The following is a 144179-nucleotide window of genomic DNA, read 5'->3' on the forward strand; positions in this document are numbered from 1 at the left end:
CAGACTGGTCCAAGACCTACGGGCAGTAAATAGAAGGTCCTTTCAGACCATCCTGTAGTCCCGAACCCTCACACGATTTTGACGCAAGTACCGGGGGAAGCTGAAATATTTTCAGTGCTAGATTTGAAAGATGCTTTCTTCTCTATTCCCCTTCACCGAGAGAGTCAAAAATTGTTTGCTTTTGAATGGGAGGATCCAGACACCTTCCATAAAGCCCAACTCCCACAAGGATGCGTAGCAGCCCCCCATATTTTCGGACTTGCCCTTCAGAAGGACTTGGAGGAGTGGAAGGGATCACACCCCGCAGTGACTCTCCTCCAGTATGTGGATGACCTGCTAGTTGCAAGCCCAAACTTGCAGCTCTGCGAGGAAGCCACCAGGTCACTCCTAAACACTCTGGGGGAAAAAGGATATAAAGTCTTTAGAGAGAAAGCCCAGATATGTCAGCCTGAAGTCACATTTTTGGGATATAAGCTCTCAAAAGGAGTCAGAGCCCTGAGTGCAGATCGCATACAGGCAATCCAAGGTCTAACCTCACCTAAGTCACCCAAGGAGCTGCGGGCATTCCTAGGGCTAACTGGGTTCTGTCGACTATGGATACCAGATTATAGTGGGAAGGCTAGACCACTGTATGAATCCCTGACTAAGGAGAGTCTCACTAAATGGAAATGGAATAAAGAAATGCAGCATGCCTTTGATCTGCTTAAGGCAGCATTAACCCAGCCCCCTGCCCTGGCCATCCCAAATAGTAAAAAGCCATATCGACTGTATGTTCATGAGAATCGAGGGGTTGCATCAGGGGTGCTGACACAGCCATCGGGCCCGACCTGGAGACCCGTGGGATATTACTCAAAGGTTCTAGATCCAGTTGCACTCGGGTGGCCAGCCTGTCTTCGGGCTGTGGCAGCCACAGCAGTGGTTGTTGAAGAAGCCCAGAAGATAGTCATGGGTGCGGATATGGAAATACTCACTCCTCATGGAGTTCCCCAGATCCTAGGGACTGAGGGAGGGAAATTTCTTAACCCCTCCAGACAATCATGGTATGAGATATTTTTGCTCTCTAATCCAGAACTTACTTTCAAACATACTACAGCCTTAAACCCTGCAACCTTGCTGCCGGAGCCAGGGAAACCGACGCATGACTGCTTTGAGGTCCTGAATCAAACTACGCAGGTGCGGCCTGATCTTGCTGAGGACCCAATTGAGGACCCAGATGTTGAATACTTCGTAGACGGCTCCAGCTCTGTCATCGATGGAAAAAGACAAACAGGATGTGCAGTGGTAACCTTGGATAAGGTAGTATGGAGGGAGTCATTGCTGAGCTCATGGTCGGCACAGGCCGCGGAACTCACTGCGCTCACCCGAGCATTACAGCTGGGGACAGACCAGCGGGTTAACATATACACTGACTCTCGCTATGCTTTTTCTACAGTCCATGCACACGGACTATTGTGGAAAGAAAGGGGTTTCATTACGGCCTCTGGGAACAAGATTGCTAATGGCCCCCAGATTATCAAGCTACTAGAGGCACTCCACCAGCCTAAAGAGGTAGCAGTCATTCATGTGCGGGTCCATGGGAAGGCTGCTGAGGAAAAGCATAAGCTTGGAAATGCAAAGGCTGATGCAGCAGCAAAGGAAGCTGCATTTATTGGGGGAGAAGCGGAAGGGGTATCCAAGCAGGCCATGTCCCATGCCATATGGCCAGACGTCCAGGATTTAGTCCCACAGTATTCCCCTGAAGAAGATAAATTTGCACAGAAAGCTTGTGCAGAAAAGAACTCCCAGGGGTGGTGGATAGTACCAGGAGGGAAAGTCATGATACCCAGGCCATTGCTTTGGGAGGTGCTGCAACAGCTCCATGCAAGAACCCGTATGGGAGGTTTGGCCATGGGTGATCTAGTGATCCGCCAAGCAGTAGCCCCAGGGCTATATGTAGAAGCCCAGCGCATTGCTACCAAGTGCATCACATGCCAGAAAGTAAACCTTCGAAGGAAACCCCCTGTGCCAATGGCAGGTAGACCCTGGGCAGCGTACCCTGGACAGACATGGCAGATTGATTTTGCCGAGCTCCCACGGTCCGGACATCACGGGTTTTTACTTGTCATGGTAGACCAGCTCTCTGGTTGGGTCGAGGCCTGGCCCACCAGGACTGCCACTGCGGCTACAGTAGTGAAGTATTTGGTGCAGGAAATCATTCCCCGGTATTCCCTGCCTAAGTCCATTGAGTCGGATCAAGGACAACACTTCGTGGGAAAGGTAGTTCAAGAAGTCACGCAAACTCTCAAGGTTACTTGGAAACTACACACACCATGGAGACCACAGAGTTCAGGACGAGTGGAACGCATGAATAAGACTTTAAAGACTTTGCTCACCAAAATCTGTATTGAAACACGCCTTAAGTGGCCTCAAGCACTGCTGCTCGCTCTTACTAGCATTCGAAACACTCCCCGACGGGGCCTTAAATTGACCCCATATGAAATTATGTTTGGCAAGCCCCCTCGAGTCTTACCTCCTGGGATGCGAGAAAATGTAACTTTTGAATTAGGTAATAGCGAGCTTCATATGTACGTTATTGCTTTGCAGTCTGTCTTGTCTTCTCTTCACAGGTATGCAGCCTCCTTTCAGCGCCTGCCTTTAGACGTACCGGTACATGACTTCTCCCCGGGAGACTGGGTCTTGGTGCAGCGGTGGAAAAAGGAACCTTTGACTGAGAGGTGGAGTGGCCCTTTCCAGGTACTTCTAACAACCCACACCGCTGTAAAGATTGCTGGCCATGACCGTTGGATATACCATACCCGTGTGAAACGACATCCACAAGCGTCAGAGGACAACAACTCCCAAGATGAACTCACTCCAGAAGCTGAGTCGTCTTTGGAACAAGAAGCCAGCAAGTGGAGCTGTGAACCTACTGGTGATCTCCAAGTGCGCCTGAGACGGCTTAATCAGAGCTCAGAAAATTAGTCAAGAAAGTAAAAGGGAAAATATGGTGGGAATCTTAATGTGCCTTGTTGTTATCTGCATAATGAAAGAAGCAGGATTGCGTAGCCTTAGCCGCTGGCCTATGCCCCCGCTTTCCCCAGTTGTTTCCCCAGGGACAAATTTGTATGTTGACATGATGGAAAGAATTGCAGGTACTTTTAATCTTACCAACTGCTGGGCCTGTGGGGGGCTCCGGGAGGCCGGAGGCCAGTGGCCTTGGAGGGCTTTTCCTTTGGCCCCGAAGTGGCTAGTAAGTAGTAAGGCAGATGTTAAGAGTACTAGTCAAAAATGGGATGAGAACCACAGTTGGGAACTTTCCCAAGTGGCATTGGAGAGTATTGCATCAGTAATAATGGTACAGGAAAAAGGTTGGGACACAGCCGTTGCATATGGACTTTAAAAGTAAGGTGGATGAACCTTACAAAATTAGGACGGCTTTATTATCCTAATAGCCCAGGGTATAATCGGCTAGTGTGGCAGCATCCTAATGGAACAATTGTGTGGTTTAATAAGTATTGGAGTGCCACAAATCGAAGTGATGATCGGACAGATTGTACAGACAAGAACCAAGATGGGCTATAGGAATGTTCCATGAAAGGAGGCCACGCAGTTGCTGGTCCTTTGGGTCCAGAAGGAGGCTTGGGGTTTCCCGAGATGCCCTATGGTTGGGCCCCTCCAAATGCCACCAATAGAGAAAATAGGGCCTTAAGAGGATACTATTGGATTTGTGGACGACGGGCCTATACAATACTACCACAAGGGTGGACAGGAACTTGCTATATGGGAGTAATTGTACCAGCTTTCTTTTTGTTACCGTCTGAGGTTGGAAATAAGCTGGGAGTCTCTTTGTATGATGATTGGAAAAGGGCCAAGAGAAGTATTGATGTAAGTTTGACACGGGGTGGCTCCCAAAAGTGGAAGGAGGATGAGTGGCCTCCTCAGAGGATTATTGAGTATTATGGACCGGCTACATGGGCTAATGATGGGAGTTGGGGGTACCGGACACCAATATTTATGCTAAATAGAATCATCAGGTTGCAGGCAGTCTTGGAAATAATTACTAACCAGACTGCCACTGCTCTCGAGTTATTGGCCCGACAGAGTTCTCAGATGAGAGCAGCCATATACCAAAATCGGATGGCCTTAGACTATTTACTTGCAGAGGATGGTGGAGTCTGCGGAAAGCTCAACCTTTCTAATTGTTGCCTCCAAATAGATGACAACGGAAAAGCGGTCTTAGAGATTGCCAAAGAGATTAGGAAAATAGCCCATGTACCAATACAAACGTGGGAAACCACATGGAATAAGGACTGGTGGTTTCAATTATTTGGAGGACCCTGGTGGAAAAAAAGTAGGATTTGTGCTTTTGTGTGCTCTGACTGGTTTGATTTTTATCCCTTGCCTTATTCCTTGTCTTACTAGATTGATAACCACCACAGTAGAAGGAATGCAGGTCACAGCAGTCCCTTTGAAAGCACAGACTGTAGCAAAAGTCATGGTCCTCAGAAAAATTCCTCGTAATTATCTTGATATGCCCAAATGAAGTAAAGAGCAGAAAGCATCTTGAGGGGGGATATTGTTAGAAATATTATTAAAAATGCATTATCAATAGTGTTGTTAGAACAGCACAGCTGCTAGCTCTCCTTGTCTCCTTGAAAGGAGAAAAATTAAAAATCAAAGTGCTTTTTGCACAACAGTTACATTGTGGAACCAATGACTGTATACAAATTGTGACAACCATGTTTAATTTCAAGGTTATTGTTCTCAAATTTGCTCCTCACTTCCATGTACTGGGTCTGCCAGCCAAGGGGGGCGGGGGAGGAGCTGCCACAGGAAAAGTTTGAGGAGAAACAGAGAATAAAGGGCTACCTGATGCCCCCAGATTTCTTTTCCCTGATGTAGCAGTGGGAAAGGGACAAATTCAAGGCAAACGTCCAATATTAGATGTCATACCTGGAAAATTATAACTAAATTCTTGACAGAGGAAGTTGAGAAAATGAACAAGAAGATGGAAGATGTGAAGGAGTCTGAGTGGTCTCAGAAGAGTTTCTCAAGAATGTGAAATCCTCTGGCAAAGGCTTTCAGGAACTGCTGTCAGTACACAGGCTCTCATCCTGGGGTGCAGATGTGAAGCAGTCAAAGAAGAACAAGGTGAAAATCATAACAAGCCTTGTTTCCACAGGTCTGCTCATTTCTGTGCATTTAAATATTGCTTTGTGCTTCTGCGAGAATCCAAGAGCACTCAAGGGAGTGCACTCTCAATGTGACAAGCGTGCTTGTGTTATAGTCCCTACTAACCCTTTTTCTGAGTCACTTCAGATAATGGAACTCTGAAGCAAAACTGTCCTTAAAACTCCTCTAAACTCCCTTTTGAAACATGTTCCCTTCCAGCTTAATTGTACCTCAGAGATTTTCTGTTTTGTATGTGTTAGATTATGGCAGTCCCAATCTAAGTGATGGGCAAGATCAAATACTAGTGATAGAAACTGTACGAAAGGTGTTTGAGATGTTCAACTTACTGGGCATGTCTATGTGTGAAATGAATTTGATTACAGAAACTCTGGTACAGTTTGCACTGGAGCTTATTGCTCCTGGGTGCAGCATTTATAACATATGTCCGGGACTGCCTCATGTTGAGCCAGGGTGGCACAACACTGGCTGGTGGGAAGCCCGGGGGGTCAGCCTGCCAGCTTGGAGGTGCTGCTGCCTGGCTCAGTGTATTGTGGAGGGGCTAACCGGGGCACAAGGGTGCTACGCTGTGGGGCTAGCTGGCAGGCAGCCCTGTACTGTAGCACCCTCATGCTCCAGCAAGCCCTGGTCACTGTCTACACATGCATTGTGGTGCACTAAAGTCTATCATAGAATAGTACCTGTGTTGGGCAGTACTATCCTGCAACGGAGTTAATTACTTTACGCTGGCCTAATAGCACTATTCCTGTAGATGGTGATGCTTTACTGAGGAGCTAATTAGGCAACTTGAATAAGTGTTGTGTGTAGATGCACCCATTGTATTGAACATCTCCAACAGGTCAGGCATATGACAGCCTAGTGAACCAGCATTCCGGCTAACATACAAGAGCTGCACACATACTAAAGAAGGATCAGTACTTTATGATGCTGAGGTCATGGGACACACATGAGACTATTAAACAGGGCTATATAAACAGTGTTGATCCATCTGCAAGTAGTGGCTCAGCAAAATTACCAGATGCTGCCTTCTTCCATCTATTTATTTCCTTTGTGAATGTGTTGCCCCCACAGATCTTACACCCTCTGATTCCTTGAGTTGAGGACCACCAACTGGGCATGGGACTCACGATGGCCTCATCCTCCTTGCCTACTACTGTGTCGGTGCCCATGCCAGTGCTAGTGCCCGCAGCTATGGCTGCACCCATGCCCATGCCCTCTACCTGGGGCAAGAACTGGACCAAGGAGGAGACTCACAGCTTTGTGGCACTGTTGGGCGAGGTGCAGCACTAGTCTAAGCAGGACAGGCACTCAGATGCCCACATGTATGAGGCACTGTCAAGCCAGATGCCGAACTTCAGGCACAACCTGTTGGTGCAGCAGTGCCACATAAAGATCAAGGTTATGCAGGCACAGTGGGTTGCCAAGACCACCTGCAGTTATTACCAGAGGAGGGCCCTTCAGGGGTCCAGCTCCCTGTTGTGCTGAGCTCCCTGTCTGCAGTTTCCACCAGCAGCTCAGAGCCCTGGCCAGTACCTGCCTTGCCAGCTCCACAGCCCCAGGGGCAGCCACAAGGTGCAGCTGGCCATGACACCGCTGGCCTCCAGCAGCATTGGTTTCTGCCTGCGGCGGGGTGGGGAGTCCTGGCTGGGTGCCTGCACATGACACCCCACCATCAGAGGACACTGGCTGGAGTCACATGCCATCACCAATACCCAGGCCTCAGTGGGGCCACCAGCTGTGCCAGCCCTGGCCATGGGGTAAGGTCCATACTGAGGAGAGGGCCCTCCCCACCCTGGCCCCTGCTCCCTCCTCCCCACCCAGCCCTCCCACATGCCCCTAGCCCTGGGTTCCACCCCCACCCCCCCACCACAGCACACAGGGAGGCAGGAGACAGTGTCAAACTTTCAGCAGCCCATGTCCCTAAAGCTAGGCAGGCATGGGCCTCTCAGGCTGAGGAACATGTCAATGCTGGCAGCAATGTTTTCTTTGGCTGCGGGGTGGGGGCAGGGACACGTAATACAGCCACAGGTAGCCCTCCAGGTGGCAGTAGAGGTTGCAGGGCAGCCTGGACCTGCCCTTTGTGCTGTTGTAGCTCAGGGTCCGGTACCAGGTCTGCAGGTGCACCAAGGCCATCATGGCAATCAGCAGCAGCAGGGCCTAGTGGGTCAGGCACCCCTTGTTCCATGCAAACAGCTCCTCACACAGTGCCCACAATGTGCAACAGGGGCATGCTCAGGGCTTAGTGCTGGTGCACTAGGGGGCTGGCCCTGGGCCACCTCCCTGGAGAGGCCCCCTGTGAGGAGGGTCGGGGCATGGGCATCTCCTCATCACAGTCATTCTGGAGTTGTATGTGTCCCCCTTCCTTCCCCTCCATTCCAGGAGCCCAGGTACCATGTGCTGGGCAGCAGCACAAGAGAGCAGCTGGCCTGAAGCGGGGGGGGGGGGGCGCAGGGGGGAAGCAGATTCTGGAGCCGTGGTAGCAGGTGCTTCCAGGAGCTTGGCTAGTCCTGCCTTGGTAAGAGGGTAGGGGAGGCAGGCTGCCTGTGGCCAGCACCCACCAGCCCTCTGGCCCCAGGGGAATGAGCCAGGTTGGGGGGCTAGGCTGGTGGCTACCTGGCCACCCCAATGCACTATGGTCCCTGAGGACCCATGCACACCTGACTCCTGATTTGAGGCTGTGCAGCGTATGGCCCCTGGTATTTTATCAGAAAAGTTGCAAACTCTCTCACAAACAGCTTTTGTCTTGTGGCTCTACAGGCCCCAAAGCTGCACATTGGGGAGAGGTTATCCTAGGCAGCTGGGATACAGTCTCAGAGTTGTGACCGCCCACAGCTGGGGCACTGCAGATGTGGCAGCTCTTTCAAAGGCAGACACAGGACTGCACCTTTTTCCTGGAGCAGCTGGTGGTGAGGTCACAGGAGTGGCTGGAGGAATCACGGGCCTGGGTGGGGTAGAGGATGTTCCCCATGAGGATGCACAGGACTGGTGCAAGGAGGTGTAGGATCAGGAGTTCTGGGCAGAGGTCCTGGCCTTAGAGCACAAGCAGATCCAGCTGCTGCAGGAGCAGAACGCCCTCCTAGGCCAGGCAGTGTAGGCCATGGATAATGACTGCTAGGTGCTGGACTCCATTCTGGCCCCAGTGGTCATACTCATGGCACCTGATCCCCACAACCTAGCCCTGCCTGCCCCCTAGCAGCTGCTTGCCAACCTGCAGCAAGCCCTCACCTGGGCCTGGAAGGAGGTCATGTGCTGCCTCCAGCAGCCAGGAGCCCCTGCCCTGAGTCTGGCACCCCACCTCCCCCTGCCTGGGCCCAGCCCTGCCCGGCATGTGCTGCAATTGGTGTGGGGACACACCAAACTGAAAGTAAAGCGCTATTGCCTGCCCCCACCCCAGGTCTGTAAGAACCCTAAATGTCTACAGACCAATTTTAAACACCTAGTCTGCAATATTCTATAACCTTTCAAGACTTACATCCACAACTTTCAGATCATATGCATTGTGGGTAGCAGCATAAGTACATATTGCTTTATGATCTTGACTTCTTCTGAAACTTTATCAACCATCTGCAAAAAATAAAATAACAAGAACATCTGAATTTTTATCAGTGACCTGGAAGATAGGATGGGGTACACCCTCAGCACATTTGCAGATGACACCAAGCCACGGGGAGTAGTAGATGCGCTGGAGGGTAGGGGTGGTATTCAGAAAAACAAATTGGAGGATTGGACTAAAAGAAAGCTCATGAAGTTTAATAAGGACAAACGTGAAGTCCTGTACTTAGAACAGAAAAATCCCATGCACCAGTACAGGCTAGGGGCCAACTGGCTAAGTAGAAGCTCTTCAGAAAAGGACTCAGGGGAGGGGCAGTGCCAGCCCCTTCCCAATGGAGAGACTGCACTGCAGGCAAGAGCCGTGCAGGCTTAGCTGCATGGGGTGGGCAGCAGCAGCCTGGTGGGAGGGGTGACACTGGAAAGGGTGACTACATGGGGGAGGGATAGGCAAATTTGGGGGGGGGGGGATCTAGAGCCACCCCTAACCTCCCCCTAGCACCATCCCTAACCTGGGGTAACAGTGAACAATAAGCTGAATATGAGCCAGCAGAGTGTACACTTGTGAAGAAAGCTAACGGCATACTGGGCTGCATTAGTAAGTGTTGCCAGCAAATTGGGGGAAATTATTCTTCCCCTCTATTCAGCACTGGTGAGGCCATATCTGGAGTACTATGTCCAGTTTTGGGTCGCCCACTACAGAAAGGATGTAGACAAATTGGAGAGAGTCTAGCAGAGGGCAACAAAAATTATTAGGAGGCTGGGGCACAAGACTTCTGAGTAGGGACCCAGGAAGCACCAGTCACCAAGCCAGGGGAGCATGCCCCCCTCTCCCCCTGCAGCATGCTCCCTGGCGGACCCGGAAGTGGACCGGAAGTGCTTCTGGTCCATTTCTGGGTCTGCTACTGAGTGCACTGGGGAGCCCCCCACACTCTTGTGGGATGCTCCACCCGCCCCAGCATCTCAGCCTTCACAAGCTGCCTGGTACCTAATGGTATGTAGAAAAAACATTTAAAGCTGTGTCTCTCTCCAAATCTTTCCAAATCTCTCCGAATTCATTCGGAGGGTTCTGATTCGATTTGGAGAGATTAAAACGTCCTCTGGTTCAATTTGGGGATTTGGCCACCAGATCAGGCCGAATCTCCACTGAATTGAATCAGGGACTGAAGGTTTGCACAGCCGTAGTGAGAGGCCACCAAAATGGGTTTGTCAAGAATAAATCTTGTCAAACCCATCTGATTTAATTCTTTGGCAGGTTGAGTGGCCTTAGTGGATAGCTGGAATAGTAGATGTGATCCATCCTAACTTCAGTAAATCTTTAGACACTGTCCCACATGACGTTCAGATAATCAAGTTAAGAAAACACTGTCTGCATAAGAGAATGCAGCTGGTTTGAAAAATTGCTCTGTGGTTAATTCCTACATTGGGAGAGTATTTCCAAGTGGAGAAAGAGGTCTTAATGTCTAGAAAATCTGGCATTTGTAGGTTATTTCCTTCTGAGGCATACATAAGTAAAACTACAAGACAAAAAGATTGGACAATATTACAGGATCCCCTGAGGTCTCCTGTGGCAAACCTTTATGGGCAGGGGTATAACATTTAGTAATCCGTGAAGAATGGCATGCACATACCGCACTTATATAGATGAGTGAAATTGCCATCATGAATTTATTTTTTGCAAGACACAAGGCTGCTTGCATTTGAGCCTTGTAACTGATGCTCCCTTTCTCTTTTACAGGTTTGGGCAAAACTGCACCTGATCCCACAGCCACCATCAGTTATGAGGGTGTAGAAGTTCCTTTGGGGAATGGAATGTCAACAGGAATTAATGATACTTGTCTTCTGTATAATGAGTATCCTTTACTGTTTGACTTCAGCCAGAGAGCATGCATCTTTTATAGGGAAGAGGCTTTGTACAATTACTTGGGAGGAATCTTAAAATATCATCCTGCTAAAAAAAACCAAAACCCCAAAACATTTGGTGAGTAAAAATTGTTAAGGATAGCACTTGTATAGTACTTCCAAAACTCTTTGCATATGTTAATTTGTATTCTACAATACCTTTGAAGAAAGGCGCACTGATGTCTGCATTGGAACCAGAGATAGACCCCTGGTGTCTGTACTCCCAGATCCGGGGTTTGACCCCTCCTTCCTAAATGAGCAAAAACTAAACTAACAGTTTTCAAGGTAGGTCCAAAACTCAAGTGAGTTGTCTTTCTATTAATGGAGTTATCTCGTGGGGAACAGAGAGGAAGTTTATTCATGGATTGTTAATACAGCTACTTTCTTAGTTTGTTTAGCAAAACAATACAAATTAATTTTTATTTAGGTCAGCAATTGTGCTATTTCTCACATGTCTTTGAATCATCTACAGTGTACTTAATGAGAACATTAAGTCCATTTTCTCTGATATAGGAGTCTTTGAAGTAAGTTTTATAGCATCATATATTGAAAACAGGCAAGGTAGACTTAATAGCATAATACCTCCACAGCCTAGACAGTTGTTGTCCCTTCTGACACAAACAGTGATAACAGGATTTTTTTTCCAATGTTAGCCCCCTTGTGAGGCTAGTAAATAGCTTCTGTTCTTACAGATGGAGAGAGCGAGATTGCTTAAATGACTTTATGTTATGATTATTAACAATCCCTGATGCCCAAGTCCAAACTCAGACCACGCTGCTTTGTCTCTGATATTTGGATAGAGTGTTTCACTGGGTGCAGTGAGGTTCTAGCAGATCTGACTGACATTATGTAAATAGTCTTCAGCAAATTCTGTCCCTAATTCAAGTCAGTCTGCTTGTATCTTAAGATTCCCATCACGCTTTCTTTAGTGCTCCTAACTACTCCACCATAGTGGTTTTCAACCTTTTTAGACTCAAGGGCAACTTCTGGAAAATGCCAGCTCTTAGTTTTCACTGATTCTGACAATAGAATAGTAGAGCAATTCTTCTATTGCAAAGAACTCAGAAGGCCTACAACAGACCAGAATGTGTTTAAAGCTAAGAATTCCTTTTTGAAATCTCTGAGTTTATCTTCAGAATTATTTTTGCATACCTAACAGGGCTAATATTGTGTGGCACCATGCAGCAGTCTTGACAAAAGGTGCCATGACACCCTAGTTGAGAATCACTCATTTTAGGTCAAATATCCTCCAGGTCAAAGCTAAGAGTAGAGTTACCAGGACTTTGCTCTTAAGTTCAAATCAGTTCAAAGCAAGACTAAATTCTAAGCCAGTTAGTTACATGTAGTGACGCTATTTTCTTCCTTAACTTGCTGTTTCTTTCCCAGATACATTGTCTACGATGTTGCTCAGGTAAACCTGAAGTACTTGCTGAAACTGAAATTCAACTACAAGACATCACTCTGGTGAACAATTATACAGAAGCCCTGTTCTCGAGTTATGCCGTAGTTATGCTATAGCGCTGACTTTTGACATGCTTAAGCATTGACTGCCCTTTTCAAGATATCAAAGAACTAAGTTGCAGAAGAAGTTACTAAATTTGAATTGAGTAAATCACTTTAGTGAATTTTTTTTATATATATAAGTGTGTGGCTACACATGGAACTGAATTCGGAAGAGAATGAATATCTGGTTCTGTCTTATGCCACTTCTAGTTTTTCGGTTGTCAAGTGTTTCTTTTAATTCACAGTAGACTAAAAGATCAGGCAGAAGTGTTTTTAGCCAAGCAGAAGTGGGATAGGAGAAAGAAATTACAGATGTTTATAAACATTTGCCCTGTTAAAATGAATCATCACCCTCTTGTTTAAAATATTCTTTTCCAGTTTTGATTTTGAATAAATGTTAAATGTGCATTTATTTTGAGGTAAAAATAAAAGTTAATTTCATACTAACAACTTTATGTTGCAAAACTTTTGAATTGCTATGTTTGTTTCACAGTTGCAGTGTATTATTTTGTGATGCTTTTATGCACAGCATGTGTCTAAATATGGAACACTGAATATTAAAACCTGTGGACACATTTCATTTTAGCATGGAGTGTAAAAACTTGGACTGCCCTTTGAGAATTTTTTTGGTCACTTGAAGTTGATAGTTTAAACCATTTTTCAGGAACCTGAGGCCTAATATAGTAACTGTGTAGAAAAAACACCTGCGCATATTGGTTTTGTTTAGTGGTGACCCCAGGAAATCTCCCTGAAAACTTTCTTGTGTGGTAGGGCAGGTGTAGGTTTTTCTTCTCAACTGAAAACCTAATGATTCAGAGGATAGGTAAGTAGCTATAGCATCATAGGCTACACTCCCTATGACCAAGAAGAAGATGCAAGATCTATCTCCTTGGACTGTTCTGTCTTTGGGCTCTTGTTCAAGGACTGGCAGAGGTCAATTAATTCTAAAAGTGGTGCCTTTTGTGATGTGGGTATGAGTTCTCTTGAATTCAGAGCAAGACCAGCTCTTTCCACAAGCTCCTCCAGTGTAGTCTGGGATGATTGTTGACCTTCTTAACTTAGTTCTGAAAAACAGGCCCTACTGTTACAGAGTTCCATGAGCCAAAGATACCATGGAGCTGAGGATGGCAACCCAAGTAAAAGACAATAAGAAATTGTTTTTTAGATATATAGGGAGTAAAAGGAAGGCCCAGGGAGGAATAGGACCCCTGCTAAATGGGCAGAAACAATTGGTGACGGACAGAGGGGACAAGGCTGAACTCCTCAACGAGTTCTTCGCCTCAGTGTTCCTAAGTGAGAGGCATGACAAGTCTCTCACTGGGAGTGTAGGGAGGCAGCAGCAAGGCACCAGACTTCCATGCGTGGACCCTGAGGTGGTGCAGGGTCACTTGGAGGAACTGGATGCCTTTAAGTCGGCAGGCCCGGATGAGCTCCATCCGAGGGTACTGAAGGCACTGGCCGACATCATTGCAGAGCCACTGGCGGGAATATTTGAACGCTCGTGGCGCACGGGTCAAGTCCCGGAGGACTGGAAAAGGGCCAATGTGGTTCCCATTTTCAAGAAGGGGAGGAAGGAGGACCCGGGTAACTATAGGCCAGTCAGTCTCACCTCCATCCTTGGCAAAATCTTTGAGAAAATCATCAAGGCTCACATTTGTGAGAGCCTGGCAGGACAAATTATGCTGAGGGGAAACCAGCACGGGTTCGTGGCAGGTAGATCGTGCCTGACCAATCTAGTCTCTTTTTATGACCAGGTCACAAAACGCCTCGACGCAGGAGGAGGGGTGGATGTCGTATACTTGGACTTCAGGAAGGCCTTTGACACGGTATCCCACCCCATACTGGTGAACAAGTTAAGGGGCTGTGACTTGGATGACTGCACAGTCCGGTGGGTGGAGAATTGGCTGGAGGGTCGCACCCAGAGAGTTGTGGTGGATGGGTCGGTTTCGACCTGGAAGAGTGTGGGCAGTGGGGTCCCGCAGGGCTCGGTGCTTGGACCGATACTCTTTAATGTCTTCATCAGCGACTTGGACGAGGGGGTGAAATGTACTCTGTCCAAGTTTGCAGATGACACTAAGCTATGGGGCGAAGTGGACACGCCGGAGGGCAGGGAACAGCTGCAAGCAGACCTGGACAGGTTAGACAAGTGGGCAGAAAACAACAGAATGCAGTTCAACAAGGAGAAATGCAAAGTGCTGCATCTAGGGAGGAAAAATGTCCAGCACACCTACAGCCTAGGAAATGACCTGCTGGGTGGCACGGAAGTGGAAAGGGATCTTGGAGTCCTAGTAGACTCCAAGATGAACATGAGTCGGCAGTGTGATGAAACCATCAGAAAAGCCAATGGCACTTTATCGTGCATCAGCAGATGCATGACAAATAAGTCCAAGGAGGTGATACTTCCCCTCTATCGGGCGCTGGTCAGACCGCAGCTGGAGTACTGCGTGCAATTCTGGGCGCCGCACTTCAAGAAAGATGCGGATAACCTGGAGAGGGTCCAGAGAAGGGCCACTCGTATGGTTAAGGGCCTGCAGGCCAAGCCCTATGAGGAGAGATTAGAGAAACTGGACCTTTTCAGCCTCCGCAAGAGAAGGTTGAGAGGCGACCTGGTGGCTGCCTATAAGTTCGTCAGGGGGGCACAGAAGGGAATTGGTGAGTATTTATTCACCAAGGCGCCCCCGGGGGTTACAAGAAATAATGGCCACAAGCTGGAGGAGAGCAGATTTAGATTAGATATTAGGAGGAACTTCTTCACAGTTCGAGTGGCCAAGCTCTGGAACGGGCTCCCAAGGGAGGTGGTGCTCTCCCCTACCCTGGGGGTATTCAAGAGAAGGTTGGATGTGTATCTAGCTGGGGTAATGTAGGCCCAGCACTCTCTCCTGCTTATGCAGGGGGTCGGACTCGATGATCTATTGAGGTCCCTTCCGACCCTAGCATCTATGAATCTATGAATCTATGAATCTGTTTCCACATTTGTGCTGCCTAAATAGATAATCTTATTTGTGTGACCTGTTCACAAGCTACAGGTTTTGAGCTGAAATGCATCCTTCCAAATCCCTGTTCAAAGCATCTGTTTTGTGTATATCTAACATAGTTCTCATACTCACCATATGAATGACAAAATGCTTGACTCCATGGCACAATATGGTTCACTCTAAAAGTTGGGGGGATACTTATCGGTTCCACCACAACCACCAGTGCAAATTACAGCAGTTACTGAATAACTCATTTTCAGGGCATAGTTTTTAGTATTTATAATCGGTACTGTATTGTTCATTGGCTTTCTGCTGCTTGCTGCTGTGCTGTTTTGGAACAGTGGTTGTGCTGAGACCATTAAGTGCAGCTTTAAAGAGGTATTTGGCAAAATCAGTGGGCCTGTTTTGTCTCAGTGGGGAAGTGCTCCACTAAACTATAAAAAATTCCTTCTTAAGAAATGCTGGCAGAGGTAGAGTTTCAGCCTGGATTTGTCCATTGCATTCCAGTCTTTAGATGATAAGTGAAAAGAGTAGATCTTCTTTGTACAGAGTTCTGTCCACCCAGTGTCTTCAAAAGGGGAGTTTCAAAGCTATAGTTGCATCTCTGCTGCAGCTCTCCCTGGGCCTCTTGGAGAAGAGGGGAATGAAAATTATGAGAGGTGACAGAACTGCCAAATTCAGGAAAAAGAAAATGTGGAAATGTTAGAGGCAGAACAGCTTTGTACTGTTGGATTTGGGAGAAAGTGTTACTGAAAAAGAGAAGTAAGCAGTGCAGGTACCAAGGAGGGGAGGTTGAGGGTCTGTATGTTGCCTTTGGACCCAGTTGCAGTTGTCACCTGTTTTGAGGGCAAGAGAGACCTAGCAAAGAGTTGAAAGGCTAGATGGCAGAGCTGATTCACTGGTGGGAGGAAAAAGAAATTATGACAACAAAGAAGTGTCCTGTAGCTCTATCCCAGTAGAATTTGAGAAACTGCATTAGACTAAAAAGTGAAATTAGTAAATATTTTCTGAGAGAGGCAAGGATTTCTGCCTTTTCTGGTTGACTTCAGCCAATCCTATCACAAGCTTGAACAAAATGCTTATGTGTATCATGTAGTTCCCAATAGGTCAAATAAAACTAGTTGAGTATTAAAACATTTCTGAAAAATAAGTTTAAATCTGTCTTTGCATGTGTCTGTGACTCGATATCCAAGTTGTTCAATTTGCAAATACCGGTATTTTGTTAACCGCCTTGCCAGTTCAACCTGGGATCAGAATTGTAAGCTTTGTTGTTTTGGTTCTTATTGCTGCTAGTAACCACCATGTCTTGGCCTGATTCTCTCTTTAAGTTCCTTGTGACTCCCAGAGCAGTGTGAAGAGCGTTAACAGTGTCTGCAAACGTAGTTATGCTACTAGAGTTGTATATGAGTGCCTTTGGACATGTGTACACTGCAGTTGAAGATGCGACTTGAGAAATACCCAAGCTAACTTTAATCTAGGAAGTATGTGTAACATATAGCAACAAAGATGCTGCAACACAGGCTTCAGAGAAAAGTGTTCAAGCCTGTTGGAAGGATCCTGCATCTGTACTGGTGTTGCTAACCTTCACAGCCATGTTTCACTGCTGTAATCCGTACTAATTGGATAACATGAATACAGGTGTGTCTACTTTCACTATAGTAACACTTTTTACTTACTGTATAGATCTACCCTTAGACTAAATAAAAACCCTCTGATGCTGCAGATCAAAGCAGAATTTAACTCTCTCCTGTAGTTGTACTTGCTCTGCAGTACAAGCTTAGAGAGAAAGGAAAGCTTTTAGTATGTTTTAAGATTAGATATGAATAAATAGGTACATGCAGCAGACTAGTTGAGTTCAGTGCCTTTTCTGACAACGATACTTGAAAAGAAAGGAGCGTATTTGACAAGATTGATTGATGCATATGATTTGTTCTCCGTCTGGAAGGTGGGAAAACTGTTCATGTAAAGATCTAATCTAATTTCATAATGTATTTGCAGGGGGAATATTGCCAGACAAGTTTCCTGAACTACAGGAGAAGCATTTAAGAATAAATTTAGTGGCGTTGTATCAATTGAGATTGGTGCCCCAGCATATATAGTGCATAGAACAAACACCAATCACTACCTTTTTGAGTTTTTATAATTTAAATGGACAAGGAGAAAAGGAAGAATCATAATCCCTGTTTTACAGAAGTTGAGTGGAGGCATTTAAGTGAAGTGGCTTGTCTGAATTGACATGCAAGTCTGCATCTGAGACAGGAACAGAACCCGAATTACCTCAACAAGTACCTTAACCACAAAATCATTTTTCCCTTTTAAAGCCACTAAACATTGCAGTTTGTGAGCAAAGAGTTTCTTAATTTAGTCACTGCAAAGATAAAGGAAGGGAAACATGTTGTCCTTCAGCAAGTTGTTCATCAAAAACAGAGCTGGCATTTTAAAATGTCTAAGATGTTAAAGCAGGCAGTGGCAAACCTTTCATGTTTGTATAAATCAATGGAGCAAAAGAGGAGAACAAGCCAATGTTTGGGAAAAAACCTGTTCATGTGCAGTTTTTAGATCAAAATATGTGCTTTTTTTGTGCTTTCATTTTAGAAGATCTCTGGAACCCTGGGCCATGTCCAGATAAGTGTGACTGTAGGGTATGTGGTGCACAGACTTGTCTGTAGCACCACGTACGACACATTCAGTTGTCCCCATGGTGTAGAGAAGTTTACCATAGAGAAGTTATTCCTTACATCCAACCTGAAACCATCTTCTAACAGTTTATGTGTATTGCTCCTTGTCCTTCCCTGGGGCATCCTAGGGAATAGTTTTTCCCCCAGCTCCCAATATTCACCCGTTACATACTTATAGGCACCCACCAACTCCCCACTCAGTCATCTCTTCCTCAGGATGAACAGTCCCAGATTCTTTAGTCTTCTCTCATAAGGTTTGTCCTCCAGGCCTGTAATCATTCCTGTGGCCCCTCTCTGGACCCTTTCAAGATTCTCCACATCTTTTTTGAAGTGCAACACCTACAAATGGACACTACTCCAGCTGGGGTCCCACCAGTGCCAAGTAAAGAGGAAATATCTCTTCCTTAGCCCTGCTCACAACGCTTTAACTAATTTATCCCAGTATGCTGTTAGCTCTGTTGATTACAGCATCACACTCATGGCTCATGTTCATCTTGTGATCAAGCATAACCCTGAGGTCCCTTTCAGCCATCATGCTGGCCAGGACATCTCCTAATCTATATTCATATCACTAGTTACTTCTCTTAAGAAGGACTTAAGATGGCAACCTGCTTCATCATGTTAAGTGGTATATATTAACACAAAAAATCTGTTACTGAAGTGCTTGTGAAATAGCAAGCTTAAGAGAATGCTGGATCCTACAATGTTAATAACCTTGCACTAACTTTTAATTAGGAAAAAAAAGACGAGTCTGAATTGCTTCAGTATTTGCAAAAAGATGTGTGCAACCTCAGTTAGCTGTCTACAGTAGAGGTCATTCCTAGAAAGAATTTTGTTGGCTAATGCTGTTTTCCATTTTCAATGGCCATGTTTCTGATCTGAAAGAGCTTGCAATCAGATGGAAACATTTTCATTAGAACAGCTGGTTGGTTGAGTGGCTGAACTTGGAGGGACACAATGGTAAAAACATGAACCTGGTATAATTGAAGACATGAGTTTCATGCAACACTTTCACAGTTGTTAACCACAGTAGGAAGAACGTTAAGTGCATTTAGTGATATGTAGGAGGCTATGGGCTGGGGTTAGATAATTCTCCCTTTGCATTGTCACTAGTTTTAAAACTCGCACAACATTTGCATTCTTTCAAATTGAGCATGTTATATAGTGCTAGGAAAGAGAGGAAGTAAGAGTAGATTACACAGCTACCGCTCTGCAGAGGAAGGCACAGAGGCATTATTACATCCATTGCAGTGTTTATCTGAACCATATTTGAAATAAGGAAGATGGATGGATGTAGCACAAGGCATCTGATTCCTTTACACAGTGTACCACAGGAAACAGTTCAATTTAGGTGTAATATTTTCATAGGTGGAAAAGAAAAGCCTGGAGACAGGTTCTACACACTGTTTAACCAATGCAGTGATGCTGACTGCAATGCAGTAAAACCAGCAGAACAGTGAAATTTGGGCCTTGGACAAATTCTCTTTTTAGCTTCTTTACATGCCTGAAGTACCAACATTTGGTCATCTGAAAACTTGTTGGTGTCAAGAGGGCATTATGGCAGCACAACATATGAGAGCTGGCTTTTCTGTGCCAATCGCTCTGCATAATTTTTGTGGGGGGTGGAGGGGAGAGTTGGCCTGGGTGGAAAGTGAGTGTTGTTGTGACCCAGTGAGACTCAACTTTTGTAGTCCCCAAGCTCCTCTAACTCAGGCCAGGGCTGATTGCCCCCCTCCCCAAAAACTCCACTGGTAAGCTCTACCAGTTCCATGAAGCTCACCTCTGTGGAGATTGTCTCCTGAAAAAAAAAGCTGCTTGCTTGCACTTGTTGGCAGTGGTGCAATTGCAGTAACTGCTTCACAAAGGAGATACTCTGCCATTTTAATGTTGTTTGTAAAACCCTAGAAGCATTGGTTTGTTTAAAACCATATAATTAGTAGCTTGGGCGCAGCCTTTGAATACTGTTCATCTGAGTGCTGCTCCTACTTGCAAAGCTTGCAAAGAACTTTTTTCCAACTATTTAGTTGGTCTAATAAAAGATATTACATCTTCTGAAAGTACCTTGCCTGCCTTAGTCATTAGATCAACACGGCTACACCAACAATGCTCCTGGTTGTAACATTAGTTGCTGAAAATAACAATCCATTCTCTTCAGGAGCTATCCATTTTCACATTTACCTCCAGCTGCAATTAACCGGGGATGGAGGCACAAAAACCTGTAAAACTGGTCCTGGGATATTAAGTAAACAGAAAGATAATGAACACCTAGAAAACACTAAATCAATCTCTCTCTGCCCATCAGCCACCACGTCACATTTTGGTTTATCTTGATTTTAATCTGTGAAGGATCACAATGGGCCGCAGGCTAAATATTGTATCCACCTGCCAATGACCTCTGAAGAAAGCAATGCTGCTGTTCAGGGTTTTCAGGATCAGGGTCTTGAGTGTGAGTCTCCGGAAGGAAATATGGTTAAATTTGCCTCAGCTCATTCTCTAAATTTAGTGTTGGACCTATTTTCTGTCACCCCAAACTCTCCCTCAGTAAGTCATGGTGACTGCAAGACAGAAAAGAATACTGAGAGATTTGTTTAACCAGGTAATTGTGGTTGCTGAACTAAATGGCATAAGTGTTATAGGGTTACTTGGAGACAAAGTATTATAATTAGGATAAAATACTGGAAGGGAACTCCTGGAGAGTTTACTAGTCTACTATAGAAGATGCCACACATAGTCAACTGTTGGAGTCCCCTCCACAAATTTACCAAGTTACATCTTTAAAGTGTGTGTGTGGGGGGGGGGTGCTGATTGGAAGCTGCTCCAAAACCCCTCTACTCTAATTGTTAGGAACCTTCTAATTTCAGCCTAGGTTTATTCATTGCCAATTTATACTCACTTGTTTGTGTTCTGAGTTTTTCTGCCTTTGTTCTGCTAGACAAATAGAGCTCTCTTAGTCTCCTCTAGTATGCTCTCCCTTGTCTTTATCATCCTAACACCACTTCTCTGCATCTGTTCTAGTTTGAATTCCTTGTTCTTGAACATGGGTAACCAGAATTGTGTAGAGTATTCTAGACAAAATCTTCCTAGTTCCTTTTACAATGACCCTAATGCTTCCTTACCTCTACTGGAAATAACTTTACTGATCCATTCTAGGTTTACATTTGTCTTATAGTTGCATCAGATTGACAGGTCATAATATTTTTGTGACAAACTAATACACCCAAGCTTGTCCTCATCAGTTGTTCCCAACTGATGGGTTCCTAGCTTCCAGATTAACTTTGTTCTTAGTCCCAAGTACGTGACCTTGCATTTTGTACTAGTGAATTGTATTTCATTTCTGTTACTCCAATTCTCAAGGTTATTCAGTTCTTTCTGTAAGATATTCTGAGTTCCCCAGGGCTCAGTCCTCAGGCCTGTGCTATTCAACATCTTTATCAGCGACTTGGAGGTAGGCATGGAAAGCACACTGTCCAAATTTGTTGATGACACAAAGATGTGGGGAGAAGTGGGCACTGGAGGGGAGGGACAGAATCCAGATGGATCTAGACAGGTTGCAGAAGTGGGTGGATGAGAATAGGATGGAATTAATTACAAACAAGTGCAAGGTGCTGCATCTAGGGAGAAGGAACCAGGAACACACCTATAGGCTGGGGAACTCCCTTCTTGTCAACACAGTGGCTGAAAGGGATCTTGGAGTCATTGTTGACTCCAGGATGGCCATGAGCCGCCAATGGGAGGAAGCGGTCAGTAAGGCTAGCCACACCTTGTCGTGCATCTACAGGTGCATCACAAGCAGGTCCAGGGAGGTGATCCTTCCCCTCTATGCTGCGCTGGTCAGGCCACAGTTGGAGTACTGCATCCAGTTCTGGGCACCGCACTTCAAGAGGGATGTGGGTAGTATTGAGAGGGTCCAGAGGAGGGCCACTTGCATGGTCAGGGGGCAGCAGGCCAGGCCCTATGAAGATAGACTAAGGGTCTGAATCTATTCAGCCTCCACAGGAGAAGACTGAGAAGGGATCTGGTGGCTGTCTATAAACTCACCAGGGGGGACCAGCAGAAAATAGGTGAGGCTCTGTTCCCCTGGGTACCACCTGGGATAACAAGGAATAATGGCTGCAAATTGATTGGGAGTAGGTTCAGGCTTGATATCAGGAGGCATTACTTTATGGTTAGGGCTGCCAGGCTCTGGAATGGGCTCCCAAGGAAGGTGGTGCTCTCCCTTACCTTGGGGGTCTTCAAGAGGAGGTTGGATAGATGTCTCCCTGGGGTATTATGATCCCAGCACTCATTCCTGCCCAGGGCAGGTGGTCAGACTTGATCTGTTTAGGTCCCTTCCGACCCTAGAAACTATGTAACTATGAAACCTACGCTTTGGAGTCACCACACTTTTACTTAAATATCTGGATCATTAATTAAAATACAAACAAGATTGGTCCCAAAATTGGTCCTTCAGAAACTCCATTGGTAAACTCCTTTCAGCCTCATATTTTCCTTCTCAGGGTTACCCAGTGTTTTCTTTATCTAGGTCCTTGCCAACCTCATAATTTTTCTCCTAATCCATATTTTCTCCAGCTTCCCTAATAATTTTTCATGCAGTACTGTAGCATTTACTGAAGCACAGATAGAATGAGATCAAATATATTTAATCTGTCTAGAAAATCAGTTATCAAAAAAAAGCTGTCAGGTTAGTTTGACATAACCTATATTTGGCAATCCCATGTTGAATTTTACCCTATTTTCCATTCCCATCCACTTTGGTTGCTCTTTCTCTTAAAATTTGTTTTAAAACTAATAGGAGAGTAGTTGTCCAAATTACACTTTCCGTTCAACTATAGGTACCATATTTGCTGTTTTCTAATCAGATGGTACCAGACCCAATTTAGTAGATGTAATCAAAAGTTTTCTACTGGACCTATTATTTAACGGGCTACTTCTTTCAGAATTCTGGGAATTGTCAGGTCTTCTCAGCTTGAATGCATTAAACCAGGGATCAGCAACATTTTGGGTCAGAAAAACCCACAACCTTGTCTTGGAAGATGTTGACATGCCAGGGGCAGACACTGGATCTGCGAAGGGCCTGATCCTTGTTGTGGCCATGCAGCCCTGGCCCCGGCCCCTTCCCCACCATCTGCCAAGGCATGCGTGTACCTGCCACCAGCAGTGATCCAGGCTGGGGCTCCGCAAAGCCTAATACAGCCACTTGCAGTCTCCTGGCTGCTTACCACAGTCAGTCCGTGCTCTGCAGGCTCCTGCCACCAGCCAGTTTGGGCTGCTTTCAGCAGGTGGTGGGGAGGCTGCAAGCACCTGCACTGGGATCCACAGAGCCCTGGCCCAGCTTGTTGCTGGCAGTGGGTGCATGTGCACTTTGAGGCAGACAGCGGGGAAGGGGCCCGGGGTTCCCTACTACAAGGATCAGGCCCCTTGCGGCTCCCCACTGTCTGCCCTGAGGCACATGTGCTAAGTAAAATGCCTTTACATGCCACGTTCTACCGTGTGTACCAGGGGTTGCCTACCCTTGCATTATAGTCTTAACTTTTGCTCCTATCTCATTTGAGGTTATTTGCATTTGATGCCTTTGTTCTTGTTATCTATCTTGTCTTTGCCATATTTCAAGGTCATCCTTATTGAAGGAACATTTAACTTTCTTTTGGCCTTTGATTCGTGCACACATTATCCTTAATTTCTGTGCATCCTCATGACCTAGTGGCTCCCTCTAATCTTTCCTTTTTCTCTTTTATGTCACTGAAGAACGTTTTGCTCTTTGTTATATATGATTCCAGTCGGTCTAATTCTGCTTGACTCGGGCGATTCTCACTTTAGCCCTATGCTTCTAGGTCTCCTAGCTTCTCTTTTTCCAGCACTAGTAAGCTTGTCATTTAGTTAGGGCTGAAGTCCCTTCCTACAAGGCCTTTCTGCCACCCTGCTGCTTTGAGACACAGACCCCTGTCAGTTTCACCATCTCAGACTGAAATAATTTCTAGGCTTCCTTTCCACTCAAGCCATTGAGATCCTCAGTGCAACTGACTTGGCTGACTGGTTCCCTTCGTTTATCAGAAGGACAGGCTTGTGAAATGGAAAATCTTTATGACAGATGTACTGGAGCTTTATTCATCACTCTTACTTTTTATTATTTAGTATTATTACTATTAATAGTAGTTATTCTCATTGTTACCAATCTCATCCTAGTAATAATGATCCTTATTTGTTGTTTATGTACTCTGTGTGTGTGTGAAGGTCTTGTGGGGAGGGGGTGTAGGGGTGGGGGGTCTCCTGAGTGTGTGTGTGTAGGGAGTGGGGTCTTGTGGGTGCATGTGTGGAAGGAGCGGGGGTCTCATGGACATGTGTGTGAGTGAGGGTCTTGTGGGTGCATGTGTGTGTAGAAGTGCGGGTCTTGTGGGTGCGTGTGAATGGGGGGTCTCAGATGTGTGTGCGTAGGAGTGGGCGGGTCTTGTGTGTGTGTATAGGAATGGAGGTCTCATAGGTGTCTGTATGAGTGGGAGGTCCCATGGGTGTTTGTAGGAGTGGGGGTCTCAGGTGTGCGTGTGTGTAGAAGTGGGGGTCTCGCGGGTGTGGGAGGGAGTGGGGGGATGTCGTGGGTGTGCGTGTGTAGGGAGTGGGGTCTCATGAGTGTGTGTATTGCAGTGGGGGTCTCGCGGGTGTAAGCGCGTGTGGAGCGGACCAGAGCGGAGCAGGGGTGGACCCCACAGCGCGCGACTGACGAGATGCGCCGGGCAGCCCCAGGGCACTGCCCGGGAGCTCCACCCTCCCCTGTCCCGCCCTGTCCAGTCCCGCGCGCAGCCGCTCCAGTCAGCTCAGCGCCGCGCGCAGGCCCCGCCCACCACCACCGCCCCACAATGCCCCGCGCCAGGCAGCCTTTGAAAAAGCGGCGCGGCTCGTTCAAGATGGCGGAGCTTGATCAGCTGCCGGATGAGAGTGAGTGCCCGCCCGGGTCCCCCGCCGCTGGGCCCGCCCGCTCCCCTCCGGCCCGGCCTGTCCCCCTCCCCTCTCCCTCCCCTCCCCTCCCCTCCGGCCGGGGTTGTTCCTGCTCCTGTCCTGGCCCCTGCCCGCGGCGCGGGGGGGGGCCGGGACCTGCTGCCCTGCGGGGCCCTGACAGCGCCCGGCGCGGCGGGGGGCCAGGACCGCAGGTGTCCCCGCCGGGCAGGGATGAGGCAGCGGGGGCTGGGGCTGCTGTGAGCAGGGCTGGACGCGACCTGCTTCCCCCCTCCCCCATGCTACGTTCCTGTGCCCGTCCCTGCCCTGTCTGCACCTGGGGCTTTGGCACCCCTGGGTGCCCAGGGGTCCCTCCCCCGGTGCTGTTGGGTGTCATGCTGCGCTCACCTTGTTTGGGGGGTGATTTGGGGACAAGTCCAGAGGTTCCAACAAGGGATGTGGGGTATTCCTACCTGTGCAGGCTCCCCCAACTCTTTGCTACAGGCAAGTAGCACTGGGGTTTGTCTGCTCTCGGTGGGGAGGGGAAGACTGTAAGCTAAGCTGGCATTTTGCAAAGGGGGACCTTGAGCCTCAAAAGAAAAAAGTTGAGACCCCTTTTCCCCTGCCCCTTAGCCTGTAGAGACATTTTGCCATATAGATGTATAGGTGACCGTGTGTAGAAATTGGTGCAGGCACCACATGCTGACCGGATGCCACTATGGCCTGCACTATGGTGCAGGCCGAGCAAACAAAAATAGACTGGAGGGCAGGTCGGCACCTCCAGGTGGGCAGTGCTGTGTGTGGATGCCGCTGCCAAAAAAGAAGCAGGACTGGAAAGAAAATGACTTTGATTAAGAAATGGCTCAAACTGGTGTTATGCTCTTCCACACTGCCTATGTTTTTGAGGTGTAAGGTTGCAGTGAGCAGCACATGAAGGATATCAAGAATGTTGCATAAGGATTGTGATGAAAACTTCTCTGCGTCACAAGCAAAAGGCCTGAAGGGAAATGGTGTAATGTCATTGCAAGAAGACCCCAACAGACTTTCCACCTGTCAGATGGGGCTGGACTCTATGATCTCATGAGGTCCCTTCCAGTCCCTCATCTGTGAAGCACCTGGGGAACTGATCCATACATTAAGACCAGCGCAGGGAGGACACAGTGCCCGTAATTCCTTGAACTGCTTTGGCAGATGGGTGGCTCTAAATTAATGGTGACTAGGCAGGAGACAGAGGTCCAACTTTTTTTTTTTTTTTACAAACCAGTGAAAACAACTGCTTTAATATTGGTTTGTTTGGGGTTTGTTTGTTTGTTTGGGCTTTTTTTCAAATCACTTCTAGGCATTATGATGCACAAACATTTATATTGGCTTTTAAAGTTTCAGAAATAAACTAGACAAATTCATGGATTACAGATCCATTAAAATCTTAAACAGAAGAGCTGGGGATGTATTCTCTGGCACCTCTAACCCAATGATGGTGGATGCCAGAGCAGGCATGATAGTGAGCGATCACTATAGATGTACACTGTTCGTATGTCCTCCCTCTAAATTGGGGCTGTCCAGCTTCTTATTGGCTGGGGACCATGGCCTCCTGTAACTTCCCTAGCTACAAGTTCCCTTGGCACCGTTGTGACAGACAGCATCCTGCCCATCACGCTCTACAAGTGGACAGACATCCCCTTGTCCCCAGCCGCTACTGCTTGCACAAGCGGGTAGGTGGCCCCCTGCCCCTAACATCTTTGGGTGCAGGTTCCCCTGCTGTGCATGCTCCCTCAGCATTGAAGGCATGCTGTCAGCCTTGCTCTGAGCCCTGCTGTCCTGCACCCTGGGGCAGCAGGAGGAAGTGAAGGCCAGAGAGGAAGGAGGACTCTGGAGACACTAGCTGCAGTAGCATCCAGAACAGCTAAGGGAACAGTGGACAGGGGGAGCCTAGGGGCTGGAATTTACCCTCCCATGGGCTGCAGGCCACCGATTGGACAGTCCTGCTCTAAAGCATTTGCTCCTGCTCCTGGTGCTGTCACAGACAGGCCTATTTATTATGCCCAGAGAAACATTAGCATGGGCCCACCAAGGGAACTCAAAGCCTCCCTGAATCAGGGAGGCCAGTAGAGGCAAAGAAATTGATTACTTAGGACAACTAAAGTGGACCATGGACAAGAGTGTGAGTCACAGGTTTATAGTGTGTATTCCAAGGGGGGAACACTGATCAGAGTACACCAGCCAGCACTTGCTGGTCCTCAAACAAGTCCAAGGAGCTAGTGAATGCCAACCAGTGAAACTTGGACCACAACACAGGTGCTCAGGCAGACTGGATTGGTCTGACCCAGTATGACACTGAGTTTCTATGGCACTTAGAATCTGTGATTCACAGATTCTTCATGGGAGGCATGGTGCAACCTCTTGCTGAAGAACTGCTGGGACATTTTTTCTATCTAGTCTTATATAAGAGAGAGAGGGTGATCAGTCATGACCCCAAGGCTGAGAATAATACCATATATAAATCAATTACAAACATCCATGGTAATGCTCTCTCTGGCATACGAGGTTCAAGTTCTGGTTGCTCTTATTTGAAAAGATACCAAGGAAGTAAAAATATCTGGAGGGGCAATAAAAGTAATTAGATGCATGGAAAAATTAATATGAGGAGAAATCTTAAATGAATAGAATTGTTCAACTAACAGAGATGAAACCTATGATGGGACATGATAGAGGTATATATGAACAAAAGGATAGGGTAGAGGAGGTCAGCCCTGTTTCTAAAGGGAGCCAGTCAAAGTAGAGGATACCATACTCAGACAGAAAATGCAGCATCTGCAGATATGCATCCCATACATGGGCACATTCCTGTATATGTGCAAGTTCCCACAAAGATGTACCTAACATGTTCATCTTTGTGCATTCACAGAATACAGAGCCAACATCTGAAAGAGGCTCTTGCCCAGTACACCAGTATTCACCAAAAATGCCTGTATGCTTAATATGCACCTGTGGGTTGCATACATTTTCTTGCAGATGTCCACACAGACTACATACACACATGCACTAACTTTCAGAAACAAGCTTTTGGTTTAATATGTGCAAAGATGTACACACAAGCCAATTGCCACATGATGAATATTTCTACATGTATAGTACAATATAAACATTACATTTGTACCCACCCCTTCATGGACATACAGCCATATATGGATAAGAACACAGAAAGTATTCTGTAAACCAGTGTTACCAATCAGCGTATCTTGATCCACTGGTAGATCTCAGAGCCTCTTGGAGTTGATCCAAGGCTGGGGTGGGGGGCTGAGTGCCCACGTGCATTCATGCATGTGCCCCAGCCCAGCAAGCTAATCCATAGGGGAGGGGAGGGGAGGGAAGGGGTGGGTGCTAGATCGAGGCCCCCTGTGGTGAGGGACGGTGCTGCAGAGGCAGGAGCGGGGGTAAGTTGAGTGGGTTCCAGGTCAGGTGGGACTTACTAGCTGTGGAGGCATGCCACCAAATAATTTTTTCTCCTTCTGCCTCGATCTGCCCCACTTCCCTCCCCACAGACTTACTTGCTGGGGGGACGGGGTGACATCGCATGGTAGATTTTGGGTTGCTTTTAAATGCCAGAGGTGATCTTCTACTTAAAATAGTTGGAGACCACTGCTGTAAACATATATCACTTCATGTGCAAATGGATTTTTTTCCATTTATTTTATTAATACTGGAGGCATGGTGATTATATTGATAACTGTTTTTTTTGTATTCACTGGTGATTTGGTGTGGAATTGATGTGCAAAGGAAGGAAGGAGGGGCTATAGTGTCTAGGAAAATAAGTTTGTGTAGCAGCTTTTTATGAACCAAGATGAAATTTTTAGAGAAAAATAAGTCCACCCATTTGTTGTTTCTTATGGGTGCTTAGGAATAGTACATTTTACTGTCCTTGAAATCAGTTGCATTTTTATTTATTGTATAGATCTTCATACTTTTATGTGGCAATTTAGCTCTTGTTCATTTCCTTCCCTTCCAGCAGCTCTTTCCCTAAAAGGAGAAAGGTTCCTGCTTGACTACCATGGTCAGCAGCCTACAACACTGTTATTTTGTGTATGCAAATTCCAGTAGTTTTGCATAGATAGCATTTATGGAGAATTCTGTAACTAAAACTACACATATGCGAAACCAAATCTACTGCATTTAGTAACAATAATCTTAAATGCATACTGTGGTATAAACTCTAGTGGGAGGGACCTGGCTAGGTGAAGGTGGATGAAAAAATGTGTAAATAAACCAAATACTTCTAATGTCTGCTTTTTCCCAGAAAATCTGGAGTTAATCTCCCCTTGGACATAGCAAGGTTCTTTGGGCAGATGTGATATTATCTTCCTAAAGAACTTTGCCTACCTATAGCCTTAGACCAACATGGCTACAACCAACAACCTTGTCTCTCCTCTGACAGTTGTTTATATTTCCATAGGCTTCATTGCCTTTTTTTGAGCAAGACCATGAACTTTAGCCTTAGAAAGCGGTGTGGGAAGAACAGCTGAATATCCTGTGCACCCTGTCAGATTAACAAAAAGGTTGAGTAAAATCACCGCAGTGTTTGGAAGTAACCCAGCTGTCTAACTTGAGACAATTCAGTCATATCTACTAGACTGCAGTGCCTTTTGACTGTATGAGCTTTGATTATCCCAATTACAATTCCTATAAGTCACAGGTCCTCCCTGACCATTGAGAATAGAATCCAGATTCCTGATCAGTAATAAATATTTAACTGCTGATTGGTAAACTGTTGTGTAACCTGCAAGAAAATGTCTGTCAGTATTCTGTTCAGCAGCTGGTCCAGAAAGGGGCTAACCATCCTTCATTTAGTCAAAGTTTTAAAGTTGAGTTGGGAATATAAAGGTTGAGGAGTTCAGACTCTGCTACAGACAGAATGGCTGTATGGGATTTGAACAGTAAGAAGATGTATAAGAGAGTTTGTATGTTAAAAACCATGGTACTCTAAATCAGAGAATAAGTCATCAGAGCATATCTTACATTTCAATCACTTGTGAGAACTTGTGCAACTCATCGGTGAGGTGTATTATGCCTCTTCTCTGTGTTCGTTCTGTGACAGTTCTTGACCTGAAAGTCTGGCTGTTTAACACAAGCTGTAGTGACTTGTTCTTTTACCTCTTAAGCATCAATTCAGCCTCTGATGCCAACCTAGATGGTGTCTATCATACATCAGCCAGTGTGAAACCTGAGCTTTGGTTCCTCTGGATTCCCCATCTCTGTTCATTTGGAAGGGAAGCTGCTTCTGGCTCTCCCAGTTATCAAAAGTTCAGGAGAGACTGCAAGCACATAGTGAGTGATAGACTTCTTCAGAGATCCACTCCTGCTGACCAGTTCTGTTGCTGCTGCCAAATATGGCAAGCAGGTCTTGAAACTTCCTTTCTGCGTATCTACAGTTTTATGTCTACTAATTTACTAAAGCCCTCACAGCCTTTCTCACCCTTCAGGAAGTCTGCCAGAGCTCAGTAACCTACAGCCAGATCCAGCCTGCAAAGGGTTTGGATCTGGCCCAGAACAGCAAGGGTTGGGGCTGGGGTGGGAAGACACAGGAGAAATATCAGCAGCACGGACACCGGAGCATTCCTGTGCACTGCTTTGCCTTCTCCCCTTCCCTTCCCGCTCTCTTCCTCTGCTTACCTTTACCACTGAAATTTCCTCCCCTGCAAGGCTGTGGCATGTAAATCTGTAGTACTTTGTGGCAGTGATGAGCAGAGACTGCAAGATCCATGCACAAGAGAGAGCGGGCTATCAGCTGTCCTCATTGGCACCTGAGTTGCAAGCACTGGCCTGCTGGCTGTAAAGTTTGCCAACCTCTGGCTTATGCAGTAGAGTTTCTCTCATTTCCAGGCTCATACAGTTCCTGATTTCCCTGATCCTTGGGAGCTGTCCAGTGAGGTATGCAAAGTCTTTATAAAAAGCAGTGAAACTACTATTTTCACTGAAAGTTAAAATGCCATCGGGGACACTCATAATGTTAAACATGATAAGATATAATGTTAAGTAATGAGAATTTTGTATTTCTCATCCTGTTCATGTTGTTTGTGTTATCAGTAACATTTCAAATATTTCATTTTTATTTCCAGCAAATATCAAAAACTAATATATACTATGTTTTCATCTATTTTGCACTCTAACTCAGAATCTAATAAGCAAGGTCAGACTCTGGTATCTGGCTGGAACATGCCACTCTTGCACATTCCATGCATCTGGAAAGTTAATCTGCTTTAACTTTGCTGAGATTGTCATTGATGTTTTGCATTGGAGTACAAGTTTAATGCACTTGGGTAATAAAAGATGTGAAGTATTGGGGTTATAGGTATTATGAACGTGGCAAGGAATACAGGAGACTTCCTTAACCTTTTGTTTCTGTGCTTTTCAAGTTTTGATGCATTGAGTATATTCTGATTCAGATTTAACTGTCACTAAATATAGTTTGGGTTAATATAATATTAGAAGTGAAGAGGAAGTGTTTTAGACAGTGTTGGAACCAGGACTTGCTATATTACTTTGAGAAATAATTTTGAAGTTTAAATGACATACCCAGCCTGTAAAATGGAGGATTTACCTAAAAATATTATTGGCAGTTGTTAAAGCAATGTGTAATATCAGTTACTGACACCTGTAGGATTTAGGATTCCATATCTTCAGTCTGGTGTATAGCTCATTAGTTCATGTGGATTTTCAGAAATGCATTCTCAGTCAGCTTTTCAGACATTTTGCCTAGGATGGCAAGATGGACTTAAATTCTACCACAAGATTCCTGGGGTTTGCAACACACTAGAAACTGCATGAACTTAATTTGTGATGGAAACCTTAAAATGAGCTTTAGAAATTATTACAGTACAGTAACAGTTGATAAATTGAATTTTTTATATACTGTCCAGGGGTATAGGTTGTAGCTGTGTTGATCTAAGGACATAGGCAGACAAGGTTCTTTGTGTAAATGTGATATCTTTTATTAGACCAACTCAAATAGTTGGAAAAATTCTTAGCATGCTTTTGGGTTTAAAAACCCTTCATCAGGCTGAGGAAGCATCTGTACTTGGTATGCGCTCTTCCTGGATGGAACAAAGTTGGTGTGCTCTTCCATCCAGAAAGAGCACACACCAAATGCAAATGCTTCCTCAGCCTGACCAAGGGTTTTTAAACCCAAAAGCATGCTAAGAAGAATTTTTCCAACTATTTGAGTTGGTCTAATAAAAGATATCACATTTACCCAAAGAACCTTGTCTGCCTATATACTGGCCATACATTTCAGTGTTTGATATACCAGTGTTTTACTGTGACACTGCACAAATGCTCTAGCCATTGAATGCCACTCACTAGTCAAGGGGGCATTTAGGATTCCTGACCTGAGAGAGGGACAGCTTGGAATTGTAGAAGAAACAAACGGGGTGTGTATTTAAGTGAAGTAGTAAATATTGATGCACTCATTTTTCTAAAATGTAATATGCCATTTAAATGAACAGGACCTTACACCTCTGATTTCTGTCAGTTTGTGTCAGTCAAGGGGGCTAGAAATCTTTTAAAGAAAACTTATGGCGCACAGATCTGGGAGAAGAGGATTATATAGCAAATCATGCAGTAGAACAGGGGTGGGCAATTATTTTGGGCGGAGGGCCCAGTTTTGGCAGGCTGTTGAGGGCCACATGGGTAGCCCTGCCCCCTGACAGGTGCCCCTCCCCTGGTCACCATCTTGGGACCAGCATCCTAATGTCTTGGGACCAATGTCCCAGGGCCGGCACAGGCTGGCAGGGGTCCGTGGAGCTGGGCTGGGCTGGGCTGGGCTGCACCAGCAGGGAGGGGAGAGCTGACTCGGTTCCATAGAGCCCCTGCCAGCTGGGACCCTGTACTCCTGCCACCCTGCTCTGGGCCCTGCCAGCACTGGCCCCAGGACACTGGTGCAGACCCTGTGCTCCCACTGGTTCCCCACCCGCTCACACCCAGTGCCCCCCAGCCCCACAGCACAGGCGGGGGTCAGCGCACAGCCGCAAACTCCTGCTTACCAGCAGGGAAGAAGCTAGGGCTGAGCATGGGGAAAAGTGGCCCCTTGCCTGCCCCATGGCCAGCACCCCGCGCTGCAGGCGCTTGTGGCCCATGCGGGGCTGTCTGGAGCCGGCACAGGCAGCCTTATACAGGCTGCAGGTGGCTGCAGCATGGGGCGCTGGCCATGGGGTGGGTGAGGGGCTGCTTTTCCCTGCCCTCAGCACCAGCTTGTAACCTGCCCTGCTGCCAGCTTGGCAGTGGGGCCAGGTTACAAGCTGGTGCTGAGTGCGTTGAGGGGGGGAAGCAGTCTCTCTCAGCCCCATGGCCGGCATCCCATACTGGAGCCACTTGCAGCCTGCCTGGGGCTGCCTGTGCCTGCTCTGGACAGCCCTGCATGGGCTGCAAGTGCCTGCAGCGCAGGACACCAGGCATGGGGCTTTTCTCCACACAGGGAAGGAACCCAGGGAAAAACAGCATGGGGAGGAAGCGGCTCCCGGAGTGGACACAGGCAGCCCCATGCGGACTGCAAGCAGCTGCAGCGCAGGGCACCAGGCGTGGGCAGGGAGGGGTCGCTTCCCCTCCCCCCACACTCCTTCCTTGCCTAGGGTCATCCCCCACCCTTACCTGAGCTTCCTGCCCAGAAACCTCACTGTTGTTGGATCCTGCCGGGCTTCCCCTGGGTCCTACTGCCCTTGGATCCTGTCAAGAACCAAGGGCAGAGAGATAATTTTCTACATTTTTTAGGGGCCTCATGGGCTGTATTTTGCCCACCCTGCAGTACAAGATGACTGAATACTGAGAACCCTGATTATACTTCCTTTAAAAGCCCTGATCTGTAGCAGTAAAAGCATTTCAGATATTAGTCACTGGATTTATATATTTTGGAGACTGTACTATACAAAATATGCCTGGTGCCTAGGAATTAGTGTTCCAAATTTAGGAAATGAAAGCATTTTCTTTTTAATTAATTCCACCTGTCTGTCTTACCCTACTAGCACTAGCAGTGTAATTTGTAGAGTACCATTCTGTAACGTTATTGTAAATAGGATGCTCTTCCATTACCAGGGTCCTTGGAGTGCTGTTGCAATCTTTTGATTGCTATGTAAGTCCATTAAAAAAAGCAACCATTTTATTCTGTTGTGAAGTATGGGTCATTGCTGCCAAAGAGAGAGGAGATACAGAAATAGATAATGTTTTGCAATACACAGCTGCCAAAATGTGTGGCATATTTGTATGATGTCAAGTAAGCGTTTTGCCCTTAAAAATATATATTTATTAAATCTTAGGTAGGAAGGCATTTAACATGCTCACATGGTATTATTTGTATTGGCTAGTTTATAACCAAAACTTGACCTAGTTTACTTGGATTGAGAATGTCCTCCACCATTCTAAATGCACTTGATCAACCAGTCCTCTATCAGATAATTTTAAAGGCTACTCTTTTTGAACCACCCAGGCTAAACTTATGTTTATGCTCTTGTTGTACAGACTTCTGACTTTGAGTAGAAGCTGCAAAGCTGCAGAGTTGGGACCAGTTCTGATGGCATTACTGTAAACACTGATGCATAAGCCAGGAAGTAGTATTGTCATTTTGCTTATTCACAGTGATCTTCCTTCTTATTAAATGTGTTTGCGTGACAGTCTTAGTCATCCTCCTGTATAGATACATTCCTAGGAACAACATTATAGGTTCTTCACCTCCCCTTCTGTCTCCTCCCAGTGTCTCAACCGCTTTAGCAAGAGAAAAGTTCAGTTTCCTAGCGTATCACTCATGATATTCCCACTAAATGAAAAAACTGTTATAGATACTATTAATGTTGGTGACTTGAAGAAGTCGCCTGCATTAGCATTTATCGTAAGTAGCTAAAGCTAAACAGAGACTACCTAGCTACAGGTCACTGACCAGTCATGAAATTGTAAAACTTTTAGCTTCTACCACTAGCACAGGTAAAGGTATATATATATTTTTTCATATTTCACCTAATTACATTATCCATAGTTTTGTATTCTTTATAGACTGCAGTTTACAGGACAGCTAGATCACCTCACCTGTGTACCTGCCACATTTCTTAACAGTGTTTATAGCTGCATTCTGAGAAAATATGATCATCCAGTCTCTGTTGTCTGACCAGGACGGGACCTTAGAACATGCCTAGGATGCCAGCTCAAGAACACTTGGAGCAGTTCACTTCTAGAGAGTGTAGTGCAAGAGCAGGCATTTATTTTGGGCGGAGGACCGCTGACTAATTTTGGCAAGCCATCAAGGGCCTCATAATAGGCAGCCAGGGGCATATAAGTATTAATTTGCTAAATTTTTTAGGGGCCCCCGTGGGCCGGATAGAATGGCCTGGCAGGCTGCATCCGGCTCCCGGGCCACATTTTGCCCACCCCTGGCATAGTGCAATAAAGATCCGTGAGAAGAACTAGCCAAATTGGTTGCACTGGCACACTAAGGTGTCCCATCTGTGACCAATGAGAAACCAGGGAAAAAAACACACTTAACAAGTTACAAAAGAACAAGACTCTGAGGCCCATGATAAGTGAAATGCTGAACCATTCTGGCAAACTGATAGAAGTTTACAAACAAAAAGCCATCTGCCATCAAACTGATGCCTGGGGAGCCAGCTTTGTGCCCAAAAGGTTATCTAACAACTCTCCCAGCTATATAGTTGGTCCAGTAAAAGATATATCACTGAAAAAGTCTTTGTCTGTTGTATATTTCCTGGTATATCACAGCTACAACAATGCTCTAATCTACAGAAAAAAAATACAGTAATTCTTAATTGCTGACAACCCCTATGTTATCATTTATATTGGAAGCTTTTTAGACTTAAGCCTTTTTAAGTTCTCTTACCTCTGAAGCAGTGACAGTTCTGTCAGCATCTAGCCTTCCTTGATATTACCTCTTCCTCTGGAATGAGCTGGGTTTGGCAGAGGCCACAGACCACTCCCATCAGTTTAGGCTTGCCCCCAGAATAATTAACCACACCATCTTTAGGGCCAAACCTATTGTTGATAACACCACAACTTTTACATGAGTTTGTAATCAGTGCCAAAGTCATCTTTGATCAGCACTGGATTTAATATGGGAAAGGCTTTGTGTCCTGTTGTCAGATTGAAGCAGCTTCCTAAGTTGATGCATGTGTGTGTGCAAGCACACATCAGATTTTACTAAAATAGTAAAAATTAAAAGTCTTTTTTAAAAATAACACTTTTAAAAGGTTAAAGTCTTTTTTCAACTTACTATTACAAATAATAGAGGGTTTAAAATATTTTGTTTCACTCCAAACTGTTTTGTTTTAAGAAGCACTTGTTTGTATTCCTGTCTAAAATAAGTGTAAGACCAGCTGTGGAGATGGATTAATATAAACTTCAGCCTGCACTAGTTTGTTTCATGTTGGTACAAGCCAAAGAGTACCAAAGCTACCTATGCTCCATGGTTCCTTGTTCACATCTCATTGAGACACCGTATAAGGGCTCTCCTTGGCTGACAGCAAAAGCCAGAAACTGAATTTTGATGTCGCATGAGATATCAGAAGGCACCAACATTGGAGTTAACAGAGCTGTCTCTGGGTCTTGTGCTGAATGTAGGAACTGCCATACTAAATCAGGCTGTCTACTCGGGCATCCTCTCTTTCATCATGGCCAATGCCAAAGCATTACCAAGAAAATGTGAAAATCCTCATAGGGCATTTTACTCTATAACAACCACTAAGAGAGTGTTTCCTCCTATTCTGTCCATTGGTATTTGGTTTATGACTCAAAGCATGAAAGTTAGCATCCATTAATGAAAAAAATATTATCATATGGCATGTGACTGTGGGTGTTCTCCTCATCTCCACTAATCCCTTTTGGACTCCTCCCAAGCTCTGGGCCTCAATGGCTTGGATTTATTTTTCTCACATATTTTGTTATGGTCTGTTTTGTATATGGGGTTTGTTGTTGTTGCTGCTAAAGTGTTTTATCTGGCTTGAACTGTTTTTTTTGTTTCAGTTTCATTATGTGTCCATTCTTTGATTCCTGTGTTAGTGGAGGGGGGAGGAGAAAGGAGTGCCACGTTTACCTGTTCTGTGCTACTCATTTTTTTATATTCATATCACATCCACTTCCCCCCCCACACTCCCAAATTAAATAGCTTCAGTATCGTTGCATAGAAATTTTTTCACACATCTAATAGATCCCTTCTGTTTCTGCTTTTCTCTCTCTTTTTTATTTCTCTTTTTGGGATAGTGGTCGGAACTAAGCACACCTTTGGTTAAGTTTACATAATGTGCACCTTATATTTTAAGAATGTGCCGTTTCACTTATATACATCCTGTAATGTTTTCTGTTTCAACTATTGCAGTGCAGTGGCTAATTTTATATATTTTTGTTAGCAACTTGGTCACCACATTATTGGGTTTCTTTAGACTTCTTGGATGATTACCTGCCAGTCTAATGAGTCTCTTTTTAATGCAATTGAAAGCCAGTTGACAAACTTTAAACATTTTTCTCTGGTACTATCCTATTTCTTCTTCTTCTCCATTTCATCTCTTTCCTGTCCTAGAATAATTCTCCATTGGGCCTGCCTATTCCATTTTTTAATTCATTTCTGCAACTACTATACATGAAACTATGAATGTGTTCTGAAATCAGGGCTTGCCAATTCATGGCCCATGGACCACATGGAACTTCCAGAGGGATAATTTGTGACCCCCTGGGTTCCCACCCAGATGTCGTTCCCCTCCAGCAGCCAGGCCTTTTAAGCTTCCCCCCCCCCCTCCGGCTTCTGCTTCCTGTCCATACCTCAGGGGACAGTATGGTGTGGCAAACCTGCAGTGCCATGGAGCCTGCGACCCAAGGAGCTGAAGGTGAGGCCAGGGTGCCCATGCATGCACACCAACCCTGTGAAGACAAAAGTATGTGCTTTCATCTGGAAAAAAATAAATAAATAAATAATGAAGCCAGCCACCAGCTCAGCCTGACATGGTCTGTCCAGGACTCCACTATCCTACTGTCCAAACCCAGTTTGGAGTCTCTCTCACATAAAGAGCACATCATGAAGGCAAAAGTAAAGGTGCACACTCGTAACATTTTATATAAACTCACCAACTTGAAAATGGGGAGCTAGCCCCTCAGTCATCTGAGCCACTGTTTTGACTCTCAGCTTCTCTTCTACCTAGTGTGCATGCCCTGTATGGGAGAGTCCCATAGATGCTAAATGTCTTGACCCCAGTCTGAATTCTAGCTGTCGATGCATCACGGGATGTCTAAAGCCTACCAGCCTAAACAGTGTGTACCTGCTGGCCAGCATTGCTCTGCCTGGCATCAGAAGAGCAGCGGCCAGCAGGATAAAACGATTGAGACAAAGTGAATATATGAGACACCGACTGTACGACCATCCTGCAATGCACAGACATCTGAAGTTACACAGGAGTTGCCTCACCAGAACCCAACCTATCAATGCTACAGCCAAGGAGACATGACTGCAGGTGTGAAATGAGAGGCTGAAAAAAAAATACCTGACAGCAAAAAATGGACATTTCAGTGGCCTAGTGATTGCCACCAGGGGCTGATGAACCATGGCAAAGGTAGCAATGCCTTAGCTGCCTACATACTAGAGTTGGATGCTCCAAGGAACTAGTGAAGTGGGGCTATACCACTGATTCAACCACCTGTGACTGCAGCACAGAGCCTCAGGCTATGCAACAGCTGCTGCAATGCCCTCTGCTTGAAGGCACATGTAACAATGCAAAATCTTGCAAAATAAAATAAGTGAGCAAAAGCAGGGTAACAAAATAGTCAGAAGTGGTGCAGAGGCACAAGAAGAAAAATGTAAGGGGTTACTTGTACCTGCAGTATCTTGGGTATGTATTGTGGGGGGCACTCATGCAGCCAGGGGGAATAGTGGATCACTGATGCAGCCTGTGGCACGTAGTCTCTGCTGTCTTGTGAGGCATGTGGCCCCCAGCTGTTTAGAAGTTCCCTGCTCTAAAATGAAGGGACCCCCCCCTCCCGGAAAATAAGATAGAGTTGTATTTGTTCTTATAGTTTACTCCCAAACAGGTCTGTGTTGCATATTTTAATGTATGGACAGAAGGGAAATTTATACTGAAAAGAAATGTCCTAGTATTGTAGGAGGTTTTCAACCATTGTTTACATTCAGTTGTTCTTTCACATTCCTAGATTAGTTTTGCCCATGTACAGTTGCCTGACACTTTCTACTGTAAGAACCTGGTTTAAGTTGCTTAAAACTTTGCCAAATATTAAGCATTTGGACTCAGTTTTTCTATAGTGGGTGCTTGTCTTAAGTCTTTTTTAAGAAAAAGGTTCAGCAAAAATCATTCAGCCGTGTCTGAGAATCAGGTTAGGAAAGTGCATTGTTTTGCCAGTGACAAATCGCAGGAAAAAAAAAAAAAAACAAAAACCGTAGCCACTTAATTGGAAAACTCTAGTGCCTCCATGCTTTGGAGCAATAATGTGACATTTGGAAGGGATATGACCCTGGAGAAAGAAAAGTAGAATGTTCTGTAGGTGCTGAGCACGCTGCTCCTTCCACAGCATTTGGCACCAATCACTCTGAGCATTCTCCACATTAAGGATTAATCGGACTCTTTTTTGCAAATGCTCAGCTGGTGAAGGCAACTGTAGCACCATACACAAAAATTAAGGCTGGAGAACTGACTCCTGTGCTCTCTGTACACTTCCTAGTAGTGTATCTACACAAGACGCTGATTGCGCAGTAGTCTCACACTATTGCGCAGTAGTGTCGTGAGCAGTCTCAGGCTGCTGTGTAGTTAGCATCACAGAAAAGTTGTTCAGCAGCGCTGCTGCACAGTTACTCAGGTCAGTGCTGCTGCGTAGTAGCTCTTGTTTATACAAGTACTAAATGACTGCACAGTAACAACTACGCAATCACATCTTCTGTAAATGCAGCCAGTAGCAGTCAGGCAGTGTGGAGGAGTAGAGGGAAGCAGCCCGATTCATATGTACCCACCCATTTTGCTTTCTGCATCTTCTAGCAGAGGGTACACAAGACAAATCTTTTACAGCTACCAGTCATTCCATTATCTCATGTGGTAAAGGTCTGCGATTATAGATGCAGCGTTGCATCTAATTTGAATGGTTAATACAGTTCTATAATGTGGGGTGTCACAGAGTGGGTGCAGGGGGGCCATGATCCCGCTAGCGCCCCCTACCATGTCAACTTAGATGATCCAACACCCTCTTATCCTTGCCCGCCATGTCTTTGATGGTAATTGGTTCAATTAGGGAGGCTGCCTTTATCTCCTAATACATGGTGTAAGTTGAACTACCCCTGCTCCGTATGGGGTGCCTTGGTGCACCCCCACCTTAAGAGCTAATGCATGCCTCCAAACCTCCCCTCTAGCATGCCCCAAGCCTCGCAGCTATTCCCGGTTATCAAGCCCTTACACTTTAGCGCCCTACCTGGTGCCCCCGAGCTGGTTTCACCACCAGCGCCCCCTGTCTGGGGCCTATGCCGCGCCTCTCACGCTCGTTGCCCTTCTTTGGGTTCGTCTGCCCGAGGGGAGCCAACACCGCCCTCAGGGTTGGGGTCTCTGCCCCTATACACCGTGCCTCACTGGTGCAAACAGCTGTGCCCCACTGGCACCAGGAACCCCCAGATTATTGGGGAGCTCCCATGAGGCCTCCTCACACCCCTACAGCCTTACCTGGTCCTCCAGTTTAACCATAACTCAACCATGAGCCAAACGGCTGCAACACAAACATAAGAAGCTTCCTGGCTTGTAACACAAAGCCTGCACTCACTTGGCTCTTTATCATACCCCTTCTAGGGTTCTCTCCCTACCCCATGTCTTCATTGCAGCTGGTCAGAGTGGTCAGGCTGCAACCACCCACTCAGCCTGTTCAGCTCTCCCGCAGACCTCCTGCTCTTGTGGCTGCCAGAAGGGAACTGTCCCTAGGCTCTGGCCTGGGCTGTTTATAAAGGCCCGGCCCTGCCCCCTTCTGACCACATGACCTGCCTGGTTGCCCCAGCAACCAGCACCTGGGCTGCCCTGGAAATTGGCAGCTAAGCCTGCATCGCCCTCATTAGTAGCAAGCACCCTAGTGCTCCGCTATACTCCTTCCCCCTTAAGTTTATAACTCAGTGGGGCTGTTCCACTGCTCTGGGAGATGTCCTATTGCTGGAGGGCATTCTTGTTAACCTTTCTTGATCCCAGGCCGTCAGCAGCATCTACACTGGAGGTGGAGGTTTTAAGGTGCCCCCAACTCACCCTTTACCCAAGGCACACTGTGTGGGATTTACTGGGGTTTACCCACCACAGGTAGCCCCCCCACATTAGCTAACCTTGGTAGATCGCCTACCTGGCCGGCTGCTCTTCAGCCTGCTCTCCACGGTTTCTCTTTGCTTCTTACTTTTCTGGGTCCTTCCTTCCCGGTGACTCGTCGGGTTCTTGGTCTCATTTCCTCTTCCTGAAGGTCTTGGAGCTTGCCCCAGAGCTCCCACTGGCACTTTAGCACCTTCTGGGCATCCTCCTCACTCAAAAACTCTGCTCTTCTTCGACCAGTAGACCTTCCTCCTGGCCCTTCATAAATTTCCACATAGGCCACTCCACCTATTTTGGCCTCAAGAACCCTCCTCAGTGTCTGCCACCTGATGCTTCTAGGCAGGCCTTCCATATATAGCTGAGGTCTTCTCTCAGCTTCAGTTCTCCTCTTAGCTGCTTGGTCCTTCCTCCTTCTCTCTAGACCCTCAGCTCAGTCTTCCTTCTTGGCTTGAATTGTACCCTTGTTCACGAAGCCCATCTTTGGCTTCTGCCTTGTACTAGGGGTTTCATAGTAGCTAGAGTCGGAAGGGACCTAGGTAGATCATCAAGTCCGACCCCCTGCCTTGGCAGGAAAGAGCACCGGGGTCAGATGACCCCGGCAAGGTGCTCATCTAACTTCCTTTTAAAAATCCCCAGGCTAGGAGCCTGCACCACTTCCCCTGGAAGCCGGTTCCAGGCCCTAGCCGCCCCGACTGTGAAGTAGCACCTCCTAATATCTAATCTAAACCTACCCTCTGCCAACTTGTGACCGTTATTCCTGGTCACTCCTGGCAGTGCACGGGGGAACAGGGACTCCCCCAATACCTACTGATCCCCCCTGACCAGTTTGTAGCAGGCCACAAGGTCCCCCCTTAACCTTCTCTTGTGCAGGCTAAACAGGTTCAGGTCCCGTAGCCTCTCCTCATAAGGCCTGCCCTGCTGACCCCTGATCATACGAGTGGCCCTCCTCTGGACTCTCTCCATATCGTCCACGTCCCTCTTGAAGTGTGGCGCCCAGAACTGGACGCAGTACTCCAGCTGCGGCCTGACTAGTGCCGCATAGAGGGGGAGGATCACCTCCCTGGACCTGCTCGAGATGCATCTGTGGATGCATGACAGGGTACGGTTGGCCTTCTTGACTGCCTCCCCACACTGCCGGCCCATGTTCATCGTGGAGTCAATGACGACTCCAAGATCCTTTTCCGTCTCCGTGCTGGCAAGAGGGGAGTTCCCCAACCTGTAAGTGTGGTGCCGGTTCTTCCTCCCCATGTGCAACACCTTGCACTTATCAGTGTTAAACCCCATCCTATTCTCATCTGCCCACCGTTGCAACCTGTCAAGGTCAGCTTGTAGCCTATTGCACCCTTCTAGTGCACCCACATCCCCCCACATCTTAGTGTCATCAGCATCTTCACTGCCCTATCCTCACGCAATGGGTAGGAGATTTCACTCTGAGGGAGAATACATTTATCCGTCCCAGTCATTTCCCCCTCTGGTAAATTGGTTACCTCTAGCTGTTCTGACTTGCGCACGGCCCCTTCTCCCTTACCCTGCCGTAGGGACCACTCCCTCAGTTGGTCTCTCAACTGATTCATTTCTTGAGCGTAGTGGTCTCGCCATTGGTCCCATCTTAGGTCCCAATACTTCTGGCCCACTGCCAGAACCTCCCTCTTTAAGATCTCCCCTTCTTCATTTATAGAGCTCCCTTCATTAGGGTTCCTTTCTAGCTGTCCTGGCCTAGCTCCCTCTCTAGAGCCTTCAGGATTTTTAGCAATGGGAAGACACTCCTTCATTAGGTCCTGCATCAATTTAGGCTGGGCCTCCTTAACGAGTGTCTCTACCTGTTTCAGCGTTTTTATGAGCAGGTCTCTCTCCTTACACTAAGCCTCGGCGCATCTCCCTTGCCAATGCTCCACATCCTCATGCAGGTCCTGGATCTGCTGCCCTTGAGCCTGGATCTCTTGTCACAAGGTTGTTATAAGGTCCCTAGATACTTCTAATTTCTGTTGCAATACCTGTTGTTCCTTTGTTGGGGTTCTGCTGGCCTCTAGAGCTTGGTCCCTCCAGCGCCCCAGGTCTGCTTGCATCACGCACAACTGATATTCTTGCTCCTGACTCCCTTTCGTAAGCTATTAGTTGCTCCACTCTTTCCATCTGCTCCGCCTCCTCCGCTGAGGCACCTAATTTCCTTTTACCGCCCCACTCTTTTTACCTGGCGACCAGTGTCGCTCTAGGGCAGCAGATTTTGCCTCCGCACTTTCACCATTTCCAGCTCCTGCTTGAGCTGGACCACTTGTTCCTCCAGTTCCCCAATCCTCAGCCGGCATACGAGGTCTTCCTGGCTTTCCCCTAGCCCCTCCAGGGCTGAATTCTCACCAGCCTCCTCCATTTTCCCTATGGCCTCGACCTTGCCGCAGCAGGCTGAGTAATGGGCATCCATCCTCTACCAAGCGTAAAATGGTTTCCGACACCATCCCTCTTTCTCTAGCCCTCAGGTTCGTTTCCCTTCTACAGGGCCACGGGTTCTATCCCCGTGCACGGCCGCGTTCCCGGACAGTGCACCAGTTTGTCCTGGAGTGGGTGCAGGGGTGGCTGTGATCCTGCTAGCGCCCCCTGCCGTGTCAACTTAGGTGATGCAACACCCTCTTATCCTCACCCGCCACGTCTTTGATGGTAATTGGTTCAATTAGGGAGGCTGCCTTTATCTCCTAATACATGGTGTAAGTTGAACTACCCCTGCTCCATATGGGGTGCCTCAGTGCACCCCCACCTTAAGGGCTAAGGCATGCCTCCAAACCTCCCCTCTAGCATGCCCCAAGCCTCGCAGCTATTCCTAGACATTATCAAGCCCTTACACTTTAGCACCCTACCTGGCTTCACCACCAGCACCCCCTGTCTGGGGCCTATGCCGCGCTTCTTGTGCTCGTTGCCCACTCTGGGGGCCTATGCCGCGCCTGGCCCCCTGCCCTTCTTCGGCTTCATCTGCCTGAGGGGAGCCAACACCACCCTCAGGGTTGGGGTCTCTGCCCCTATACACCGCACCTCACTGGCGCAAACAGCTGTGCCCCACTGGCACTAGGAACCCCCAGATTATTGGGGAGCTCCTGTGAGGCCTCCTCACACCCCTACAGCCTCCCCCGGTCCTCCAGTTTAACCATAACTCAACCATGAGCCAAACGACTGCAACATAAACATAAGAAGCTTCCTAGCTTGTAACACAAAGCCTGCACTCACTTGACTCCTTATCATACCCCTTCTAGGGTTCTCTCCCTACCCCATGTCTTCATTGCAGCTGGTCAGAGTGGTCAGGCTGCAACTCAGCTCTCCTGCTCTTGTGGCTGCCAGAAGGGAACTGTCCCTAGGCTCTGGCCTGGGCTGTTTATAAAGGCCCGGCCCTGCCCCCTTCTGACCACATGACCTGCCTGGTTGCCCCAGCAACCGGCACCTGGGCTGCCCTGGAAATTGGCAGCTAAGCCTGCATCGCCCTCATTAGTAGCGAGCACCCTAGTGCTCCGCTACATGGGGTTTCTGTTTTAAGTAACAGGTTTTTTTTTTAACTAGAAAATATTTAAGACAGGGCTGTCCAGCTGGTGGCCCATGGGCTGCAGGCACTCTGTGAGAAGTTAAGTTGTGGCCCCTGAGCTCTTGCCCAATTTCCACTCTGGCTGCAACAGCAGTTGGAGTCTGTGGGATTCCTTCTCTTTCAGCTTCCACTTCTTGCCACAGTCCTAGGGGGCAAGGTGGTGCAGTGTGACGCAGGGAACTGAGGGTAAGATGGGAGCTGCTTGGGCACATGGTGTAGCAGTAGTGTGGGACAGCATGGGTACAGTGGGGGAGGGAGTCTGCATGGCATGTGGTTTTGCTGGGGGCATGGCTCATCTTGGTGCAGCCTTCACTGGGTCTTCAGCCACTTAGATGTTGGACAGCTCTGATTAACCATTGGATCATTCTAGAAGGCAGGGCAGGGTGGCACTGATTAACTTGTTCAGAGAGGCATGAGCTTTCATAGGCTACAGCCTGATCACTGTTCAATAGATACAGGCATACTATGAGAAGAAATAGCTACAGTGAACTTCTCTGTGGAGCAGTAGGCAACTTCTGCAGACCTTCTGTCTGTCTGTAATTGAATAACCTAACTGAGAAACCATCTCCTGATTCCCACCTTCTATAGTTTTCTGAGTAAAGGAATGTCTCAGTGTTATAACTTCTATCACTACACAGCGTACTTCATCAGATGCTATGAATGGACTTGCAGAGATCTGGGGTACTAAATAGAAAGGAAAAGGTCATTTAAATGCAAAGGATAGGGAAAGGGGAAGGAAAGGAAGCACCTAAGAGAGGTGAATGGGAGGTAAAGCTCGAGGGGGATAAACAAAGCAGTTAACCCATTGAAGGAGAGAGGGGTTATAAATCCAGGTAATGGGATAAGGATCCAGTTCTCTGCTGAGACCATACTTAACACAATGCAGTCAGTGGGTGGTTTCTGTACTGCAATTTGTCAGTTTCTAAAGTTGTATTTTTTTAAGAACAGCTACTCTGAAGTCAGTGATAGGATGTCCAGGGAAGTTGATATTCTGCCACAGGTTTGTGTGTTTTTCTGGAACTGATGTCAGATCAGGAACCACTCATTCTTTCATGTAGGGATTGCTCTGACTGCCCAATATAGACAGCAGAGGGGTACTGCCAGAAGGTGATGGCATATCTGAAGGTTGTAGAGGAGCAAATGAATGAATCCCAGATATTGTAATCCATGTTGTTTGGTCTAGGAACAATCTGACCTTTGTTGATGAGGGGACACAGCTGGCATCTGGGTCTGTTGCAAGTTTTGGTGCCTCAGTGAGAATAGCAGTTAAGTAGCCTGCTACTGGAGAGAGATCATTTGACGCTGCCTGTAAATCAGGACAGGTTTGTCCCTGAAGGCTGCCTTGAGATGGTCATCATTTGCCAGGATGAGTTGGAGGTCATTATTGATGTGGCCAAGGCTCTGTAGGTTACAACAAGAGGGTTTTTATTGTCCTTGTCACTGGGTTGGTATTGTAGCAGATTTAAGTCTGGCCCTGTTGATTTTAGTGGCTACAGTTTGGGGATTGTATTGTAAGTGTAGGAATCCCTGCTTCAGACCCCTAAAGTGTGCATCCTGGTCAGTGGGATCAGAGCAGATAGTTAACTTCATGATCTTCCTTAGTCTGGGGAGTTAAAATCCAGACTTATAATATCCATGAGTAATGTGTTATTGCTGCTCTGTACTCCTTCCAGTCTGTTTGTTGTATAGCATTGATGTCAGTGGGCAATATCTGACTTACTCTTCAAATATTACACCAAGCACATATGCATTTTTATTGCTTTAACCCTTTTTATTTTTAAAAATAAAATAAGATGGTTCATTTAGAGTGGCTGTTTATGTCTGTATCTGCCATTTAAGTGTGTGAATACTTTTAACCCTCCAATTACCCTAAAGACCTGGGTTTAACAAGCCCCTTCTTAATGACTGATCTGAATTCACTGAAGACCAGGAAAGTGGCTGGCCTTGATGACATACTTACTGAACAAATCAAGCAATTTAGACCCAAGAATTGGTCCTCTGCCTGTACAATGCATGTGCAGCCAGTCAAAAAGTTCCAAAGATATGGCAACATGCGCATGTAGTGACGCTTCTAAAGCCAGGGATAGATCCATCCAACCCAAAGTGTTTCAGTTCCATCTCCCTGCTATGCCACACATACAAACTGTATGAATGACTGATAATGAACCAGCCTTGCCCCATATGTAGATAAACACCAAATCCCTGAACAGGGTAGCTCTTGCCCTGGGAAATTAACAATGAGCCAGCTGCTCAATCTAACTTAACATATTGAGGATAGTTTTGAAATAGGCCAGATCACTGGATCTGTGTTCATCAAACTAGCTGCCACCTGTGATGCAGTTAACCACCAATGACTCCTCCACAAGACCCTGGAAATGACAGAAGATCTGCATCTTATAGAGCTAATACAAACCCTGCTTGAAAAGAGATGTTTTTCTATCGACTGAATGGGAAGAAGCAGATGGAGGTGACAGATTAATGGTTTCCCCCAAGGAAGCATACTTGCACTGCTGTTAACATCTATACAAATGACCAGCCAATTGATTTGGAAACAAAACATTTAATATATGCAGACGACCTGTGCATAACAGCCCAAAACACTGGCTTTAACCATGTTGAAAAATCCCTGAGGCACTAATTGACCTAACTTCATACAACATTGAAAACCAATTGTGTGCCAACCCAGTGAAAACAAGTGTGTGCCTTCCATCTGAAAAACCATGAGGCCAATCGCCAGCTCAACATTACATGGTCTGGGACTGCACTATTCCACTGTCCAAACCCAGTTTACCTTGGAGTTGTCATTGATAGAACCCTCTTGTACAAAGAACGCTTGAAGACAAAAGCAAAAGTGAGTAGTTGTAGCAACATTTTATATAAGCTCACCAATTTGAAATGGGGAGCTAACACCTCAGCCATCCTAACCACTGCTCTGGCTCTCAGGTTCTCAGTTGCTGAGCATGCATGCCGTGTATGGGAGAGATCTGTAAATGCTAAGCACCTTGAACCCCATTCTGTATGATAGCTGCTGATACATCACAGAATTTGTGAAGCCTACCAGCCTAAACAGTGTGTACCTGCTGACTGGCATCATGCCACCTGGCATCAGAAGAGCAGTGGCCAGAAGGATAGAAAAATCAAGGCAAACTGAAGGTTTGAGACACCCATTGTATGACCATCCCGCTGCAGCACACGCATCTGAAGTCCTGCAGGAGCTTCCTCACCGGTACCCAGCTTCTCAATGCCATACCCGAGGCGATACAACTACAGATATGGAACACAAGACTGAAAAAAATACCTGACAGCAAAAATATGGACATTTCAGAAGCCGAGTTTTCACCACCAGGGACTTAACAAACCATAGCAAAGGTTGTGCTGTCTCAGCCGCCTGCGTACCGAAGTTGGATGCTCCAAAGCGTTACTGAAGAAGTGAGGCCATGCCATTGGTTCAACCACCTGTGACTGCAGCACAGAGCTTAGACTATGCAACACTTCTTGCAATGCCTGCTGGTTGAAGACGTGTACGATGAAAAACGTCACCAAGTACAATAAATGAGCCCAGGCATGTGTAGCAAAATGGTAAAAAGTGGTTGTGAGACACGAAAAGAAGACTCTGCAATTTTAGTTTAAGAAATTATATTTACTAAACTTGTCGTGACTTCTCTTGTCACTTTGTTTCTTACAAACACGTTAATATGTATTAAAGTGCTTTTTACTCCATTGCTATATGTAAAACCTATGCAAATGAGTAACAGAGAAACTGACCTGTTTACAAAGTGCTGCCAAATGCAATTAAACCAAATAGAAAAAATTAAGAAAAATTCTTGTTCTCTAAGCTTGCTTAATTTTGGCAGTCACTTAACTAGATCGCTGAAGGTAACTCAATCAGCTCTAATTTAGGGAAGGGACTACTTTAGTCAAACAAGGAAAATTTGCTGGCATAATTATTCTGGTATAATTGGCTGTGTGGATACTTTTATTTCAAAATAAGAATGCCTTTGGTTATGTTGCTTGGTTGCTTCCAAAGCATTGTGAATGAAAGTATGAAAAAGGCACTTTTATTCAATAATGAGAGTGTCCACTAGGAAGTTTAAACCATTAAATTTCTTCATGTAGAGTCAGGTAGAAAAGCTTGTTTCTGTTGAACTGGTTATATTGTAAAATTCTAAGATAATGTTGACATTGAAATAAACCATTATAATTCGAATCTTTTAAAATTAAAATGTTTCTGGTTTTATATTAGATTTTGTAAAAGTTCAAAATAAAATACTTCAGATACCTGATAGAGTCCCTGGAATCTAATTCACCAGCAAGTTATCAGGTTTACATAATTAAGCTATTCATTATGGACCAGACAAAGGGCCAGTATGGTCACTTTATGCCAGACAGGCACAATTCTCAGCTGTTGTAAAGCTGAAGAAGCAGGCTCTTATGCTAGCTGCATCTAGCCCCCTAACTTATCAAGGTGAGGGGAGCGCTTATGAACAGGGAAGATGCAGCACAGCTCTGCCAATTTATAGCAGACTTGTGGTCTCTAAGTGACCGCACAGCAGCTGTTCTAAATCAGAGCAGCTTACAGGGTTAGGTTGGGACAGGGATAGCTAACACGTCCATGAGCTGTATCAAGGTCCATGATGCACCTCCCATTCTTCTGTAACAATGGGATGTCAACACAGAGGAGAATCTGACCCTATAATTTTAATTCTGTAGATGTAATAAGGTTTTTATTTAGTTATTTTAGGATAAGGAAATGAGTGGTAATAAGATGGTAGCAAACATTCTGGAAAAAAATGATACAGTAAATGTAGTTTTTGTTGTCATCACTGGATATGTTACTCGGAGTTGAGAGGCATTGTATTGTTTGCATTATTAACTGACACAGAACCAGAATATACAATTCAGTGGGAACAGACTAGAACTCCTTTGTTGCTCTTGCAAAATTTTCTGGGAATCAGAGATGAGTGGGAGTGTGTACACGTACAGGGTTGCCACAGGAAAACAAACCTCCAAATCTTTGTAGAAGAGAATCATCCTGTAGGAATATCTACCCCTCTGTGCTGCACCACTCTGTAATTTTACCAGGTCAGTTTCTCTGACAACCTAGCAAGCCAATCCCCTGTCACTGTGCAGAAGCAGTCTTTGAGAAGGCTCCATGAGAGATTATACTACTGCAAACAATTAACCCTCACTGGAATTTCTTTGAGAAAATCCATAGATTAAAACAGAAATGCAACTGTGGTGGGGAAGGTAGTTGTTTCACCCTGCTACCCCCCAAACCCTAGAGATCTCCTTGGAAGTACTTGTAGAGGGGTTTCTATACATGTTATGGGACTTGGTACAGGGTTAATTGATGAAATTTGGAGGCTTGTATTATACAAGGAGATCATATAAGATTATCTAACAGTCTCTTTTTGGCTTTAACATATGAATCTCTGGGTCTCTGAGAGGAGAAGATTGCACCAAAGAGAATTGTGGAAGGGAATAATTAAAATTTTGAATGTGTTTTTTTTAAGATCTGTTGAACATATGGGTGTTGAGGGCATACTTGTTCACTGACTCAATAATCAAAATGTTAATCTAAAATTAATTCCTTTTCCTTTGCAAGCAGGGCATTATATAACTGATATGTAGATTTTATACTAGTTGGAAACGCACTTTGAAAAAATACTTTGATTTTTATGGACTCTTTTTCAATGTATTGCAGGCTCATCAGCAAAAGCACTCGTGAGCTTGAAAGGTAAGAAATGCAGTTTTTTATTTAGGTGTGAAATAATATGGATAAACAGACTAACATAATAAGAGGTCCTGGTTTCAGAAAGTTTTGCCCAAGGCAAATAATGACAATAGTTTTTATAATACATAAGCTAATTGTTTTATTTTAGATTGCTGTAGATTTAGTAGTCTTGTCCTCGTTACTCAAATCCCAGATATATTGCAACATTTTTGGATACTGCTTTTGAGAATGAAACCCTTTAGCAGTTACTTTCTGGGAACACCTGATTTCTCTTTATGTACTGCATAGGCCTCAGGTTGGATAAGAAAATTAAGGCATTTTTTCCTTCTCTTTGGGTACGGTAAGAGAAGTGTTCTTAGCTGGATCTTTACTTAAAATGAAATTTATATATTGTGAAGGAAACTTGTAACCTTGCTGTGTTTTCCACCAAGAACTAGTGGACTAACTCAACATAGCTGTTTATTATTTGTATTGTTCCGTTGCAGAACGATTTTTTTTGTGAATTCTGCATCAAAATTGTACTTTGCCTGGCATCAGATATTTTGTTATATATTAGAAGGCCCCCATTTGCAGTGGAGAGAAAAAACAACCTATTTATTGAACTAGCTTTAAGTAGCCCATATTTTGTTTGGGCAATTTAGTTCCCTCTGACTTACGGTAGAATGCATGTGTTCATTTTAGAAAAAATTGTTCTAGAAAATTATTTTAAGTAGTAATACTAACAAATTGTGTTTGTAGGTTGACCTCTTCTAAACACCATTTTGAAAATAATCTTGCTAATACTGCCTTATTCCCAAAGTAGATGCAAGCAGCTTCTTTTGCATGCTAGGCTATCAGCAAATGGAATGCCTAAACATATTAATTTCACATGGATATGTCCGAAAGTGCACTCTGGATGTGTGCTGGAATATTTGATAGAAAAATATTAATTCTCTAGTCAAATGTCTTCTGGCAGAGGCTAATTTAAAGGCAGAGTGTCAGTTAGTTAAAAGCCAACTATTTTTTCTGTCTTGAAATGGTGGGAAGTGTTCTTTGGATTCTTTATATCCTATACCAAAAAAAAAAATCCTATCTGCTCTTTAGCAAAGTGATCAAACAGTGCCTTCATCACTCATTATATGAGACTTACAATTTTGTTAATCACTGCAAAAATTAATTCCAAAAACTGTTAAACCATCATCATTGATGCCTTTGCATAAGCCTGAAAATAGTGCAAAAATGAACACACAAGAGAGAAATATTTTTGTAAAGATACCGTCCATGCAGGATTATCACTCCAGGATCTCAGCTCCCTGTCATGGAAGAGATGGAACTCCCAAAATTTTGAAGATATTTTTTCTTTTAAAAAAATATTTTTGGCCCCTACAGACAGTGGTAGCTGATAGGAGCATGAATCAGAATCAATCTCCCCTTCATCAGTTATGATGCACAGTCACCGGTGTGTGGAGGGTGGCAGAAGGGGCTGGCTCATGCTCCTGCCTGTTACTGGTTCTCTTACTGGGCCAAAAAACCTTATGAGCTTGACAAGTTCCAACTTTTTTATGCTACAGAGTTGAGACCCAGAAGTGCGAATCCTTCAAGATGGTAAAAACAGAACTACAAGGTAAGTATTTTTTTTTCACTTTTCAAGTGGTAAATAACAAAATTGGAAATCTCCAATTTTTTTTTTCAAATGTCATTATCTTTAGCAGTGTTTAATGAAAGACCATGCAGTTGATCCAATAACAGATATCACCCAAACAAATCTTTGCCTCTAAGAAAAGCCCCTAATATTGGGCCATGGCTATATTCAGTACCACAAGGCTGAGCCTTGTGTGTAGGCTCTGACTATATCCACTTCTTAGGAGTTCCATCATTGTATCTAATCTTGGAAGGATATATGCACCTGCTTAGCTTTGTGCACTTGGAGTAGTTTCATGTTAGGAGGTGACCATGTGAACAAGTTCCCACAAAGTAAAAGGGAGAAGGGATTTATTGCATATGAGACGCTCCTTGGTAACTTTTCATATGCACACTCTTAACCATAGTAGAAGAATGCTAGAGCACTTATTGAGGACTAAGCTACCCTGGGTCACTCTAAGTTACTGTGGAATAAGAGTGTGCTTCTGACTAGTCACCCTGTAGCAACTGGTAAACAATATATTTCTGCCCACCTTTTGCCTTACAAAATATTGTTCAGATGCCAGTGCCCTAAGTATTTAGAATTAGGCCAGTCAAAAGTCCTCCACAACAGTATGAAAACCCCTAAGTTATGGAATTCACTATCCTTGACACCCATTTTTATCCATCTTTACTTACTTTCAGACAAAATTTAAACTTTAGTTTTCAAAGTGTTTTCTTTTGTTTGTTTTATATGACTACTGATAGTGATAACCACTGATGATGGTGATTCAGAAAGTGTCTTATGGCAGTTATGCAGGTGATGTTGAACAAATGCAGCAATGAGGGTTCTGTTTGCTAAGACGTAAGGAATAGAGCATTGACATAGATGTCTCATTCTATTCCAACTTGGACAGTTGTGCTCTCCCAACTTGGATATCTTCCATAATTTGCTATCTTTCACAACTGTTTTTTGATAATTTTCTGTGTACAGTTTTGTAGTGCTGTTGTATGCTGTTAAAAAGGTCCCTTTCCACCCCCAGAGAAGGAAGGTAGATGAATAATTTTGCATGTTTTTTTATAAACTTTTGTCCTGAATTACAGAAATATTTTTAAAGAAGAACTCTTGTAAGTTGCACAGTGAACTTTTAAAAAAAGATTACTTAAAAAATATAAACATAAACTAGCTGTACATATCCATGTGGTTCTGTGCTAGCTGTGATAGCTGCCTAGGTAGCTTCTATTCTGATGTGACATTTAATGGCAGACAACATGGATTTCAAGAGATCTAAACACTTCAGCAGGAGAAAACAAGAGTTTTTAGACCTTAATGTGCAGCATAATTCATTTAGCCTGCTTTATAGGGCATTTGGAAAAATTTGTTAGAGATGGTAGAATTTTAAATCCATTTGCAAGTAGCCTTTAAGAAAGTGTTAAAAACAGCAAAGAAAAATACTTTTAAAGTGGAGTTTAAAGGTACCTTGCTAACACTTTTGGCAGTAGTTAGATTAAAAATGTATTAATGATATATGTCTGTTCAACAGAAGGAAGCTTATCCAGCACATGGAATGAAAAGTACAGTTCCCTACAGAAAACCCCTATTTGGAAAGGCAAGAATGCTGGCTCTACTGTGGAAATGGTAAGAAGCAAATACTGATTTCTAAGAAGTGATGTCAGTTACGTTTACTGTTAATGTAGTCATTCTCTAAAGTAGGGCCGGAGAGTTGTAGCAGTGATGGTCCAAGAAATATCTGAGAAGCAAGGATTTTTGTTTAGTGATACCTTTCATTGGACCAACTGTATAGTTGGGAGAGATGTTAGACTTTTGGATACTAAGTGCGCTTCTGGGATGGAAGCAGGTACTTCTGAAGTCTTCCCTCTGCTCTGTTCCTGGTTTACAGTCCTCCTCCACTCCTTTAAAAGCCTTTTTTATTTTACATATAGAATTAAACGCAAGTCCCATTGTTTTATCTGATATTTAACTTAAGCTGTACCTGCTGTTTTTCCAGACTCGAGGACCTTGTGTGACATCTCTCCCAACTATACTGTCAAGCCGAAACAGCCCATTTCTTGCATAATACCTTAAAGTCATCTGTAAATCAAGTGTTATTTCATAGTTTGTGAACGCCCTCTAAATGAGTAGCTACGTAAGGAAAATATTCTATACAAATCAGTGACAGGAAAGCGTATCATGAATATAACTAGTAGAATTAAATCACTAGCCTGTTTCAAGATAGTTCTCAACCATTTGCTACTTTATCATCAACAGTTTGGACTTAGCATGGGTGTCCTGTAGTTTCCTGGCTTTCTCCCACACTTTGAGTCTGATCTGGATCTATCAGGGCACGTCTACACGAGACATTTACTGTAGTAGACTAATTAGCTATGCAGTAAATGTCTTGGCATCTACACATACAGGGCTATTAGGCTGAAGTAAGCTAATAAACTCTGCAGGAGGATAGTACTTGTATTTACAAAAATACAAGTACTATCCTGCTACTGAGTTTTTTTAATCTGCAGCAGCGCATATGTAGATGCTACCCCAGCTGGCTGGAGCACGAAGGCACTTCAGTGTAGGGGCTGCCAGCTGGCTCTACTGGAGCACCTTCATGCCCTAGCCAGCCCCTCTGCGGTACGTTGAGCCAGGTCAGAGGAGCCGTGGTCTGGCAGCCTGACATCCTGGGCCCCCTGCCACATGGGGCTGGTCTGACCCTGGCTCAGTGTGCTGGGGTACCAGGCAAGCGTTCAAACGTGGTGCCTGGCAACAATAAACTCTGGCATTATATGCACCAGAATTTATTGCTTCAAATTAATCACACGTGTGGATTCATGTAAATTAGGAGCAACTCCATTGTTCTTAATAGAGAAACTGCTAAAAGTGAGCTCTGCATTTAGTTTTGCCTCTTCCCAACCCCTTTTAAACTGGCATGCACCAACAGGGGACCCAGGAACAGGGCTAGCATGGGGTGCACTGTCCCCTACCTGCCCCCTCCCCCCACTTTGGCTCTGATATGCATGTATAAAAAAATGAGCTCTGAGCTCACTGCCTTTTTAGAGTGGACTCCTGATAGAGCTCTGCATGCATGAGATTTTTAAATTCACTAGCTGATCATTGGGAGCCAGAAACACCATTTTCACACTGCGTCAAAGTCCAGGGAGTGAGCACCACCATTGATCATCCCCTCTTTTCCCTTGCTGCTGAATTCAGAAGGAAGGGGAGGCAAACAGCACTCTGGTTACACCTGGAGCTCAGATTGACCAGATGGTTATGTTAGAGCTCATTCTGCTTGCATGACAGCCAAAGGGCGGTTGGAAAGCACTGCCAACCCCGCCTATCCCTGGATCCACCCTTAGCTTGCACCACAGGAATTGCTAGCAGGGTGCAGTCCTTATGTTAACCTGGCTTGTGGTTCGGGGCACAAGATGAATGTAGGAAGAAGGGGAGCTCAGAAATCATGTGCAAGAACCTGTTATAGCCCTATCCTTTATTTTTAGTGAAGACCATTTTCTTTGGCATATTAAAAGGAAATAACCAAAAAAAGTGTTTTGAAAACAAAATGCCACACATTTACAAATTCAATTTCCAGTTTTCTTAACCTTTACTATTTTTGTATTGGATCTGTCATGATTTACAGTTAGTATTGAACAGATTTAAATCTTAAATTCCTTCCTTTCTTGCTCTAGAGCTTTATATAATTTAAACATTATTTATCATGGTTCCATTTTTAGCATTTTGTGGTATAAAGGAAGTTTTCGAGATAGAGGTTTTAAATTTTTTTTAAATACATTGTTTGGTGCATAGTGATTCTTGAAGCAACACTATAAAGTTTATTGTCGTAATCCATATTTTTGTGTCATTATGTATTAAACAGTGTGCATTATGTATACCAGTTGTTTAGTAATAAATTAAAAAACTCCTTTTGGCAGGAGCTTATCCAACTCAGTTTTTTTATTCAGACTGTATCAGAAGAAATGCATTGTTTGAAGGCACTTTTCTCTTTAAGCCCTGGCAATTTGCTTTTAAAAGGTGAAACTAATGGATCCCCTTATCATAGCTGTACTATCAGACAGTGCTTCATAGAAATAATTATGTATCACTCATCCAAAAGCATAGGCAGTAAAGCACAATAGCTATTATGCACATTAGCAGATTGTGCATGACAGGAAGAAATGAGTTTTTTTCATTTGTTTCTTTATTTTGATACATACAGCCCTTCAGAAATTCAAAGCGGAGTCGTCTGTTTTGTGAAGAAGATGACAGACAATTAAATACAAGGTCACCCAAAAGAAATCAAAAGGTTGCAATGGTTACTCAGGTATGTATGTGTCTATATGAAGACATTTATCAGAAAGGGAGGTAAATCTAGTTATATTGATTGAAAATCAGATTTTATTTGCTCTCTGTTTACATAGTCAATTTATGCATTTTGGGGTGCAATAGACTTGTATATCCTCTGTTTTCCACAACTGGGTTCCTGTGTGTTGTTGACAGTGTTCGTGTTGATTCCCAAAAGTAGGAAAATAGGACAGTAGGGCTGAAAGGGGCTCTTGTGTCCTACTACTGCAGGCAACCACATCACCTAATCACATTCATGTTTTAATTAAGCTCCATTGTAAAGTAGTGGGTTGGTGGCTCCCTAACTCCCGTAACAAATATGTTTCAGAACAACATGAATTTGATAATTAGAAACTTTCTAAATTCTTGCCTAAATTTATTCATGGCTAGTTTATAACCATTTGTTTTTATGAAAACATTATCCTTGAGCTTAAAATGCTTGTCTCCTTCCTTAGTATTTAACCCTGGCTATATTTGTTGAAAGCAGTGCTATCTCCTGTCAGCCTTTGTTCTGCTAGGGCCTATATCAACCAACTTCTTTTGGTCCCCTGGTCCCCTTTTTGTTCCCTGTACCTGCTCCAGTTTGAATTAATTTTTCTTGAATGCAGGTGGCTAGTCTTATTCCAGGCAAGTATTCCAGGCCAGTATGCCAGTATTCCTGGCAAGGTCTGGTATCTTTCTACTCTGTTAATACCCTTGGGTCTGTCAGGGAAAAATATGAAGTAATACTCTACTGTGTTCAAATTTAGGAGTAAGTTAGCTTCTGTATCTGTCCACTAAGGCAACCCCTGTTTCACAAACATTACCATGCGATTATGCTTCAATCATGTTTGAAAATTGTTCTTGTATTTTAGGTCATACCCATAGCATGGCTGGTGAAGTTGTTTTCAAACACAGTTAAAACCTGCAGAAGGTTGTATGTACATACCTAGTATGGTTATCAGCTACCAAAAAACCATGTTCGGACACTTTTTCCAAGGCCTCATCTTTATCACACTGATATTGCTAAAATTTCATATACAGTTCAAGTTAAAGAATAAAAACTGGAAACAGTACTTCAGAAAAGGTGCCTGCATTTTAGTCACCATTTCATGTGTGCTTGTTGGGCACAAGATGAATTAAATATTCCTTCGTATGTTGGAGATCACCCGGAGCTTTATGTACAGTAATGCCACTACCACTGCTGGACCTTAACTAGCAATGTCCGTATGTCCAAAAAAACCTAGGGTAGAGAGTCTAACCAGCTAGTAGTAGTGGGTGATACTATCTCTGTTAGTTTGTGGCATCAGTTCTTTTATTGCTGGCTGTAATCCCTAGCATTTTATATTGATATTACCTTTGGAATAAAGAATTTAAAATATTGAACAAAATATTTGAATTAAAATGTTGCAGGTTCTACTGTACTTACTTTTAACCAAAGAAATGAACTTTGCTTGTCTTGTTGAAGAATTCTAGAATGGCTCCACTCTATCTGTTGCATTGTCCCATTTTGTATATTTGCTATTGTAAGTGCTTCATTTTCACCTGGGAAATTAAATCACTAGTAACCACTCTGTTGTTTTTTTGTGTAGAAGTTTACTGCAACAGTGCCAACACCAGACAAGAAAGCATCACAGAAGATTGGTTTGCGGTTACGTAACCTACTCAAACTTCCCAAAGCACACAAATGGTGCATATATGAATGGTTCTATTCAAATATAGATAAGTATGTATTATTTCATCATATATTATGAATTTGTCACACTGGAATTGAACTGTAAATTCATAGAATCATATGGGGTTGGAAGAGACCTCAGGAGGTCATCTAGTCCAATTCCCTGCTCAAAACAGGACCATCTCCAACTATCTCATCCCATTCAAGGCTTTGCCTAGCCAGGTCTTAAAAACTGCCAAGGTTAGAGAGTCCACAACCTCTCTGGGTAACTTATTCCAGTGCTTTACTACCCTCCTGGTGAGAGATTTTTTCCTAATATCTAACCAAAACTTCCTTTGCTACAACTTGAGACTATTGCTCCTTGTTCAGTCATCTGCCACCACTGGGAGCAGTCTAGCTCCATCTTCTTTGGAATCACCATTCAGGTAGTTGATGGCTGCAGTTAAATCCCCTCTCAATCTTCTTTTCCAAATTAAGTAAGCTGCATTCCCTCAGCCTCTCCTCAGAAGTCATGTGACCTAGGTCCCTAACCATTTTTGTTGCCCTCAACTGGACTGTCTCCAATTTGTCCACATCCTTTCTGTAGTGGTGGGGGGGCCAAAACTGGACACAGTACACCAGGTGTCTCACAAGTGCTGAACAGAGGGGAAGAATCACTTCCCTGATCTGTCTTGATAATACTCCTACTATGCAGCCCAGTATGCTGTTAGCCTTCTTTACAACAAGAGCACACTGTTGGCTCATATTCAGTATATTGTCCACTGTAATCCCTAGGTCATTTTCTGCAGAACTGCTGCTCAGCTAGTTGGTCCCCAACCTGTACAGTGCATGGGATTGTTCTGTCCTAAGTGCAGGACTTTCCACATCTCCTTATTGAACCTCATGACCAGTCCTCCAATTTGTCTAGGTCTCTGTCAATCTTAGCCCTACCCTCCAGTGCATCTACTTCTCCCCGTAACTTGATGTCATCTGCAAACTTACTGAGGGTGCACTCCACCCCTTCTTCCACATTGTTGATGAAGATATTGAACAAAACTGGCCCCAGAACCAATCCCTGGGGCACTCCACTTGATAACAGCTGCCAGCTAAACACTTTGAGCCATTGATTACTACCCTTTGAGTTTGATGATCCAGCCAGTTTTCTATCTGCCATCCATCCAACCCATACTTCCTTACCTTGCTTGCAAGAGTGTTGTGGGAGACTGTACCAAAAGCCTTGCTAAAGTCAAGGTATGTCATGTCCACTGTTCTCCCCAGATCCACAGAGCCAATCATCTCATCACAGAAGGCAATCAAGTTGGTAAGGCATGATTTGCCCTTAGTGAATCCATGCTGAGTGTTCCTATTCACCCTCTTCTTCTCCAAGTGCTTAGAAATAGATTCCTTGAGGACTTGCTCCATGATTTTTTTCCAGGGACTGAGATGAGGCTGACCGTTCTGTACTTCACTGGATCCTCCTTCTTCACTTTCTTAAAGCTGGGCACTATATTTTCTTAAAGCTGGGCACTATATTTGCCCTTTTCCAGTTTTCCAGGACCTCTCCCAACTGCCACAAGTTTTCAAAGATAATGGGCAGTGACTCTGCAATCACATTGGCCAACTCCCTCAGTGCCCTTGAGTGCATTGTGGACTTGTATATGTCCAGTTCTTTTAAATGGCCCCTAACCTATTCTTTCACCACTGTTGGCTTCTCACCTTCTCCCCAAACTGTGATCCCAAGTGCAGTATTCTGGGAGCTGACCTTGCCTGTGCTGACCGGAAAAAAAAGGCTTTTCTGCGTCATTTGTCACTAGGTTGCCTCCCCCATTCAGTAAGGGACCCACACTTTCCCTGATCTTCCTATTGTTGCTGATATACTTGTAGAAACCCTTCTTGTTACCCTTCACATGCTAGCTGCAACTCCAGTTGTGCTTTGGCCTTCCTAATTTCATCCTGACATTATAGTAAGGCATCTGAACTTTCTGTCTTGACACTGAGATTTTCTTTTAAATAAAAAAGAAAAACATACTTTTGCAGTTCCAAGGTTCATGACTAGTACCCAGCTTGAGAGCTCACTTAGTATTCTATGGCATGTTTTAATTTGTGTTGAGAGCTTCCTTCAAGTAGCCTATATCAAGAGCCAGCAACCTTTTAAACCTGAGGGGTGTAACAGCCCAACTGTGGTCCAACATAGGCCAGGTAGCTTTCCCTGTGTCCACACTGCAGGCAGGCAGCTGGGAGCTGTGCCAGCATTGCTGCCACTTCTCCCAGCCCCTGGCTCCTTGGCTTTGTGCCAGCTCAGCTGCCAGCCTTTGGGGAGTTGCATCTGGCATGTGCAAACTGCACCTTTGCTGCTGTTGTTTCTCCCATCTCTCCCTTGCATTACCCTGCCCTGCCCTGTCCTGTCCTAGCACAGCTCCCCACTAGGGCTCTGCAAAGCTTCGGTCCCTAATTCGATGCAACCCAATTCACTGGCTAAATCTCCAAATCTGAATTGAATCGGAGGTCCCTTTAATCTCTCCGAATTGATTTGGAAAGATTTGGAGATTCAGACATAGAGACAGCTTTAAATGTTTTTTCTACATACCTCTAGGTAGCAGGGGCTCTTGAATGCTGTGATGCTGGGGCTCATGGAGTGCCCTACAGAAGCACGGGGGGCTCCCCAGTGCACTCAGCAGCAGACCCAGAAGTACTTCCAGTCCACTTCTAGCTTTGCTGCTGAGCATGCTGGAATCTGCCTGACCCTGGCACAGCTCCTTGCTGCCTGGCCCCAAAACAGGCGCAGGCAAAGCTAGTTTCTGCCTGCAGTCCATATGTTGCTGACTTGGCCTACATCAAATGGGGAAAATGCAAAATCCTCATTGTGTTTTAGCTCCTAGTATAAGAGTGAGAGTACTGTTAGGGAATTTCTTGATGTTTGAGATTGGTGGTAGCAAAGTAGAACAAGAAATGGATGCCCTCAGATTTCCCTTAGATACTACCTCCATAACAATCATGAATGCTGGCTGCTTAGCATTCCAGTGATCTCCCTCTTGATTTTAATTGATGAAGGAACTTCCTGCTAGAGCTGTGCTACCATGTCTTGTTGAAGTTAAGAACGAAAACTAGCAAGATTCCCTCCAGCTCTTCGCTGGTTCCCCACAATTATTTTGGTTCTCCTAACCTGCCTTTCAGTCTATTTCTAAGGTCTTTGTTTCAGGTGGTTTTGCCCCCTTTTTACAAGATTTCAACACTTGTTCTCCCAGCATCATTGTTAGGGCAAATAGTGTTTGGAAGTGTGTTGTTGTTTTTTGGAGGGTTTTTTTGGGGGGGGGTTGTATTTTAAATTATTTTTTTTCAAATCTTGTCTCTAATTTTGAACTGGTGAATTTAAGAATTAACAATTACACTTCTGTGCTTTCAGCTGCACTTGGTATATAGCTCTTTCAGTGTTGTTTTGGGGTAGCACCTTGCTTCCCAAGATCTCACTGATTCATAATGATTTGCTTGGGTGGACTGCTGTGTCTGCATTGAGCCTCATTGACTTCAGTAGGGCTCTGCACAAGTGTAGTTGTCCAGCATAACATAGTGTAGGAACAGTTGTCAGTTTTTCCACAAAGCATCAAGGGAGGGGGGAAAATGTAAATTAAAAAAATGGAATGAAATATAAAACCCCAGATATTGGTGAGAGGCCCTAACTATTTTATACTCTCTCTCCCCACCCAACTGACTTAATTTCAGTGCAGTGGTGTCTCTTGCATAAAAATGACTCAATTTACACTTTAACATTTGCAGTGTATCTGTTCAGATTTCCTGTTGTGGGGACTGAAGTTTAACATCTGATGGCTAAAATTTACAATTAACAGAGTACCAATTGCATTTTAACAGGCCATTATTTGAAGGAGATAATGATTTCTGCGTATGCCTGAAAGAGTCTTTCCCAAATTTGAAAACCCGAAAATTAACAAGAGTTGAATGGGGGAAAATCAGACGATTAATGGGAAAACCACGAAGGTGAAAATATTTTCATTTTTTAAACTCTGAAGAATTATTGTGGTGTGAATTGAAATTGTTAACTTTTTCTGGACTGAACGTACTAAAATGCAGTTGCACAATTTTGAGGCAGATGATAATGAATAATAATAATAATATAAAGAGGACAGCTAGCCTTTATCCGTGCATATATGAAAGGTTTATAGGAACTGACACTTTTTTTTCCCTCTCAGTTACTTAATTGAGTTTAATTGACAGAGGTTGCCAGTCATTGCACAGTTATTAGGACCCCTTCCCTCTAATGCTACAATGTCACATGGTGTGGAAAAAAATCTGCTTTGCCCTGCCTGAGTTTTGAGGGACTACGGGATGGGTCAGAAGGAATGTATCCTTAGCTGGTGGCTTAAGATTTTTATTTATAAATAAATTGTATTTATGTATTTGTTTGTTTGTTTGTTTATTTTTATATAGATAGGTAGGTATAGGTGTATATATAATGTTATATATATGTATGTGTGTGTGTTTGTGTATGTGTGTGTATATATATGTATGTATGTATGTAATTTTAATTTCGGTTTTAATAATGGAGCCTATATACTCCAGGAGATCCAAGAGAAAGGATGGATAAATTATACTGCATGTGAAAAAGACTGAACAAAATAATAAAAAATATAAATACTAAAACTCAAGTATTGAATATATTTTGTAAATCATATTATCGAGTTAAATTGGATAGTTAGTCCTATGAAGGCTATTTCATCTTTTCATCTTTCAATTTTTCAAGAGGAATAGTAAGTTATTAAATTAATATATGTTCTACAGTTTTCAGAAAATATCTACTAGTTGATAATCATTTAAGTATATTATATGATACCCCTTTTGAGCTTTGGAATTAGCTTCACTAGTCCACAAGTTTAGAAAATGAATGCTTGTTAGTTTTTTATAAGTATAATTTGTTAAGGATTGCAAAAGTGTTTCAGCTGTGTGTGTGTGTGTGTGTGTGTGTGTGTGTGTGTATGTATATAATTTTAATTTTGGTTTTAATAATGGAGCCTATATACTCCAGGAGATCCAAGAGAAAGGATGGATAAATTGTATTGCATGTTAAATTATATTAAAATAAATAAATAAATAAATATTTCTCAGTCTTTGTCATGAAGTAAGGTAGAAAAGTTGCTATTAATATGACACGTTACAGCAGAAGGCAACTCGGGTTAAAATGCTACATGCCCTCATTACCCTGTCACTCGCACTATTGTTGTCAACTGCGGTGCCATAATAATGCAGGATTTTAACAGTTTTTAATGCAAAAAGACAACAGAACCAATTTACAAATAGTTCTTACTAGAGAGGTGGTTAGCCATGTTAGTCTGAAGTCCAGCAGAAAGTGTAGCAGAGTGGTACTATATAGACTGATTCATAGTATCTGATGATGAAGTAACCTGTCGCTTATGAAAGCTTATGCCTTGAGGCACCTCATCCCTAAAGAGATATCTCTTTTGAAAACATTGTGCCTAAAGTTTCGGTAATTCTTTTTATCTTATCCCTATATTATTAAGATCTAGACCAGTGAATCTTGAGATGGGTGCCACAGCCCGTTGGAATACCATGAGATCCTTTTTAGGAGTGTTTCTCAGCATGGTTATTAGATGGGCAAATATCTACACAATTCGCAAAATAAACCCAGAGATTTCAAACAGAAAGCCATTGCATCAAAAACATTCTGATCTGCTGCAGTAATTGCTCTGTTATCTTCTGTAGTCAAGAAATGAGCGAAAGCTATAACCTGGCATTTTCTGAGGGGTGCCTTGCATCTAACAAGGGGTTCCTGGAGTTTAAAAAGGTTGAGAATTGATGGTTTAGACGATGTCTATTTGATGATATATACAATACACTTTTCATATGCATGTGAGATCCATGTATGTGGATTTTCAGTGCTGAGTTTCACAGTCGTTTTACCTGATCATATCATAGATGTTCTTCTGCCTTCTTTGAGGAGGAGAGGTCAGCACTAAAACAGAAACGGCAGAAAATTCGACTTTTACAACAGCGGAAAGTTGCAGATATCTCACAGTTCAAAGATCTTCCAGAAGAAATTCCATTACCACTTGTTATAGGAACAAAAGTTACAGGTACTTTTTTAAACATAGGTTTTTTTAATTTATCAGTAAACATAGCACACTACAAATAGATTTTAAAAAGTTAAATGTTTGGGGGAATTCAGTATCAGTAAATTTTACAAAATAAAGCAATTTTAAAACACAGAGTTAATTTCCAGTAAAAATGTTCAAATTTAATTACTGTTCATAAAGAAGTAGCATGCTTTCCAAATACTACCCTCAAACAAGATAGCTTTATTACTGCAATATTAGTTGTAAGAAATCTGGTTTAAAAAATTAGAAATATTCAAAGGTTGAAGAGGAAGCTGTTTACATTTCTTTAATTCCTAATCTAAATCTTCCATTTGGTTGTTATTTGAAAACTTAGGGGGCATATGTTATTCCATCTCTTATTATTAATGATAGGCAAGCATGTAAAAGCTGACTTTACCCCAACTACAGAGTTGGCCCAGTAAAAGATATCGGTCATTCTAAGAAATCCTTGACTCTGCCTTTTAGGCACCTAAGTGTGATCCTATTCTACCATGTTCAAGTTCCAAAGAATCCAATAATGTATCTATTTTTGTAATATGCTGGGACCTTGGCCTCAAAATTAAGTAAAAAAAAAAAAAAAAAAAAAAAGAAGAGCAAGGGAGGAAGAAAAGAACCCTTCCACTGTTTTACTAATATTTTTTCATAGAATTGAGCAGGCTGAAATAGATCAGAGTAGAGTAGGATCTGGCTCTAAGTTTTAAGCTTAAACTACAGTCCTTTGTAAATGTTAAAATATCTGTTCCAAAGCAGGTGAGCACTTGATATTGCAAAAGTAATTAAATATTAAGGAGCAGAATTTTTTTTTAAAATGACATTGCTTTATTGAGAAACCTACATATGAGTGAAGAATCAGTGTTGCTGAAATTGTTGCATTCATTCTGAATTCAAAAGTCATGCTTCTGTAAAAAAATGAGAAGACATTGCTGTCTGTGATTCAGACATGTTTCATTTCACAGCTCATTGAAGGGCTGCAGGAAGCTAACACCTGGCCTGCCGACTGGAACCTAGCAGCTTTTCCTCCCACCACTACTGCTATTGCCTCAGTCCGAGCCTCTGGGCTTCCCCTTCCTCTTCTAGCCTCTGCTTCCTGCTCCCACTCCTAGGCATGGGGCAATTTTGCCTTAGAAGGGCCCAGAGAACCTACAGCCTGCATAGGTTGGGGGAGCAAGGGGAGGTCATACTTGCAACACAGTGGGAAAGGACCCACATGCTGCCCACACAGCCTCCACTGTGGTGGGGGTGCCTTGTGGGCCTGGGTGACCCCTGGCTGCTCAGAATTTGGACAGCTCTCTCTTACTTAATGATTTAGGCTTGTCACCCCACTCTCTTTCCCAGTCAAGCCAATGATATTTGTCATTGTCTAAATAATGATTTCTCTTGAAATGGATGTGCCTATGGATGCCACTGTTCAGAGCTCTAACTTGCTCTCCTGGAACTCCAACTTTGAGCTGGTTTTCCTTCCTGTTAACTCTCACTGAATTCATTGTCATCACTTGAGTTGGTCAAAGTGATGCAGATTTGGTGTTTCAGGACCTGCAGAAATTCAGGTTACCTATCAAACCTGATTCATTGAAGGCAGAATTTCTTTTAAAAATAATTCTTGTGACAATGAGGTTTGTGTTTTGGACAGATTTCTACCTTGGAAAGATAAATGAGGACTAGACCTTGCTGATAGTCCTGTTATAATATAGGACTCTTTTATGGATGCATAGTGTTTCTTATTTATTTGTTTTTCTGTAGACTGGGCTGTAAGTTGTTCCTACTAGAGAGGTGTTCTATTGCCAGTGCAAAATACTACTAAAAATGTATTTTCTTCAAAGAAATACTATATTTGTTTCCTCTTTTTTAGCACGGTTGCGTGGCGTCCACGATGGACTGTTCACTGGACAGATAGATGCTGTGGACACTCTAAATGCTACGTATAGAGTAACTTTTGACAGAACAGGGCTTGGAACGCATACAGTCCCAGATTATGAAGTCCTTGTAAGTATTATTCACCTATTTGTGTTGGCACTAGGAATGCAAAATATTTTTTCCAGAAACATGTTGTTGCTTATATTTTTAATTAAAGCAGAAAAGTGGGGGCTGGGAATGAACACATTCCTGGGAGATGAATATTAAATATCCTTTTGTAAATGAAGATATGCCTTTTGAATGTTTTTGTTGAGAATTACGTGGGCCAATCTGATGGCAGATTTGGCCATGTAGTTTCTGGGTCGCTTTTTTCTTGTCTTAGTTTTCTGTTCCCACACAGAGCAGCACAGTTCCTACAGTGCAGTAAAGTGAAGAGGTACTGACTTTTCCCTGCATGAAAGTCCAAGAGTTTAAAGGAAAAACTTCCTCCTGTGCCATTGTAATAAATTATTAGGCCTTGGGATGCATATGGCCATACCAATTCACTTCTTAGTCTTCAAGCCCTGTAAGACCAGGCAGTGTAGTTCTGCACTGAGCATTCAGTGGCTATATGCCCAGCAAAGCAGATGATCACTAGGGTTTTGCGAAACTTCAGTCCCTGATTCATTTTGGCGGAGATTCAGCCCCATTCGGTTGCCAAATCTCCAAATCAAATCAGGAGACCTTTTAATCTCTCCAAATCAAATCAGAACCCTCCAAATTGATTCAGAAAGATGCAGAGATTCAGACATGGACACAGCTTTAAATTTTTTTTCTATATACCTCAAGGTATCAAGCATCTCATGAATACTGGGATGCTGGGGCAGATGGAGCGTCCCACAGGAGCATGGGGGGCTCCCCAGTACGCTCAGCAGCAGACCCGGAAGTGGACCAGAAGCACTTCCCATCCACTTCTGGGTCTGCCAGGAGCACACTGGGGGCACCCCACACCGCCCCGGCTTGGTGACTGATACCTCCTGGGTCTGGGGATACCCTGGCAGACCCGGAAGTGGACCAGAAGTACTACCACTCCACTTCTGGGTTCACTGCTGAGCATGTGGGGGGCCCTCCCACACTCCTATGGGACACTCCATCTGCCCCAGCATAGCGGTGTTCACGAGCCACGCCTGGTACCTTAATGTATATAGATAAAAAACATTTAAAGCTGTGTCTATGGCCAAATCATTTATTCTCTGAATCAGCATCGAATCTTCAGATTTGGCTGAATCAAATCAGGGACAGTGATCCAAATCAACAAATAGAATCACTGTCCCTGATTCGGGCCAAATCTGAATTGAATATGGCCTGTTTCGCACACCCCTAATGATCACCTTCTGAAACTATGTATGTTCAACCCTAAGTTCATTGTGGAAGAAAATGTGGATTCAGATAAGACTGCAAGGGAAGTTCCTTCTTGGGACTCTAGCAAGGAGCTATATGAGATATTTAGAGAATGTTTTACATCTTTTCATGACTTGCTGAAATTAGTTTTGCTGTTGTTTCAAAGCCTTTCTTGATAGTAAGGCCAATTCTGCAGAAAGTGCCTTTGACTGAGGTATAATTTCGAGTTTAAATTTATCTTACCTGACAAGTAGATCTATATACCAGCTTACACTCTTAGACAGTTTTTCTGTCTAACAAATTGATCTTTTTCATATGATCATTAAAGAGAGGTTCCTGTTTTATTTTGTAACATATAATGTCAACTATTGACAGTGCATAACAGATCGTGATAAAAAATGGATTCTGTTCTGACTTCAGTTCAGACCATCCCTACTTGTAGGAACTGTGATCTTCCACAACTCCAACAAGGGAAGTAGAGCGTTCTTGTAAACTTTTTTTTTAATTTCCTGATGCCTTGCTGAAGAAGACCTTTGCTATTGGGTGGGAGAGAATGTCTCTAATATTCCTCCATCCATTTGAAGTGGGAGTCTCTTCAGACCTGATTTTTCTGGAGTTGGGTACTATTTAATGCTAGCCTACCAATGATTTAACATATATTTTAGTCTGATATATAAATACATGAGTTTATAATGTGCAAAAAGGTACATAAAACTTTTTGTTTCATTTAAAGTAACCCTGAAGTAGTTGGTTTTCTTTTTATCCTATCTAAAAGAGCAACGAGCCTCATGAAACCATGCCAATTGCTGCCTTTGGACAAAAACAACGGCCTTCACGATTCTTCATGACCCCTCCCCGATTGCATTACCCACCTTCTCTCCAGTCTCCTATTACAGTAAGTAATGTGTCCTGGAAAATGTCTCCCTTCTTAACAAAAAGATATGATGTGAAACAGTAACATAGTAATTCAGCATATTGCTGAGATAAATTTAATGTGGACAACAGGCAAGATAGGGATTTCTAAAACTGCATTTCTAGAAATAAGTTATTAAATGTAACTTTCTTTCTTGCATAGGACAATGATCCATTATTAGGACAATCTTGGAAAAACAAAATTTCAGGCACAGATAGTGAAACACTAGGTGGTTTTCCAGTAGAATTCCTTATCCAAGTGGTAAGTGTTAACTGTTCTTCATTTAATTTTGGCTGTATTGGCCTTCTGCATCCATTCTCTGAATTCTTAGGACGTTAACTCATGCTGTATGAATTAATGCTAATGTCAAAATTACCAAAGTTTTCAGGAATTATTTGTCAAAAATATTTGTTTTATGATTGTTTCTTATGTAATATTGTACATACTGTTTTCTCAGTCCTGCTTTTTAAAAGTTTAATTTTCAAATTGCAATGTAGTAGTATGTCAGGACTTTTTGAACAGTGTGTTTCTCTATATATCCCATTCACTAAATAAGGGAGAGTGCTTGTATGTCTGGCCAACTCTTGGTAAAAGGCGGTTGGATATTCCCTAAAAAAATCAAAGGAAATTGGGAAAAAAATGCTTCTAGACCACTGATGCCCAAATTTTTGGACCTGCAGACTGGATGAGTGATTCAGGGTCAGTCCATAGGCCCCATCTGATGTGTGAGATCAGACTCCATGGCAGATATTGTCCATGGCCCCAGCATGTCCCACATGTAGGATTGGACCCCACAACAGAACCTGCAGCTCCAACCCCACATGCAGGGTAATGTCCTCTGACCTGCAGGTCTTAGAAATTTGGCATTAGAGGAGAGAGAACAGTGTTAATTACTAGTGCTCCCCTGCCACCATATTTGCAGACCTGTGGGGAGCCCTGCAGACCACAAACACTTTTCTCAATGTGGATGTCCTTCAAGATGCATATTTTAATATTGCAAATCCATCATTATCTTTCACTTGTTTATTTGAAGTAAATCAGCAATATGTTCTGTGAATGTGAGAAAGTCTAGGAAAGATAGCACTGGAAAGCAGAAATTCACTGAACGCAGAAACTAATCTAGGCAAGTTGTTCTTCTGAATGTCACCATATTGTAATGTTAACTTCAAAAGTTAAAGAATTGACCATAGAATTTGCAATAATATTGTAAAGCTGCTTGATTTTGCTAAAGTGCAATATGAAAAGCTAAGAGGAATTTTTGATAGTTTTTTTAAAGTTTTTAATCAGTTATATAATCTTTTTAAAGAAGTTGAAAATGAAGAATTGCCTTCAGTTTGTTATGATGTGTTGCTGTTTCAGGTTTTTACTTCACAGTTTGTATTACTATTTAGAAATAACATAGAGAAAAATAGCATGAAATAGTGGTAAAGCAGTTCATGAGATTGAGAGCTTTACATTAAATGCAGCTACACTAAAAATAAGGGGAAATATGTAAAGATTAATGAATTCCAAGATTTGTTTAGATATTATCTCACTCTGATTCATTAACATGTACAGTGAGAACTGTCAGCTAAATTGTGACAAGATGAAACTGACTAAGAAATAGAAGAGCCCAGTAAGCTCAGTTATCCAGCCACAGTGCATCAATGAGCTGTCCAATGCATTGTTATATTTTAAATTAGAAATTTGCCAAATCTGTCAGCGATGTTTGAATATACTACTACTCATCTTAAATAAATTGAGCTTTTCTACCATATGGTAGATACAAATGTATCTTCAAGGGCACTGAGCAAGCAAAAATATTTTCATTAATATAGAGACGGTTTGAGTGCTTTTTGGCAAGACAGATGATGGATTTCCAGCATTCAGTCTTGTCTGGCCATTTTAGAATGGTTCTAATTATATAACAAAAGAATGAAAATACAGCCTCCCTCGTTTCCTGATGGCATCCTTCATAGCATCTGAACTATACAGTCTGTGTGCCTGAAGTATGAATGGATTTTATTTGAACTGACAGAAACTACCGCTGTTCAATGGAATGCTGTCAAGTTTAGGCATTCCACTGAACAAGTTCCATGGAACTATACTGCACGTCAGTCACGTTTCTTGCACTAGGTACTGGCATTGTTGTAATATGGGGATATTCTTGATGTTGTACATTCCTCATATTAAAGGTTAATTGCCAGTATGTGGCTGAATCTTGAACTGAGAAAATAACATTCTAAAGGGAGATATACATGGAATCCCTTCAAAAATAGCATTTGAACTTTGGGCGTCTCCCTGCAATCCTTGTTTTTTCCTCAAGCTATGTTAACACTGTCTTCATCTTTGCAAAGGAAGAGAGATGAGAAGCTTTTATAAACATGGTCAGAGCTAAGAATTCTCAAACACTTGCAACAAGCAGAAATTTCATCTGCTCTTCATATGGGATAATCATGTTAAATGCAACTGATTTGGAATTTTATCAAATAAAAGAAAGTATCAACTAATTAAGATATCCCAATCAGAGAATCTCATGCTCAAGCCTTTGCCTTCATGCTAATCACAGTTACTAGAAAAAACAAAGTTTGCAAGCTGGTATCCAATTAGAATGGAACCCACCAGTGGCAGCTCTCTATTGGAAACTGTGTTTTGCAAGAGTCCCCCAGTTAAGTTTGAGTTGTGTACCCCTAGCATAAGGAAAGCCACCACATAATAATGTAGTTTATAGGAAGCTAGGAGCTAGGTCCAAAGTGTTTTCATGGGTACCTAAATGAGATTTAAGCGTCTAAATTGCAAGTAACTTCAGCATCCACATCCACAAAACCATGGAATTACCTCAGTTCAGAGATTGAAATATATTTTCTGAAACAGAAGAATGTTACGTAGTTACTAATTAGGAAAACGCAGTTAGACAATCTTTGGAAAAAAGTGTTTGAACAAAATTAAATGGGCTCCATCTTCAAAGGGATTTCAGCCTAGTTTCTAATTTTCTATACAATTAATTGTGGATAATTACAATACTTAGATGTCTAACTGTTGATTTGTCCATTATTACGTGGTGGCTTTCCTTATACTAGGGGTACACAACTCAGACTTAACTGGGGGACTCTTGCAAGACACAGTATGATTAGATATGAAACTTTATCTTTACTAGTAATTAGCACCCACAATCAATTGCAAGAAAAAAAACCATTCTTTGAAAGAAACAGAAGAGAGAAATTTTGTCCAAATTGGTCCTGTACGACTGATTTTTACCATTGTTAACTGAAAACTCAGATATCCCACTTCTTAAACCAATGCTATCCCTTCACTACATTTTGATATTTACTAAAATTAGAATGTATAGTTTTATAAACAAAGTTAGGCACATTAAAGAAAAAGCTCCAAAATGAATGTATTATACTATCAATGGATTGCTTCTTGTATCTTGGGGATGAGCTCATTAAGAAATAATCTAAGTAGAACAGTGGTACTCAAACTTTTGGACCCTTGGGCCAGATGAATGGCTCAGGACTCGTCCAAGGGCCAGATCCAGCCCTGGAGCTTGGCATCACCCCCCCTCGTGCCCTCTTTCAGGCCTGGCATTGCCCTCAACCAGCTCTGCATGCTGGGATCTGCTGCCTGATCTAGTGTGCAGGGCTCGGGGCTGTGTATGGATCTGAATATTTGACAGCATGGGAGTAATGCCACTTCTCCCCTGCCACCAAATTTTCAGACCATGGGAAGCACCTCAGACTGAATGACACGGCACCACGGGCTTTTGTTTGAGCACTCCTGGAATAGTACCAAATAATAGCAACAACAACAACAGTCTTATATATGAGGGTCTCAAGTTGCAGTAAGGGAAGTTTAAATTAAATATTAGGAAAAACTGTCTCACAAAAAGGGTAGTAGCATACAGATTACCCAGAGAGGTTGTGGAATCTCCATTTTTGGAGGTTTTTAAGATGCAGCTAGATCAGGGGTGGGCAAAATGCGGCCCAGGGGCAGCCCACCAGGCCATTTTATCCAACCCACAGGGCCCCTAAAAATGTAGAAAATTAATATTAATCTGCCCTGGGCTGCCTGTCATGTGGCCTTCAATGGCTTTCTGAAACTTAGCAAGTGCCCTCTGCCCAAAATAATTGCCCACCCCTGAGCTAGATAAAACTTTGGCTGGGATGATGTAATTGGGGATGGTCCTGCTTTGAACAGGGGTTGGACTAGATAAGGTCCTTTCTACCCCTAATTTTCTATGATTCTATGATAAAAAATTAAATGCCTCTTAAGTTACACTATAACTTAAATCTGGTGGATGAGGTTGAGAATGAGTTTACTGAGTAGAGTTAGAGTCAGAAAATATGTTTTCCAAATGATTAACAATATTCTTTTTTCTGGAAAAGACTCAAAATAGAGAAAAAAAGCAGTGTCGTCGTTGTTTCTCAGCCAGGGTGTTGTGGGACTGTGGGGTGCCTTGAAATCCTTTCGGGGTACCACACAATGTTAGCACTGGTAGGTGTGCAAACATAATTCACAAAATAAACCTGGAGTTTTTTCACATGGGAATCTTTAGTGCTAAAAAATTCTGACCTGTTGTCTTTCTGAGCTCTTTGCAACTAAGAATTGCTGAATTCTTTCTCTGTAGTTAAAAAAACAGTAAAAATGAAGAGTTGGCATTTTCTGGACAGTGCCTTAAGTCTGTCAAGCCTAAAAACATCTAAAAATCTTTGAACCACCGGTGTAAATAAAAATAACTTTTGCCATACTTCTACGTGTCCATGAGAGGGAGCATTTTAACTAATGCAGTGCATTCCCAGAGTGCTGCATCTCTTCCTCGCTGATTTTAAAAACATGGGAATAAATCAAAATTTCTTTTTAAATGCAAGAAGGATTTTTTTTTAAAGTTGTTAACAACTAGGAAGAGCAAATGCATTTATGACACTTTTTAGAAGCTGTTGCAAACAATGTAGTATAAAATATTTAAACAGTAAGAATACTTGGGTGTCCTGTAAACGTTCTGTAGTAACTCTGAACTCAAGCATAAATTGCTAACTCAAACACACATAGATTGAATCTGGTTCCACATTCCTTTTCTTATTTTGTTTAATTTCCCACATAGGAAATTCATTTAAATTGGAGAAGATGGCCATTAGTGTAAAGTGGCTAAAGAACTGGCTCAGAAGAGTTGACAATGGGTTGCATGTGAAATACGAATTATTGAGCTAGAGTATAGTGGTTACTAGTGATGTTCCTAAATGATCAGTCTTAGGACCAATCTTCATTAAAATTTTAAGATGAAGTCTGATACATTTCAGAATGGGATTGTGCAATTGTTTTCAGTGGTAGGGAATTGAACTGTGATCTGTGAGGTACCTTTCAGCGCTATGCCTTGGATTCCTAAGTTCTGCCTGTATGAGAGAGAGCGAGAGAGAGAGAGAGCAGGATTGTTTCAGTGGTAAACTGCTCAGTACCAAATTTCATTACTTTACATTATTATGACTTGCCTCGGAAAATACTGTGCTCCCAATTCTTCTGAATTCCAGTACAGGCGCTCTCATCATGTCTGAGTATGAATAGAACATACACCAGTTCCAGGATTCAGGATGCATCCTTTGAATTACGTAAGGTGTGAAATCCTGATTCAAAATCAATCAGTAAACTACTATTGACTTCATTGGCCTAGATGTCTTCTGAGTCATAACTAACATGCGCACTTATACTAAAATGTATTAAGGGCAGAAATCTAGCAGCCCTGTCCAAAAACACATTAGGCCTGACATGCAGAAAAAAAATAGATACTTCTTTTTTGAAAAAAATAGATCAATATATGGAAAGCCCACAGAGTTGTCTTGTATGCTACAGACCCCAGTTGTACAGTCGTGCCTGCTAGAGGTGTTGTCTAGGGCACAGCAAGTGGAAAAAGCTAAAAACAATTATTAAAAAAAAGCTAAAAACTGTGTATGAAAGGGGATGACGACACATTTGGTCTTTATTGTAGTCAGTGATGATGAGAACACCCAGAACCTTGCTGTATAGGAGCACTAGAGACCAAAGGAAGAGAAGGATGCTTCTCCCTCTAATATGGTCATGTATTTCAGTCTTTCATAGATTTCATAGATGTTAGGGGCTGGAAGGGACATTGTGAGATCACCAAGTCCACTCCCCCCCCCCACCCCCGCCAGAGGCAGGAAGTCTGCAGGAATCAAATGATCCCAGCAAGATAAACATCCAAATGCCTTTTGAATGAATCCAGAGTAGGTGCTTGCACCACCCCTGGGAGGAGTCTGTTGCAGACCTTGAACTGTAAAGAAGTTTTTCCTTATATTGAGTCTGAATTGGCCTTCTAGAAGTTTGTGGCCATTAGAACTCGTTATCCCTTGGGAGGTCCTGGTGAACAAGTGCTCTCCCAGAATCTGATACACCCCCCGTTATATACTTATAGGCAGCCACCAAGTCCCCCCTGAGCCTTCTCTTCATCACACTGAAGAGTGTCATGTCCCTTAGCCTCTCCTTGTAAAGCTTGCTCTCCTGGCCTTTGATCATATAGGTGGCTCTCCTCTGGACTCTCTCGAGTATATCCACATCCCTCCTAAAGTGGGGGGCCCACAGCTGGATGCAGTACTCCAGCTGTGGCTTCACTAAGGCCAAGTAAAGCTTTCTTTGGGGAACTTCAAGAGCACTGTGTTGTGCTTTGTGCAGATGAAAATATCTGAAAATGTCTAAAAGGCCTGAGAAAAATTCAAGTTTTTACTTAATTTGTATTCAGACAGAACGTTATCTATTACAAGTAGTGGTCATTTTTTCAACAATTCTCATTCCAAAACTATTTTAAATCATTCAAAAAAGTATCTATCCTAAAAATAAGTTCTCTCTGTCTTTAGACCAGGTTATCAAAAATCCTTATGATCAAGAAGGAGCACATCAAGCAATTAAGGGACATGAACACAGAAGCAGAAAAGCTGGTAAGAAAATGTTCTCTTTTCTGTTCTTAAGATTGCATACTATTAAACAACCTTAATGGCAGCAGATACAATAGGAGGAAGAAATGGCAAACTTGCACTTAAAGCTCAGGGCTATAAGTCTGTTAATTGGTTCCTGTCTGTGGTGTGACTTACGCAAATTAGAGAGGTCAGTATTTTCAAAAGGTGATTGCACTTTTAAAAATGTTAGCTTTAGAGTTCCCAACCCAAGACAGATTTTTTTACTGACAATCTGCAAACTTTTTACTGACATGTTTTACATAATGTGAATGGAACTCTTCTGCCAGGCCTTGGACAAAGGCCACATTCAAATTTAGGAGTTGTTTAACACCAGCCATAGTATTAAAAAAATTGTCAGTAAAAAGTTTGCAGTTTATCAGTTAAAAAAATCTATTGGGTTGAAAAATCTTCTTGACTGCAGCAGTGGTTTCACACTATGCTGTCTCCACCCCAGGAGTCCCCTACTCTCCCGCATACCTTGATGCCCCTGACTGCACCATGCTCCCCCGTCAACTTTAGCTTTGCTTGGCCCCCAGTCCCAGCATGGACCCCACAAAAAGGACTGCTGTCTGCCTGCCTGTGACCCAGCAGTGTTACAGGCAGGCAACGGGATGTAGCAGCAGCACATAGCAGGGTGGGGGCGTTTGCAGGCTTCAGGTTACAAAGCCCTGAGATAATGTTCTCTGCAGGCTGCAGGACTTCTGTTCTGCTCTGTCTGTCCTTCAGAGCATGCCTCCAACTTTTTTCTAACCAGGAATCTTTAATCAAACACCCAGGTGCTTAGTTTTTTGTGAGTGGCTCTATTTTTAATGTACTTTACAGACAAGCATTTTTCGTCTTGCTTTTTGAAAACAGTTGGCAACCCTAATTATCTTTAACGTCTGTATCTGTTCTCCAGCTATAAAATTGAGAAGATAGCCTCCCACATATGTGTTCTGTTAGGATTCAATTGATGTTTTGTAATACACTTAGATAATCTTGGATGGAAGTTCCTACAGTAAAGCAAAATCATAATTCAATGTTATTGAATTGACAAATATTTATAAATTATGTTGCTTTCAATATGAAAAATAACTCCATTCTAAAATAACTCTGTGCAGTGTTCTAGGCATCACTTTAAAATCACAACACAAGCATCAACAGTAGAATAGTTTTCAATGGCGCATTATATCTTATAATCAGTCCACAAGCTAAAATTACAGAAAGCAACCCCCTGCACACATTGCCATCAGATAACTCTCCTACTTTTATCTGTCATATTGCTCTGCCAGTGCCTGCTTAAATGGGTGGGCTTTCAAAGTACAGGTTTGCTGGGTAAAAAATTGTGGAGGGGAGAGGGAAGGGTTTTTCTCTATTAAAAGCCTAGAAGTGCTTAATTTTGCATATAAAATATCTAAAGCATTTAGGGTTTTTAACATAAATAAAACATTTCTCTTCTCCCTTCCTCTGTCTGTTCTCTCAGCTTTTAAATATGACTTACCTTAAAACTTTTAAAGATTTTAAGTGTGACATTTGTATAATATCAACTGATAGAACTGATGCAGGTTTCAGAAATCCTCTTCTCATTGCAAGATTGGGATAGTCTTTAGATATGAGTGTCTCACTCGGCTGCTAAATCACACTTTTACTTTATCATGGAAGGACAAAATGTGAAGGATAAAAGGAAATAAAGAATACCAGGACAATGAGAAAAGCAGCAAGAGAGAAGGGGAACCAGCGACATTTGTAGTTTCATAAATTTAGCTCTATAACCAGGATAAAGACTGTGATATCTTTTGCAGTTCTTCTGTGTTACTGTTTCCTTGGTAAATAAATCTCTTAATACAGAAATGTGTATGAATGCCTAAGGCTGATTTAAAAAAAATGGAGGGGACAATACCTTTCTCTAATGGCTTAAGTTCTTAACTTCTATCACTTTTTTTAACTCCTTTGGCAATCTTGTTCACAGTTTCTCCCTTTAAATGTATTTAATTTAATCAAAGGTTTCTTCCCAGACACAGGCTACCTATGTAATACTTCAAGTATGTTCATGGATATTAAAGACTTTGATATCAATCAGATAATTCTGATACAATGATTTTTAGATATAATGAAACAGCAATTGTTTCAGTTGGCTGAAAACTGCTGGTTTCAGTTAAATAAAAAACTTTTTGTGATTGTGCTATAAATTTATGACTGGCTTAAAATAGAAATAAGTATAACTTCTCAACCCAACTCAGTGCAGAGTACACTATTATTTGGTAACAACAAGAGACTCTAAATGACTTCAAGCATTTTTTGTTTTGTTTTTGGAGGGAACAGCTTAATGTTTAAATGTTTAATCTTAGTTTATTAGCTGTAACTGAGGACTTATAAATAAAAGTGTATCTGCTAGAGTTATCTAAATAGAGAGAAAGACCAGAGGTTGGCAACCTGAGGCAATTTTATCTGGTCCCCTGAGCCAGGAAACTTCTGTGGTGTTTTGGTGACAGGGCTTCACCCGAGCAGCAAGGATAAATGGCTGCGTTGGCCGGCAAGGATCAGCTGCACAGATTCAGCCCCAGTGGTGGCAGCATGGGTGGCTTCCAGCCCAGCCTATGCTCAGAACAAGCGAAGCTCCGTTAAAGGGGCCCATGCTGTAAAATGTTGCCAACCCCTGCATAAGATGATAGAAATCATTCAGAAAGTTGCCTTCTGGAGAGGCAGCACAAATTGGGATGAAAAGGTTTGGTGTCTAATTTCTTTCCCTTGAAGACTAAGGACAAGTTAGAGCTGTCATTCAAGGGAAGCATCTGAACAGCTCATCTGACAGAAATGATACTTGTTTTTTATTAAAAAAGACACCCACCTTTTAACAGCAATGTCTGTAGTTGCTTTGATGTTTCAAATCCCTGATTGTTCCTGGATTTTCAAGTGGCAATGCTCAGAAGTACCTCTTTCGCTCTTCCCCCACCAAACTCCCCATCTTCATTTATGCCAGATGCCTCAGTCATCTCTTCAGGTGTGGATTAGTTACCTGTGGCTTCAACTCCCAGATTGGATTATTGCAATATGGTCTAAAATAGTTGTGGCCAACCTTCTTGGCAGGCATGCCATGAGTGTATCCCTGACCCCCTATGAGTGCCATTCTGACCCTACCCTCTCCCATTCCCAGAGGCACCCCTGACAGTTTGAGCCCCAGGGTGAAAGAAGGGCGGGGTAAGAGTGCTCTGAAACCCCCACGGCTCAGCAAAAGCATTCAAGAATGCCTGAGGGCCAAAAGGGAGGCATATACCCAGTGGAAGAGAGGGGCTGTCACCAAGGAGGAATACTCCTCCTTGGCCTGTGAGTGTAGGAGGGCCATTAGGAAGGTCAAGGTGGGAGTGGAGCTCAGGCTAGCAACCAGGATTAAGGACAACAAAAAGTCCTTCTTCAAATACACTGGGAGTAAGAAGAGGGCACCAGGTAACGTAGGGCCCCTGTTAGACTCAAATGGCAATCTTGTGGCTGCGCCAGATGAGAGAGCCGAAATTTATAACAAGTTCTTTGCCTCTGTTTTCTTGGACAGGGACCAGGACAACTCTCCCACCACAGGTAGGGGCAATTATGGGGCTAGCACTGCCAGGCCTCGGGTCTGTGCAGAAGTAGGGAACTTCTGGAAGGGCTGGATGTTTTTAAATCTGCGGGCCCCGATGCCCTCCACCCACAGGTGGTGAGAGAGCTGGCGGGGGTCATTGCTGTGCCCCTGGCCCAGCAGTACGAGTGATCGTGGTCCACGGGCCAGGTGCTTGGAGATTGGAAACTAGCTAATGTGGTCCCCATTTATAAGAACGGGAAAAAGAAGGACCCAGGAAACTATAGTCCCATAAGCCTTACATCGGTTTTGGGGAAAATCCTGAAAAAATTATCAAGGATCACATCTGTGAGGGGCAGCAGGGGAGATCATGCCCAGGGGAAATCAACATGGGTTCATCAAAGGCAGGTCCTGCCAGACCAACCTGATGGCCTTTTATGACCAGGTAACCAAATCCATGGATGATGGTGGCACCGTGGACGTAGTCTTTCCAGACTTTAAGAAGGCCTTTGACACTGTCTCTCACCCCATTCTCATTAATAAATTGAGCGACTGTGGCATTGATGCCTGCACAGTTGGATGGGTCAAAAATTGAGTGAGTGGTGGTGGTTGGGTCGTACTCGACCTGGAGGGATGTGAATAGTGGGATCCCCCAGGGCTTGGTCCTGAGGTCTACACTGTTCAACATCTTCATCAGCGACTTGGATGGGGGGTAGAAAATACGTTGACCAAGTTTGCCGATGACACCAAGATGTGGGGAGAGGTAGGCACACTCGAAGGGAGAGAGAGGCTGCAATTAGATGTAGACAGACTACAGAAGTGGGCGGATGTTAATAGGATGGGCTTCAATGTAGATAAATGCAGGGTGCTGCACCTGAGGAGGAGGAATCCACAGCATACATACAAGCTGGGGAGCTTCCCCCTTGTGAGCACAGAGGCAGAAAGGGATCTTGAAGGAGTCATTATTGACTCCAAGATGAATATGAGCCGCCAATGCCAAACCACAACCAGCAAAGCCAACCGCACCTTGTCATGCATCCAGAGATGCATCTCAAGCTGGGCCAGAGAGGTGATACTCCCCCTCTACATGACATTGGTTTGGCCTCAATTGGAGTACTGCGTCCAGTTCTGGGCACCGCACTTTAAGAAAGATGTGGCCTGCCTTGAGAGGGTTCAAAGGAGGGCCACCTGCTTGGTTGGAGGGCAACAGGGCAGGCCCTGTGACAAGAGGCTGAGGGACCTGAACCTGTTCAGCCTCAGCAAGCGGAGGCTGAGGTGGGATTTGGTGGCTGCCTACAAACTGCAAGGCTGGAGCCCCCTTACCTTCATCACATAGTTTCATAGTAGTTAGGGGTCAGAAGGGACCTTGTCCCCGACAGGCCTTCGTAGATCCCTCCTAGTAATCTGGCACCCTGTTTTGGTGACCACCCTCTTCACCAAGCACTGGTGTTACTAGGTTTGGTTGTATACCTGCTTTGCCAACCCCGCTTCTCGTCTGCCACGACTTTGCTGTTATCCCAGTGGGGCGGGGCTAGTTCACAGGTTCCTCGGTGTCCTGGGTTGGCCTCATCGGTTACATATGGGGCTCCTGCTGCCCCTACACCCCAGCCTCACACCACCTGTGGTCTCCACTTCCCTGCATCTGCTCCGGGATGGGCTGTCAGACTCCTTCCCCGCTGGTATAGATGTCCTAGCCCTATAGCACTGTATAATTCCCACCACCGATCCGTCACCCTACACTATCAGCTGCATACTTCTTCAAAGTGATCCTTCTATAAGGCCTGCCTCACTGACCTACCACCAGCGCCCCTATGGTCTGGCCCCGGGAGTAAACATCTCCTGGATGAATACATAGCGCTGTCCCCGTATCCTTCGATCTCTGCCTTCTATTCTAGGCAGCGATCCCGCCCCGATCTTTCTCTCCCGCCGGGCGAGCCTTCACCCTCACGCCCCTTTTCGGCGTTTCCCGCACCCACCGCCACGGCACTTACTTTCTGAGGCTCGGGATCTTCCTGGGTGGTCTTGATCCTCCGCTGCTCACCCAATCTGGCGCTGCAAGCTTTATCTGCCGGTGATCCCGCCATTCTGCCTCTTCTCCCGGCTACTGGACTCTCCAGCACTTCAGCTTGACAGCTCTTGTCCTGCTGGGCTATCGTCGGGGATGGCTTTGCCAGCCGTTTGTTCCCCTCTCCATTCGCCGCCTCTGGAGCGGCAGCCGCCATTTTTAAATCTCCCGGCCAGCGGCTGATGTGAGTCACCGTCAGCTGCTGGCCACAGCTGTACATAGACGCGGCTAACAAGCCGCGCGGGCTCTCCCTCCACCACGGCATCCTGCTCTGCCGGTAAGTCTTCCCGGCCCCTTCGGGTCCTGGGACATAACCCCCCCTGCCCCGCCAGCTGCCTTGTGGCGGTTTCTGAGGTCGTGCGTTACCGGTATCTGTGTCCTGGTGAGAACTTTGTCCACTCCTGCTGTGCACGTCGACATCCAAGGCCTCATTGCATCTTACCCGGATGATATGCAATATGAAATTTGAAGGCCTGTAGCGCCAATGCCTATCTCATCATGCGAGCATTGTTAGTTTTGGCCGTACTAAGCCACTTCAAGGGCGCATGGTCTGTTATGAGTGTAAATTCCTGCCCTAGTAGGTAATAACAGAAGTGTTCCACCGCCCATCTAATGGCTAGGCACTCCTGTTCGATAGTCGCATACCTTGTTTCGGCCGGTAACAGTTTTCGGCTGGCGTAAGCTACGGGTCGGTCCACTCCCGCCTCCTGCGTCAGCATGGCCCCGAATGCCACCGATGATGTGTCGGTCTGCAAGGAAAAGGGTTTTTCGAAGTCAGGGGCGTGTATTATCACCTTGTCACACGGGGCTCTCTTTAAAGCATGGAAACTGTTCAACATTATTCCGTTTCATTTTATGACTTTTTGTTGTGTCCCTTTTAAGGCCTCCGAGAGAGGTGCTGCCAGCTCAGAAAACCGGGGTACAAATCGGCGATAATAGTTCACCAAGCCTAAAAAGGATCGTAACTGCTTGGTTGTTTGTGGGGCTTGGAATGAATGAATAGCCTGGACCTTATCTTCTAAAGGCCTGATGGTCCCTTGGCCTACTAGAAACCCCAAATATTTGGTGTATTTGTGCGCCACTGCACATTTCCTCGGTGTTGCGGTTAAACCAGCCCTCTGTAACTCAGCAAACACAGCTCAGAGCGCTTGGAGGTGGTGATCCCATGATGAGGTGAACACCACTATATTGTCTATGTACGCTGCGGCATATTCAGTGTGAGGTGCCAGAAGTTGATCCATCAACCGTTGAAATGTTGCCACAGCCCCATGTAATCCAAAGGGCATTTTAACAAATTCATATAGCCCCCATGGCGTTCCAAAGGCCGTCTTATGGCGGTCTTTGGGTCGCACCGGGATTTGCCAGTATCCTTTGGCCAGATCTAGTGTGGATATATAGCGGGCCGCTCTATCCGCTCTACAAGCTCTACCACCCTAGGCATAGGAAACGCATCAAACATGGCCACTTCATTTACTTTCCGATAATCCACGCAGAGCCTTAGGGTCCCATCGGGCTTTCGGATCGGTACCAGAGAACTTCGCCAAGGACTCCGTGATGTTGTAATGACGCCTAGGTCCTGCATCTTTTCTATTTCTTAACGTACCTCTGTGCTCAGGTGATGCGGTATAGGATGCCAGCGGTCTCTTACTACTACTCTTGGTGGTGTCCGAATTGCATGGAAGGTGTTCTTGACCCACCTGGGGTCCTCAGAAAAGACTTTCTGAAACTCCTTAAGGAGTTCTGTCACATGCTGCTTCTGTCGTAAGGTCAGCTCATTGCTCACTTTAACTGCCTGCCAGGGCTCCGTCCCCCTTAGACCCCGTGTATCAGTCTGCTGTTCGGGATTTGAGACCGTCTCGTCTATAAAGGCGGCCCACCCTTCAGGTTGCCACCATTCGCGCAGGAAGTTGATATGATAGATTTGTTTTGACTTCACGTGCCCTGGGAGGTACACCTCGTAATCAGCTGGACCCACCTGTCTTACTGTTTCAAAAGGCCCTTGCCATTGCGTCAGTATTTTGCTCGATGATGAAGGCAACAGAACCAGCACCTTCTGTCCTGGTTGAAACCCCCTTTCCTTTGTTCGCAGATTGTATCTCTCTTTCTGCGTTTGTTGGGCCTGTTTTAAGTTACCCGCCGCTATTTCCCGGGCACGTTGTACCCAGCTCTGAAATGCCTGTTGGTATTTAGATGGGCTGGAAACCTCCTCTCAGTTCTGTTCCCAGTCCTCCCTGAGGATTTGCAACAAACCTCATGGTTGATGTCCTAGTACCAACTCAAATGGGGAGTACCCCAGGAATTCCGACGGGGCATCCCTGAGTACACACAGGACCAGCGGAAGCAAAAGGTCCCAGTGCCTAGGGTCCCCTTGCATGCATCGTCTCAACAGCCTCTTCAGGGTCCCATTCAAACGTTCCACCAATCCGTTGGTTTGTGGGTGGTAAACTGATGTCTTCAGCTGTTTGATCCTCAGCATCTGACAAACCCCTTTTAGGACCCCAGACATAAAGTTCCATCCCTGATCTGTCAGTGTTTCCCGTGGCACCCCCATTCGGGATATCCATTTTACCAACTCCTCCGCAATACGGGGAGCCGTCACGACTGAAGTGGAACAGCGTCCGGGTAACGACTGGCATAGTCAATGAACACCAGAATATACTGGTATCCGTTACTGCTACACGGCAGGGGTCCCACCACATCCATGGCTATACGAGAAAATGGGAGATCAATAACAGGCATCTGTCTCAGGGGTGCTCGAGGTGGCCGATCTTCTGTGGTTTTCTGACAGATTGGACATTCGGCACATCGGCGGGCTATATTGTCCCCCAATCTGGGCCAGTAAAACCAACGAGTTATCTTACTTATGGTGCGATCCCTCCCCATGTGGCCTCCCATGGGTGTAGCATGAGCCAGTTGCCACACCATCTTTCTAAAGCACTGCGGCACTGCCAACTGCACTCGACTCTCCCCCTCCCCGTTCTCCAGTGTCACCCGATATAAGAGGTCATTCCTTACCTTGAATCGACACCTTGAGTCATCTGGTCGGACTGGAGACGGGGTTGGGTCCATGGCCTGCTCCCACCAGTCCTGTAGCTCTGGGTCCTCCTCTTGAGCTTGTCGGAATTGAGGCCCACTGGTGACATCTCTCCAATTGACCATCTCGGTGTCTCTTTCCATACTGGTATCCTCTCCACCTTCAGCATCTCCAAACCACCCGTCTCTTCGCATCATTTCCTCATGAGCGACCTCCACATCTCGCACCCTCTCTAATACCTCGTACAGCGGGGCCCAATCCCGCCCTAGTAACATCTCACAAGCTAAGCGAGGGGCCAGGCCCACTACTAACTCTCCATGGTAATCCATAACCTTCAAACGGGTTTTAACTCAGCGAAGAGTCTGTGTCTCGCCATGAAGGCAGGACACCCTTACCGGTTCTATACGGCCGGGTGAGACCTCTGGCAACAGATCCACCCTTATCAGTGACTGCGCGCAGCCAGAATCTAACACAGCTCGGACCATATGGTTTTCAACCCACGCTCTCACCACCGGCCTTTCCCAGAGCGGCTTGCCTTCCCCTGTCCCAAAACTGCAGTCCATAGGCTCCCCAGTGGCCTGCTCTCCAGGGACTTCCCTCATGCTCCTTGAGATGTCTGTGGGCTGTCGTCTCTCCGCTGCCCAGCCTGGGCACTCCCTAGCAAAATGCCCCACTCTGCCACAGTGGTAGCACACCATATCCCCCCCTTGTGATCGATAGTTGGGTCTGCGCTTTTCCACCTCACTAGGTGCTGGTGTCGCCACTGTGGGACTCCGTTTCTCCCTGGGGTAATGCCATTCAGCCCCCGCAAAAGATTCGGTTAACTTTAATGCTTCCTCACACGTTTCGGGAGCGTGTTGCCTCACCCAACGCTGTGTTCTCTCCTCTAAGTTGCTAAGGAATTGTTCTAATATAATTTTGTCTACCAAGGCACCCATTGTACATGTCGGTAAACTTTACCCATTTTCCAAAAAGGTCTCTAAGTCGTTGTAGTAATCCTCTCAGCCGTCTCTCTTCGGGCCCTTTTTTGGCTCTAAACAGCCTCTGATAATGTTCGGAATCAAAGTCTCAAGGTGGTACAGGATTGCCGTTTTCACTGCCCCATAGTCTTGGGCCTCATCTCGGTCTAGAGATCAGTAGGCTGCCTGAGCCATGCCCACCACCAGAGCTCCCAGTTGGCTGGCCCAATACCTCTTGTCGAGGCCCGCCACAATAGCCTGGCATTCGAAAGCTTCAATATAAGCCTCGGAATCATTGTTGGCGGTCATCTTTGGCATTCCTAGCGTTGACAGATTGTGCTGTGCCAGCAGCCACTGTTGGGATCCCACTATCTGCATTAAAGCCTGTAAGTTCTGAGCTAGCAGGTCGGCCGGGCCCATCTCGGGTGTTTGCATCCCGATCTGATGTATTCCTATGGGTTCCCAGCCAATGCACCAGTTTGTCCCCGACGGGCCTTTGTAGATCCCTCCTAGTAATCTGGCACCCTGTTTTGGTGACCACCCTCTTCACCAAGCACTGGTGTTACTAGGTTTGGTTGTATACCTGCTTCGCCAACCCCGCTTCTCGCCTGCCACGACTTTGCTGTTATCCCAGTGGGGTGGGGCTAGTTCACAGGTCCCTCGGTGTCCCGGGTTGGCCTCATTGGTTACATACGGGGCTCCTGCCGCCCCTACACCCCGGCCTCACGCCACCTGTGGTCTCCACTTCCCTGCACCTGCTCCAGGATGGGCTGTCAGACTCCTTCCCCGCCAGTATAGATGTCCCAGCCCTATAGCACTGTATAATTCCCACCACCGATCCGTCACCCTACACTATCAGCTGCGTACTTCTTCAAAGTGATCCTTTTATAAGGCCTACCTCCCTGACCTACCACCAGCGCCCCTATGATCTGGCCCCAGGAGTAAACGTCTCCTGGATGAATATATATATATAGCGCTGTCCCCATATCCTTCGATCTCTGCCTTCTATTCTAGGCAGTGATTCCGCCCCGATCTCTCTCTCCTGCCGGGCGAGCCTTCAGCCTCACGCCCCTCTTCGGCGCTTCCCACATCCACCGCCACGGCACTTACTTCCTGAGGCTCGGGATCTTCCTGGGTGGTCTTGATCCTCCACTGCTCACCCGATCTGGCGCTGCAGGCTTTATCTGCCGGTGATCCCGCCATTCCGCCTCTTCTCCCGGCTACCGGACTCTCCAGCACTTCAGCTTGACAGCTCTTGTCCTGCTGGGCTATCGTCGGGGACGGCTTTGCCAGACGTTTGTTCCCCTCTCCATCCACCACCTCCGGAGTGGCGGCCGCCATTTTAAAATCTCCCGGCCGGCGGCTGACGTCACCGTCAGCTGCCGGCCACAGCTGTACATAGACGTGGCTAATGAGCTACGCGGGCTCTCCCTCCACCACGGCGTCCTGCTCTCCCAGTAATTCTTCCCGGCCCCTTTGGGTCCTGAGACAGACCTGAATAGATCACCTAATCTAACCCCCTGCCACTGGCCGGAGCACACGCTGGGATCACACGACCCCAGACAGGTGTTCATCCAACCTCTTTTTGAATTTACCCAAGGTAGGAGCGAGGACCACTTCCCTAGGAAGTTGGTTCCAGATCCTAGCCACCCTAATGATGAAATAGTGCCTCCTAATCTCTAACCTGAACCTATTCTCCAGCAGCTTCTGGCCATTGTTCCTCATCACCCCAGGTGCTCCTGAGGGGAATAGGACCCTTCCTATTTGCTGCTGATCTCCCCTAATGAGAGGGAGTAGGGGCAACATGTTGCTGCAACAGAAGCATCACCACCAACACCCAGGTTAATCCTTCCGTGATCCTGCAACTACCACAGTTTTATATGGAGAGAAAGGAGCCAAAGACCTGAATTTTAGTGATGGCTGCAGGGCAAGGAAAGGGTTAACCTGGCTCTTGTCTGGCAGCAGCATCCTACCCCTGATCTGCTCCACATGGCTGAATCCCCACTCTGTTCCAGCACCTCCCTTTACAGAGCACCCAAGGCTTGTATGCCACACAGAGCAATTGCATGCAGCAGGTTGATCACCCTTCTCTAAGAAGAAGGTATCATTGAAGAATAGTTGGAAGCAACAGCTAATTCAGACAGAAACTGTCCACATATTAGCAACCTAACTGCAGAAAGCATGTTATACCTAGGCCACGTCCCCATGAGCAGGGTGTGTAGTTGCTGTGGGGGAAAAAAAGCAGCGTCATAAATTCATGCTTTTTGCCCTGGCGCATGCCCCTGCAAATGGGGTTAGCCTGGGGAAAAATACTCCGGGTGGGGTAGGAGAGGCTGAGTCCAGTACCTGGGCTGGCCCCAGCAGCCTTACTTGAGGCCCTGTGGGTGCAGCAGCTGTGATCTGGATGCGTGGAGCCTGTCCAGCAGCCAGAGTGTGGCTCTGGGCAGCCAAACTCTGGTTTCGGGCAGCATACACTGCCACCACGTGTGCTGCCCCACCTTTTTTTTTTTTGACACTGGGGTCTTGGCAGTGTCAAAAAAAACCCTGCTGTGCTCCAGATCAGGAGCATGACGAATGTCTGCATGTGCAGTATGTGCACTTTACCATGCCACAGATAGGTCTGTGATGCTGTGGACCACACGTGCACGTTCATCTGGACTTGCCCCTCTTGTCCAAAACTTGCACCAGTCTTCAGTTAATTTGCAGCTGCATGTCTAGTTTTTGGTATTAATTTATAAAGCCCTACTTTGCTTCGAATTCTAATTCTCTGTCCAGTCTTGGATTTGATCTCAATAGCTGAGATTTATTGTGAACTTTTCATAGCAGTGTTTGGGTTTGGTTTCTTGGACTTTGGGTATTCATGGTGGAAGAAGTTTGGCTCTGAAATATATTTTCTCCGCTAGTCCACCAAAGCCAGAGGCTGTTAACAATTGTGCTGGGGAATGGTTAACACTAATCTTTCTCATTCTTTTTACCTAAACAATAATAGGGGAAATATATCAAGCTTACCTTGAAATCTGTTAATGGTTGAAGTGTCAGGATATTGCATGTTTTATCTCTAGCAAACATTGGGGGAAGTTCTGAAAATACAACAATAAAAGAGCAAAATAAAATATTTAAATCAGGAAGGTATCTTTGTATAGTTGCTTTCTCCCAAATAATTAGTCCTTGAGTTAGGGACTTGTGTAATCATCCTTAGATATATCAGTTGAAAACTTATTTTATGCAATATATGTAGCATAAGAAGAATCTACAGGTGTTACAGGGCGGAAACAGATATTGCCTTAGAAATAGATGTACAGACTCATGCCACAGTGTGGTCCTGACAAAAGGTATTATTAATGTGTGCCACTTTATTGCAGTGGATGTCCGTTTGCTTTTTGCAGGGAGCATGGGTAGCCCATGGTTATGCGCATGCTCCAGCCACCCCAAGTAGGTGCTCCAGGTACTTGAAGGGTCCAAATCTGCATAACCCTGTCAGAATCATGCCCCTCAAGCCGTGAGAGTACCTGCCTGACTTTTCTTGCTTACTGAGATGTGCCCCAGTGATATCCAGGACGTGCTTTGGTAAGCGGGAAAAGTCGAGGCATCTCCACTTACCGAGGTATGTCCTGGAGATCCCAGGCTGCATTTCAGTAAGTGGGGAAAGCCAGGCAGGCATTCCCAGGGCTTAAAAGGCCTAACCCTGCCCAGAAATTCCTAGGGTGTGCAGGACCAGGCCTCTGAAGCCCTAGGAGAACACATCACCCATTGTCCCACAGCATCAGTGGACAAAACAACAGGCAACGTGTGAAGCAGCATAGCTGATCTGATTCATTTGGTGATATCTGTTTCTACCCCTAGATTCTGTGAAATAGCTCTGCTTTACCACCTTCTGACCCTGAAAGTGAGTAGAGGACCATACCTGGAACAAAATGTTGTGGCCACAGTCCCTCTGCAGTACACTGATTCTTAAGTGCTGGAACAGTCCCTTTGAGTTATACACGATACAGCAAGGCCAGCAAAGCTGCCCTAAGCTATTTTCTGTACCACACTAGAGCAGAACCTTTCAGATCTGCTCACAGAGCCAGTAGTAGCCCTGGCACCATAGGTGGGAACAGCACTTTACAAAGAAAACACCCGGAACTCTGGATACTTGTCAACTGGATTTGAAAATAACACAAATATTATCAATAATGTCATTAATATTTAAAATATACTTTTTGTAGAAACAAATTATTTGGAAATATCATGATGGAAAATACTTCTCCCCGTCACTGAGTTCCAATTTTAGTTGCAACTTCAGGATCTACAAGCCTGCACATTTGTTGTATATCTTTATAAATACAAAATAAACAAATAAATACATATGTGCTCATGTCTTCACAGAAATCCTATTCAATGCCTATCAACATTGAGTTTCAGAGGAGGTATGCAACTATTGTTCTAGAACTGGAACAACTGAACAAGGACCTGAACAAAGTTCTGCATAAAGTTCAGCAATACTGTTATGAGGTAATATACTGCTAAATTCATAGTTAATTTGATGCTGCTGTTTAGACACACAAAGAACCTAAGTGTATGGAAAAACTTCTTTTCCATATCATAACCAAAATCTGGAACGCACTTCCAGCAGAGGTGGTGCAGTCACCATCCCTGGAGGTGTTCAAGAGGAGATTGGGCAAGCACCTCGTTGAGCTCTTTTGAACCCATTACCTCCTGCCCATGGCAGGGAACCAGACTTGATGATCTTACTGGTCTCTTCTGGTCCTTCTTTCTATGTTTCTATAAAATGTCATGTTGAAAAGAACCACTTACATTGGTTTCCAAAATATTTCTCTCCTCTCATCTCCCCTGAGTGCCAGTAGTTTTTCATGATGTCAGCAGCTTTGTGTTAAATCTATGTATAAATGGATCTATAAAATGATTGGGGTCTGACTTACTTTTGCTTACTATCTGCTTGGAAAACTCCCAGCAAGGCTGACTGCGTTTCACACTCACAACTACTATCGAGCCCTAACCGGTATTTTCTTCTGTTATATCTATGCAGCTTGCTCCAGACCAAGGCCTTCAGCCTGCAGATCAGCCGACAGATCTGAGACGCAGATGTGAAGAAGAGGCTCAGGAAATAGTCCGGCAAGCAAACTCATCATCAACAGGACATCTTTGTGTTGAAAATGAAAACCTTACTGAACTGATTGCTAGGCTTACAGCAATATTATTGCAGATTAAGGTAAATTGTTTATTTTTAAAGGTTTTTTTCACACATGATTCTGCAGTCCGGGTTATACTTGGGGCATCAATAAAATGTCTCTGTGTGCTGCATTAAGTCTGAACTTTAATTATATTTGCACAGATTTTTATAATTCTTAAGCAGAACTATAGGTTAAATTCAAAACATTGTTTTTGGCTTTTCTTGCAGTGTCTAGCAGAAGGAGGTGACCTGAATTCCTTTGAATTTAAATCACTTACAGATTCATTAAATGACATCAAGAATTCAATAGATTCTTCCAATATCAGGTATTCTAGTTAACTTTTAATAACATATAGGTATTTAATTTCTCCTTGTACTTCCCAGGATTACTGACTCTTCTTCAGAGTTCAAATGTTTATTTATTTATATAATTAAGGACTCAATCTGCAAGAAAGTTACTTATCTTCTGTAGCAGGAATGTAAAATATGCAAGGCATTCTACTTGAATCTAGCAGCAAAGTGATCTGATAATACATGTATGTAAGTGTTAGTATTTTAATCCAATATCATAGGCATTTAAAGGATTAAGTGGCAAAGCAAATTCTGTCTTGAATTAGACAAATAATTATTATGTACAAGTATTTTACAAAAAGATTTAAATTTCTGAAGAAAACACTGTACAGTGGCAGCTTCTTTTATATTATTTCCCTTTTTCCTGCTCTTAGTAAAACTTATCCAAGACCAGAATTGCAAATTGCAGTTTGCAGTAGATATAAAAATATAGAACTTTCCTTCTACTTCACTATACGTAGTTCACTATAATAAGTCTATTACAATAATTTATTTTCATCACTTGCATCTTACGAAACCCATGCATTACCACACAGAAATAGGAACATCCTGGCTTCATCGAGCTATATACTGTAGATAATGCTTTTGCTCTTGCTCATAAACTAACGTAGCTTGATAGAGGTAGATTGCTGTCTGGCATGTTAGTCTTTATGAACTGTTACACTGCTTCCTGTGTTCATATCTTGACTTGAAAACAGCTGACTGTTGTTAAAGTAATGTTCAGATTGATTAGTTTCATAAGTTGACTCTTGAAATACAGATTTTAACCATTCTCTCTTTTCTTCAGTTGTTTTCAGAATAATGTTGAGATCCATGTTGCACATATTCAGAGTGGCCTAAGCCAAATGGGAAATTTACATGCCTTTGCAGCTAATAACACCAACAGAGACTGAAAGACAAATTTCAAGTGCACAGCATGTTATTTTGGAAAGTCTTCTTCCTTTATATAGGCTTCACCAAATATCTGAACTGCCACAAGATAAGGGAAAAGAAAACTTCTAAAAAGAACACTTTTAGTTATACTATACTGCTTCTTAAGAAACCAGCATTACTGACCAGCATTGCATTAGACTTTTACCATTTGTTATGCACATACAGTAGTTTTGCTAATGGATAACCTCTTAGTAAATTTATTGCATTCATCTGAAAATGTATGGATATGCGTTCATATAATTTCAACTAAGAATATCGGAACTTCATTTTAAAAAGCTTGGATAAATTCTGCCCAGCCAGTATTGACAGGCTGGAGACAATGAAGAGGAAGTGGTATAAATCAGTGGCTGTGTGGCAGTCCTTTGTTCTTGAAAGTTAAGAGCTGTGTAGTACCTGTGGTTTGCCATCTCAGACTTCAGTCTACAAATAATGTAGCTATAAGCCATTACATGTATACCTGCTGTTAGGAAGCAGCAGCAAATGTGGCCAGCAAATAGGTGGCCAGCTAGGAAATCGATATGTAGGTGGTGTAGACTTGAGGACATAGGCAGGTCTATAGATGGGTAATTCTCTCAGATGTTTAATTTATCATAACTTATATAAAATGTCTAATGAAGGAATAGAAAAACATAACTGTTATCCTCCCAGAAACAAATTTGTTATGGCTTTTTCCTATCATATCAGATAAAAAGTGCTGCAGGTGATGATTTTTTTTTACCAGATGAAAAGTAAACAGACATTATTTTCTCCCTTTTTTTCTTTTGTTTGCACAATTTTTAAATTAGAAACTTGGTTATCCAACATATTATAAATAAAAAGATTTTTATAACTAAAGATAACCAGTGGAGTGTACAGCAAAAATAAATAAATAAAACCTGCCTAGGAATAAATCCAGGAATGTTAATCTTGTAAAAAGTGTGTATTGGATTGTTTGTTTAATATAGAGTCCTGTAAAGCTTCAGTGTAATAAATTGTTTCCAGAATTGAATTTTCAGAGATAGCTGTAGAATGTTTTTGATTGTTTTAGATGCCTCATAAAATGAGGTATTTTATATGTTAATGTATAAAGAATATGTAAACATGATTATTTTCAATTTTTAAATTTTGTATAGTTTAAAAATGCTTCTGTATTCTGTGTTGGTATTGTGCCACTGCAAAGATTTAGTGCAGAGTTTATATTTAGCTAAATTTGTTCTGTTAATTAAGAAATGCATAAATCTTTTTTCTCAACGAAATTTGTAATTTTAAATAAACCGATCCATGAGAGTTGATATATTTTACAAAACTGCAAGCTTCCGAACATAAAAACAGGTTCATTTTCATGTGAAAAGAAAATATGTACATTTTATTTATGAAAATGCAGCATTATGGCCTGCTGAGCAAAGCAAGTAACCATTTTGGGAGATTCAGAAATCCCTAAGAAAAAGTGACTGAGTAGTCCTAAATGGTAATTCCGTTAAAGTGTATATGTAAATATCAAAATGCAAACCTAATTCCTGATTTTATGAGAGTTTACTCATAAAATATGGCTATGTTTCTTTTTCGTACCTCAGTTCACCATCGTGTTGCCCTTTCTCCCTCCTATCTGATAGAGGACAAATATCATTTGCCAACCCTGTCAACATGTTTCTTTGATTAAACAAAGGGACTGCTAGAGTGCAAAATAAATCATGCAGTTTCAAACTGGTTCGTGGCCCCAGCTGAAGTCAACAGGACTGCTTGAAAGCTTTACTGGATACTAATATAGTAACACTGAGCAGGCAGCCAAGCAGACCAGAGCTATACTGTCTGTATACAGTATTTACCCAAATCCATGATTACTTTGAATTTAAGACAATGCCCGCCTGCCCCCCCAATAATTCTGTACACAGAAATTACGTTTGTTAATTTTCCACACACAGAATTTGTTAGGGCCGGGGTTTTCAACCTTTAAGGAGTGTACCCCTTCTGGTGGCAGTGACCAGATACAAAGTGGAGGGGGTGGGGAGGAGAGGTGGCAGCAGCCAGACATGGGGAGGGGGGCAGGGGTGGGGAGCGGGGCAGGGCTTGCAAACGGTAGGGGCATTGCGGGATGGTGGATGTCATCCCTGCCTGCCCATGTATACCCCCTAGCACCTTTCCAAATACCCTCCCGGGGTATGCGTACCTCTAGTTGACAGCCCCTGTATTAGGGAGTCATCTTAAATTTGCCCAATCACCACTGCTGCAGTGGGGAAAGCAGCAGCACAGGAAGCAATGGCAAGGTGGAGGGGGGAGATGAAGGTCAGACTGCCTGTCCCCCTCCCACTGGCTGTATCCCCTCTTTTACCTGCCATACCTGCCACCTACCGCCCTTGCACCACACAGTCTCTCTGGTGCCTTCACCCCACCATACCACATTGTGTCTCCTATGTTCTCCCACCATGTGCCCTCTCCCCCACTATAAAAAACACAGGGAGCCACCCTAGCCCTGGCCAGGCAGCACTGGTGATGGCAGCAGCAGCTTCAGCCCTGGCTCTGATACTCAAATCCAAGATGCGGTCCCCCCCACTATAGTAAATAAGGGGGAGGATCTTGGATTTGAGTAAATATGGTAATAAGCATATTCATATCCTACGTAGAATGGTGATTTCATCAAAACACCACAATCTTGATCTTGGCTACTGCCTTGAGGGTAATATTATGCCTATCACTTTTAACATCTATCTTGCTAAAATGCACTTCCATGAGAGAGTCATCCTGGGATGAAATGGTCTTCATCTCTCTTCTAAAAGTCTGTTCTCTTACAGGTTGGCTGATCTCCAAAGGGCTTTAAAATAGGTTTGTCAGGTGACGGAGTAGCAGAGGATAAAGAGAATCTAAGATCAGCAAGCCACGAGCAGTGCATTGGATCAGTCCAGGCAAACGCTAAGGGGTCCGATAGACATCAGGACAGGGCACCCATCGTGGGGCTTAAATGTCTCTACAGTAATGCTAGGAGCATGGAGAACAAGCAGGAGGAACTTGCACTCCTGCTTGCAAGCAACAACTTTGACCTGGTTGGATTAACTGAAACCTGGTGTGACCCTACTCATGATTGGGCAGTAGGCATAGAGGGTTACAGGTTGTACAGACAGGACAGAGTGGGGAGAAAACGGGGAGGGAGGTGTTGTTCTCTATGTTAAGGAACCATATACATCGTCTATAATCAAAATGGGATCAGAGGAGGACCAAACTGAGGTACTGTGGGTCAGGATACAAGGGGTCATGGGGAAAGGGACTTGGTAGTGGGGACCTGCTATAGACCACCACACCAGGAGGATGAGCTAGATCTGGAATTCTCCAGACAGCTCTCAGAGGCCGTACAGTCGAGAGATATGGTTGTCATGGGTGACCTAACCTGACATCTGCTGGGAGGAGCAGTTGGCCAAATCTAACCACTCGCATAGGTTCTTAACATGTATACAGGACCTCCACCTAATGCAGGGGCTATACAATCCCACCAGGGGAAATGCCTTGCTGGACTTGGTGTTAGCTACAGGGGATGACCTGGTGGGGAATCTGCAGGTACAAGGTAAGTTGGGGATAGCGACCATCGATTAACTGAATTCGCTATCCAGTGAAGGGTGCATAAACTAACCAGCGGAGCTAGACTTCAGAAAGGCTAACTTCAGTGTGCTCAGGAGATTAGTTAGCGAGCCATTAAAGCTCAAGAGCATTGGTGAAATGGGGGTCCTGGAAGGGTAGCTGTTCCTCAAAGGAGCAATTCTACGAGCGCAGGAGGAGACAATCCCATTGTGCATCAAGGGGGCAAAAAGCCCTCTTGGCTGAACAGGGAAGTCCAGGAAGGCCTAAGGGCAAAGAAAGAGGTATACAGACTGGGGAAACAGGGTAGGTACCAAGGAGGACTATACCTCCCTGGCTCATGCTTGCAGGAAATCAGGAAAGCCAAAGCAGGATTAGAACTTAGGCTGGCGATAAAAATTAAGAACAGCAAAAAGTCCTTCAGGTATATAGGGAGCAAAAGGAAGGCGCAGGGTAGCATAGGACCCCTACAGGACAAACTAGGGCAATTGGTGACAGGGAGGGGGGACAAAGCTGAGCTCTTCAGTGAGTTCTTTGCATCTGTATTCCTGGACACAGACGAAGACAAATGTCCCAACTGAATCATAGACAGACACAGGAGGGACACTAGCCCACCAACTGTTAGTACAAACTTAGGAGGGGCTGAATGTGTTCAGATCAGCAGGCCCAGATGAACTTCATCCAAGGGTGCCGAAGGAATTGGCCAGTGTCATAGCAGAGCCACTGGCACGACTGTTTGAGCTCTCATGGTGCTCTGGTCAGGTTCCAGAGGACTGGAAAAAGGCCAATGTGGTCCCTATATTCAAGAAGGGGAGGAGGGATGAACCAGGAAACTATAGGCCTGTTAGTCTCACCTCTGTTCTTGGGAAGACTGGAAAAAATCATTAAGGATCAGATTCGTGGGAGCCCAGCAGGGGAAATAATACTGAAACGAAATCAGCATGGATTCACGCCAGGTAGATCCCGCCTGACTAACCTTGTTTCTTTTTATGACCAGATCACAAAATATTTAGATGCAGGAGTCGAGGTAGATGTCATCTACCTAGACTTTAAGAAGGCCTTTGATATACTCTCTCATTCTGTTCTCGTAAATAAATTGACAGGCTGTGATGTAGATGATTACACAGTCAGGTGGGTGGCAAATTGACTTAGGGGTCGCACCCAGAGAGTGGTGGTGGACAGGTCGATATCGACCTGGAAAGATGTGGGCAGTGGAGTCCTGTAAGGCTCGGTCCTTTAACTGGTGCCATTCAGTGTCTTAATCGATGACTCGGATGAGAGTGTGGAGAGCACCCTGTCCAAGTTCGCAGATGATACCAAATTATGGGGCAAAGCCAGAGGGTAGGGAACGGATCCAGGCAGATCTGGACAGGTTGGAAAAATGGGCAGAACGAAATAGGATGTAGTTCAACAAAGACAAGTGCAAAGTGCTGCACCTGGGAAAAAAGCCACCAACACACTTACAGGTGGGGGATGACAAATCCAAGATGCACAGCAGAGCTGTGTCATAGCAGCAGAGTCATAGTTGACTCCAAGATGAACATGAGTCATCAATATAACAAAGTGATCAACAAAGCTAACTGCACTTTATCATGCATTAGCAGATGCATGATGAACATGTCCAGGGAGGTGATGCTTCCCCTCTATATGGCACTGGTCAGGCTGCAGTTGGAGTGCTGTGTCCAGTTTTGGGCGCTGCACTTCAAGAGGGATGAGGAGAATCTTGAGAGGGTCCAGAGGAGGGCCACTCGTATGATCAGAGGCCTGCAGGGACCTACATCTCTTCAGCCTGCACAAGAGAAGTCTAAGAGGTGATCTTGTGGCTGCCTATAAATTCATCAGGGGAGGGCAGCAGGGAATAGGAAATGCTCTGTTTACTAGGAGTAACTAGGAACAATGGCCGCAAATTGATAGAGAGCAGATTTAGGTTGGACATTAGAAAGAGCTTCTTCACAGTAAGGGTTGTCAGAATCTGGATGGGCTTCCAAGGGAGGTGGTGCTCTCCCCTACCTTAGGGGTCTTCAAGAGGAGACTGAACAAGCACATAGCTGGGGTCATTTGACCCCAGCGCTCTTTCCTGCCCAGGGCAGGGAGTCGGACTCGATGACCTACTGAGGTCCCTTCTGGCCCTAACATTTATGAATCTATGAATGCTTTTCTAGAGAAAATACATGTTACCAATTGAGCAAGTTGTTGCTCTTGTTGTTGTATTAACAACTCCTTTGGGGTGATGTATTATATTCGCGATAACAGAAAGAGCATACAATATGACTTATAAAAGTTACATGTACTGATCTACCCTCAAATAAAAGGTGCACGTGTGTTTTATGTGAGCATGTATACCTTTTCTACATTTCTCTCCAAAAAAGTGGTAATAGTTCTTGTCTTGATTACTGTCTTAGGTAAGAGTTAAATGTGCAACTAAACAGATATTCTAAAATCTGCAGGCAGTAACAGGTGCTGATGCACCCCTTCCCGCTTGCAGTTTGGAAGAGGTCCAGCATTGGAGGCAGTTTGGAACCTATGTCTCACTTCTCAGTTTCCACCCCTGGAAGTTTTTGTAACAGTGGAACAAGTTAGTGGCTTGGTTTCTCCCAACCAGTTTGCTTTGACTCTTTCAGGCAGTAAGAAGGCAGGGCAGAGTGACACTTTAGAGACTAACTGGTTCAGAGGCATGAGCTTTCACAGGCAACAGCAACCTATTTGTCAGTTAATCACTGAGATGCCACACTGTTTGGGTCTTTTGTTAGTAGTGGTCTGTCAAGTTTTTTTTCAATTCTTGCTCTTTCCCCTTATTCTTCTGAAAACTGCCAGAGCTTTGAAGCAGCCCTCTACACCCTCCCATGCTGGACTTCTTTACTAGGGTCTTTCCACCCTCCAGCAAAACAGCTCTGAAAGCATGAAGTTGAGTCAAGGCAACTGAGCCTATGCATGCTTTCCTTCATGAGTTTTATGCTATTGTTACAAGACTGACCAAACACAAGAGGAAGGAGGTCTCAAAAGTAAGGGAATGTCTTTAAACAGAGCTTTTCCAACTTTCCTCTTCAGTGGAGCCACTACATTAGGTTCTGAATTGGAACTGGCAGTTAAAAGTAAATGTTACATTAAAGACACAGTGCAAGTACACATAGGCTGATAACAGCATTTGCCTCAAGATGATCTTTTACTTGAAAAACCTTCAGTTCAAAAGAGCCAAAGGTCACCCAACAAAGTGCAGAGTTTTGAAAGCATTTGCTGCAGCCAAGCAGACCTTAGCAACAGGAGTTAATTTAGTAGAAAGAACAAGTAATAACCTTCCCAATTATGCACAGTTAAGTCTCTCTGAGTTGCTATTTTAAGTAAGTACATCATGTAGGCGTTCGAACTATGATTGTGGGTTCTGTTATACCGAGATTACCTGCTGACGCTTTGGCCTTGGCTGTCTCTTGGAGATATTCTGCTGGGATATTCCATCTTGTCTGGAAGCCTGCTGAGCTTTTCAAAATTGACTCCCTCACTTTTGGCAATGCTCAGATGCTTTCTTTGGGACATTGCTCTTCCCCTCTGACTTGCTGGGCACACAAGGCTGAGACTGGAAATGAGGAAGAGTAAGACTGTATCTTTACACAGGTTTTGCAGATTTAACTATATTGACTCAGAAACCGAAGTATTTGCAGCCTCCATTGTGGATGCAGTTATTCCAGTAGAAAATTCTTACCAGTGTAGTACATTTCCTCAACAGTAAGTGGTTCTACCATTTGCAAAGTATGTAAGTCTACACACAGATTTTTTGTTTTTCTATTTACCAATTTAGAAATATCAAACTAGTATGAAAATCATCTACGTACCAGACCCAACTGATGATAAATCAGCTGAGTCATTCCTGATGCCAAAAAAATCATTCCCAATATTGTGAAACTTCATATGACAATTCCTGTGTTCTTCTTGCATGCTATAGACTAGTAATAACTAACAGTGTAAACATTCAGATTATTGTCATTGGACGGTTAAGTTAACAACTCTATCAAAGTTTTATCTATAAATAGCTCTCACCTAGAGTTGCTGTTTCAAGTCTTCTGATACTCTGCTGCCTTAGTTTATATTAAATTCACATTTAGAAAAAGAACTTAAATCATGAGTGCTAAAGACAGATTCTGAAAAAAGACAAAGCACATCACTCTTCTGTCTCACTGAACCTCCATATTTTAAACCCCTGATAGTACATGTACAGCTATTTCAGGTAACAAACTAAAGATTAATTTTTTTTGTTGCTATTGGTAAGGAAATTTGAGTGAAAACCAATTACTTTGATTTGTTTACGTCAATGGTTCTCAATGTTTTTAAACTCAAGGCACCCCTCTAAAAGAAAAAAAAAAGGCCAGCTATTAGCTTTCATTCATTTCTTGACTACAGAAAAATAATAGAGCAATTTTTCTGTTGCAAAGAACTCATAACAGGTCAGAACAGTTGTGACGCTACAGATTCCTACTTGAAATGTCTTGGTTTATCCTGTGAACTGTGAGTAGGTGCCTACACACCCAACAGGGATCATGTTGTGTAGCACCCCAAGGAAGAGGGTTCTGTGGCACCCTGATTCAGAATCACTGGCTTAGGTGCATGATTCTTTCTTTAGGTGCAAGAGGTCCTGGGCTGCAGACACCCGACACATCCTCATTGTAAATGCACAAGTTGTGTTGGTCTCATTCGATCCACAAGACCAGGATGTTGATCCCAAAACAATCCCCTCTTGTTACAATTTAAACCTTGTTTCATTTTGAGAAATCATTTTCTTGGTGACAGGTTGAGATAAGAGGTCCGTGTGAAAAGAAAAAGGTTCAATGCAGGAAATTTGTCAGTAACATCTTCCTCTATGGAGACATCCAGTGGTAAGTAGATGTTCCAAGTGGTGACTATCCAGTAGTTCTGACTTAAGAGGGGGTTACATTATGAGCAGGGATCCTGGTTTTGTGTTTTAAAAAATCCCAAAATCCAGATTTTTCCATGATTAAAATGAAATGTCACTATAGGTATCAGTTGAACACCATGTTTTTTATTGGTATATTTACAATTATGAAGCAATTTGGAAGCCTGCTAGTGCCTCAATCTTTATAATAAGATACATTCTAAATACCTTTATATTTTGGTGTTTTTATCATGGGAGCAGTCAGAGCTCTCCCTGCCCTCTTTGCTCACCAGGATATGGGTCCAGAGGTAGCTGTCCCCTGGCTGCTTTGTGGTGCTAAGCAGCCCTGATAGGCCAGTGCCCTACCCCTGCTATTGCCCCTCACTCCCAACCCATAGCCCCCTACCTCCACCCCACCCCCCAAGCCTTGCTGGTGCCCCACCCCTGCCCCAAAGGCCTCCGGCCCTGCCAGTGCCCCTCATTCCTGACCCACAGTCCCCCACCCCCAGCACTGCCAGTGCTCACCAGCTCCCCAGTGTGTGGAGGAGTGTGTTGGGCAGGGGTTGTGTGGGCAGTTGATGCTATAGGCAATGCATTGTGGGGTGGGACATGTGTCCCCCCAAATTTCTGTGCTCAGCAGACCATGGGGCTGCATTCTGGCCAAACTGGCACCAGGCAGGAGGTGCCTCCAAGGCCCAGCATGCAGGACCGGGTGCGGGAGGGAGTGCTGCATTGCACCACCATGCTTGCCAAGGTGAGGGGCTACAACCCTGCACCACCAAGAGCCCTTTACCTGCTGGGTCACTCAGGCACCAAGGTGAGGCACCACAGCCACAGAGTTGTGCCCCCCTGCTGCTGCTGGATGGGCAAGGGGTGCCTCACCTTAGTGCCTATGGTAGCATGGCACTCCTAGCAGCAGTGGTGGCAGTACCAAGCCTCCCCACCCTGCTCTGCCTTTCCGCATCAGGTCCCACTTGATGGGCTGCGGAACCGTCTCCTGCCCAGTGCTTGTCTGACCAGGCTGCAGCCCTGTGCCCCACTATGGGTGCAGAAATCTGGAGGGGTCATGTGCCTCCCACACATCACCTATGCATGCCCGCATCACCTGTTCATGCCCCTATCCTCCCACATTGCCTACGCCCCCCTCCCCATGCTCCTTACCCCTCCCCATGCCCCCTACCCTACTGACCTACCTGGAGGGAACTGCTGTCCACCATGTTGCATGGCTATGTACACATGCATGTGGCCCCCTGCATCTGTTCACCCTCCTCCCACTCCCCCCAGCTCCAAACAGCCCCCTGCAGGCTGGAACTCTGACAGTCCGCAAGGGGGAACTCTGTTTCCCAGAATTTTCTCCTTTAAAAGCAAAAATCCACATTTTTCTGCATTTTTCTACAGGGAACAGAAAACTTAGATCCCTGATTATAAGGGATATATGTCTGTATTCTTACTGTAACATGTTCTGTTTTATCCTCAACCTGCTAACTTGTGTCTGCTACATCCTGCTTGTTATTGTGCAATGCTACATGGTATAATGGAAAAGGTATGGAAATTCCTAGAGCTGTACTCACTGGAATCCAAGATAATTACTGGGGAATAGTCTTAAATACAAAGTCAAGTTATAGACATGGAAAATTTATAAAGTTATTATAGCTTCCATGTATAGCATCTATCATTGGGGGGGTTGACTTAAATTTGTTCTGTCCCAGTCTTGCTCCTTTTTTGCTGTTTGCCCCATTGCAGGAGACAAGTTGGGGGGCAGGTGACATGGAAGTCAAGAGGCCTGACCCCTGCCCAGTAACTGCAACCCCCTCCATGGTGCCTGTGCCTCCCCCTGCACCTTGCTTTCCCCGCCCCCGTGCTTGTGCCCTACCATCACTTGCCCCCTCCCCACAGGACCTGCTCCTTCCACTTGCCCTGCCACCTCCTACCTGCCCCACCCCAGCTGCTTACCCTCTTGTGGCTCTAGCCCAGGGCACAGTCAATCCAGCCCCCACCAAATCCCACAACAGTTGTTACGGGGGTGGCAGTTCTGGCCCCAGCCTGGGTTGAAGCTGGAGCTACCACTGCTGAGTGTCTAGGTAGACCAGAGCAGGGTTAGAGCCAGAGTATGGGAGGTGTGGGGAAAGGGGGGCAGCAGCTCTGACTCCAAGCACACGTTAGATACAGCAATCACCTGCCCTCCTATCTGGACTCAAATCCAAGACAAGGGACTTAATTTCCCTGCATCCCTCCCCACAACATTGAATGGGGAGGGGTGGAGAAATGAGACCTTGTGCTGAATTTGAGTAAATGTGGTCATTTCCATCGTTCTAACTTTACCTGCATTCCATCAAAACAGCCGTTTCCCTGACCTGTGGACAGAAGCTGCAACCAGGAATTCAAAGCACCAGTTTATTCTGCACTGTACATGACAGTGGTAGACTATCTCCATCATGAAAAGCACACAATACAGTTTAAAATTAAGCAAGACAATAACAAAATATTTATTTTTCACTCTAGAAAAGTGTCAGTCTTCCCTCTCCAGAGATATAAAAAGTAGTCCATTTTAATTACAAAAAACTTCATACAAAAACCCCCAACACCATATCTAAATACAAATGCAGTAACCAGCTCTTCCTACAGTCTCTGTTAAATCAGCTAAAACAACACCCTATCATCAAGATCTTTACTTAAGAGAAATAAATAGGTTAAAAAAAAATGTAGTTACTATTGCACTTTGAAATGTCACTCACAGAAAGTAGTTTTGAACATCAGTGTGATCTTCTGTTTCTTAGTCCTTGCTGTGCTCAATTAGTTTTTATAGAAGTTTTTGAGAAAATAAGGAAGAGAATTACCTAGTATTCTGAAACTTCCTAAACCCTGGAAATCCATCTTGGCACAACAGACATTAACCATCAAAATAAGTCTAACATTTGTGCATGTTGAACAAAAAATCTGAACTTCATATAATGACAAATGAAATGGGAAAAAAAGAATTGCACATTTCAATACTTCTTATATTTCTCCCACCCTGGAACCCCCTTAGTTACCCATTTAATTATAAAATTCAATCTCCACATTCATCTACAGGCCATGTAGTGCAATTGTAAAAAACACCTTTTGAATACAGCTATTGCAGAGGTACTTATTTGGAAAGCTTTCAGTGGCTCTTGATTTCCTCCATCAAGGATCCTGAGGAGTGGAAAGAGAAGAAGAAGGCGGTCTTCCCCAATTTGGGACAGAAAAGTTTTTAAATGTTGAGGTTTCAAAGGCAGACACTTGACTGGCTGCTAGAAGCCTTTGTGAGCAAAGAATTCAGAGACTCAGGCGGTACTAACTCTCTTTAATTTAGACTGAAAACAGAGGATGGGGATGGACAGTCCCAGGGAATGTGTTACCTGTGAAGTACTCAGGTAAATGGGGTGGGACAACGGGTGTGTATCTGTGTAGCAAAGACACCGTCTTGTTACAACTAGTCCAGAATAGCAGCTGCATGAAAAAAAGAGGTAGGCCAGCCCTTTATACAGTATGTTTAAATGACAATGAACCTGAATTAGCCAGGCTGTTTGAAGGCTAAGCATGAACTGGGATACTTGGGGGTGCATCATGTGGGACCACAGTCTTGTCCCCTTGAAAACTTAGGTTTGCTTCTCAAATCCTTGTCAAACTGGTTGTATGGGCCTCAGGCCTGTGGTCCTGGCATGAAAGGCTTTGTGCTGGGGGGAAGGATGTGTGGAAATACCACTGAGGCACCACTGCCTTCTCATGGAGTGGCGGGGGAGGGCAATCACACACACACCCCACAGGTCCCTGGGATGGTGAAGAACTAGGGTTACTATATTTCCAGTTCCAAAAAAGAGCTCACCTGTCACACTTATGGGGCAGAGGGAGGGGAGATACCAGTACCCCTGGCCCTGCTCATTGTTACCCCTCACTTCCAAGCCACAGCCCCCAACCCTGCTGCTGCCCCTCACTCCCAGCCTGGAGCCACCCCTGTCCTTGCTAGTGCTCCTCACTACTGGCCCACAGTCCCCTGTCCTTCCAAGACACAGCGCCCTGCTCCCTCCATCTCCCAGCCCTGCCAGTGGGCTGCTGTCTACAACCCAGCCCCCTCCACACGGTGCAGTCCCACACCCTATGGTGGTCGCTGTGATCAGATGTTGCTGCAAGAGGAAGAGAGAGAAAAATGAGGCAGGTGCTAGGACCCTTGCGGGTGCCTCCCCTATTGTGGCAGAGAAATTAAAATGAACTGGGCAGATGCTAGGACCCTGCGGACATGGGGGTGGGGCGAGCGGAGGACGCAGCCTCCTGCTGCAGCGGGCAGTAGAACCAGCGGGACGCGCGCACGCCGCAGCACGCAGGTGCGCACCTGAGGGGAAGGCGCTGAAGAAAGCTCCTGCGCGCGCAGCCCGCCCCCGGGTGCCGAGGGAGACTCGATCCGCGCACACGGAGAACGCACAGACACAAGGCGCGCGCACGCGGGGCCGCGCTCAGAAGCCGCGGCAGGCGGCGCGGTCCGGGCTCTCCTCCCAGCCGGTGCCGGCACCGGGCGCGGGGCAGGCGGCACCGCCCTGCTGCCCCCAGGCCGGGGCCGGGGCTGGGGGGGGCGCGGGCGGCGCGGGGCGGGCCGGCTCTTGGGCGCAGGGCAGGAAGCAGGCGGGCGGCGGCGGCGCAGGGCAGCTGGGCAGCTCGGGGCCGGGGCGCCCCCGCTGGCGCCGGGACTTGGCGCGCCGGTTCTGGAACCAGACCTGGGGCGGGCGGAAGGCGGCGATCAGCGCCGGGCGGGGCACGGGCGGGGCGGGGCGGGGCGGGGGTGCCGGGCGGCCCTCACCTGGATGCGGGCTTCGGGGACGCGGGTGAGGGCGGCCAGGCGCTCGCGCAGGGTGATGTCGGGGTAGCGGGTGTCGCGGAAAACCCGCTCTAGCGCCTCCAGCTGCGCCGCGCTGAACTGGGTGCGTCTCCTGCGCTGCGCCGGGGCCGGGGCCGGGGCGCTGCCGGCGGGGGCCCAGCGGGGCCCGGGCTCCGCGGCGGGCAGCGTGTGCAGTGCGGCCATGGGCGGCGGGAGGCGCGGCGGGGCCGGCCCCTGCCCCTTTATACAGCCCGGGGGGCAGCGGCTTTAGGGCTGAAGCCCCCGGCTGCGGAGCGCCCTCCCCTGCACCCGCAGCCGCGGAGTTTCCGGCCCCCCCAGTGGCGCTGAGGAGCGTTGCCAGGTCACGAGGACGATCGTGTTTGTACCATCATTTCAACCCCTGTAGGGGGTAGGATCAGTGATAGTAACAGGTCGTCTTTGAGGCAGCTCATTGATGCAGCAGATGCAAGACCCAAGTCATTCCCAGAGTGTCTTAACTCACTTTGGGGTTTGCTGCCAGCCCCTTCTTATGCCTGCTGGCCTCCAAATACAGAAAAACTTTAACTTTGATGATGACCCACTCGCTGCAGAGTTATAGGGCACATGGGTGCGATGCAGCACCTGGCCCTTTTAAAAGGGGAAAGGCTTGGCTCCGTAAGCATCCCAGCTGTCCTCAGCAGCGTTTCCTTGGCTGCAGTATGGTGCCCTTCCACGGTGGATTCTCCTGCCAATGCTAAGCTGTATTTCCAAACCTTATGCAACATTCTTGTAGGATTGGGCATGTAAAGCCTCTGTCAAGTCTGCTAGAGCAAGCACAGCTTTGCCTTGCCATTCACTCCCTCTCTCAAGTATTTATCTGAGAGCCCATCTACACATTCAGATCATTTGAAGCAATAAACTCCAGTGCATATTATACCAGAGTTTATTGCTCCTAGGCACTGCATTTGAACATGCTCCTTGGACCACAGCATGTTGAGATGAGTCAGAGCAACCCTGGCTGGCAGGGGGCCAAGGGAGTCGCCCTCCCAGCCCAAGGCTACTCCGACCCAACTCAGTGTGCTGCGGAGGGGTGGCTGGGACTTGAAGGTGCTTTCATGCAAGGCTAGCCAGCAGGCAGCACCCCCGCGCTGAAACAACCTCATGCCCTAGAGCCAGCCCCATCAGTATCTACAGGTGCATTGCTGTGCAGTAAATAACTGTGTGGTAGGATAGTACTTGTATTTACAGGTACCATTCCACCTATGGCAAAGTTTATTGGTTTAATGGGGCCTAACAGGGCTGCATGTGTAGATGCCAAGACTTTACGGTGGAGCTAATTAGGCTGCTCTGCAGTAAACATCTCATGTAAATGAGCCCTGAAATTCTTTAGTCCAGGATATGAGGTTTGAGTGCTGGGGGGGTTTTCTCCCATGTTCCTTTGTTGTGGAGATGGGGTGGGGAATATCTGACTCTCTTATTGAGAGCGTCAGTAATGCTGTAGCTTTGGTGGTTGTGGAATTACAGAGGCAAGGATTTCTGGGGGTGATCTCCTTTATTGGACTTGTGTAGTTGAGGTAGAGTTAGACAAGCTTTAGAATGTAAGACCCAAGGAAGAATGTCTTGCATTCAAAAGCTTGTCTGACTCTCCCAACTACATAGTTGGTCCAGTCAAAGTTATCGCCCTAACAAATACTTGCCTCTTGCATACCTGAGACATCTTGCAATCAAAGAGATCTATTTTGCTTGTGCATTGTTTTGCTTATAGTGTATCAGTCAGTTGGACGTGTGGATTTAGACATTACCAGCGATAGCAAAAAGAAACAGAACAAAAAACAGATGCACAGAGCAGCTTAAAGATGCAAGTTAAATAAAGCTGGAAATTGCTAGAGGTTAATGTTAAGCACGGGGTAGTGACACACCGTCTAGTAAGAACACTTGCAAAAAGCCCCTGTGTTGGCAGCTGCTGGGTGTAGTTCCCCACACTTGTATAGAACAGGAGCACTTCAGTGGTACATGGTTCTCAGCTGGAGAGGGCCTCATAATTTAATGCCAGAAATATTGAAGATTGTTTCACAAGTCAGCACTGCTTGCCTAGTCAGACAAGCTATATATGACAGGTCAGAAGTCAGCCAGACACAAGAAAAAACAGTTCATCAGCAGCCTGCATTGAGGTACAATGTATTTCTGTAGTTACAGAAAAATGACTGCTTCCTAAAGAAAGTTATTTACTTTTAATTTTAAGACTTAAGGCAGTTGAATGAATATTACTAATAAAATGTTCATGTTATGATGCTTTTAAAGTCATAGGAATCTGGATACTTCCTCTATAAACCTTTAAGTTTATAAGCTGACTGGAGTCCTGCTAGAACTAGGAAAGGGCACTGAAATGTTTGACTGATTGTTTCATGGACTGGAGTTGTACTCCTCAGGAGATGTCAGACATGAGTAATCGGATATGAATCCAATATGAGGGGTTATATATTGATTAATGTCATAGTGAATGGTCTTGATGAACTCAGTGCAGTTAGGGAGCAATTCCTTTTACAAGTCATACTTACAAGTATGATTAAATTCTGTTTACGCTTCTAAGAAACAAATTTTGCCTCTACTGTCACTAGCCTGTGCAGCTTCTTCCCTGCCCCTTTTTTTTCAAACTGGTTTAGTGGGATTTAATTCAAACTTAAATTCGAGAGCAGACTAGACAACTGGGAAAAAGGTGCCCCAACAAGTGTGTTCCTGTGAGGAGCTATTCCAGCACAGTTAAATCACACTCTACCTTCTTCCAGAATAACTCTCTGTTGATGAGCCCTAATATGTCTGTAAATCATCTTCAATGAAGATGAGACAGTAAGTCAGAGGAGCGTTAACTGGCTACTCAAAGGGTGGGGGGACAAATTCTAACTCGGCAGTGTCTTTGTAGAGGGAGGGGAGGGCTTAAAAGTTCCCTTGTCAAATGGGTATGGCTGAGTCCCCCTTCCCAGGGGCCCAGGTACTAGCTTACTAACTGGGACTGATGGTCCAGCACTGATGGCTTTTAGTTTAGGCCACACTTGTTTCTTTCTCAGACTTCAAGAAGGGCACTTTGTGCTCAGAAACTTGTCTACATCTCTCCCACTTGGTCCAGTAAAAGATAGCACAAAAAATCTTCGCTTCTTGCTTGCTTCCTGGACCATCACAGCTGTAATAACACTCCATTCCTTTTCTGGGTCAGATTCTCCATTAAGACAGGCATTTCAATGTATATTGAAAGCAAAATCAGGAAAAGGCTAGTATTGGGAGATAATAGACCTATTTCCTGGGTATGGATTTAGAAATGGACTCAGCACTTTGATCTTTCAGCACTTCCATTATATATGTTGTCACTTCTGTCATATCCTTAGGGCTAGAAGGATCCATTAGTTCTCTTGCATGTTAAGGTATCTTGATACCAAAAGGAGGGAGGAGTTCCAGTAATTAGCAAGTGACAACTGATACACTTCCCTTACAAAATAAAACAACTGATGATCTTTGGCAGGCTTGGGCACTTTAATTAGCAAATGTAACACAGTCTGTGTAGCTTATAAAGAGGGGAAGGCAAAAGTACTGTAATAGATAAGCCCTAATATCCTCTTGGTGTGCTGCATTTTGTAGTAGGAGAGGCCTAAACTTTCATGTAAGTTTCATATGCTAGAGGGTATTTAATATGATAGTTCGGCATGCAGTCTCCAAATTAGGTCTCTAAATGCTGGAAGGGTATATATATCCTGGAAGGGAAGAGGGCCAGGAAACGGATCTATCTGGACAAGCCCTGTGTAAACACTTTCCCCCTTCACATGTGTGCTCTGGCACTGAGATACAAAGTTACTGGAGCTACATGGACCTGTGGTCAGACCCAGTCTGACATCTAGGATGTGTTATGTGAAGAAACATGGCTCATAGCCTTGCTGTAGTTAAGAATAATGCTGTATTTCCTTTATAAAACCTGGTTTTCAGACTTTAACATCAATCTTTAACATAAAACTCAGGAACTTGGGCCCCAATCCTGCAATGAGTTTTGTGTAAGCATTAGTTTCAGCTACATGAGCACACAGGCCTGTCCAAGGAGTTTGTTGCAGGTTTCGGGCTTTGATGGTTGTAGCCAGATTAGAAGCAAGCTCTTTTTTTGAAAGGTAGTTTTCAAAAGGCTGAAGATGTAATGTCCAGCTGGTGTCATTTCAGTGGCTGATGTAACAAGGGGGTGGGGGGAGGAGGTGTTTAAACTCATGTCCCCTGATACCTGCCATTGTTCATCTTCCACTTTAAACCCTTATGTCATTGGGGCTGTACTCTGGGGTCCCAATAACTGATGTAAGTGGAGGGAGAGAAAAGGATACAAACTGATTCTCATTGCTTCACTCCAAAACTGTCTTGACTCCCATGAGCTCTTATGTCCAATACTGCTGGAAGGTGCAGGCAGGTAACTTTAGCTCCCACTCCGCTCCAGCTGCTGTGGTCCACTCAAACTATTTGCTTTACAACTTCAGCATCAAAGCTTGACAGAACAGCTGGGCTGTTAAATAACAGCAGTTCCCTGTCTTTCAGGTGGTAAAGTAACATTTTTGCACTGAAGGGCTAATTCATTACCTTTCTTCTATGTTGTTGATAATGTGTAGTTTATTTCAAAGACGTCCCATAAGCAAACAATCTTTAACAAAAACTGCTGGAACAACACATACATTAGGAGAGGAGAACCACGGTTGTCTACAGTGCTAAATGTGTGTGCGATGCATGCGTTTCATTTCTTAGTGCTTGTCCAAGTGGCCCAAAGTGGATTTATCTTTACAGAAGTTCCCATTGCTAAAAATGAATGTTGCAATTTTTTTCCCATCCACCATATTTTGTACAATTGGGTATAACTCAGGTTGAGGTAAATGAAGTTTATTCAGTTCACTGAATTAGAAATGTTGGGAGGGGCTAAGGCAAAATATTTTAACTATATTGTCTACTCAACATATAGAATAAATACAGTTTACTGGAAGAAGCAACAATAAAATTGCATGGACTGTGATAAACTTGCACGGACTGGCTGGCAATACAGAGAAGAGTGCTCCCCTACAAAACACTACGTTTCATTTACAGCATATAGGAACATCTCTAAGATAATGCACTAGAGCAGTGATTCTTAACCAGGCTGCTGCAGCACTGTTAGGCACACAAACATGATTCACCAGATAAACACAGACATTTCGAATAGGAATTCATAGTGTTAAAAACATTCTGACCTATTGTGTGCTTTCTAAGTTCTCTGCAACAGAAGAGTTGCACTATTATTTTTAAATAAGTAAAAACTAAGGCTGCTTGCAGACATTAAAAAAAGAGGCACTTTATTAGTGCTGGATTATGACACGCTGAGGCCCTAAACTATATCCATCTTAAGAAGCCCCATACGATAAAAAGAATCCAATGTATGTATATTTTTGTCATATTAGAATGAAAATGTCCATACTTAGAGAGTCATTTTCCCATATCTCCTTTATTTACCAACCGATTATTATAAAACTTGATATTAAGTAAGGTTTTCTTTTCTTATTTAGAAACACCTCATATTGTGAGGAACTAAGCTGTAGCTTAAGTATCTTAAGCCTAAATCCAGCACTACACTTTATATTAAACTCCAAGTGCCCCTCTGCTGAGACGAGCACATACCCAGAAGAAGCATCACATTAGCTGGACCCAGCTCACCCAGCATCTGGATAGATCGGGCACTTTAGTGTGGCTTTTTGGCACTTTTATCTACTAGCTGATTGACTCAGCTTTAGATAAAAGTGCCCAAAAGCCCTGATGAAGTGCTCAATCTCTACAGATGCTGCAGAGTCAGGTTGAAGTAACACTGCTTCTTCCAGCAAACAATGATTTGTTTGTTTTTTAACATCTGCAAGCAGCCTAACAGCTGTCATTTTTGAAGGTGTGCTTTGAGTCTATAGAGGGGTGTCTTGAGTCTAAAAAGGTTGAAGACCACTGTACTAAAATATGATTGTGTAACTAAGTACTGTGTTGTAGGCCTGTGCCAGTGTTCAGTGGCTTCTGTGATTGGACAGGAAATGGTAAGTGTTTTGATTGCTCTTTAAAACTCAGTTGTACTGGGAATCCTGGGTTAGGTACTCAGAAGTCATTGCAGCTGTAAACAGCTAGCTGACTCCTGGGCAAAAAGTGCTAGGATCATTAATGTGATACAGCATGACTAGAGTGGGTGGACTTAATCATCTGAGTGTAAGTCAGGGCAAAGCCATTGATTTAAATGGTTGAATTTTCCAGCCCAGTTCAGGCCATTTCGCTCTGAACAGCTGGTACAATTTTAAACATTCCTTCTCTGTACTGAGTGGTATTACGTAACTAATGTTGACCTTGAGTAAATCACTCCCCCTCTAGGTGTCTTGGTTTTCCCACCTGTAAAATGGAGATAATGAGACTTGCCTCCTTTATGAAGCATTTGGAGACCTTCTCCTGAAATGTGCTATGTAAGAATTAGTTGGTATTCCTTTCATTCTAACTTTATGTTTGACTTCTACTGCAATGACATTTACCAGGCTACATAAAAGCACAGTGACTTTGAGGCAAGAATTGAATCTGGGGGGCTCTAACTCCTGGTCCCACTGTTCAAAGCATTAGGCATTTATTTTCCTGCCCTATAGAATGCTAAGCAAACAGTGTTAGGCATGCTCCTACCCTGGCTTCATTTGAAAGGGATGCAGGTTAGAAAACAAGAAGGGGATTTATTATTCTAATCATAGTGCAACTTGATCAGGAAACAAGTTTTTAGCTGTCCCCTAAGAAAGCTGGACCTTCCAGCTGTCCTGTCTCTCTTATGAATCCTGTATCTGGGAAGAAGGTTGAATTTGATGACCCTCGAGGGTCACTTTCAATCCTGTGATCCTTTGTGGCATGCCTCCTGTAAGAAGACAGTCCCTTCCTTGTTTGTTTATTTTGTCATTTTTCTCTCATGCCATCTCTCCCATTACTGTCACATTTTGTGGTCTTTACCAAGTTTCATCACTGCTTGTCTCATCAATGCCCAACTGATACCTCCAAGATTTGTAAAGTGTCTCCTGCAGTGAAAAGAAGTGCTGTATCTGGATTCAGCAGTTTCTTGTCCCTTGATCAACTGGAGGTTCTGCATCTAGCTATGCTCCTTCTGTGTGGGCGGCAGTGCCATAGTGTGTGGGGGGGGGAAGCAGGCAACCACCCCAGGCGCTGAAGCAAAGGAGCGCCAACAGGCACTGCCCAGCCAGGGCAGGGTGCAGGACAGAGCTACAAGTGGCTCATTTGGGGGGAGCGGGGATGGCAGAAGGGTGGCTCCTGCTGCTGCATACACTCCTGGGCAAGCATGGGAGGGCATGTGGCCCTGGATCTGTGCATGGGGTGAGGGTGGGCTGCTTTATCCCAGGCACCCGGCTTCATTGCTACAACAATGATGGGTGGGGTGTCCTAGGAGTCGCTAGTTGCCAGCCCCTGAACAGAATTGTACTAGTTAGGGATGAAAAAAGTCCAGCTAGAGCAGCGTTTCCTACAACATACTGTCCTATTGCCCTGCCTGATTTTAATATCTTCAGAAATTAAGCTTTCACACTATCATTTGTGAGCCAAAAACACACGTCAGTGCAGTGTTACCTGGATGTAGCTAGCTGGAATTAACACAACTCTCCTGTCCCTAAAAAGAGGTTGACATCAATTAGCTACATTGAGGTAAAATCTATTTGCTTTATCTCCACTAGAAATGTGTATTGACACAGATGTATCAAATTAGCTAGCTTGATGTAAAATACATCTTTTAATGTACTCACAAATGTAGGCTTCAGAAAGAAAGAGATTCCCTTTGTCAGTAGTGCTAACCCCAGACATTAAAAAATCATTATGCAGGCCTCAGAACAGCCAGCACTGCATATGGATAAAACAACAAACAGCATTCACTTTGTCTTTTGAAGCCTAAGAGAGTGCTCATTTCACACAGTGCTTTCAACATTTTCCTACAGCGATGAGAGCCCAAAAAACTTCACTCTAAAAATAAAGAAAAAAGAAATGCCAGCTGAAATTCTGTAATCACTTGAATCCAGGAGCAAGGGTTTGAAGAAACAAGATTTATGATCAGGCTGTGTCTTTACTGCCAACACAGGTGTGTTTTTACTTTATGCTAACCATAGCAGGTGAGCTGTTCCACTGTAAAATCCTAGTGGAGGAAAGGTACCAGACATAGCAGATAAATGTTGTATACATACAGCTGATGGCCCAGAGCCTTGGACTTGACTCGTCTATTAGGTGCCTGTGGCAGTAGCCGCTCACACGAGCCGTTTACTGAGCCAGTACAGGCTCAGCACAGCTCTTGGTTAGGCCACTTGGTTCCCCATTTCTTTATGCCACTTATCCTTGCCTTCAGGCAGGTTGGAGTCTATACTTTAGCCCTGCTGAGCTGAACAGCAAATTTTGCATAGGCTTTGTATTGCAGGCAGGACCACGTATATCCACAATGAGATTGCAAGAGTCACCACTGCCAGAGTGAGCTGATGGAGGTCTCCTATAACTATCAGCTGCAGAGTTAACAGCCCAAGGGGTCTAGAGTTTTGCATTTCTTTTTGTCTCAGACTAACATGGCTACCAAATCCATATTTGAGATAGAGGAGGCAGTTCATAGCTCTCAGTGATTGTTTCAGGATGTCTGCTAACTCTGGCACCCTAGCTGCTACCTTCATATTCTATGGTGAGCCTCCTCTGCTTCAGAACCAGAAGGGCTAGAAATGTTGTTCATTTTAAATAATGGCATACAAGTAACACCATGACATTGCCAGGAGATTTCAAGAACCAGGCTCTGTCCATAGGCCTATAGTGCTCATGCCTTAGTTTGTAGTGTGTATTGAAGGAATCTGATAACCCTCTATCAGTATCTGAAGTAGTAAACAGAATCATTTAGGGAGTTATACTGTAACTAGAAATAATGGGATAGAAATGCAAAGGAAGTTCTTAATTTTCCTTTTCTACTTAAGCATTCAGCCCAAGGCCAGGCATACACTTAATTTTGGTTGGTATAACAATAATAAGGGTTGCAATTTTTTATGGTATTTTTTATACTGATGGAGGCCATAGAGCAAATGCATTGTTACCTGTGTAAAAAGTGTTTTTTCCTTCAATAGTTTATTGTATTTGGGGATCTGGGATAGGTTATATCAGCAAAATGTTTGAAGTATAGACTAGATTAAAGGCTATGGCTCCACTGCAAAAAAAAGTCTTGTTTAACCTGGTGCATTAGCAACCCCTCTGTAAAATCCTGATGGACACAGGCGCTGCAGCTCCTTTTACTGTGTTGTGGCTAAACTCCTTCTGCTGATTTTATTTGGATGCACAGCACACTGGGTTTGCACCTAACTCTTTGATCTGTTCTGTATCCTCAAACAAGTCCCTTCTTCCCATGTTTCTCTATTGGTAAAATAGAAGTAGCTATTTTTTTGCCTTTATAAAATGCCTTGAGACCTGTAGATGCAAAGTACCTCATTAAAGTCAAGAATTCTTCCTCCTTGGAGCTAAAATCATGACATTAGAGCTTGATGGATACCAGTGTCACAATCTGTTCCCAGATACCAGCAGAAGAGACACTGCATTTATCTAGCTCTGCACAGTTGCCCAGGAAATTACTTTTCTTACGGATCACAAGGCAAGGGCCCAATTCTGCCAGCCAGCCATAAGCAGGGCTGCCAGAAGTGGGCTTTTCCTGTGTAGTGTAAAATAAATAGTGTCAAAGAGTCATGCTTTTTCCAGAAAAGGAAGACTCTTCGCTACCTTGGTGTAAGTTTGATTGCATCTTGTTTCTGTGCGTAATTCAGGATTCCTTTAAGATCAGTTACCATACATCTTATTAATTTTTGTTCCTTGTCCTTAGCAACAAAGAGCTAATAGAATACTGTGACTTGAGCTTTCTGCCGAGACAGGAGATGTGAACTGGCAGAACGAGCCATTTCCTGGGAGGTGTGAGACATGACTTCAGTGTCTCCTGGTTCCAGTAGTGTATTCTGCTCCAAAGAGTTGATAAGAGCTTCAGAAGCAAGGAAAATGTTGAAGAAAGTAGTGGGGGAGGCATACCAAGCCAGCAGGTGCATATGAAAAGATCAAGAGGTTGCATTTGCTAACCCTCACCTGGCACAAGTTTGGGATCAGAATCCTAGGTCAGAGGGGACCTAGACAGAATAATTTGGCAAGAGCAGAGGGTGTCTGATAGCTATCAGCTGGTCTCCTACCTCACTTGAGAGGAAATCAAAGATTTGAGAGTGGGAGGGAAGTTAGAGCAAATGGTGGGGGATGGGAGGTGATAGGGAGAGCTGTTTTGAGATGGGAGAGGGTTGGATTAAGAGGAAGAGACTCTGAAGTGAAGGGGAGTCTTGTCTCTATTAAATCTTTATGTGATCTTGAAGCTTTATATGCTTTGGAAAAGGCAGGAAATACGTTATTGACAATGAGTTGGGGCCCAGTCTTGCTCCTTCGTACTGAAGTTACTGGTCTCCCACTGATTTTAGTGAGAGTAGGCTTAGATCTTTAGGCATTTTCACTGAAAAGGTGATATTACTGTGTCTCATTCTCTATATTTTTTAGGGCACAAAACTGAGAGGGCCAGAAGAATCCTCTATTTAAAATAGATACAACCATGTTGCTTTGAGTATTCCCTTGGTTTGTAGGGAGGGCACAGGATCTTGTCAGTAACATTTTATTGGTGTTCTCTTTAAGAGAGATTTAAAAAAACCCATTAATCTGCCTAAGGAGTTATATAGCCCCAATTAGTAGCTGAACTTCTCATAATCTAATATGCACATGGTCACAACACCCCACTGCTGTAGCAAAGTCACTTTATTCAGTCAATGAATTATGGGGAAATAATAGAAAAGCTAAGAAGCAGAGATGATGTTTTCTGATTTCTTTTTCTCTCTGCACCTGCAGGGGGCTGCCACAATACAAATACTGACTCAGACTACATTTCAGTTCTTTGGTGGAGAGTCAAAGGAGAGGCATGCAGGGTTAAAGCAGCCCTGATCCATCCATACCTGCTGAAACATAGCAGAAAAGCTCAGTGCAAGTTTAATAAAATTAAGCATTAAAACAAAAAAGTACCAGCCCTAATTACCATTTTGCAATTTGTTTCTTTAGTCTGCAGCCTTAATGAGCAGCATGGGCTTGGTCCCTACCATTTAGCATTAAGCAATTTTGTACCAGTGTGCACTGATACAACTTTCCTTGATCTAGACAGGGCCTGAATTAGCAGAGAAAATAATTTTATTTCCTGTATCTGCTTCCTTTGTACATGTGTACTTGAGCTCCTAACCCTTCCCAGCTGCAGTCTAACTCCCGCGCCTCCCAGCCAAACCAGTTGCATCTAACATGCTTTCAGACCATGGTCTTGCACTGACTTTGACACCTTGCCATTGCCACCTGACAGACAGCAGGATCACCGGCCTCACAATACCTGGCATATGCTTTAAAGCCCGCACTGCTGGAATTAATAGATTGGGCGAGAAATCTCTCTCTTTTTAATTCTGGTGGTTGTTCAGAAAAATCTGAAATAGGAAGCAAGTGCACGCGTAGCTGAGAAACCAGAAGGCAAAATGCGGCGGGGGATGGGAAGCAGATGTGAATTCATAGTTTCTAGGGTCGAAAGGGACCTGAGCAGATCATCAAGTCCGACCCCCTGCCATGGCAGGAAAGAGTACTGGGCTCAAACGACCCCGGCAAGGTGTTCATCCAGCCTCCTTTTGAAGACCCCCATGGTAGGAGCCAGCACCACCTCTCTTGGAAGTTTGTTCCAGATCCTAGCCACCCTGACTGTGAAGTAGTGCCTCCTGATGTCTGGCCTGAACATACTCTCAGTCAACTTATGGCCGTTATTACTAGTTACTCCTGGTAGTGTTTGGGGGAACAGGGTCTCTCCCATTTCCCACTGGCCCCCCCTTGTTAAGTTTATAGACGGCCACAAGATCCCCTCTCAAGCCTTGAATTCTTTCAGTGCAGTCGGATATCACAAGGCACAAATACAACTCTCTCTGTCCTGGGCCTCATCTTGCAGGCTCTCTATTTTGTTACTCCCCATATATTTTCTTGCCTCCCTCTCTGAGTGGGGGGGTTAGTAGAGTGAGTTTTTGGCTCTACTGCATGTTCCCTCAAATGCCTGCTAACATGCCTGCCATGCTGATGCTCTGATTTCATCCTTAACCCAAGTTCCAAGGGTTTTCATTTCCTTTTCTGAATAACTTTGGACATAAAAAAGTTTTTGAACTCTGACAAATCTCAGCATTTGTTATTAATTTATTCCAATCAATGCCCTGTATGTTTTCAAGGTGGGTACACATCAGTTTATACCTTTGAATGATTACCAGCCTCCTCAACAGGATCTCAAGGTGAAAATAATGTTTGGGATGAAGAATCATAGCTTGGACTCTAAGCTGTAGATTTTTGATGACTGGTTGTTGTTGAGGCTGGCAAATGTTGCAACTGCCATATAATTTGTGACATACTTTCTGGCTATCACTAGTTGTCTTGTACATTTCTGTCAAGGGATGTGAAATGATTCACTCCCTGTATTTGCCATCTGCAGGATTCTACAGTGATGAGTCCTTTTTATCATACTTCTGCTTTTCAGTTCACAGCAGAGGGGTGGGGTGGGGGAGACACTTAGTTTGCTTGGTTATTTTTGTTTTGTTGAAGCCCATGTCAGATTTTGTGGGGCTGGCGCATGATTTTTGAACTAGCTTGGCATTATGCTAGTCAGATCCACACACACTTGCACAGAAAAGCAGCTCCATCTTTCTTTCATGTCTTTCCACTCCCACCTCTGAAAACAAGCTGTCTGATGCCTTCCTCTCTGGTATCTTTTCTCATCCTCCTTTACAAACATCCAGTCTGCTGCATCTGGCTGCTGCCTTCCCCACACCTACCTTACTCTGTCAAGTGCTTTATCCAAGTTTCATGTGGCAAGAGGCTCTGACTTCTTCCATCTGGGAGTTTTAGGAGTTGGTTACAATAAATATGGTTTCTTTATCCTCCCCTTCATTTTAAATAACTGCCTTTTCTTCCCCCTTCTATTTTTATTTGGTATGTCTTATTCTGTTTTAGCTGCCACTTGTTGACGGCATGTTTGTTTTAATCTTTAGTCAGTTCCTCTGCTTTGTTATCAAGGGACATGTCTACACATAAAGTTAATGTGAATTAATAAACTCCAGACATATCACCCTAAAGTTTATTGCTCCAAGGTATCACATTTACATGTGTGCCCGAAACCACAGCATGTTGAGCCAGGTCAGGGGAGCCCTGGCTGGCAGGGGCTCCAGGGGAATCAGCCTGCCAGCCTGGGGCTGCTCTGACCTGGCTCAACATGCTGCGGAGGGACTAGCTGAGGCACAGCACAAGGGCTAGCTGGCAGGCAGCCCTTGCACTGAAACACCCTCATGCCCCAGCCAGCCCCATCAGTGTCTACACATGCATTGCTGCACACTAAAGAACACCACTGCAGGATAGTACTTGTATTCACAAGTACTAACCTACAGCAGAGTTAATTAGTTGCCTGCAGCCTAATAAGGCCACACATACAGATGCTGAGACTTTACTGCAAAGCCAGTTAGGCAGCTCTGCAGTAAACATCTCATGGAAATGCACTCAAGAGGTCTCAATCCCATGTCCCTCTTCTGCTGTTGACCCTATACAGTTGTCCATCTCTCTGTCATGCCCTGCTTCTTCCCAGTTTCTTCTCTGCTTGACCAACCCCATTTTGTGCTACTGCTTGGAGAAACCAAGATCCCTGAGAACTTTCTCTTTGTCTGTACCTCCCTCCACCATATTTTCATCTGCCACTTGACACAAACCAATTTGATCTGAAGATCAAATACCTTCTGGCCACATCTACACGAGATGCTGGCTATGCAGTAGCCTGGTACTACTTCACAATAGCATTGCATGGCAAAAACCATGACACAATACTACTATGCAGTAGTATTAGGCTACCATGCAGTACCGTTACAAAAAAAGGCATTCACTGGCACTACTGTGCAGTAACTCGAGTTACTGAATATTTACTTGTTTATACAAGTACTAAATAAATGCACAGTAACCACTGTGCAGTAGTGTCTCATGTAGACATAGCCTCTGAGTCCAAAAACTATTATTGCAGATGTGGAGTAAGCATGGGCAGTGTGTCAAGAGAGAGGACCCAAGAATAGTTCTTTATAACCAGTCTGTTGTACCTTTTGTTTGACGTGGCAAGTGTAGTGACTTGGAGGGCTGTACAACAAGGGAGTGTACACAGAGTCCTAGGGGTGGAATGCATCTCAGGGCTCACCTCATCTAACCCCCTGTGTAGATATAAGATAGCTTGTTCCTAAGCTATTCCAGATGGATGCCCCTGCAGCTGCTCCTTAAATACTTCTAATGAAGGAGGTTCCACAACTTTCCTAGGTAGCTTGTTCCATTGCTCTACTATCCTTACAGTTGGGAAGTCTCTACTGAGAAGAGTAGGGAGTTTGCTACTCTGCAAAAGTGGCTGCTCAGAGTCAGGTTAGATGACAGAAGGTAGGTGGGGAAAGCTCTTTCTCTTCTTTCACTTCAGCTATGCTTGCCACCCATGGACTTGCCTCCAAGATGAAACTTCAGTGGGTGGAGTGCTAGTGCAGACAAAATCAACAACAGACTTCCCTTCAGTCATGGGCAACTGGTTCCACTTTAGTAAGGGGGGGCACATGCCCCCCCTGCAACCAGTCAGCAACCAGGTGGGGGTCCCCCTATGGTCAGTCTCACTGGCTGCGGGGACATCCCCCCGTGGCCGATTGTGCTGACCAGGAAGCAGCCGCAGCGCTCCCAGAAGTAGCCGTAGTGCTCACAGAAGTGGCCACAGCGCTTCATCCGGTGCTCCTACTCCCTGGCCAGCGCTCGCAGCGGGGACACTGGTGCTCTCGCCTGCCCCCCTCCCCCCCCCCCCCGCTCATCGCCTAAGCGGGGAGTGTGGCCTGTCAGGGGGTGCACCAGTGCTCTCAGGGGGTGCACATGCACCCCCTATGCATCGCCACTGCCTTCAGTAGTGAAGAATGTAAGAACTATCATTTACTGGGTCAAACCATAGGTCCCTGGTGCCCAATTTCCTGTGTCCCACAGTAGCAGAGAGCAAAAGCTGAAAGGGAGTGTGAACTGGGTATGACGGGGGGGCTTGCTACTGTTCCTCTCTCACTTGCAGCATCCAGCATTTAAGATCTAGGAAGTTCTGACTGTACCTCTAACTCCTATGTTCAATAGCTACTGAGCATGGGAATTAGGGATACAGCTTCTGAATGGTGGCCGGGATTCATGGTACTGAAGAGCAGATGAGTTGCCCGCAGGGTTACCCAGTTGTTTTGCCCTATCTGTGATTTGTGCAATCACAGATTTGTGCATTTCACAATGGCATCTGCTCTTTGATTGGCATGTCCTCTGCATTCCAGCTATGAAATGGCAGAAATCATAGTGTTGGGGGTGAGAGATAACATGGTCAACAGGTTTTCCCTGGAAGAGGCCTGTGCATTGCTTTCTGGGCTGGCTGACCTGTGCAAGTTTCCCAAAAGCGGGAAACTCAGCTGCACATTTTTGTAGTAATGAAGGACTAGATTTATGCTTTCTACCTGGCTTGTTCTTTCAGCCTTTTGGCTAGGAGCAAGTGTGAGTAGGAGGCATCCGAACTCTAACTCCTTTGGGCTTGAGACCTGCACACAGGGATATCCAAAATCCCAGACTGATGGGTCTGGGAAGGAGGAAACTTGCCCAGTGGTAGAGCCACATGGACTTGAACAATTTAGCTCAGCTCAAGTCAATTTGAATTTGGAACTACCAGTAATCTGGCCTTAAGGCAATTAAAAATAATCACAGTATTGGGGAACAGGTGGAAATGAGTTGAGAACCTGCTGCCTATTTGAAAATGACAGCTGGCTCCTGGTTTGTTGTAGAACTTTTCTGTTTAAAGGACAGGTTAAATTTCCTTTCAAATTAATGATGATGCTTGCGTTGACTTGTAGAAAGCAACCTCAAGCCATAAAGGCACGTTTATAGTGCCTCTGTACCACACCAGGGAGCACCACTGTGAAGTGTACCATGACTGCTCTACACATACTACCTCCCTAAATAAATGTAACATAGCAGCCTAAGGTCTCCCAACAGATAACTTATTGTCACATGCCCAGCACTGCGCTAAAACAGCCATGTTCCATCTATTGAGGAAGGCAGCATATGTGGAGTAGGTGTGGTTGCTTAGCTATGACTTTCCCTGGTGAGGTACTGAGGCAGAGAGTACCTACCCTAAGACAGCAATGCAGGTTTCAGCCCACAGGGTATAAGAATCTGTAACTGTCTGCACTTGCGCCTCATTCATTCTTTATCTTAATAATAGACTCAAGGTATTTAGCATTCTGGCTGTTCATGTGAAGGTGGTATTTAAATATAAGTTCCCAACAAATAGGCTTCATTATTAATACCGATAGCCTTTGCTTGGCAAGCCAAAACAGCTGCTTCCAATGGCAATGTAATCTGCTTCAGCATACTTCTGCTAGATGAGGAGCCAACATACATCTCCTAGCATTCTGTGGGGTTACAGCTAGTTGCAATTCCTGTTCGAACTATAAGGAACTATCTTGCACTGATTTTCTAGTGCAGGGGTGTCAAACTCACCAGGTCCTGTGGGCTGAATGAGTGACGTGCGGCCAGTCCATGCACTGGATCAGGACAGCAGACTGGCCCTGTGTGCTGGATCCAGTACACAGGGGACACTCTTCCCTGAGCCATTCTCAGCATATCATGTAACTAGTCCCAAACAAGGTTGCTTTTCACTACTGCTGCCCCCTATGCGTATAAGCATTACAATCATTGACCTCATGAATATGATGGAACTGACCCTTGTGGCTTTGTCAATGGGGCACTTGCCAACTACTCAGCTTGCTGAAGTATGAAATAGAGCTCGGTGGGGGCTCAGTAGGACTTGGGGATTTTCCCTGATGCCAGAACAGTCAAAGTGGACTAGAACCGTCTTTGATTAGCAATTTAAAAGGGAGGAGAGATACATGGTTACACTTGAGAAGTACCTCAGCAAGCCCAGGACATTCATGTAAGAACCCTCCAGCAGTGTGTTAAGTATTGACATATTCTTGCTTTCCTAGTTCATTGCCATGTGACATGTGCACTGGGGCCACACTTGCTTTTGATGGCGTGTCCAGCCTGCCAGGTGTTTGTAGCTCCCTTAGGCTTTACACATTTGGTCTTCTAGCTCAGCTTCAGACTCCATTGAGTGTTGTGCAGCTTTATAGGGGAACAGGCCTTCCCTGGGTCTAACTACTTTCCCAGTATGTCTCATTCCTGCCCTCTCTCTCCCCAAATATCATGTGGGTTAGGGGGATAAAGCTATTAGAAAGGATGTCTTGCACCTGGGTGGAGAATTCCCCTGTGTCCAGGTATCTTGTGCCTACTACACAGCTATTTTTGCCTACTCGGCATGGAGAGACTGCTGCGCCAGTGCTGTGCAAAGACCCCTCAAGTGTTTGCAGCCAGTTGTGATCTGGACAGTCACTCACTAGGAACCAGCAACACTACCAACTGATTATGCCACCAGTCATGAAAACTCTTGGTCTCTGCTGACTGTGGCTGACTTTGACCCAGGCACCTAGGGCTTGTGGAAGAAACAGAGCCTCTTTTGCTATAGCGATCTCAGCGGAGCCCCCTAGCAGTATGTGCCAGCAGGAGGGCCTTTTGTGCCAACCTGGCTAAAGCATCTTCCCACATGATTCACGTTAAACCAACAAAGCCACCCTCTGTTGGTATAACAGCACCCCCCTTCCAGGGTTTTAGCTGGCCTAGCTATGTCAGTTATAAAGTGTGATGTTTTCACACTCCCAGCTGGTAAAACTTCCTAGTGCAGATCTGGCCCAAGAGATGAAAGGCTCTGCTCTGTAGCTGTCACCAGTCCCCTGAGGCAGCCACTGTGAATAAGTCTTTTAGCAGTGCCTGTCATAAGGAATGCAAGTACTCAGTGCAAGGGGGAAAGAACAAATACATATGCTGTTCCTAGCTTCATGGCACCACGCTGGGTACCTAGGGGCCTCCTTTCTGCCAGCAATGCATAAATTAAAGGCCAGGAGTTCCTGGCTAGAATTTATTTTAGAATGAAGTTCTCCCTCCGTCAAACTGCAGTCAGACTATAAAACAATCAGTAATGCTCTCTGAAAGTATGACAGCTGCTGCCCCCCACACTCTTTGCTGCATGGCCAGTCTGTTCTACTTCATGTGAATCTAACAAGTTGAAAATGCTATAGCAACTGTGTTCTTACTTAATCCAAGGCATTCAGGACAGTAGCTGCCCTTAGGATGGTAGGAATTCAAGTCCTATCCTGTTAATCAAAGGTAACCTTACCTAGATTGGCTTAAGGCCTGTGATTTTCATATGTGACCTCCTCACATGGCACTATCAATTCCTGTGAAGTCTGATACAAGCATAGCTTTTAGCTTGGCTATAAATTAGAATACAGGTGTTCCTGAAACCCGCATCTTAAGTTGAAACATTCCTGAACCAAGGCCCCATTCCCTATTTTCACCAAAAATAACCCAGAATTTTGTACTTGGTCAATTATAGATGAGTAATATAGCTACATTAATGTATGCATATTGTACTGATACTGATTTGGAAGGACTTCTTTGAGGTGACTTTGCTGGACTTTTTGAAAGGCTCTTGGCTGGAGTCTTCTCAGGAGTCTTGGCTGCTTTCTTAAAGAAAATGTCCAAGGAAGTTTGGACAGATGTTCTCCAGGGAGATGGGTGATGCAGCAGACTTGTTTGCTGGCGTGGTGTTGGATGAAGTGTCCTAAAGTCAAAACTGATATCAGAAAGTCGAAACAGGGTGTCAGTTTATAAATGCTATAAGTGCCGTTCATTGTAACTCGAAATGTCTTAAGTCGAGGATTGCCTGTAATAGAAAATTAGGGCTGGAAAGGACCTCAGGAGGTCATCTAGTCACAGAGATGACCCAAGCAGGATGTGGGGTCTGGGGAAATCAGCCTGTGCGGGGCCCTGTCCCCAGATGCAAGGAAGCCGGTGGCGGATTTGGCGGGGGGGGAGCCAGACATAAGCCGGCAGCAGCATGGAGTCACTGCAGCCGTTCCACCCAGCTCTGGCTGCTGGGGGGGCATGTGTCCCACCCAACTCAGGAGGCACCAGTTGCCCATGGCAGTCACCCTGATTTTTCCCCCACCACCACCCCTGGGATGGCCCTGTCTAGTCCAACCCCCTGCTCAAAGCAGGACCATCCCCAACTATATCATCCCAGCAAAGGCTTTGTTTAGCCAGGCCTTAAAACCCCCCAAGGATGAAGATTCTACCACATCTCTGGGTAACTTCTTCCAGGGCTTTACTACCCTCCTAGTGAGAGAAGTTTTTCCTCACGTCTAGCTTAACTTCCCTTGTTGCAGCTTGAGGCCATTGCTCCTTGTTCTGTGATCTGCCACTACTGAGAACAGTCTAGCTCTGTCCTCTTTGCAACCACCCTTCAGGTAGTTGAAGGCTGCAATCTCCTCTCTGTCTTCTCTTCTCCATACTAAATAAGCCCTGTTCCCTCAGCCTTCCTTCAGAAGTCATGTGCCCCAGCCCCCTCCAATTTTGTTCCCTTCCACCGGACTCTGTAATTTATCTACAACTCTCCAATTTGTCTATAAACGGAAACTTGGATCTTGTTTATACTGAGAAAATCCAGCGAGTTTTCTAACACGTTAAGCATTTTGCTTGTAATATTAAGAAACACAACTAGCTTTGTCCACACTAACTAGTAATGGCTACCCCTGGGGTTCTCTTAGGAGCAGGGGAATTACTTAATTGAGCCTGGTGAAAAAATACACAAGTTCCTTGATTCTGGCATTCTGCTGGCTGTACATGCCATGGTGACATTCACAGAAACAAACTCTGAGCTGGAGCTGCATCTCTACCCAGGGAAATTCCAGTTCTTGGGTATTACACGGTGTACTAAAGATTATTTTCTTTATCAAGTGAAAATAATAAATGTGTGGATGCAATTGGTATTAGTCCCCAGGGCGATGAATTGTTTGGATTTATAGTTCTTTCACTTACAGCGCACAGGTCAGTTGTTGATCTCACAGTAATTTCCAAGTAGCATCTCCTTTATACACATAGGGAAAGGGAGTCATAGAGGGATTTATGCAGCCAGTGCAAATTTGTACAGAAAGACAAGTTTAATGGCAGTCAAGACTAGAATCTGTGTGTCCTAGTCCTTTGCTCTAGATACCAAAAACCATTGTCTTTGTGACCCAACATTGCCAGAGCTGCCTCTGCTGGACCATAGACTGATCTCATTAGTTCAGCAGTGCTCAACCTACCAGACCCCATATGCCACATGAGTGGCATGGGGCTGGTCTGTGTCACGCTCCAGCTGGACTCTGCCAGCTTTGCCTAGCAACAGATGCCGCCAAGCACTTTCTCTCCTCACAGTTTGGAAAGCCCCTATTTGTTTTGCTGCATGGCCCCTGGCCATGTGCTGGGGAAACCCCGTCCCCTGGGGAAAAACCTGCGAACATTTTGGGGGGAAAATTTGACCAATCGAGGTTTGAGGTTGGGTTTGTCATCTGGCCTATAAAGCCTGGGGTAGAGTTTTCCACCCAAGGCAGACGCCAGAGAGAGAGAGCGTGCACAGCCACCACAGCATCCATCACTTGGTCAGCTAGCTAGAGCAGAAGCTGGAGCTTCCACCGCTCAGTGGGTAGGCCTGGCTAGCTCCCCACAGCTTCTCCTGTCTCCGGAGCAACTGTTTACCGATTGGTTCGTTTTGGTTCTTGGGAGGTCCATTGTTTTCACCCCTCACCCGACCCGAGATCCATTGTTTTGCCTTACATCCGTTCATCCCTCACCCGAACCAATATCCAGCGTTTTGTTGTTTTCGTCCTCTCGTCTCTTACCTGAACCAGGATGGAATCCGCCCGTGCAGCCACATTCACACCAGTGGTGCCCAAGTGAGAGCCTGTTTGTCGTTCATTCGGGACTGAACCAAGTGTGACTCAAGTGTAACTGCCTGCGCAGCCACATTTACATCAGTGGTGCGCATGTAAGAAATCAACTAAATAAAAGGAAATGTTTTGGAACCGCTGCGAGTCTGCCTCTCCCTCTTGCAACTTAACATCAGGGGATAGAACCCACCGGGGCAACAGCCGCAACCTGGCGCGCACCCCGCACAGTCTGCAAGCCAGCTCTGGTGCACAGGAGTGGTGTACAGGCTTGATCCAGTGTAGGGACTGTTGCACTGGGTCACCATGTGGGTGCAATCTAGTATACTGGTCCAGCCTCTTGCACCACATCCAGCTTGTGGGGTGATACAATCCAGTCTGCATGTCTCCTCATGGCGCCTGAAATTTGGCAGCAGGGGAGGTTTGGCAGCATCCAAGCTGCAGCAGTTAACAATGCCACCGCTCCCCACCATCACATTTCTGAACCTGTGAGAAGATCTATGGACTGAATGACACAGCTGTGCAGGCCAGACCTAGCTCCTAGGCTGAAGGTTGAACACCTGGGCATTAGTTCATAATAAAATGCCCAACAAATCGACAAATGTTTGTAAAACTGCTGCTTTGGAGAAGGCAGGGAAGTACTTCTAAGCAAAGCAGTGCAAGAACCTGTGAAATGCTTTGAATTTGCCCACTGGGAAAGGCTTAAAAAACAGCTGGGCCCCAAATGATGGTTCAGTAGTGCCTGTTACGCAACTCATTAGCAATGGGTAAGATATGGAACTCCCCAAACTCATACTGATAAACCTACAAGTTTCATTTGTAACTGGAAATACAGGCACAGCCCCATCCAAGCACACACGCTCCCGCTCTCTGCACTATGTGTTATGGCATGGTGTTCACAAAAAGTCAAGCCCTTTGTAAAAGGGTCCTGAAGCTGAAGAGTGACAGAAGCTGGTTTCTGCAGTTAGAGGAAGAGCACGGCAGACTTGACCAGATTAGTTGCAGCTGACTTTCCTTGAAGCTAATTTACCTTTGGGGCAGAGAAGTTTAACCCAGTTTGCTATAAACCTTTCATACACCATCTCCAGTCTGAAACCACAGCTCCAAACAAGATTCAAACAAGCATGCAGTGGCAGTTAGGAAAAAAAAGAGCTCCCACCTACATTATCCCATCAACCACTTGTCTGCCTGAAGTGTCCCTAAGGTACCAATCAACGTGCTTTCTGAGCACCAACCTAGCTCAGATAAAATGCTGTCTAACCTTGAAGTGAGGAATGGATTCAGCCACATCCTTGAATTGTGCTAAATCCTCCAACACCCTGCGAGACAGAACTGTGTTGAGAGACACTGACCTCATGCCCAGGCCGATGTGCGTTTTCTGTAGTGTAGATTGGGTCTCTTTAGTGTAAGTGGAAAACTGTGCTGCCTGCTTCTAAGCGGTGTGTGAAATTCTTTGCCACAGCTGGAAGTGGTAGTGTGCTTACAGAGGTTGAGAGGAAATGGTCGTCTGGCAAATACTTAGCAAAACAACCAGAGGTGATGAGACAGTTGAGCAAGGTGAGGAGCAAGCCAAGTTGTCTCTTATAATGGGATGGTGGTGATAAGATAAGTCTGCTAAGGCATGGCTGCTCCCCAGAAGGAGCCTCTGGTCAGGTTGTGCTCACAGCCATATTAGTCCAACAGGGATTGCGTAGTGGTTTCTATGGGGATTTCTTGCCTTCAGACATGTATTTTACTTGTACCTGTAGTGCTTATCCATCTATAGCCTCTCTCTATGTGTGGGGGGGGGGTGTACAAGCACCTATATAACACAGTACTATGAGGTAGGGATGTTCTCTTGGAGGATACTGAAGCACAAAGAGATTAAACTGATGTGCCCCAGGTCACACAGCCTGTGGCAAACCCAGAGGGGAAGTCGGGTGTCCTGCTCAGTGCTTTTAAATACAAGAGACAAGGATTTCTTGGGGTGAGATCTTTTATTGGAACAGGTGTATGACTGGGGTAGAGTTAGACAAGCTTTCAAATGCAAGAGCTAACAAAGAATGTCTTGTATTTGAAAGCTTGTCTAACTTTATTCCAACCACACAGCTGGTCCAATAAAAGATCTCACCCTAAGAAGTCCATGCCTCTCATGTCATTCCTGGACCCCACCCTGGCACCAGCATCACTCTTACACTACTTTAAATCATTTACAAAATGTCACACCCTTCCACCTGACCAACACAATTATTTAATTTCTTTTTAACATTTAAACCACTGTTTCCTAGAATAACAGGAAAAGCAGGGTGGACAGAGTTTGATATTGGATAATTTGTGCCTATGGAACTGCAACAGCTGCCTCCCTGAAGCTGCTCACTGGTGTGGCTGTCTTGTGCATTTAGGAGAGAAAATGAAGGCTGCTGGAAGCTAATAGTTAAGTATTGATTTTTTTTTTTTTTTTTTTTTTAATTACCAGTTCTTTACCCAAGGGTTTACCCTTCTCCATCATAGTGCTGTAAAGGGGCAGCTAGCTGCTAGGGCAACATGTAGAATGGTAGTATAGGCAGTCCTCAGACTTACAACACAATTGGTTCCTGAAAATCGTGTTTTAAGTCAAAACGTTGTAACTCAGAACCAATTTTCTCATAAGAAACAATGTTATAAATGGGGATTGGTTCCTGGTTCAAGGCCCAATACCCTATTTTCACCAAAAATACGCAGAATTTTGTACTTATCAATATAGATGAGTAATATAGCTACATTAATATATTTATATTGTAAATAGCAATCATATTGATTTGGAAGGACTTCTTTGAGATGACTGTGCTGGACTTTTTGAAAGGCTCTTGGTTGGAGTCTTCTCAGGAGTCTTGGCTGCAGGTTTTTCTGGAGTCTTGTCTTTCTTAAAGAAAGTGTCCAAAGGCGTTTGGATAGGTGTTGTCCAGGAAGATGAGCGATGCAACAAACTTGTTCCCTGGTGTAGCATTGCATCAGATCACGTGTTGTAAAGTCAAAACTGACGTCATAAAGTTGAAACAGGGTGTGAATTTATAAACATTGTAAGTACAAAACATAACTCAAAACATTGTAAGTCAAGGACTGCCTGTAATTCTACATTGCTGTGTCTACACGAGACCCTGACTGCGCAGTCATTTAGTACTTGGATACACAAGTACTAAATGACTGCACAGTAACTGGATTTACTGTGTAGCAGCATCTCCAAATGGCTCTTAGGTGATACCGACTGTGCAGTAGCTAATTACTGCTGTGCAGTAGATTCACATGACATTTCCTGCCACACAATGTTATTGCACAGTAGTAATGAGCTGCTGCGCAGTCAGCATCTCGTATAGACGCAGCCCATAAGATGCAACTTTCCTTTCAAACTCCCTTCGCTAAAGTGGCCATATGGTATCTGCTTCTCTATGAATTAGAGTTAATATGATAAGTTATAAGTAAAAAGATGGCTTGAGACAGGGAAGGGTTATCATCACCCTGGCAGACTCTTTCTGGGAACTGCATCTAGTTGGGCTGTTTCTACCTCATGCTCTGTTACCAGTAATGAGTCCCCTCAGGAAATGCACTGACGATGTCTATATATTTTCTAGTTCTAGCATATCTTTTTTGAAGTGAAAGAATCAAAACAGTACCCCGTAGTCAAGCCGGGGGGTTTATATGATGGAATACTGATGTTTTGTCCACAATTCCTTTCCTAAAGTATCCTGATATTTTATTTGCCCTTGTGACCACTGCTGCACATGGAGCTGATGTTTTTAGAGAAGTCTCCTCAGTGACTACAAGATTCTTTGCTTGAATGGTTAAACTCATAATTCAGAGCCCATCACTGCGTATGTACAATCTGGGTTATTGTTTCCAGTGTACATTTCTTTGCACCCGTTGAAGTGGCGGATGAAATTCAGTATCATTGCACAGTCACTCAGTTTTGTGAAATCTCCCTGTAGGGCAACACAACCAGCTTTGGATTTGAATATGTTGAATCATTTTGTATCATCTTCAAACTTTACCTCTTTCCCCTCCTTTTCCAGATCATTTGCAAACGTGTTGAGCAGCAAAGGTCCCAGCATGGATCTCCAAGGGACTCCCCCATTTACCTTCTCCCTTTGTGAAGAACGTAGCCAAACCATTTTCTTCCTGTCTTTTAAGCAGTTTTTGATCCATGAATGGTCCTTTTCCCTGATCGCTAATGCTCAAACTGAAGCAAGTTACAAAAACATTGCTGCCAAACAGCAGCCACACCATTTCCACAGCAAAACAGCTTTCTCCTAAACAAACGGAAGACGGTTCCCACTGACAGCTCTGTCTCAGTTGTGGGAACTGCTTAGCTCAATCCTGAAAATGAGGTTTAGGATTAAAAAAAAAATCACTAGCGTGATTTGGGATTCTCAGGGTTACTAACTTTGTCTATGTGTTGGCTGGTCTGATCTCCAGCTAACACAGTTGTGTCAGCAATTGCCCTGAGTGTAATCTAGTTATGATAGTAAAATTTTGCTGTTGTCCTTTATAATTTATTTCACCCAGAACCAGGAGGCGGGAAAGGAGGCCTGGGGCTTCTCCGCAGATTTCTGCTGGCATAGTCATGTTAGGAATGCAAAGAAGTTGGCTGACTTAGTTGTGCTAGCAGGATCCCCCAGTATATAAGCAATTATACTAGCGAAACTGCCATTTTGCCCATGTAGCTTGTATTGCTTGGGGAAGGGAAGAATGTGTGTTGTGATTTTAATGTAGGGCTATGAAGTCTCCCTTGGGAGTGTTTTGCCAATATCTGATATCCTAGTATAGGTTTAGCACTCCTGGTGCATACAGGGTCTAAATTCCAATTCCTTCTTTGTCTGAAAACTGGACTCCTAAGTGTCTCAGTCATTTAGGGTCCTGAGATACCCTCTGGCCTTACCTGTAATGGGACTGTAGCTGCCTGTGTGGCTTGTACTTGTACAGACATGATTTATGTCAGTGGCTGATATCCCAGTGTAAATAAGGTCTTAATGAAAGGTATTGAATATGCAATGTATTCTAACAGGTCTCATTCGTACTGCAAAGTATTAACTTCAGCACCATACCCAACAGAGAGCTATTAAATTAACACAAGGCTTGCAGAATTGGGCTTCAACTACAGCAGTGGTCCTCAACCTTTTTTTATACCAGGACCCATTTGTAAACATCAATGGCTACTCCCAACCCAGTGCCCCTCACTCCTGTGGCTAGCAATTCACTGATAGCAAGGATGATGTTGCTGAAAAGACAATTCTGTGGTCATTATGCTGCACAGATATGCAGGGATCCTGGTTTTCTCTAAAAAAAAAAAAAAATCCCCAATTTTTGGATGAAAAAAAGTAACCCAACATTCACATTTTTTCTGTGATTAAATGAAACACCACTAATATATATCAGGATCCCTGCTGATAAGGTGAGACTGTGTCCGTCTAGTACAATGGGCAGAGTATTCCAGGAGCCATTCCATGTCTTTGAACTACCAGTGTCTGAGAAACTTTTTTGACATAAAGCAGGGCCTTGTATAGAAACTGGGGATTCACAAGGGATGGTCAGACTAATTTCTCCTGGATTTTTAGAAACTAAAGGCCCCTCCACATGTAATGGGGAAGAAACTTTCATCAAGAAATGAGGTTAATAGAAACTGCTGTAATATTTGCCACAATAAGCAAATATTTTTCCTTTGATAGACTTTGAAAGTTCAGCAAAATCACCATAACCTGTATATATTTTATAGTAAAAAATGTAATATTTACATAATTTTAAATAAAACTGATATTCTAAATTTATTTCACCTAGTCTTTGGTGTTAAAAATGAGCCTCAAGACCTTTTAATTTTCCTAAGATAATCTCGTGTCTTCTGCCTTTGAGATTCCTATTCTTAAAACCAGAAGAATTAATAGATGTGTCAAGTATTTGCATCTTAAAAATCTACAGCCTTATTCCCACCAAATCCAATCACACTGCATACTATTCTTTATTATTGTGGTAGCAGCTATGAGTCATGGTTGTGAACCAGCAACCTTTTGTTATAACCATTAAAGGATAGACTGAATCATTCCATTAATATGATCAGCAGTGAAATAATTACATTTTACATTCAGATTTCATCAGGTGACTGGAGTTACCCATACCCATGGAGATAAATGGGGGACATCACACCACATCTAGTGCAGAGTGCTATTGCCCCACATCTGAATAGAATAGATATGCTAGAGCACACCTGCACTCTTGTACTGGCTGCTAGTTGACTTAATGGTGTTAACTACAGTGTTTCTAAAGCCCCATAGTCAAGCACCTGATTCCTATGGACAATCTGTCTTCTAAGAATATTTAATGTGTCAGTCCCAAGACTTGAACTTGTAAGAGCTGGGCAGGGTGTTCTTAATGCTGAGCCTAGGGACACATTCTCTCCAGAAAATACATTTGTTCCCACCTGCTATGATGCAAAGCTCCTTCTCTGTTCAGTTTTTGATCTAACAGAATTTCTGGAATCCTCTGACAGTTTAATCTTGTGGCCAAGACCTTGGTTCTGGTGCTTTATGGTGGGTGGTTTAATTGCTATAGGGAAGGTAAGGATAAATCACTCCTGTTGGGGAAAATATCCGTGATGTGAATTACAGGCACCCTAAAAGGCCCGTGATAAAAATAATTAACAGGAACTATATATAGTTTCTGTGAGTTTTCTTGGAATTTAAGGTTTTGCGCTTTTATTATACTGGGGAAGTAAAAGCTGCAATTTTCCTGCTTATGTCAGTGTAACTATAACTATACCAGGGCTTTTAGCAGTATAATTATGTCAGCAAAAGATCATAGCCTGAACTGACATCATTATGCTGATAACATCTTTAAGTATGGACCAACCATCCCTAAACTGAATGATTGCTGTCAGCAGTTTTCTGTCTGCCTGTTTGAGTTCTGTGAACAATGTTGCTGCTCATTATTATCCATCATTTTTTACGGTTCAGGAGAGTAGTCTGCTCTGTGCTGCAGCACACTCCAAAAGTTCTTCCCATCTGTTCAAAAATAATATCCCACAAATCATGAGATAGGCCTTATTATCATGAGGCAAAAAAAGAAAGAAACACAAAGTAGTGGGGCTGTTTTCTTTTTGGCCTTCTGGTGCTTAAGTCTGTAAGATTAACATTTTTAGGACTAGAAATTTGTTTTAAAAAGATGAGATTTTCATGTGATCACATGACTCCAGGAGCTGGGACTTTAAAATAAACATCAAATAGCATGAAACCTGTGCTGTTGATTTAATCTGAACCTGACTCAGTTGTGTACAGCTCACGTAGTCTGGGTAAGAACAGAGGTCAGTAAGGGACTTCCCATGCTGTCAAGTCCAGTTCCCTGTGTTAGCAGGGATTGATGTAATAAACTTTTGTCCCAAATAGTCCACAAACACATCTTCTCCAGCCCCTCTTGCAGACCACAGCCACAAAACCTCCAATAACAAGCAAACCAACACAACTATGTGCCTCAGGAAGAGAAGAAAGAAGGGCAGGACCAAGGCCTTGTCGTCCTTCAGTGGCAGGGAATGTGTTAAGAACACCTGGTCATACTTTACCTAGGAAGTGGGTCATGTCCCATGTTACTGAGGAAGGTAAAAGAATTGTCTCCACTAATCTGACCTGGGGAAAATTTTCTGTCCTGATGTCAGATCTGGAGATCCGTTTAATCACAGAATGATAGAAAATCAGGGTTAGAAGGGACTTCAGGAGGTCATCTAGTCCCACCCCCTTGCTCAAAGCAGGACCATCCCCAACTAGATCATCCCAGCCAAGGTTTTGTCTAGCAGGGTCTTAAAAACCTCCAAGGATTGAGAGTCCACCACCTCTCTGGATGACCTATTCCAGTGCTTTAATCCTGTGCACATGAGCAAAACCTACAAACCTCTGTACCATTAGGAAGTGCCTGTGCATCCCTGTGCCAATACCCAGAGCTTCAGAGGTGGGCAACTCCTCCTTCCCTGCCCAAGAAATAAAAAAAAATCCTTGCAGGGGTGGGGAAAGGGAAGGAAATCTTACTGGCCCCTGCAGACAACCAGCAGCAATCCCAAAATATGAGAATAGGATGTAATGAAATGCAACAAATATTATTAAACCTATTTAAAACATAAGTTTCATAAGAATGAGCAAAAAAAAAAGAAACACATGCACAGATGCGCGCATGTAGACTAGACTAATCCAAGCTAAGGCACCTCCTCAAAAGTATGCTCCCGCCTCAGGAATCCTAGGACATGGCCAGCCTCCAACCTCAATGCAGAAACCATTCCTCTGCCCACCTCCCCCTTATGCCAGGAGGCTACTTCTCTTCTGAGGATCACTTTCTCTAGTTTAACTTTTGACTTAAATCTTGCCTGTGCTATCAGCAGTCAGGAAACCCTGCATCACCACATTTCCCCCACACATAAGCAACCCCAGCAAGCACACAGTGATCACATTTCCTGTCATCTCCTTCATGGGGATACCAAACACATGAGGTCTTATACTACATTGTCTGATTCCTATCCCAAGGGCTTCCCTATCCTATTGTACTAGCCCTTCCATAACATTATTCAGCTCCATCCTGAAGCAATTCAGGTCCTTTGCCCCCCCTATTGCATTCAAAAGACCATTCCAAAGCTTTGCTCTTCTAATGGCTGAAAACCTTACTTTAACCTCCAGACTCAATTTATTCTTGTCCAGTTTGTGTCCATTTGACTTTCCACAACTACTGTCCTTAAACTGAAATAGCCTTTCTCCTTTTTATCAGAACAGGCTTTTAACTCTGAAGCCTAATGGTGCCATTCTGGAGATTAATCATGAGCTGTTTTAAGATTGTAATCCAAGCGTGCACCCCCTGCTGAATCAGGCATTCGGGTAGTTCTGTGGGAACCATTAAATAAAGTAGCTAGTTAGCAATAGTAGTGTTTTGGCTTTCCCCGACAGCCCTCCCATCTCTATGCTACCATAGCTTTCCCTGATAAAAGCTCTATCAATATATCATCTTGAGAAACACGGCAAGTTCCCTGCTGATGCTGGTGAATGGGTCCATGCCTGTATTATTAGAGTAACTAAAACCTCGTCACATGTACCAGCGCCCAATAGTTTCCTAGCCTCAGAACAGGACACTGAATTCTGGTCTCACCTGAGTGTGCCAGAGAGCTGAGGGTAAGTGCTGCAGAGGAGGACCCCCTAGAGTAATTCATGTAAAAAATGTCACTGTCTTGGGATGCAGGGGTGAGGGCTCATTCAGAACATTTTTATCCTCAAGGGGTGGGGGGAGGAGGGCAAGGGGAGGCTCTTTAGAGGACCAGAGGGTATAATGCAATATTAAAAAATAATAATAACTGCTTTTTGTTTTTTATTTGCTCAGAAGAATAGCATGCACACTATCAAGCACTAGTCGTATGGGCCAACCTCTTCCCAGAAACAGGGCTGGAGAAGCTGCAAAAATCTGTAAAATTACCACTCACCCTTATTACTTATACTGCATTAGTATGCCAGGCAGTTTGCAGTTAAGAAAGAAGATGAGGTCTCTCTCCCACTGAGTCTGTAATCCAAACTTAATTTAAAAAATAGAAAGTAGGTTCAGGAGAAAAGAAATTGAAACAAAGTAGGGGAAGACTTGCTTGGAAACTGGTGTATTTGATTCCAGGTGCTTTTCAATACCAGACTGAGTTAGCAATCCTCTGTTGCCATGCAGCTGTGAAGTAGATCCCACATTCAGTGAAACTTTTGTTCACTGTGTTCCAGTATCAGAGAAATGAGTGTTTCCCAGGAGACAACAGACTTCCCAAGGACTAGTTTTACATTTACAGAAAAGAAGGTAGCACTCATTTTATACCAGCACAATCACCCCAGCTAGTCTGTTCATAAGTTCCTTTGGGGTCTGTTGCCTCATGTTAACATGCTATAAAATCTGCTTTGTCCTTAATGTCTGGCGCCGTTTGTACACGTCTCTCAGGGAATAAACATAAAATTGGGATTCAGACTGTGTAAACAAATGGAGGTGCCTAACCCTTTTCATAGTTGGTAGGGTCGGAAGGGACCTGAGCAGATCATCAAATCCAACCCCCTGCCATGGCAGGAAAGAGTACTGGGCTCAAACAATCCCAGCAAGGTGTTTGTAGCTTTGTCTTAAAGACCCTCAGGGTAGGAGCCAGCACCACTTTGCTTGGATTCATGTTGATCCTGATCAGCAGGAATACATTTCAAAACAGCAACAAGGTGTGGTGAGAGATTAAATGGGTGGAAACCATCTCCCTGTCAATCAACAGTGTTGTTCTTAGGACAAACAGCCAAACAACGCAGTTGCTAATTACATTACTTTTCCCCAGCCTCATTCCTGGGAAGGCAAGTATGTCAGAGATGTAGGTAGGGGAATATCCCAACAAGGTTGAAACATTTTTTGGTCTTGATGAAAGGTGACTGCATCCAAAAGCTTGCTAAGAACCTTTTTCTAACTACTCAGTTGGTCTAATAAAAGATATCACATCTACCCAAAGAACCTTGCCTGCCTATGTCTGTTGTATTAACAGATAAATGAAAACCACGGCGAGAGCCAGGGCACCACCTACGCAATTCCCCTTGAATCTCCAAATCCGAATTGAATCAGGGGACCAATTTAAAGGTCTGAATCAATTCAAAGCTCTCCAAATCTTCGTGAGAGATGGGGGAGAGGACCATGGAGGAACCCCTGCCAGCCCATCCAGCCCCCCACCCCCACCCATTCCCTCAGCCTGCCTCAGCTCCCAGTCCTTTAAATAAAAGCTCTGGTGCTCACCAGGTGTTGCCGGACGGGGGGGGTGATCTCTGCTTCCCCCCACGCTGCACGAGCCCCCCGCCCTCCCCCGCAGCCCCCACATAGATGCCCTGCCTAAGCTAGCTCTGGCCCTTTCTGGAAAAAAAAAAACAAGACAAGCCCTGGGACTCACTGCTCCTGCAGCAGCCTTGGGGCTTTGAGCGCCTGTGCAGAGCCCACTGTGGGGCAGCAGGGATCGCCCCCCACTGGCAGGATTGGTGAGTCCCAGAGCTTTTCTCTTTTTTTTTTTTTTCTTAAAGAGCCGGAGCTGGCCCAGGTGGGGACCTGTGGGGGGTCTGGGGGAGCGAAGGGGAAGGTCAGGGGGTTTGTGGAGAGCCGCCCATGCAGCACAGGGCAGTGGGGGGCAGTGGGGATCGCCTCCCACCCGGCAGCACCCGCTGAGCCGGGAGCTGGGACAGCCATTGCCAGGCTGGAAGGGATGGGCCTGGCCTGCCTGATTTAGAGATTTGGAGATTTGGCAGGAGCCAAATCTCCGAATCAGTTTCAGCCGAATCAAATCAGGACAGCAATTCAAATCACCGAATTGAATCACCGTCCCCTGAATCGGCCGAATCTGAAGCAAATACTAGCCGCTTCCCACAGGCCTAGGAAATGGTATCATTTTTATCTCGTAGTATTTTTCTTTGCTCTAGGATAAGTGACACAGAACAATGGTATGACTAGGGGCTACGACCAAAGCAGTTGCGCTGGTAGGAATTTTCTTATCTAGTGTAGAGGGGAGTAACCCATCCTTTTAAAGGTGTTTTTGATCTGTACTTCAGTCTTACAAATTCCAAAGCTGCAGAATGAAGTAAAACCACTTAAAATATGCTCTGGTGCTGTGTACAGTGCAAGTTTAAACTACGCTTTGAAGATAACAAATGTGAAAAGAAACTGGGGTTGTGTCTTTTTTGCTTTCACATAGAAGATTCTCTCACTCTGCCCTTTTCCTCCCTCTTTTTAGGACTTATGCCTTAGAAAAATCAGGCCTGTTAAATCTGATCTTACCTTGTTTTGCCGAAGAAATATCAAAGGTGTCAAAGAACTGGATTATGAATTATTTCAACCTAACTGGAAAGTAAAATATCTTGAATTTTAACAAAGTTATTGCTTACCAAGTTTTGTTGGGCAATTGTATTCAAAAGGTGTTAACAAACATAGACTTAAACGTCTTACTAAAAATCTGTCTCTCAATGAATTGAATTTTACTTCTTCAGTGCTGTGATGTTATAAAAATCCTAGCTGTCTTTCTGTGGTAGAGTTTTCCTTTTACCCATTGTAGAATCTTCCAAGATGGAAAATTCTGAATTTCTTTAAAAAGTAAAAGAGGAAAAACAGGAAAATGTTTCTGGCCCAGTGTATATATAATAAAGCAAATTAAACACATAGGCTAGGGACAGAAGTTACACATAAACCAGTTTAAGTGATCCACAACTTGTTTAAATCTATAACAGAACAGAAGTTCAGAGCACATAAGCCACTTTCAAAATGGCTGAAACTAGTTTAAGATAAACGTGGTTGGATGTATTATCAAACTTAACTGATTTAATTAAACCAGTTTATGGAACTTCTGTTCCAGGTCAAAATGATTGTGATGGAGCAGCTTCAGTGCTCTGTTACTTTAAGGGCTGAAGCAGACACCAGGCAGGTGTTTGATTAGGGTGGTCATTTAAGATAGCCAGCTCTCTGGCCTGTGGCAGCAGTTTGCCAGGGAGAAACACCACCCTGCTGAGCTACTGCTGAGCCCTGTCACAATGTCCTTCTGGTCCAGGCTATTTAACATAACATAATCCTCAAGGATGAAAAACCATAACAGAGCCGTCATGGTCTGGAAAAATCAAATTCTGTAACCACTCAAAAGTGACACTGAGCTGCTGGATCTAGGATATCTTTACCTTCACATTTTAGTTTCATCTTCTGTTATGAAAGGCACAGGCCCTCTCTGATTGGACAAGAAATCGCTTCTAGTTTAGTCTGTCATCATGAAAGGTCCAAAAAGGAGGTTATAGTATTACTAGTGCACCAGTCTGGCATGATTCCAGCTTCAGTAGAAAGGTGTTTTACATTTGTCGCACTTAAAGGCTGTGGCATGTGACTGCCATAGCAGCTGATGATTGGATTTCCCCAGTGAATGTGTGAGAATGTCTCAACCTCACCGTTCTGAGCGTGCAGCACAGTGTAGGGGCTGGCTGTTCAAAAGTGTATAGAAGGGATTATCAAAACTATTCAACTAATTTCCTTATGCATTAGACAGCATGAATAATTTAGGACACTTCTGAGAAGTGAGAGGAGGGTTAAGTTACTCCCTCTGTGGCCAAATACAGACAGTCAAATAGCCTGAGGCTGAACTGATTCATCTTCATAGGTTAGTCTAAGATTTGTAGATTGAACTGATAAGCAAGTAAAGAGACATTCACTTTTGATTCCAGAAATGCAGCCACATGCCTGTAGCAGAGCCCATAGTTATATATAACATTATTAATATACTTGTAGTTTATTTTAATGTAATTTATCTTCTTGAGACAAAAGGGAGCCAATGTGCTCTGATCAGTTCATGCTCAGCAGATAGCCAGTGGTCTACTAAAAGTTGCAGAAAGCAGAAACCAGGGTGTTTTTTTAAACTGGAAAGATTAAGGAAAGGTAAGGTTTTTTTTGGAGAGAAGTCTGTTTGTAGTTAAAACATAAGCTAGCCAGTCAAGAGAGAGGATATGAGACAGCCTAAGGTTTATCTTGACCTGCTTAAGCATGTGAAAACTATACATTTCCATGTCTGCAGAAGGATCCTTCCTTAAGAAATGAACACAGCTTTTTTCCCTAGTGTAGACTGGGAAAAGAAGGGTGCAAATACAGTTAATAAGTACTTATCTGAAAGTCAAAATGGTTATTTTCTTCCCTTATGGAGAAATATGCCAACCTCATGGAGCAGTCACAACTGCAGTTCCTTTTAGAATGAGGGTGGAATTTAGGATAAGGAGTGCAAAAGGTCCAAAGATACTGTGGGCGCATCTGCATGTATGCTTTACTATGGAGTTGACTAATTAACGCCGCAGTAAAGTGTCACTGTTTACACATGCGCTGGAATTAGGGTGCAGTAAACTAATTTACTTGGCTGTAGGATAGTACTGTAAGAGACACGTACTATCCTACAGCAGAGTAAACGTGCGATTAAATACATGTGCAATTAAATACTGGGTATAAATTGTGCCCAGTCAGCCTAGCCAACCCAGTTAGCTGGGGGGAGGGAAACTATAGTGCTGGAGCCTGACCCTTGTGCCCCAACATGCCCTTCCGCCATCGCCCAGATCCCAGGGCTGATCCCCATGCCCCCTGCCAACCTGGTGCTGCCCCACCCCAGCTCAAACTGCTGTGTTCCTGTGCTGGCAGCAGGCTTGTGGGGTCAGATACACAACTCCACAGTTTTGGCACTCTTGTGCCTCACTCTCTGCTGCCACCTGGAGCCTGGGGCTGACCCCCTTAGCCTGCTGCCAGCTTGGGGCTGGTGCACTCCAGCACTAACTGCTGTAGTCCCAGGCACTTGTGTAAACACTGCTCCTGGGAGCTGTTTTCTCTTTTGTGAACTGCGCTGGAGTGTATTGCTTCGCGTTAATTGCTCATGTAGGTGCATCCTTGTTAAAAATTAAGCTCTGGAGGTGCTGCTATAATAAGCATTTATGGAGCACGATACAAACACTGTAAAATGTGGTAGAAGGTAGTACATGAAAGCTCTGAATAATATAGTTTTGAATATATGTAACTCTATAGCTACACTAAGAGTCTTTGAGTGAAGGTGGGTCTGACAATGAAGGGTCAAAAATGTGAACCACAACACATGAATATATCATTTGTACAGGCAGGTAATTTTATCTGTTCCACTGTTCACTTTATCTGTTCCACTGTTCAATGGAAGAGATAGCACAGGACACGGTTCATGGTATATATAGAACACTAAGCTCTTTAGAGATAAAACAGTTTTAAAAAAATAGGTGCTAGACCTTTATTCTGTATCAGGAAAAAGCAAACAGGATTACGTTTCTTTTGATCAGAAAGAATCCAGTGAAGAAGCTACAGGTTGTTTTTGATCAGCTTTACAAACAAAATAAAACAGCTCAGCTGAAGCATCAAATTCTGCCTCATCTGTGTATGTTTGTTACAGACAATGTCCCCAGCAGGACTTCTCTTTCAGTTTGGACCCTAGGGGCCTAACAGTGCTAATTCACGTGTCCAGCAGAAAATATTGTTTTTAAAATAACACTTTGTACTACTTTTGTTCCTTCAGACAAATACTCTACTTTACAAATAGAAATGAATTACACCTCCCCATATTCCTGTGAGAATGCTAGGGGGTAATGATTATCCCCATTCTATTCTACTTAATAATAGGCTATGTGACTTGCCTAAGGTTACCCAGCAATTAAATGGCAGAGCAAAGCAAAACCCCCAGTAAGCCTAACTCATGGGCCCATACTTCAGCAGAGTACACAAAGCTGTAGAGGATTCTGTTCCTTGTAATTGGACCAGCTAAACGTCAGAGGGGAACTCAAGTTTCCAAGACTTGGATGCTTCAACTGGTCCTCAATGAATCAAACAGACAAGTGACCACAAGCACCTGACAATGATGCATTATTTTTCTGAAGTAATGTGATATGTACTGCTTGGACTGCACAAACTGGAAGCAACTTTGTTTATTTCTGTAGTGCTGGATCACATCTGATTCCTTCCTTGTGACCAGGAGACAATAGCAGTATTCTGGTGGCTGGTGTTTCCTGTAGGATCACAAGGGAGTGAGTTAATTATAGATAGAAATAACTGCACTCTTGCTTTCGCTGGTTCTCTTCCTTCCCTTCTTGCCCCTGTCAGGAAGTTCAGGGCTCAAGGTGTGAGTGCTGAAGTGTATTTCCTGAAACCTGCAAAACAGTCACACCATGCCAGAGCAGGAAAGGTGAAAGGGGCTTTCACCTTTTCCAGATAGCTACGGGGGAAAACATTAAAAACCCTGCCATCACTTTTCTGCATGTCCTTTCACAGCATCGGATGAAGCGAGCTTGAGCTCACCAAAGTTTGCACATGGCACATATAGCTACTTTGATTTTTTTAAGGGGCAAATCGACCCTGCCTCCTACATCACGCATAAACCAGACGTGTCACGCAGGGTGGGTGATCTGCAGTGCTCCTTCCCATGCTGCTGCCCTCCACAACAGTCTGCGATCCAAGGGGCAGCCAAGAGCTGGGTTACCATTTCAGAAACAGACCCAGTGCTTCATTTCTGCTGCGCCTTAGCCCAGGACTGAAGGGACTCTTCAGAGCTGCCACAGCTAAGAGCCAGAGGCATTCAGGGCAGGCCCGTGGGGTGCTGTGCAGGCAAGAGCCTGGCTAGGCTCACAGGCCCTGGCACCACCCAGCTCTCAGCTAACACCAGCCCTGCCAACTCATGATTTTTGGCATTGTTCTTAAAGTCTACACTGCAGGAATGTGAAAAACTTAGCTCTTCTTTTTATATATATTATATGCATAGAAGAAAGAGCTAAGGTCTTCACATTCCCACTGCGTAGACTTTAAGAACGCCAAAACTCATGAGCTGGCAGGGCTGTAGCACAGCTGCACCGCCCTGGGCGCGCCGAGCAGCTTGGCAGAGTGCCGGCTTGCCCAGGGTTGGGCCACTGCCCACGACCAGGGCGTCCTCCTTGGCGCGGGGCTAGAGCAGCAGCGAAAGGCCACGCCTGGGGCTATCGGGAAGGCCCTGAGGCAGCCCAACCCCTTCCCTCCCCCGCAGCATCCCTGGCCGGGGGCCGACAGCAGCGCAGGGCCCGCGGGGGCGGGGCCAAGCAGGGAGGGGGCGGGGCGAGGGAAGGTTCTTGGGGCGGGGCCGGGAAGCTGGCGCGGGGCCAAGCAGGGAGGGGTGGGTGACCGCGGGTTCGTCAAGAAGAGAGCGGGGCCAGCAGAGGGACTCCCGCGCGCTGGGCGGGGCGGAGCCTTCGCCGGAAGTTCCGGGTCAGAGGGGAGCAGGAAGTCGGGACGTGGCCGCCGCGGCTGGGCTGGAGGGCGGAGGATGGCGGCGGCGGCGGCACTGAGCTCGGAGCGGCTCGAGGTGTCCATCGACGGGCTGACGCTGAGCCCCGACTCGGAGGAGGGGCGCGGCCGCGAGGCGCCCGGGGCGGCGGAGGAGCCCGGGGGGGACGCGGCGGCGCTGAGTCCGGAGCGGCGCTGGGGCTTCGGCCTGGACGAGCTGTACGGGCTGGCGCTGCGCTTCTTCAAAGGTGAGCGGCGGTCGCCCCCTCCCCCAGCGCCCTGGGCATGCGGCGGGGCCCTGTGCTGGCCGGGGCGGAAGGCCCCCTGAGGAGAGGGAGCTCTTGGCCACCAGAGACTCTATCAGGGATCTGTACGTGCGAGTGGCTCTCGTGGATCCCCGGCCGGAAGTTGAGCCTCCCTGACGGGTGGTCAAATAAGAGCTCACACTGAGAAATCCTTGACACTTTGGTGGCTGCATCCCTACCCTCTGACTTAAAATAGCTTCACACATTTGTTTCTTAGACATGGTCAGAGACGCATGTGGGAGACTGGCAGGTGTCTGGCTCTTGGGAGGTCCAGTTCTGGTGGCCGCTTCCCTCATCATCAAAGAAAACAGCTTCTGCGTTTTCAGCCTGGGCGGCTGTTGTCCTTGTTGTTGGAAAATCCCCCTCGGGTTGGAGGAGTGAAGTTGTTCACTGCCACCTGTTGCTGATGTGGGGCTGGTGCCTATGTTTTGACTCCTTGTCTGACTTCTCTGCCCCTGGGCCGATAATGTGGATGGACAAAGTATTTTGCTCTAATTAGTGATTACCAGGCATAAAGGTATGCCTTTTAATTCTTTCAAAAAGGAGGCAGGCAGATGCTCCAACCAGGCAGTTGATCCAGTAGATACTGCCCACGTAATCTTTCTGAGCAACCCTGAAGTAGACTATGTTGCATTCAAAAGCTTGTCTGGTTCCTGTTGAACTGACTGTGTTTGGTAGACTTTCACTGCTTGCATATTTCTTTGAGCCTCAGGCCTGCAGCATCACTCCAACACTACCATGAGGATTATAGTGGGGTTTTTATCTCCTAATGTAAGTGTGGGCAGTTTGAGAGTCAAAACTCCTGTGTTCTGCTCCAGATTGTCAGAGGCTGTCAGTTTGAATAAGCCCTACACTCTCCCTGCCTTTTTTCCACCTATATAATACTTAACCTGGCCCATAGGTTTATGTGTGGCTTAATGAGCACTTCCCTAAAGCACTCAGCTGTGATAAGGTGCTTTTCATCCATACAGCAGGTTTTCTTTGTCTTTCAGTTTTGACTATGGTCATACTGGCTCTAGCTTTTACTTCCCTGTAATGTAACCAGCACATGTTGTAATCAAGCTCCCTGCATTACTATTATCATCTTCTGTGGGCTTTTCATGTGTCAGTTTGAACCATTCAAATCAGTTGGACAAGTTTCACTTTTGCAGTTGGTCAGTTTCTAGCTGCTTATGCTGTAATGTTTGGACTTCTGAAATATATATTATGGTTGGACTTTGAACTATATATTAGCATCTATATATGTGTGTATATATCTAGATATATAGATGCATATATCTTTATATATCTACATGCATCTGTGTGTGTGTATACATATATTTGCCTTATACAAGACTTTTTTTTTTTAAAGACTTTTTACAAAATGTTATTCTTACTTAAACTTCAAACTTGTTTATGCTTAGTGCTGGCTAACAAGAATATTTCTCTCTGGTGGAGTTTTGTTAATCTTACTTGAGCCAGAAAGTTTTGTTAAAAAGGATAAACAAACTTTGTGGGAAATCTTGATATTTCATAGTGAGAATCGCATCTGATTCAACAATAGGGATCAGAGGGGGGAGCAAAGTCATGAAATTCCATCCTGTTTTGATCTTTTTATCTAAATATTCCCTTTGAATCACTGTGGTTCCCTCTTTTTGTTTTCATTTGTAAAATATCAGTAGCAGTCTAAGGGCTATATTCACCTAAAGCATCTGTAGCCATTGCAAATCATTACCTTAGTTGCTGAGGCCGATATA

The 144179-nt window shown here is 44.6% G+C and overlaps 3 protein-coding genes across 5 annotated transcripts in view; 2 read left to right on the forward strand and 1 right to left on the reverse strand.

Moving 5' to 3' along the window:
* The first annotated feature begins 24627 nt into the window (after positions 1 to 24627).
* LIN9 (lin-9 DREAM MuvB core complex component) lies at positions 24628 to 92405 on the forward strand. 3 transcript variants are annotated; one of them, XM_090047652.1, is made up of 16 exons: positions 24664 to 24706; positions 50277 to 50309; positions 51857 to 51909; positions 53450 to 53544; positions 56117 to 56221; positions 57813 to 57946; positions 61742 to 61867; positions 63821 to 63978; positions 65849 to 65982; positions 68009 to 68128; positions 68309 to 68407; positions 74989 to 75069; positions 89046 to 89171; positions 89707 to 89889; positions 90079 to 90176; positions 90989 to 92405. In XM_090047652.1, the coding sequence occupies exons 3-16, from the start codon at positions 51888 to 51890 to the stop codon at positions 91092 to 91094; spliced, it is 1587 nt and encodes a 528-aa protein (XP_089903778.1). In that variant the 5' UTR covers positions 24664 to 24706; positions 50277 to 50309; positions 51857 to 51887; the 3' UTR covers positions 91095 to 92405. The 3 variants fall into 3 exon arrangements, with proteins under 3 accessions (XP_089903763.1, XP_089903770.1, XP_089903778.1); XM_090047637.1 differs by lacking the exon at positions 51857 to 51909 and having other exon boundaries at positions 24628 to 24706; XM_090047644.1 differs by lacking the exon at positions 51857 to 51909 and having other exon boundaries at positions 24628 to 24706; positions 53453 to 53544.
* Positions 92406 to 102607: 10202 nt separating this feature from the next.
* MIXL1 (Mix paired-like homeobox) lies at positions 102608 to 104943 on the reverse strand. Its single transcript, XM_090047676.1, has 2 exons — positions 104373 to 104943; positions 102608 to 104289 (listed from the first exon to the last, which is right to left on the reverse strand). The coding sequence occupies exons 1-2, from the start codon at positions 104592 to 104594 to the stop codon at positions 104032 to 104034; spliced, it is 480 nt and encodes a 159-aa protein (XP_089903802.1). The 5' UTR covers positions 104595 to 104943; the 3' UTR covers positions 102608 to 104031.
* A 37175-nt stretch (positions 104944 to 142118) lies between these two features.
* The window catches only part of ACBD3 (acyl-CoA binding domain containing 3), a 22597-nt gene continuing 20536 nt past the window's right edge, over positions 142119 to 144179 (forward strand). The window contains exon 1 of the mRNA XM_090047691.1: positions 142119 to 142386. Coding sequence (XP_089903817.1) covers positions 142179 to 142386 — 208 coding nt within the window. The 5' untranslated portion in view covers positions 142119 to 142178. The remainder of the gene's footprint in view (positions 142387 to 144179) is intronic.

Source organism: Crocodylus siamensis, chromosome 1 (assembly GCF_052110815.1).
Source record: "Crocodylus siamensis isolate JL-2025a chromosome 1, ASM5211081v1, whole genome shotgun sequence".
Taxonomy (NCBI): domain Eukaryota; kingdom Metazoa; phylum Chordata; order Crocodylia; family Crocodylidae; genus Crocodylus; species Crocodylus siamensis.

Bases quoted from the DNA above. Each gene is read 5' to 3' on its own strand.
- MIXL1 (XM_090047676.1), bottom strand. From the start codon at position 104,594: ATGGCCGCACTGCACACGCTGCCCGCCGCGGAGCCCGGGCCCCGCTGG. The intron at 104,290-104,372 runs GTGAGGGCCGCC...CGCCCGCCCCAG, and splicing joins TCCCCGAAGCCCGCATCCAG to GTCTGGTTCCAGAACCGGCG.
- LIN9 (XM_090047637.1), top strand. From the start codon at position 24,628: ATGCCCCGCGCCAGGCAGCCTTTGAAAAAGCGGCGCGGCTCGTTCAAG. The intron at 65,983-68,008 runs GTAAGTATTATT...CCTATCTAAAAG, and splicing joins TCCCAGATTATGAAGTCCTT to AGCAACGAGCCTCATGAAAC. The intron at 75,070-89,045 runs GTAAGAAAATGT...ATGTCTTCACAG, and splicing joins ACACAGAAGCAGAAAAGCTG to AAATCCTATTCAATGCCTAT.